We start from the raw sequence: 144,179 nt of genomic DNA, 5'->3' as shown, positions 1-144,179 counted from the left end.
TCGTGGGAAATTGCATACATGCTTCACTCGCCCATGCGTGTCTCGTCATATCTGTAAATAGAGAAAAGTTGCTTTGGCTACTTTGACGTGTGTCTGCTGTGTGAGTGGCAGAGGTTAGTTGTCTCAATGAGGTAGAAAGCTTGACATGAAGCGCTAAATCTCCAATCTCACGCAAAATCTCCAACCCGTTTTAAAAAACCTGAACAGAGGAGAGTCTGCTGGAGAAAAGAGAACACGACAGAGCTCGTAATAAAACCAGAATCAACATCGGCTTGGCTTTTTGGAGATGGTGAGAATTGAGGGATTTAAAATGTTGGCGTTTTTATTACTCAACAGGTAAGGTGTTTTATTAAACAGATAAATTGCCATATGCAGCTGTCTTCATTGTAAAGCATTGTGAAGGCTCATTTCATTATGGTTATTGTAGTGCTGGAAGTTATTCATTTTCAAGGAAGTAGCGTGTCTGATTATGGGTTAAGCTACAGTAACGTTCTTATCTAGTCATCTTTAGATCCTTTCCATTTAAACTGGTTACATTTTTACATTTTACATTTTGAATGTTTTATGAACATATTGGGATGAACATATGAACATTCATGATAGTATTGGAATAATTGTTCTATCTTTTTTTAGTCATAAGAAAGAACCATATTCATACGCACAGTCTCACAAAGCCAAAGCACAACCAAAACATTCACCAAAGCATGCAGTTTTTTTTTGTTTGTTTTTTTACCGCTAGAGGGCCAAAAGTTACATAGATTGGTCAAGTCAAGTCAAGTATATTTGTATAGCGCTTTTCACAACACAGATTGTATCAAAGCAGCTTCACAGTATTAAATCAAAATAGCACAACAAGGTTTGTTTCCAGTGGAAAAAACGTCAACGTTTGGTAAGGCTGATCAATAGTATTATTGATTGATTAAATTAAATTAAATATCCCCGACTGAGCAAGCCAAAGGCAACAGTGGCAAGGAACCGAAAAACTCCATCAAGTGACCTAATGGTGACCTAAAACTCCATCAGGTGACTCAACCTTGGGAGAACCCAGGCTCAGTCGGGGGCCAGTTCTCCTCTGCCGTTTATGAACTAGAGGCCGGATTTAACTGTAAGATTAAAAATATTATATGAATGCCCGGCTGAAGAGATGTGTCTTTAATCTAGTTTTAAACTGGGAGAGCGAGTCTGAGCAACGAACAGTATCAGGAAGACTATTCCAGAGTTTTGGAGCTAAATGTGAAAATGCTCTCCCTCCTTTGGTGGATCTGGATATCCTAGGTATGAACAAAAGCCTTGAATTTAGTGATCTTAAAGAGCGCGATGGATTATAGGGCTGTTAAATAGACTGGAGCTAAGCCGTTTAGGGCTTTATAAGTCAGTAGCAATACCTTGTAATTAATACGGAACTTTATAGGTAACCAATGTAGTGATGATAAAATCGGTGTTATATGATCATATTTTCTTGATCTAGTAAGAACTCTAGCGGCTGCATTTTGGACTAACTGTAGCTTGTTTATTGAGGATGCAGGACAACCAGCTAATAAAGCATTACAGTTATCTAGTCTCGAGGTCATGAATGCATGAACTAACTTTTCTGCATCAGAAACTGATAGCATATTACGTATAGCAATGTTTCTAAGGTGGAAAAAGGCTGTTTTTGTAACATATGAAATATGATTTTCAAAAGACAGGTTGCAGTCTAGTATAACACCCAGGTCTTTTACTGTAGAGGATAAAGTAACAGGATATCATACTATGTTAAAGTTGTATTGTGAGAGGTTTTGTGGGCGGTTTTTTGAACCGATAAGTAGTACCTCCAGTCTTGTCTGGATTTAATAAAAGAAAGTTACGCGTCATCCAATCTTTTATATCTTTAACACACTCTGTCAGTTTGGATAATTTAGCGTTTTCATCCGGCCGTGATGAAATATATATTTGAGTGTCATCAGCATAACAATGGAAACTAATTCCATGTTTCCTTATAATATTTCCAAGTGGCATCATATATATTGAGAATAATAGAGGGCCTAACACAGATCCCTGCGGCACTCCATAGTTTACTGAAGTTATGATCGATTTTTCTCCATTTAAATAGACAAAATGGTAGCGGTCAGATAAGTATGATCTGAACCAGCTTAATGCTTGTCCTTGAACACCAGTATAATTTTGTAGTCGATCTAAGAGTATTGTGTGATCTATAGTATCGAACGCAGCACTAAGATCAAGTAAAACTAGTATTGATACACAGCCTTGGTCAGAAGCTAAAAGTAAATCATTTGTGATTTTAACGAGTGCAGTTTCAGTGCTATGGTGCGGCCTGAATCCAGACTGAAACTTTTCATAGATGTCATTTTCTTGCAAGAAAGAGCCCAGTTGAGCGGACACAACTTTTTCTAATATTTTAGACATAAGTGGAAGATTTGAAATGGGTCTATAATTTGCTAGATTATGTGGGTCAAATTGGTTTCTTAATGAGTGGTTTTATAACTGCCAGTTTAAATGTTCTTGGAACATGACCTAAAGATAAAGATGAGTTAATAATATTGAGAAGAGGCTCTTCCACTACAGGTAACACATCTTTCAGTAGTTTAGTTGGTATAGGATCTAATAAACATGTTGTTGTTTTAGATGAAGTGATAAGTTTATTTAACTCTTTTTGTTCTATAGTTGTAAAGCACTGTAATTGTTCTTGCAGGGTGATAATTGAGGCTGAATTATAAGGCGCGATTGAAGATTGAACGTTTACAATTGTGGTTCTGATGCTTTCTATTTTCTCAGTGAAGAAGTTCATGAAATCATTACTTCTAAACTGTAACGGGATATTTTGTTCAGGTGACGTCTGTTTATTTGTTAGTCTAGCCACGGTGTTAAATAAAAACCTTGGATTGTTTTGGTTGTTTTCTGTTAGTTTGCCGAGGTGCTCAGCCCTGGCCGCTTTTAGTTCCTTTTTATAACGTGACATACTGTCTTTCCACGCGATTCTAAAGACCTCTAAATTAGTTTGTTTCCATTTACGGGTTTCTCTCTTTAGAACATGCGTAGTATTGTTGTACCATGGTGCTTTACTTTTCTCTCTAACCTTTTTTAATCTAATGGGTGCAACAGTATCCAATGTTCTAGAGAATGGTGCTCATAGTGCTAGTTAGTTCCTCTAGTTCATCTGTTTGTTTGGGTTCAGGCAGCAGCTGAGACAGATCAGATAAGCAATTTGAGAAATTATCTATGGTGGATGGAAGGATTGTTCTGCCTGGTCGATAACACGGCGCAGCATGACAAATTTCAGCAGTAAGTAATATGCAAGTTACCATGTAATGGTCAGTGACATCATCACTTTGTGGAATGATATCTATATCGGTTGGATCGGTTACATATGATATAATTAAATCGAGTGTATGATTAAGACGATGAGTTGGTCCGGTGACGTTTTGCTTGACCCCAAAGGAGTTTAATAAATCTGTAAACGCAGCCCCTAACGCATCATTTGAATTATCTATGTGTATGTTAAAATCTCCAACAATTAATGCTTTATCACGTTGACCAATAGATCTGAGAGAAAATCTGCAAACTCTTTTAGGAAATCAGCGTAAGGCCCTGGCGGTCTATATACGGTAGCCAAGGCTAGAGATAATAGGGATTTTTTTCTTACATCTGAGAGCGTAACATTTAGTACAAGTACTTCAAACGAATTAAACTTGTCACCTGTTTTCTGAGTAACATTAAGAATATCTCTATAGATTGTTGCAACACCGTATACAAGCTCATGCTTATAACAGTATCCTGGTGGAGTAGACTCATTTAGACCGAAATAATCATTTGGTTTAAGCCAGGTTTCAGTAAGGCAAAGTACATCGATGCTATTATCTGTGACTGTTTCATTTACAATAACTGCCTTTGGTGTGAGCGATCTAATGTTTAGAAGACCTAGCTTTAGAAATTGTTTTTGTTCACTAATAGCGAGATATTCTGTTTTAATAACAATTAGATTTTTCCTAGATCCTGCAGTAGATTTATTATTTGATCTCACTAAACGAGGAATAGACACAGTTTCTATACAATGTTCTACACTAGTATTTATATCAATTAAATTGGTGCAGCAGAGACTGTGATTTGGACTTTTGGTTACTAGTCAAAAGGTGGTCGATTGGTCTTAAACATATTTATTAACCCAAAAAGTTGGCAGCCTTTTATCATAATCCACAGAAAGCAAAGCATATCCAGCATTATTATTCTACAATGAATGGGTGTTCATTCAACAAACAAACAGATTAATATGCATCTGAGCAGAATTTGCATTGCTACCATGCTGTTTATTGTAAATGTTTGAACAGGAAGAGTCTCAGAACACTCAATAAATATTGGGCCCATCTTTCCTGTTTATGCTTCTGTTTTGCAGTTTGACAGATACAATGTTTAACCTGTACATTTTTCAATACAGCCACTGCTGTGACACATACTGAGTCATATCTTAACAACTCGCAGGGCTTGTGGTGGAAAGCTTCTCTGTGTTATTCACCAAAGCATCCAATTACAGGCAGCGTTACTTTGACACATAGGGTTACAGAAAGCCCAGGTGCAGATGTGTCCTATTACTTTTAAATGACACTTTTGTAGTCTCATCCATGCTTGCCTTGAAATAACATTTCCGATCATTGCTGTGAACTTTCACGCATTGTTTTAAAACATACCAGAGGAAAACGAATTGCTTTTCAGTTAGCTCCTCAATGTATTTTAGTTCTGAAGTGTCACCGTAATGCTTTGCAGCAGAACGGTAATTGTTGGTCCTTGTGTTCCTCACATTCATATCTAAACCTTTGGTAAGCAGAGAGGGATTAGTTCTGGGTGAGAGGGTCTGGAGAGAGCAGTGATTACTGAAGAAACCTTGAAGGGATACTTCACCCAAAAATGAAAATTCTGTCATAATTTACTCATTCTCAAGTTGTTCCAAACCTGTATGAGTTTCTTTCTTCTGTTGAACACAACAGAAGAAGATATTTTGAATGTTGGCAACCAGCCAGTTGAAGAAGCCATTGACTTCCATTGTATTTTTTTTTTTTTCTACTATGGAAGTCAATGGGTACCATCAAATGTCTGGTTACCAAAATTTTTTTTTTTTCTTTTGGGTTAAACAGAAGAAATAAACTCATACAGGTTTGGAACAAAATGAGGGTGATTAAATGATGACATCATTTTCATTTTTGGGTGAACAATCCCTTTAACAAACGCTCCTCTCAACATCACTGCATACTTTTCATGTGTTGGTTACCTTATGATGTGGAACTAGATGGTGGATGGATTATTATTGCTTGGTATCTCAATTAAAGGGGTCATCAAGCTACTTTAAAAGGTCATTGTTTGTTTATTGCAGGGGTCACCAAACTCAGTCCTGGAGGGCCGCTGTCCTGCAGAGTTTAGCTCCAACCCCAATTAAACACACCTGAACCAGCTAATCAAGGTCTCAATAGGCATACTAGAAACTTTCAGGCAGGTGTGTTGGACCTGGTTGGAGTTAAACTCTGCAGGACAGCGGCCCTCCAGGACCGAGTTTGGTGACCCCTGGTTTATTGGGTGTTATAGAATATATGATAACATGCTTTAATGCTCAAAAATACATTATTTTTCACATACAGCATTGCAGTACCTCTATTCTAGTTCTACAAAGCCCCTCCTTCTGAAAAGCCCCAGAATGCTCTGATTGGCCATGCTGACCCAGTGTGTTGTGATTGGCCGAACAACTCAAGCGTGTGTTGAAAATGTAATGCCTCTTACCATAATCGCATTCGCAAGCTTTCAAGGCTTCATTCAGCTTCTAAAGCAATTGTAAACAGTTAATAATGTCATCAGTTTTGCCGTATCAGTTCGAGCCAATGTGATGTGAGATTCTGAAAATGCGGATGATCATGCAGATAGATACAGACTGGATACTTGGGTAGATGATGACATATCATGACATGACGTTGATAAATATAAGGACTTTAGCTTACATGTTCTATGAATGTATTAGGGAATGCTTTAGGTGCTGTAACTGGTGGTGACTCTTTCTTTTAAGCTTATCGTCATGTTTAATCACATTTTTGCCTTTACTGTAAGTCATTTAAAATGGTCCTGTGGTGTGACAAATTATGTTTTTAAAAGCACAAGTATTCCAGTCTCTCAATTAATAAATAATAATAAATTAGTTTTAGATGAAGTACATGGTGTCACATTGCAGAACATTTCAGCTTGCTAAAAGCATTTCATGCCAATAGCCAACTAACCATTCATAATGTATTGTAATGCCTTGCAGTGCACTTTATTATGAATTCAGTGTTCTCATAATTATAACCACAGCTATCATTGCTCTATTTAAATGTATAATGTTTTAAAATGCATAATAATGCATTGTACTCTTTAAAGGTGTAAACATGAATATCCAAGTGTATTTTTTATATAAAGCATACATTTATTATGGTTGCTGTAATATGTGACCCTGGACCACAAAACCAGTCACATGGGTAGATTTTTTGAAATTGAGATTTATACATCATCTGAAAGTTATATAAGCTTTCCATTGATTTATTGTTTGTTAGGATAGGACAATATTTGTGAGAGATACAACTATTTGAAAATCTGGAATCTGAGGGTGCAAAAAAATCAAAACATTGAGAAAATCGCCTTTAAAATGGTCCATTTATGTGTGCGATTGTGCTGCATTCACTCACAAAAATAAATTTGTTATATATTTACGGTAGGAAATCTTCATGGAACATGATCTTTACTTAATATCCTTATGATTTTTGGCATAAAAGAAAAATAGATAATTTTGACCAATGTATCGTTGGCTATTGCCACAAATATACCCATGCGACTTGTGACTGGTTTTGTGATCCAAGGTCACATGCATGTGTATATATATATAACAGTTTTCTGAAGTAAATTAATCTTGGATATTCAGATATTTTTACTGGAATACAAGGCAAAATACTGTAAAAAAAAAAAAAAGTAAAAAAAAATGGTTGCAGTGTATCGCTATAGACCAGTAGGCTTCATAATAAGTGCTGCCTTTATTTTTTAATCTGACTAAGTTGCATAATTGTTAATTAAATATTCCAAACACACTCTTAAGTGTGATCTCTGTAATTCTTCCTCATAGCGGTTTAACCGTGCTCAGACCCACCACAGACAGGAGAGGGATTATGCCACTTTGAAAGAGGCCTGTCGACTGAAAGCTGTAATTAAGTTCCAAACCTTCATTGATCTTCTTCTCTTTCTCTCCTCCTCCTCTTCAGTGCTAAATAAATAATGTAGTTCCACTGAGCTAGTATTAATTGGACTTCTCTTACGAGTCTGTGGGGCTCGGGTTGACCTTTGGAGGAATCTGTACGGATCAGTCCCATGGAGCTCGCTGAGATACACACCCCAGGCAATTAAGCGGGAAGAGGGTTTGACAGGGAGTCTGTGAGGGGTCCAGACAGACTTTTGTGCGGTTGGTCAGTAAGTACATTTGATATTCGATTCATAAATAGACTGCTATACTACAACGCATTCTCATCCCAAGGCGTCATATACTGACGCTTTTGAAATTTCGTCTACAATGACGCCTTGGGATGAGAACGGGCTGTATACTATGGCCAGGGTATAGGCACTGGTTTAACCTTCTGTAAAAATCTGTTTAAAAAAATAATATGTCAATGCATTATGGTAATGAGAATGGAATTTATCTTGAAAATGTCAAAGAAAAGCTTAACTTGTCTTTATTTGACATCATGTTTTTCTCCAAAGCAGCTAGATGTATAACTGAGCTAAATTAATAACTTTTTTTACAACAAAAATGAACCATCACTGAACTCACTGGATGCTATTTTCTTCTAGAAACTAACTTTGTTGCATTATTTTCCTTACAGTTATCACTGTAAAGCTGATTTGAAATAATCTGTATTATAAAAAGCGCTATATAAATCAAGGTGACTTGATTGACTATTTACAGTGCTATGCATAAGTTTAGACACCCATGCTAAAGTTGACTAAAAAGAGGAATAAAAAATCATCTTTTGGAAATTGAACTTAATGCCTTAATTTAAAAAAAAATAGGAAAAATACAGCCTTTAAGGACACCAATTTTCTTTGTGAATGAATAATGTATCGTAAATAAATAAATGTTCTTCCTTAAAATACAGGGTGCATAAGTCTGGACACCCCTATGTTAAATTCCCATAGAGGTCCTTATTTTTAAAGGCCAGTTACTTCATGGATCCAGGATACTATGCATCCTGATAAAGTTCCCTTGGCCTTTGGAATTAAAATAGCCCCACATCATCACATAGCCTTCACCATACCTAGAGATTGGCATGGTTTTATTTCAGTTAGCCTAATAGCTGGTTTGATTTGCATTGAGAGATGATCTTATGGAAAGTACTCCATGCCAATCTCTATTTTAATTCCAAAGGCCAAGGGAACTTTATCAGGATGCATAGTATCCTGGATCCATGAAGTAACTGGCCTTTAAAAATAAAAATCTTTTTAACATAGGGGTGTCCAGACTTATGCACCCTGTATTTTAAGGAAGAACATTTATTTATTCACGATACATTATTCATTCACAAAGAAAATTGGTGTCCTTAAAGGTTGGATTTTTCCTATTTTTTTTAATTAAGGCATTAAGTTCAATTTCCAAAAGATGATTTTTTATTCCTCTTTTTAGTCAACTTTAGCATGGGTGTCTAAACTTATGCATAGCACTGTACATATATATATATATATATATATATATATATATATATATATATATATATATATATATATATTATTTTTTTGGAATGAAATGTGACCTGAGCAAGTTTGGTGCTACCTTAACGTGGACTTTGGGGAACAGAATGCAACAAAAGTGTAGTGTGTGTATGACTGTATATATTCCCTTTTGAATGGAAACTTGCACTTTGTCCTAGGACACTTTGGGGAATGTCTCCAGCGTGACCGGTGTCTGAAGAATGTCTAAATGTATAGTCAATAGTTCTAGGAACTATGAAAAGGTTCCTCCGGTGTGAAAGCCAGTAACAGAAATAAGCACAAATGTCAGGGCAGGTTAAAACACCCCAGAGGGTTAAATGTGTGTGTGTGTGTGTGTGTGTGTGTATTTGTGTATATGTATGAGACATGATTGAAAGGTCAAGGGACATGCTTATCTCCATATTGTGAGAATAACGAAGGTCCTAGCATGTATCCGGAACAGGAAGTGGCAACACGGAATGTTTTCTGTCATGCCGTTGTGTTGAACTGAAAGAGAAATATATGACAGTGGGCAGAGTGAAGGGCACCGCTGTCACACCCGCGCTCCGTTCATCACCGGCTGCTTAGAGATTAATAGAGGCATCTTAAATGACACTTTAAAGAGGTTATCCTCTGGCAGGTCCATCTTCCTCTGCTGTGAGTCACACACAGAACCGCTCTGGTGAAAGCAGTGGAGCGTCTCTCTGAGCCCTAATGCTGACTGTTGGTGTCAGTTATCTTTGGCTTTTTTTGGGGAGTTTTACTATCAGTGGGGTTTAGATTCCATGAGCACAGGGGAACTATTCCTGCCGCCTCACTGTTTAAGTCATTTTTGGGATTGTAGAAAATCCTGGATTTGATTTGTTACACTTCAGCTGACCACTATCTTTGTACCCTAGAGTGAGACACAAAATGAAGGGAGGAGTAAGAAATACATTCCCTGAAACTTTTATTAACTCAAACTCAAACTTTGACATTTCATGGCAGCAAAAAAAAAATTAAAAAAAAATTAAAAAAAATAATAGAAATTGCATGAATAAAATGGAATTTTTTAAAGAAATAATTTTGTATTGTGACACTGTATTTTCAAGCATTATTTTTAATTTGATTAAACTCAAAGATACTTCAATAAGGCAAACTTATTATTAATACTATTTTTTATTATTTTTAACAATAATTATAATATTTTATATTTCTATGTAATATTAAATATATTTGTATATTGTTATATATTATATTTTTATTCAGATATTCTTGATGATCCTAAAATCAAGCCAGTTTCCCCCATTCTTGTTAACATGATATACATTCAAACATATTTTTTGATTATTAATTAAATTAATTAAATATTATTCATTTGATTTTTTTTATATATTTTTTTTATTATTGTTATTATTATTATTATTATTATAAATAATAATATAAAATATTTTTCAATGTTATATACTATTTTTATGTCCTAAAATAGGCTTTTCTTTATATTCAATTATAATCTCTTATTTATTGCTTTTGATTTTGACGTGAAATACGACTTGAACACGTTTTTGACAGGCTTGTGAGATTTGCAAGTAATCATGAAGCAACAGAAAAGTATTTCTAATTTTAAAAAGTATCAAATATGGCCCTTTAATGTTTTTGTTTGTTTGTTTTGCATTTGTCTTGTGATATTGCTATCAATGAAAGATAAGAAGCTGATTAACAGAGGTTATATGGTTATATTTTATAACATTCCATTCATTTAATGCTTGCAATTTAATCAGTTCACTGCATAGTAACATTTACGCATTTAGACTTTATGAGTGTTTATATGTAACACACACTCTCTTCGTCTTTTTTATATGACTGTATCACACAATAAGTATACTGACTTGAAAACTTCAATTACTTTTGGAACAGTCACAATTAGTACATCTCTCTGGACATTAAACATTATTGAATTTGCATTGTTGAGCTGCTTCTGAGACGGATATTCAGATATTATTTAGATTTGACACTTGACATTACACTCACATATTCACTCAGCCATTTGCCTGCTATAAGAGGCTTAGTACAGATTGCACTGTCTCCATGTAAACACAAATGTGGCTTTCTTCGTGTCTCTGCCTGTTGTTCTTAGATGTAATCATAAAAATCCTTAAGCAATCCCCGGTGACCTCACACCAACGTCTTATGTAAAGCTGGGGAAAAAATAGCAAGCCTCTCTTAGCTTTCTGACCCCCAACATCATTTTCATAGTATTCAAATTGGTTTTAGCATGTAAGAATTTTACTTTTGTCAAATTTTCACTAAGTGTCCTGATGTAATCTAAACATCCGCTTAACACCCTGATTACTCTATATTTTCACATGCTTTGTATTCCATGCTAAGAAGCTTTAGTGTTGAAAAATGAAGCCGGAAAACAAAAGAGTTATATAACATGTCGGAAGTACAGTGCGTGTGTAAATATGATCTTTCACATTTGGCATGGAAGGATAAACAGGGCCGCTTATTCGAAAGATGTTTGACTGTCAATAGGGTTTTCATGATTTAGAGAATTAAAGAACACTTAAAAGTGAAATTCTTACATGCTAGAACCCATTAGAACTCAATGAAAATGATGTTGGGGGTCAGAGAAGCTTGCTATTCTCAGTTATGGGGAATAAATATGCTTGTACAATAGATAAATTATGCTTATACATAGATAAACAAGCCCTGCATGTTTGCGCATCAGTCTTTTCTGTTTTTTTGTTTTGTTTTTTTCGGTGTGGTGATGTGGAAAAGTATTGATTTTACAGGCGTATGGCTGGCTGTGACCTTTTTTGTGTCGTCATATAAACCATTTAAGCAAACACTGAAACTTATGAATGTGTGTGTGTGTGTGTGTGTTTGACTGCAGTGCTGTGGTGTTGTGGGTAATTGCCAGAGCATTGCTATGAGGTTGGTAGCTAAGGTGTTAAGATTTTTTCTAATGCATTTTTTAAATGTTTCACTGTTCCACAAATACTTTTTTTTTTTTTTTTGCACACATTTACACAATTGGCTCCTTTAAGAGGCAGACAGAAATATGTTTATTTCAAGCAAGTGATTGAGCTTTAGTTATAGAACTGAACTCATCTGCAGTCTCTGAAATGTTCCTTCACTCATTCAGGCCTGTCCAAAGAAAACCGGAGCTCGTTTTCTTGTCATGTGTCATTGTGTGTCCAGCAATGAGCAGTGGAGAAAAGAACTTTAAACAGAATTATCTGAGCCGGTCAGACACAAGATTGTAGCCAAAGGAAAGCCAGAAAAAAAGAACACTTTTCCCAGTGCCAATGAAGAGGAAAGTTCACTGATGTCTTTGGATTGTTTTGCTGCCTCTGGCACTGGATGACGTGAATGTGTGCATGGCATTGTGAAATCAGACGAATACAAAGCCAATTTAGAGCATTAGGTTTGTCATGGGTCACCCAGCAGGACAATGACATCAAATAATTTAAAAACACAAACGTGCATTTCAAGACATAGGCTAGTTAGATACTTTGAGGGGCAGCAATGAATAAATATCTAAATAAATATAAATATAAAAATAGCAGATTTGATGGCACCTTTCCAATTTCTTCATGGACCATTGGAAGTGTTTGATGGTTGTGGATTGGAGTGTTTGAAGTGTGAATAGGTCTCACAAACAAAAACAATGGAACTTATGACTCTAATGCTTAAAAAAAAAAAAAGAGAGAGACAAAAGTGTATCATATTCGTAAGACATTAATCACAATGAATGGAACTGTGTGTACTTGTCCTTTACCTGCAGCAACTCCAAGAAACTCTATCCACAGGAAAATACTATATAAATTAAGAAATATTGGTAGAGCATAATCACTTTCCCGCCGGAACACCCCCTCAGCGGGAATGAGTGATAAAACATCCTGCAATATGATTGGATTTAATAAGTGAAACTGCAAAAACGGGAGTAAAACAAACGATTATCTTAAATTAGGCATTTGGACTCAACAGTGATCCTTACAACTTACCAAAGAACCAGTGGTCCATGGAAATACATTGTTAAAACTGTGAGTGCTTTATCTGCTAGACAACTCTATAAATGCAATATAGGTTGATCTAAATCAGGATGATCACTTATATCGTCATATCGCCCAGCCCTAAAATTGTTAAAGCACTATACACTCACCTGCCACTTTATTAGGTCCACCTGTTCAACTGGTCGTTAACGCAAATATCTAATCAACCAATCACATGGCAGCAACTCAGTGCACTTAGGCATGTAGACATGGGCTGCACCCGAAAACGTAAAAATGCTGCCTACGGAGGACACATTCCAAGGTAGGACGGCATCAAGGCATGTCCGAATCCAATGTTAGCTTCACTTCCTGTCTTCTGAGATACATTCATCTGATCCATTTGTGAAGGCAGCATATATGTGTCCTTCGCTGCCCTTGATATCCCACAATCCAATGCGTTCCATTCAGCTAGAAAAAGAAAGATGACATCTGAAAGTTGCAGTTGCTGGTCAGTTTGTGTGTACATGTATGTTTTTGACAAACGTTTTCCACTTCTGATGTAATTTCTAGCAAGAAATTATTATAATTAAATATTTATTTAGTTCTCACCAAAGCTCTCTTTATTTTGATGTAGATCATTAAACTGTTACGCTGCCTCAGAAGTCTATCCAAAATCCCTTTTGTGAGGTACCTTCATGTGCAAACGCTGCCTGCAAAGTCATTGCCTATAAGCAGACGGGCTAATAGCAGAAGACACACCAGTGCCACTCCTGTCAGATTAGAACAGGAAACTGAGGCTACAATTCACACGGGCTCACCAACATTGGACAATTGAAGATTGGAAAAAAGTTGCCTGGTTTAATGAGTCTCAATTTCTGCTGTGACATTCAGATGTAAGGGTCAGAATTGGGCATAAACAACATGAAATCCATCCTGCCTTGCCTTGTATCAATGGTTCAGGCTGCTGGGGTGTAATGGTGTGTGGGATATTTTCTCGGCACACTTTGGACCCTTTAGCACCAACTAAGCATCGTTTAAACACCACAGTCTACCTGAGTGTTGTTGCTGACCCTGCCCATCCCTTTATGACCGCAGTGGACCATCTTCTGATGACTGCTTCCAGCAGGATAATGCAGCTTGTCACAAAGCTCAAATAATCTCAAACTGGTGTCTTCAATGGCCTCCACAGTCACCAGATCTCAATCTGATAGAGCATCTCTGTGGTGAACTGGGAGATTCGCATCATGGATGTGCAGTCGATAAATCTGCAGCAACTGTGTGATGCTATCATGACAATATGAACCAAAATCTTCCAACATAAAAAAGAAATTACAATAAAGTGGCCAGTGAGTGTATAAGGCATTATGACATTAGCCATTATGACCTTCTCACTTTCTGTAAAGCTGCTTGGAAATGACGTGTATTGTGAAACGCTAATAGATTTGTCCTGGTACTTCAAGATGGGATAAAAAGTCAATGGATATTCTGGTTATTTTAATAAAAGTTATCTGGTTAACTGGCAGCTGTAGACAATACAGAGTTCTGCACAGTACACAATCTATTTTATTAACTCATTGTCCTCCTATCTATTTATCTATCTAAACTTGCTTTGTAAAGAAAACTGTGTTTGTCTAACATTATTTACAGTTTCACAGAATATAGGATAGTAAATATTTAACTGTGTTATCAATACAATTAATAAAGTAGGGTATGATTTTACCTCAAAATTAAACATATCTGACACAAAACAATAAATGCAAACCCACGTTTGCTGCCTGTATTCCAGTTGTTTCTTTAAATTGCAGCAATCCATTTCCTTTTCTTTTCTGTAGCTTTCGGCAGTCTGTAAAATGATAGCTCTGATTTCTTGTTGAATTTATTTGTAGAGTCAATCGCAAAGCTCTTTCCCATTTTAGATGTGTTTCTGTTTAATTTTCGCGGCATTAACGCTTAACAACAGGGTTGCCAGGTTTGCGTAACAAAACCAGCCCAATTGTTATTCATAACCTGCACATTAACTGCCAAAACTAGACCAATCGTGTTCAGGGGGGTAAAAATCGAGTTCCGGGGGATCTGCAGACTAAAAAACAACCCACGGCAACAGTGTAAAAGTTTTCCAAACTGCGGACTTGGCAGCAGTAAGGATAACATGTGCACACCCTCTATTCCAGTATAAGCATTTCTTTTGCACTTCCACCTCAGTGTCATCACACATTTCATTGTGACTGAATCACATGTGTTGCAGTGCTTTCCATTTGCTAAAACGTAATGAGGGCTTCTTGTGTTCCATCTATTCATTAGTCTATGTAGTTGCATTGGTCTTTGGCCATTGCATCAAGCATTCAAGTTTAAATTGCTTCTGTGGTTGGATTTATGTACGGGTCAGGGGGTATGATTAATTGCACTCATTTTTTATTGAATAATTTTTATTATTTTTTTTTGCATAATTAATCTCACTAAATTAATGTGTAGCAGTGACAACCCTAGTAAACATTCAAATAAATCTAATTCTGTTCCTAGAAATGGAGTTTAATCTGATAGATACTAATACTGAAGAATGGTGTAAAATCTGGGAAAAGAAAGAGAAAAGATGAGTAAACATGAAAGAAAGTAGAGGAAGGTGGGAAGGGTGTATTCTTGTCCTCACTTGCTCTTTATTCTAAGTCCTGAGATGTCCAAATAATCGCAGATGGAAAACTGGACCTTATTTTACCTTTTAAAAAGAGTCTTATCTCGGTCAGGAGATTTATGCACTAATTCCAGGAAATCTGTTTGTGATACTCTTACAGCAAGGCTGTCTTGGCTTGATTACGTTGACATACAATAGAAAAGTAAAAGATTAAAATGAACTCATTATACTCAAATATCCATTGAATACCTTGTTCTAAGACTCTGAAATTATTATAGTGAAAGCCATGACAATGCTTTTTGGGTACTGAGTAATGGCGGGGAAGCTATATTTTTTATTCTCTATTCTCAGAAAAAAGATACAAAAGCTGTCACTGTGGCAGTACCCTTTTAAAAGCTACACCTTTTTAGATGATTTACTTGGTTAGTTCACCCAAAAGTGAAAATTCTGTCATTATTACTCACCCTCATGTCGTTCCAAACCCGTAAGACTTTTTCCATCTTTGGAACACAAATAAAGATCTTTTTGATGAAATCTTAGAGTTTTCTTTCCCTCCATTGACAGCTACGCAACTACCACTTTGAGGCTTCAAAAAGTTCACAAAGAGATCGTAACTAATCCATATGAATCGAGCAATTTATTCCAAATTTTCTGGAGAGACACGATCTCTTTATATAATGAACAGATTGAATTTAGGCTTTTATTCACATATAAACATTTATCAACTCACACATCAGATCTGGTAAATGGAAGCTCAAGCATGTTCGCTTGACGTGCGAGAACCAAAGAGGTTCATTCTCGTGTTACGCAGCACGTTTGAGCTTCTGCAAGAACCAATAAGGTTCATTCTCGTGTTACGCAGGACGCTTGAGCTTCCAAGAACCAATGAGGTTCATTCTTGTGTTACACAGCATGTTTGAGCTTCTGCAATAACCAATGAGGTTCATTCTTGTGATACACAGCATGTTTGAGCTTCTGCAAGAACCAATAAGGTTCATTCTCGTGTTACGCAGCACGCTTGAGCTTCCAAGAACCAATGAGGTTCATTCTTGTGTTACACAGCATGTTTGAGCTTCTGCAATAACCAATGAGGTTCATTCTTGTGATACACAGCATGTTTGAGCTTCTGCAAGAACCAATAAGGTTCATTCTCGTGTTACACAGCACGCTTGAGCTTCCAAGAACCAATGAGGTTCATTCTCGTGTTACACAGCATGTTTGAATTTCAGCAAGAACCAATGAGGTTCATTCTCATATTACGCAGGACGTTTAATCTTCTGTAAGAACCTATGAGGTTCATTCTCGTGTTACACAGCTTTTGTACCTTTCTGAGTTTTTTTTTTTTTTCTATATTCTTAATGTGATTATTTGTTCTTAAGGTAGAACGTAAATAGTAGGGCATAAGCGCTAGAGGTACGTTTCAACTAAGCTTAATGGTGCAAAGCAAATCTATTTCTTAACTCATCACTAGTATAAGTTGTAACTTAGCCACAGCTGGTGCAACCTTCCTCTAGAGTATAGTGTGTATTATGTAGAATACAAAGTGTCCAATCTGTCTGATACTAAGTTCATTATAGAAGAACTTTTGAAGCATGCAGTGGACGAAGGCAGGCCATTTTTCTCAAGGTAAGCTAATTTATATAGCAGCAATTGAAAATCTAATTAAAAAGACAAAATTAAAAGGAGAGAAAGGGAGCGAGAGTGGAAGACAGAGGCGGTGTAATTTCAACTTAATGTGAACAAGTCTACATTGTCTTTATTCCAATGTGTTAATGAGTTTTGGACAGCAACGCGGGGCAGTTCCATCATGGATATTGTCTTTCTAGGCCGCTGATGAGAATGAGCTGTCACAGGCTTTTAACAGTAACAGTGTCACTGTGCAGGAGGATGTATATCTGGGCTTGGACTCAGTGCAGAGGTCACCGCGCACAGTAAGCCATGACAGTGGAGCTTTGCGTGGCGGATCTGTGTCATGTCGACAGATGATGGGGGATGGGATTGTCTCATCGGATTGTGTATGAATGCTTGTTAAACGAAAAGGATTGCAGTGGAGGAACAGAGCCTGTAATTAGTGCAGAAATGCTCACCATTGATCCTACATTTCCTGTCCTATGAGATTTATGTTGTATGAGTGTTATTGGAAAAGCTTTTCAAAGGACAGTGGAAATATGTGAGACAGCATGTCAGAATATCTATCTATCTATCTATCTATCTATCTATCTATCTATCTATCTATCTATCTATCTATCTATCTATCTATCTATCTATCTATCTATCTATCTATCTATCTATCTATCTATCTATCTATCTATCTATCTATCCACTTCAATTCAGTTCAATTCAATTCACTTCAATTCACTTCAATTCAATTCAATTCAATTCAATTCAATTCAAAATTGCTTTATTGGCATGACTGTACATAATACAATATTGCCAAAGCTTGGAATACATAGAATAATTATAAAATCAAAATAATATTATAACATAACTTAAATTTAAATGTACAAATGAATTGTAAATCAAATTAACAGTGTAGCAAATTAAAATATGTGTGAACATTTGATACTACAGTGTTTTAAAATATACACACACATATTACTAAGGGTCACCGTGGTGGACAGTAGGGAAACACACTGAGACACACACATTCCACACACATTCACCTGCTATCTCTCAGGCTGTGACACACACACACACACACACACACACACACACACACACACACACACACACACACACACACACACACACACACACACACACACACACACATATATCTGTTTGTCCCTCTCCTAATATGATGTTGTTATCTATTCTTCCAATTCATAATTTGATTGCAGAGTTCGATAGAATTGTAATTTACTTTGTGTTTTAGTTTCCTAATCCCAATGTTCCAGATATGTATTTTTAGACTGGTGATAATTTGGTTTATTTTGATGTTTGTGTGAGAAGCAGTGCTGGTCTGAGACTGGTTAGTGTTAGTAGAGTTAGTCAGGTTAGTAAAAACCAGCTGACTGAGGGGACTTTTTACGGGGTTCAGTTCTTGGGTTTGTAGTGCTTTAAAATGTAGCGATTCTGTGGGACTTGATTTTAGAAGCATCCAGAATTTGAGGGATCTTTTTTGCATATTAATAATCAATGGGAATCGACCTAATTCTGCCCTACATGCATTATTGGGTGTTTTCCTCTGTAGTTTTAGAATAATTTTGCAGAATTCTTTGTGTAGGGCTTCTGTTGGATGTCTGTTCCATCTAGTGTAGCTCTGATCACTGAGTGGACCCCAAACCTCACTTCCATACAGCGCAATGGGCTGAATTACTGAATCAAAGATTTTACACCAGATTGGAATTGGTAATTACATTTTTTGAGCTCTTCGAGCTTTATCTTTGAGAGCATTCACTGCCATACTGAACCTCCCTGATGCAGTGATGACCAGGCCGAGGTAAGTGCTCTAGGCCGGTGCTGCCTAGACTGAACTGATATCTGTGTTCCTGACATCTGGGCTTTTTCTCAAAGACCATAATGTTGGTCTTTGTGAGGTTGACTACCAGGGCCCAGTTCTGGCAGTAGTTCTCCAGCAGGTCCACACACACACACAGAGCAGCACCAGGTCGTCTGCATCAGTGTTGTTTTTGGCAGCCCTTTTAGTTTTAGTCTTAGTCTTTTGGACGAAAATGCTTTTTAGTTTTAGTCGACGAAAACACAAAAAGGTTTTAGTCAAGTTTTAGTCGACGAAAACGCAAAAAGGTTTTAGTCAAGTTTTAGTCAATTTTAGTAAAAAAAAAAAAAAAGTAGTCTTTAACAAATGAATTTAGGTTAAAAAGTATTGGAAATGGGCTTAGGTTTGACAGGTTGTAGCAAGTGTTGCAATTCATAAAATAACAGTTAACCTTAAAACCTTTGCATCATAAACTAGACTTTCTCATTGATGGAGATGCAGTGCTGCCAAGCTGTACTTCATTGTCGCATTGGACAGAAACCTTTTATCCCCATATTTCAAGTTATATTTTTTCCATGAATTGATGCTCTTCTAAAATTTCAGCACATTGTCTATTTTCACCAGTAATCACAGTAATAAAGGAATAGTTTAAAGTTTAAACAGCAAAAAACTTTGAGCTACTACAACATTACACACAGATAAAGTGGTAACAGTGGAATCACCGTTTTACTCCAAAAAAGCCAAGAATAAAAACATTCTTACTTTGGCAATTGTGGCTTTATTTGAGAAATTGCTAAAGTACAATGAACAACGTGCCCAAAATATAAGCTATTGAGGAACTCATACTTATGCTCTACAAGTTTTACCGTCGTCTCCCAATACTATGCATTCCGTTTTTCTTTCTGATGGATTATACTGAAAGTATGTCCATAAATCATCTCGTCGTTTCCGACCACCAAGCCCGTTTATTGGCGTCGCCGTCCTTCGAAGATGTGTGGCGAGTGACTAGCCGCAGCCGCAGGTGTGTTGTTGTTGTGTGGAATCTGGTGCGCGGCATGGCGGCAGCCGGGTGGTGGGCGTACCCAAAACAAGGATAGGAAGCGGCAGCATTGCTGATACTTTTTTAGCTCAAAACAGACAGATTTCACGCAAAATAGGCAGAAATTACATGCATTGTGAACGTCAGACTTACAATCATTTTCGTTCCGTCTCGTCTCGTCAACGAAAACGTCTCGTCATGTTTTAGTCACCTTAGAGCCATTTTTAGCTATAGTCATCGTCGCGTTATCGTCATAAAAAAAAAGGTGCGTCAACAAAATCATTTTGTTATCATCATCGTTGACGAAAACAACATTGGTCTGCATACAGCAAGAGCTTGATGCTTCTGTCCTGTAGAGTGAGTCCAGGGCCTGTAGACTGTTCCAACTGCACCGCTAGTTCATTAATGTAGATGTTGAACAGCGTTGGACTCAGGCTACAGCCCTGCCGCACTCCTCTTTTCTGGGTGAAGAATTCTGTATGTTTGTTGCCAGTTCGTATTGCACATTTGTTGTTCGAATACATTGATTTTATAATGTCATAAACTTTACCCCCTACACAGCTTTGTAAAATTTTGTAATATAATCCATTGTGCCAAATAGAATCAAATGCTTTTTTGAAGTCGACAAAGCATGCAAATATTTGTTCCGTTTTTGGTCTGTTTTACATGTTTATTGAGGGTGTGTATGGTGTAAATGTGGTCAGTAGTTCTGTGATTTGGAACAAAGCCAATCTGACTCGAGCTCAGGACATTGTATATCTATCTATCTATCTATCTATCTATCTATCTATCTATCTATCTATCTATCTATCTATCTATCTATCTATCTATCTATCTATCTATCTATCTATCTATCTATCTATCTATCTATCTATCTGTCTATTAGTTTGTTTCGTCTATTTGTCTTTCGTTTATTCTATTTGTTTATCTGTCTTTCTGTCGTCCATTCGTTTGTTCTGTCTGTCTATTTGTCTTTCGTTTATTCTTTTTTTTGTCTGTCTGTCTATCTATCTATCTGTCTGTTGTTCCTTTGTTTGTTCGGTCTGTCTATTTGTCTTTCATTTATTCTATTTGTCATTCTATTTACCTTTCTATCGTTCTATCCACCGTTCTACCTATCGGTCTGTCTGCCCGTCGTGCAGACAGACAAAAAAATCAGTTTACTACATGAATTTTAGGCTTGTGTATTTTGTTAGATTTTATAATACTTTGACTGATGTGTCATGTGATGTAATCAAAATTGTAAAAATAAATAAATAAAAAAGCTGCGTGATTGGATAATTGGAGATCTCTTGAGGAATTTGCAGTTGGACGGGCGCTTCAGAAGTACTATAAACACATGATTCACAGAGAATATTTTCACCAACCCTGATTTCTTCACATGTCAGCATGCAGGCAGATCCCTAACTAATATAATTTGATTTGTGATTTGACATAAAGAAAACAGCCAGCAGGAAGTTCTGGATGTTCCTGATGGAAATGGTTAAAAACAGCTCCCAGCATGAAAGCTCTCTCTCTGTCATCTTAAAGCCCCTTCATCATTTCAACTCTTCAAGACTTGAGAAGGGATAAGTTTGAAATTGCGGCCATCGTAAATAATGTGTGTTTGCGTTTAAAACAATCTTTAAGAAGTCATTTAGCATGCCATGCGCCTGCGGTGCATATTTGATGTTCTTTTCTAAATCCTTTCAAGGATTTCTCTCAAGGGGAGACATGGTTTGTCACAATAGGAAGTTGTCACAAGAGTTATAATCAACACTTAATTCAAAACAGTCACTTTTTCCCAAAATAAAATCTATCAATATCATGGTAATTTTCTAGTGACTAAAAATAGTATTGTGAAAAGTGAACATAACAAAGCCACAAGGACATACATTCAGACAAGAGTCAAATAAATAATAGATGTAGACTGGAACAGAGTCTGAACTTTGTTCTTTGTAATCAGGACAAGGTATATAAATAATTAATACGAAATTCCACTTTATATGTTGCAATTTTATGACAGTACAGATTGAGATTTTTGTATATAACTTTTTCAATATGTTTTTTTTTTTTTTTTTGCTTACATAAATAGCTAAAAAGCCATTTAATCACCCAGAATTTTAAATACAGATCTGTTGAAAGATGCCATTTTATTTCATATTTCAAAGGCATCCCTTTCAAATCTGTGTCATTTAACAACAGGTTTCCATTGTGTCATTATAGAGTGACAACATGCCCCACAACACATCCAAAAGGGCGTCTTCTGCCTAAAACAATATCCCTGTTCTTTTAATCAGGTTATTTTTTTTGTGAATTAACATGCTAATTTCATCCACTGTTCAAGTTTACACACTGTATTGCATCCGCAATCTGGCACTGCTCATTACACTCCGCACTAATTTGTCAGTGCAAAATGTGTTTGGTAGCCACAGGCTTAATTATTGCTCAGTATTAAAGGCAATCTCAAATACAGCACAATCAACACCTTCTGAGAATCCTCAAGGTAATGTGTATGCATGGACAAAATTAGTTGGATGCTGCATTATTGCATGTTGGGAGCCATATATAAATGAATGCCTAGATGCTAAACAACTGGAAATTGAATGCAACTATTTTGTGCACTGTTAAAGAAAACGTTCACCTGAAATGAAAGCACTTATAAATTCATTCTCATGTCTTTCTGGTGGGGAACACTAAAGGAGACATTTGCAGAAAGTCTGAGCTCTTCTTTGCATTATCAAGATGTTGTTTATATATTTTTTAGTGTATAGTATTTTTGTTGTTGTACATTTTGAAAGAAATGCATATATATAAACGTATAAGCTTTATGTTTACAGTGCTTTGGCAATGCTTTACCCCAACAGAAATGCAAATAAGTGAAAGTGAAAGCCTGATTTAACAATAGCTTTTGTTATTTTGCTGTGCTCATTGGAGACACCTAACCAGTGGATAATTCGCACAAGTCTGTGAGGTGAGAAAACAGATCTATGGATAGCCAAAAATCTTTTCGTATGACTGTAACATAAGAGGCCTTCAAAGTCATTAAACTCGAATGTCATCTTTCTGGTTCGAACATCTCATATTTCACACCTGTAAATTTTTTTTTTCAACAGAGACAGTTGATTTATGGAGCAGTGTGTTAAATGAAGGCAAAGGAATTTGATGATATGTGGCTGATACATTCTACTTTAATGAGAGTTAGTTGACAAGTTGCAAAGTTAGTAGAGTGAGTATTAGTATTAGTATTTAAAACCAGTCAGTCAGATATGTTTAGGTCAAATAAATACAGGAGCAATTCACTAGTACTTACAAATAATCAGTACATGGAATATGCGTATTTGGCATGGTGTGCGGGAAAAGGGCTCCGAGCTCAGAATTTGGCCTGGACCCAAAGTACTCCCCCCATCCCTGGCTGGGATCGGAATAATGGAGAATGAGGAGTTGGGTTGGAGGAGGGATGCTGGAAAACTGCTGTGGAACCGAGGTAAGTCGGCTCTATATATAAGCCTCCTCTCGCACTGATTGGTTAGATTATCTGAACGTGCTCCTCCCGAACTTTGTTAATAAAAGATCATTTTCTAAAAGTTTGCATGTCCTCAGGTGTCTGTGTTTATAATTCTGTGTGTATATGTGCAGGAATGCTTTCGTTTTATACAAATGGATTCTCTGCACGTCAAAGCATCTGAAATCTATAAAAGATTCATTAGTGCTCTATTCCTGCTCCTGTGCTATAAAACATGAATCTCTCTCTCTCTCTCTCTCTCTCTCTCTCTCTCTCTCCATCTCCATCTTTGACTAAAAAAACCCACAATACCCTATCCCTTTATATTTTTTTTATTTATTTTTTATTCAGTTGAGCTTTATTTGCACTACTATTTGGGTACAATATTGTGGAATTACATTTTAAGATAAGTTAAGTATTATACAAATATTTTAACAATACTAGATGAATAATTAATATATATATGACCCTCAAAGACCTGTTAGTCTGCCTTTAAAATGTCCACCTCCACTCCATTTATTATCCTAAATTAGATGCACCTGTTTGAGGTCGTTAGCTGCATAAAGACACCTGTCCACCCCATACAATCAGTAAGAATCCAACTACTAACATGGCCAAGACCAAAGAGCTGTCCAAAGACACTAGAGACAAAATTGTACACCTCCACAAGGCTGGAAAGGGCTACGGGGAAATTGCCAAGCAGCTTGGTGAAAAAAGGTCCACTGTTGGAGCAATCATTAGAAAATGGAAGAAGCTTAACATGACTGTCAATCTCCCTCGGACTGGGGCTCCATGCAAGATCTCACCTCGTGGGGTCTCAATGATCCTAAGAAAGGTGAGAAATCAGCCCAGAACTACACGGGAGGAGCTGGTCAATGACCTGAAAAGAGCTGGGACCACCGTTTCCAAGGTTACTGTTGGTAATACACTAAGACGTCATGGTTTGAAATCATGCATGGCACGGAAGGTTCCCCTGCTTAAACCAGCACATGTCAAGGCCCGTCTTAAGTTTGCCAATGACCATTTGGATGATCCAGAGGAGTCATGGGAGAAAGTCATGTGGTCAGATGAGACCAAAATAGAACTTTTTGGTCATAATTCCACTAAACGTGTTTGGAGGAAGAAGAATGATTAGTACCATCCCAAGAACACCATCCCTACTGTGAAGCATGGGGGTGGTAGCATCATGCTTTGGGGGTGTTTTTCTGCACATGGGACAGGGCGACTGCACTGTATTAAGGAGAGGATGACCGGGGCCATGTATTGCGAGATTTTGGGGAACAACCTCCTTCCCTCAGTTAGAGCATTGAAGATGGGTCGAGGCTGGGTCTTCCAACATGACAATGACCCGAAGCACACAGCCAGGATAACCAAGGAGTGGCTCTGTAAGAAGCATATCAAGGTTCTGGCGTGGCCTAGCCAGTCTCCAGACCTAAACCCAATAGAGAATCTTTGGAGGGAGCTCAAACTCCATGTTTCTCAGCGTGTTTCTCTATATATATATATAAAGATAAAGAAAACACTAGAATATTAAGATCTTAAAGGGTTATTTCACCCAAAACTGAAAATTCTGTTGCTCCAAACCTGTATGTTTTTTATCTTCTGCTGAACACAAAATATATTGTGAAAAATATGGGTAACCAAACAGTTGATGGACCCTTTTGACATCCTTTTTTTTTTTTTTTTTTTTTTTATACTATGGAAGTCAATACTATGGATGTCAATGGGGATCACCAAGTTTGGTTTCAAAATATCTTCTTTTGCGTTCAGCAGAAGAAAGAAATTCATACGAGTTTGGAACAGCCTGAGGGTGAGTAAAAGATGACAGAATTTTCCTTTTTGGGTGAACAATATATAGACACGATTCAATGTATGGATCATTCTGTAAAACGGGTGCTTTTCTAGTTTCACTTTAGTGATTTACATTGATTTTTAAAGTTAATGTTAAGTATTCGATATGACTAATAATATGTGTTAATTGTGCAATCTCAAGCTAAAAATAAAGTTAATTAAGGCCATTTTAATGTTGGGACACATTTTAAAAAAAGAGAACTTACTATTGACAAGGATCTCTTGAAAAGATCCTGCTGTCATTATTGATTGATTGATTGATTGAATAGCTTATTACTGTAGAAAGGGAATATAGGGAAAAAAGGTTTTACCTAAACTGGAGGCACAAAAAATGATGTATCCACATAATTATCATCAAAATTTTACATACATTTTTGTTGATGTGTTTATAAAAATGTCTGCAAAAATGACCCGTATTCATCTCTTAGCCCCCCCCCCCCATCTCTCTCTCTCTCTCTCTCTCTCTCTCTCTCTCTCTCTCTCTCTCTCTCTCTCTCACACACACACACACACACACGCACGGCGCCACAGCCTCTTCCCGTTCCTCCCGCGCGGCTGCACGGACACTCGGATCGTTGGAATACTTCTGCTTTCACCGGAAATGTGCCATAGTCTATATGGATTCATCCCGACAGTAGTTTATCCTCTTCCAGTGTGACTTTCGCCAGGTTTCGGCATTCCTCCGGGCAGGTCCTCTTCGGCAGAAGCAGATATTTGAGTTTGGATATTACTGTGATTGTGTCTCTGCCCAAATGACTGAGAGAGGAACCACCGGGAGACGCTGCTCTCCGTCCCGCGCCTGTCCGGCGACCGTCGGCTAAAGTTTCAACGACAGGGATGATGGTGGTTCATCTTCCGTGAGGTTTGCAAATTATTCAAATTTACCACAGCGAGGAAAACACCGTCTTCTCCAGTCCAACGGGGACCTCTTTCTGGGATTACTAATTTACTGGATATATTCATAAAACATGAAGACTTTAATTGTTGAGGGTAAGTCACGGAAATTATTTTTAAAAAGTTATATTTGTTGAATTCGTTATTGTTTATTTCATATAGGCTACATATATTTTAACTGCCGCATTTATACGCTACGCCGCGCGCATCCTGAAATGTCTGTCACGGACGAAAAGGTTGCTTGTATCCCGGAACATATTGTTATTGAATCGGTTTGATCATATATTCAGAACTCTCCATAGAAAACGATAATTTTCTGCTTCCGTACACTTCGTTTTTAAAGCATCCTAGTTTGACACGTCGGTCTGTCCCACTGAAAACAGTCTGTCAGTAAGAACCACAATTGCTATGGCTCGTGCAGTTATGCATGTTTCTCAACTCGTTAATGCACGTTCATGAAGGGATGCGCGAGCTTGGGTGCACCTGAATAGGTTAATGCATGGTTGAGGTTGGTTAGTTTCCTATCGGAGACGAGACTCTTCTCGTTGTTGATGCAGTGAGAAATGTGAAGTAAATAATTTTATTTATTTGAAAACGTTTTACTAATGAGCAATAAGAAAGGGGTTTAAAATATACAAACTGTGTCAATTTGAGTTGTTTCAGCTGCGGTCCTGTCTACTTATTTGCATATGGCGTTTGGGGGAGTGGCCATTGGCTTTTACACCCGAATATTTAATTACGTAGGGCTGGACAATGAATGGAGCGAATGAGGATTGCAAATAGTTGTTGTTGGTAATTGATAGTGGCGCGTACAGTTCTGTTGATGCTGTTTTGCGTTCTATGTTGATATTTAATTTAATCTACAATATTATTATAGTTATCAAACGAAGCCTACAATAGGTATTTTAGCACATTCAATACCAGTATCTGAAGAAAGGGACGCTAATCTAACATCTTGAACGTTTTCCTTATCAGCATCCTATGCAACTGCGTACATACTACATAAAAAAGTGGCATACAAGTAGAATTGGCATGATGTGAATGAATATGCTGACTTTAATCATTAGAATTGAGCTTATATATCTAAACATGAGTATGTTCGGCTCAAGATATCTGTTATAGAAAAATCAGTTTCATTCACTTATTACAAAATAGTAAAACCAAAAAGGTATTTCATTCATTTATTGACAGATATGTCAAGGGGATCACACATAAACATTTACTAATTTAATTCTATCAAGTTGTATCGGTGTTAAGTCTCACATTTGGTTTATATTACATCAGACAGTAATTCAGAAAGACGCTGTCCGTGGTCCTGAAATCAAGAACATAAAGACTTGAGTTTAGTTCAGCTTCCTGTTTTGCTGTTTTCAACCCAAAGAGGACAGCAGAGCTTTATTAGGGCACTGTAGAAAATGGTTGCAACACATTAGTTCTGCATTATCCATGGTCTAATTAGGATTTAACAAATAACTTGATGCTTGTTGTTGTGCTTGCACTTGTGAGTTCGTGAGCAGATCTAACTAAAGATCACATCACAAGAAGCTCTGGGAGGTGTTGAAAAACAGCAGTGCTCCACCCATATACAGCAGCGACTAAATCCGTAAAGCTCAAAGGATGGAAGCAGCTCACTGCACAACTCTCATCCGGCAAGCGCAATACACTCTAGTGTCATTCTTTGCCACAATGCAAAAGGTATTGCATTAATTAAAGTAAAAAAAAAAGAAGCTTACAGTGCAGTGTTTCATGCGTGACCCATCTTGTGTGTTTCCTCACGGTGTGCTTTCTCACAGGAGTTGTGATGGTGTTTAGGATGCCAGGTGGTCACGTACTTCTCACTGTTTAGACCCATTGGGTTTCCATGGCCCCTCCCGTCTCGCTGAGCTAACCTGATTGAACTGAAAACACATTAAATATTCCATCATAGAGAGACGGAGAGCGTTAAGGATGAGAAAGAGGGGTAGTCTAGTCGCGCAGATGGTTTTGCTGGGGTAGAGAGAGGAAAATGAATAAGATGTCTTCATTTCCGTACTGTGTTGTGGGAAGGTACTGGTATTTGGATGATAAATGATGTATGTTTTTTTTTTTTTTGCTGTGAATCCTGTAATTAAAACAAGAGCAAAACGGTGTTGAGTGCATGGTGACAGCCCACTCAGAAAGCTTTTTCTCTCATTCTCTTTGTTTGTCTGATTTTTGCCTCTTCTAAGCTGTAGTCATCTATACAGTATATGATTAATTTCATTAATGAGTGAACAATAGTATATAGAAAAACCTTTGTTATTATTTAATATACTTTATTATTTACTCACCCATGTCAAACTGTTATCTTTTCAGTAGAACAAAAAAAAAGTTTTTTTTTTTTTTTTTTATGTTTATGCTTTATGAATGTTTTCCGACTCATAATTAAGTGATTGAAATACTTCTGGCTTTAAAAGGCTTGACACAAATATATATTTATTGTATGTTTTTGTATTGTAATATGCATTAGCTAGATCTTATGTGCGCATCTATCTTTTTATTTTTATAGACTTGCACAGTGCATTGGCAGAATATCTGATTTTATCTGAATATTATCTGATTAGTCAAAGAAATAATTGATCAATTAATCAATTATAAAAATAGCCATTAGTTAAAGCCCAAGTTCCTGATGACATGACTGTCAAGCTCCAAAATAAAGACAAAAAACAAAACAAAAAGAAAACCTTAAATGATCCACTGAAAATCTCCCCATCTGCTACAACTCACAAATTTAATTTGTACTTGCTTTCAAATTAAAATATGGCACATTCTGAGACAACCCAGCAGGTTTGATATCATTAACACCAATGCCATTGATTCTTGCCTGAAGGAGAATTAGAATGGCTTAGAATGACTTATGGGACATACGGGTGTTATGCAAGGAATTTTTCATTTTAAAGAATGTGCATATATTTGTGTTGTAATCTTTCTGTAAAGTAGGTGGCAAATTATACAAATCAACACCAAAGACAAAAGCAGAAACCTGGTGAAGATGGTTCTCTATAGTGAGTTTAGAAGCACTTCAGTCAGTTGACATGGTTAACAGAGATGTGTGTTTTAAGCTTGTCAGAATAGCGTTTTTCTCCAAGATGTTCTTGTTTCAGAAAAGCAGTTTTCCTCGAGTCCATCAGAAAACGCATTTAAACTGCGGAAAACATGCCAGCCTGCAGCTCTCCAGCAGAAACGGGGGAAGCTAATTCATTGTGGTGAGCTTTCAGAAGAAGGTTTTGTCTAATAACTTTCCTTCAGACTGTCACTCTCAACCAGACCCTCTTCAGAAACCATACATATTTACACAGACGGCAAACGAGTCATTTACACTCTAGTCTCCTATTATCCAACCAAATGATGAGGATGATCAGAATACATGGCAGACTCTCAGAGAGCGCTCTGTTGGAAGGAGGCTCATTCTGCTGTGAGGTCTCTCTGATACAGAGCTTCATCTGCTACTCGCAGGTGTAAAGAAAGAGGATCAGCTGTTATGAAGTCGCATGGGTTGACAGGATGAATCATGCTAGCTATGGTCTGGATAGTGCTGGGATTTCAAACATCACAATAGGGCTGGGCGATATATATTTTTTTTCAATTGTGTGCAATGTGTGCGTCTGCTTAATTTCGAAAGCATCACAGTCAACCAATCAAGTCAGCCTGGATTTTCAACTGCCATTTATACGGTGTAGTTAGAATCAGTGTTATTTGTTAAATTAAATAGATTTGTAATTAATTTTTTATTGTTTCTAATTGTATTTATTCTTAATTAAATTTAAATAAAAAATATTTTTTTTTGTTTTTAACACAAGGAAATGAGACTATTCATAATTAAAAATATAGTATAGGTAAACACATAATTTAATGTATGTGTATGTATGTATATATATATATATATATATATATATATATATATATATATACACACACACACACACACACACACACACACACACACACACACACACACACACACACACACACACACACACATTCATTCATTATATGTATGTATATTTTCATAGAAAAACAACAACAGCTATGAGAATAAACAACAATATGTTACCAAACATAAAACCAATATGCATATATGCCTTTCACTTTAGTGACTTCCTGAAGGAAATAAAATATCTTCTCTCAAAAGAAAGATCAAAATAGAGTTTTGCTCCAGTATCTCAGATTTTGAAAGAAACAAAAATCTCACATGTGTGAGTTTCTGAAGTGATCTCAAAAATATCTCAAAATGAGATCTGATTTTGATGAGATTTCAACATGAACTCAACTTGTGAGTGTGCAGCTTTGATTTTATTGCTCTATTCTCACACTGTGTGTTAACAATTGACTCTGATTGTGTCTATTTTGTATTTCTTTTAGGATTTTAGGAGGGATGTCACTGATACATAATGGAATTCTCAAAATATGTTTAACTTAAGTCTCATGAGCTATGAAAGAGCAACCTTAGAGCAAATTTCGTGTGGGTTTGTCCCTGACACATTATGTAATTGAATGGATTCCAGGATGATGGAAACACATTGAATAATATAATAAGAATACTGAAAATATCAGCTTCCTGTATCTTGTAGGCTTCAAACTGTCAAAGCTGTATGTGGCTGATTCTGCATTATGCAACATTTGTGGATTCAATCTTTCTCAAAAATTAATAAATAATTCCATCACATATAGTGGGAAAAGTATTACAAGCGTGGTGAGAGACTCAATAGACGCTCATCAAATCCCTCTAAATGAACTAAATCCACTGCAATAGGTTCATTTATCCAGGTAATCTCACATACTATTGCATCAGTCAAGCTCTGTGTTCAAGCGAATGACCAAACCGCATCAATCGAGTGACCTTTCCGAGATGCAGTTTAATGATGCTTTGCAGTCTTCCATCGACACAGGATGTCTTGTGAATGACAAAATGAAGGTATTGTTAAATTTGAAGTTATTCTTAGCAAAATAAGCTTAAAAGTCATAGTTGAAGGTATGAAATTACGTTTCCAGCTGCTGTAACTTATCATTTTATGCAGCTTTTGACTATTAAAATGCTTTGAGCTAAATCGTGGAATGAAACTGGATTAACTTTTGCGTGATTTCAAATTGAAATCGAGGAGAAATTAAATATTTTAGGATCGTCGCAATGGGTGTGGACCATTTTATGAAAATTTTTTAATATCAGTTAATAACAGTTTTTAATATCAGAGTTCCAAACATTATTATTCTTGGTAAAAAATTATTTTATATTTCCTGCATTATAGGGCAGTATGATCAAAATCACAGTATGTGTAATTTTATATCATTTTACATCATATGTGTGTACTGTGAATATGTGCGTGTTTGTCTGTATATATATATATATATATATATATATATATATATATATATATATATATATATATATATATATACTAAGTTTAGAATGATTATTAGTAGTTATAATAATTATATTTATTTTAAATAAGTCTCTAATGCTCACCAAGGCTGCATTTATTTTATCAGACATACAGTAATACTTCATTTTTATTACAATTTAAAATGACTGTTTGCTATCGTAATCTATTTTAAAATGTAATTTATTCCTGTGATGCAATCAGCATCAGTCTTCAGCATCACATGATCCTTCAGAAATCATTCTAATATGATGATTTGCTGCTCAAGAAACATTTCTTATTATTATAAATGTTGAAAACAGTTCATATTTTTGTAGACAAATCAGCATAATAAAACAATTTCTGAAGGATCATGTGGTAATTCAATGGAAGCTTGTTTCTGCCACAGAATAAAAAATAAAAAAGGTAATTGCAACTTTTTATCTTGCAATTCTGACTTTTTTCTCAGTATTGCAAGTTTATATCTCGCAATTCTGACTTCATAACACGCAATTGTGAAAATTATAACAGATTTGTGAGATATAAACACGCAATTCTGGGAAAAAAAAACTTATAGAAAAAGACTAGAACTATTTTTTTTTGCCGAAATGCGAGATATAAACTTGCAATTGCAAAAAAAGTCAGAATTGTGAGAGAAAAAAGTCAGAATTGCGAGACATAAACTCGCAATTGCGATTGTTGGAATTCTGACTTTATAACACACAACTGTGACTTTATATCACGCAATTCTGAGAAAAAAAACTCTTGCAAAAAAAACTTGCAATTGCAAGAAAAACAGTCAGAATGTTAGATAAAAAGTCGCAATTACCTTTTTTATTTTTTTTATTCAGTGGCGGAAACAAGCTTCCATATAATTCCAATAATGTAGACATAACTAATTTGTGAGTTCTCACTTCTTGTTTAAGTGAAAAACTATTGTAAACATCATCCTCCTCCTCATCCTGTGTCCTTGTTTTTGTGCATTACTGCATGTACCTCGCTGTCATTTGTAAAATAAAGCATACGCCTGCATACTGATAACCTCATAAATACACCACCACATTATAAATGGTAAAGCAAAATTGGCACATTTTCTCCATTACCTGCGCTGAACACATCGTACCGTCCAGCTCTGTTAATTAGTGCTCCTCCTGGGCAGGTACAGTACTGTTTGATCAACAACTTTTGTCTGCATTAAAGTCTGCATAAACGATCATATGTAAATGTATTTCAGATATTGCCTGGAAGGAGGATCTAATTGCGGTGAACACGGTGCCTTGGAACTTACAGCGTAATTGACAAGAGGTGGACATGCAGTAAAACGTCCCTCTGAGGATTAACTACGACTCTATCTCCAGACAAACACCACTTTCTCCCTTTCAAAGCAAACACGTATAAAGCTTTAAGCTAACAAGTGAGCCTGTGCTTCTCTTTCAAGCTGCGGTGGCCATTCTCTTTTCTTAGGAAAAAAAAATCATGGTGATTCATGTTCAACCTCTTTTATTTTCTCATTACAAAACTCGAATATGAACGCTACAGAACGCCATTTTTAGCTGAACACGCCCATGGTAATGAAACATTTATCCTTTAATCTGGAGAGGAGGTCTCTGTAAGAAGCTGAATAGAGTTCATGATGGATGAGCTGGTAAATAGTTAATTAGACAGAGCACAGGACGACCTTAAATTAGGTGCATGACTGGAGCCTTTGTCTGGATGATAAGTCAGTGTTGTTCCTCCTTCTTTCGTCCATCTGTCTCATCTTTTTTTCTTTTCGCATTTCTTTGTTTGTTCCTATCCAGCCACCTTTACACTCTGTTTCTCTCTGCTCGCTGTCACCTTTTTCTCGTTATCACTCAGGCAACCGGGATTTTTTTTCAGACCTTTAACACCACAGATCCATTAGTGACAATCTTTTAGCATATCTCTTAGAAATCAGCACTATTAGAGTGTGAGAGCCACAAGGCTTTGGATTCAGACTTTGACAGAAGGTCGTTATGATATAGATTTATTCATCTGGTTTTGAGGATTTTCATTAAATCTAATAGAATTAGAGGGCCACAGTGTGTGTACATTTATATTTGCCTAGTCAAAACAAAACTGACTTTGGAAAATAACCCACTAGATAATGGGTAAAGTGGAAACAGAGTTTTACAAGTGTAAATATATTTACATATGTTTTACAACTTCTCAAGAACATATCTGGATCATACAGTATCACACCACAATCACACTAAAAATAAATAGAAAAATGTTTCATAAAGAAAATCAAGTCTGTTTTTAGGACAACTATATATCTATATATATATATATGGATTTATGTAATACAAAAACTATAATAAAATAATAATAAACTTTAATTACTTTATTGATAAAAACAAATTATTATAAATATTAAAATGATCAGATAATTATATTACAGTACTGTGAATCTAATGGGAATAACCAGTTGTTTATTTAAAATCTTCATCTGTGTATTACAATAATCTGAATTTGTGGGGAAAATTATTTTCCATGTTTTATTCTCATAAAAAAATATATATATTATCCAAAAAATCATAATGGACCAATGCAAAATATAATTACTTATTTGTCTTCTTTTTGTTTTGGTGACGTTTTTTATTCAATGAGGATTCACTATATGAAGTTCTGCCATGAAACTCTAACCCAAATCTCCTTGCAATCACATCATTCTCTATACGCACAGCTGATTGGTTCCTGCTGTATCAGTAGCCAATGAGCTCGCTGCTCAACTTTAAAATACTGGTCAGCATTATCTATAGCAGTCGCAGAAAACTTTCAGAAACCCTCCACCTTCCCCAGCTCCACCTGTATAGATCTGCAACGGGTAATTCATGTACTCTATATTGTACAGCAGCAGTATGTCTTTCTTGCTCACAGTAGCATGTCATGTATGTATTGGCAGTAGCAAGTCCTGTATTTGCTCAGCAGCAGCAGCAGTGTCAAGTCACCTTTATTTCTATAGAGCTTTTAACAATACAGATTGTTTCAAAGCAGCTTTATGGTGATAACAGGAAAATAAAGTTTGTTTTGGCTAGGGATGTTAACCGATGACTGTTTGACCGATGGTTGACCGTATCAACGTTAACCGATCAAAGTTGTCGGTAGTTGGTAAAGAAAAAAAAAGTGATCTCTAAATTAGGCTATTATAGACAGTGGACTAAACGCTACTACAGTTAGCCATCTCATTCCAAGATCTTTTTGTGTGAAGTGAACAAATTCCTCACACTCAATTTTTCATAACTCGCCTGTTTGTACTTAATAAACCAATAAAAACATTTGGCACGAGCCGCGAGGTCACAGCGTCTGGGTTCGCGCGCTCACAAGGTTTGCGAAAAGTAAAGGCTACAGGCTAAAACACTCGAGGTTAGAGCCAGGGCAGACGACAGGATGAAGCGTGCAAAGAAAAGTAGTGTGTGGGACCATTTCACCAAAAAGAATGACACAGATGTAAGTTGCAACTTGTGTGATAAAGTGCTTGATTTCAGTGGTAACAGATAAGGTGATGATGATCATCATCTTTCTTTATTATTGTTAGCACTACCTCAAACTAAAGCGGCGTCTCTTCGGAGCTGTCATTTTCTTAAATGAGCCGCGGCAATGTTTCAAATGAGCTTCTAACGCTAGACAAACGCCTTTATTTTCTCTTCGGAGCTGTCATTTTCTTAAATGAGCCGCGGCAATGTTTCAAATGAGCTTCTAACGCTAGACAAACGCCTTTATTTTCAACGCGATCACCTTGTACCCAAACCATTTCGAAACTAAAGAGCCATTTGTCCTCCGATTACATACAAGCTCCTCGGCGCCGCGTTTGCAGGACTCATGTTTCGCGCTGTAGGGGATTTTAAAAAAGTGACGTGAGTGGAAGGGCGGCAGAGCGGCAGAGAGATGCGACAGAGTTGCGAAATTGCAGGCGCGGCTCGAAATGGCTGTTATTTCAAATAGCGTATATTTTAAACTAATCGGTTAACCGGTTTCAACCGGCTAATGAGGCTCGGTGGTCGGTCAAGAAAATTTTTAGTTTTCGCCATCCCTACAGCAGCTCTAGAAGAAAATAGTGTCATTTTCCAGCTTAAATAAGTTCAGTGTTGATTAATTTCTGTTAAAAAGTTGTTAATTTATCTATACAGCTGCTCTGGAGAAAACAGTAATGTCATCGTCCAGCTCAGTTCAATTCTCATACAATGATGCCAATGCAAGCAGATGAGTAATATTGTTGAATAGTTTAGCAGATCTATTCCACCAAGACCAAACATATCAACACTGTCACATCCATTACCAGGCCAAACACTCCAAGAGTTGTCATGACAGAAAAATATTAATCTGGAGCTCAAGGATGCAGTGGAGATAAGGCACAGTCAACCACAGTATCATTTTACATTAGACTATTGTTGCGAAAGAATTGTATGGGCTGAAATATGTGCCACCAGAAACTGAATTTGAATAATTTATATTTGAATTTGAATTGCTAATCTTGAATATTTGCATTGGAAAAATGAATTTGAATCACATAATTTGAAATTGTATTGTTTAATTTGAATAATTGCATTGAAAAACTGAATCTGAATTGTATAATTTGAAATTGAATTTATTTGTTTGGAACTGAAGTCCAATACAATTTGATCCTCACTGAAAATTCAACTCTCTATATATCCTCACATTCAGTTCTCACAATTCAGATTCAGATCACCAAATTCAGTTTCAAGTTACTGTGACAGACATCCGGGTAGTTGGAGGATGAAGGAAGAGCAATCGAGCGCAGATCGATATCGATAGATAGAGTTCAGTGTCGCAGGATCATCACTCAGCACTAAATATGCCAGACTGTTGTGCTGCTTATGGATGTTAGAACGAAAGAAATGAAAAAATAAAATAATAATAAATAAATAAAAGCAAGGGATAACATTTCACAAGTGAGAATGAAACCTGTGGCCTCTCTCTCTCCGTGGCCCGCGGCAGCGAACACAGCTTCACCTTGCTGCTGCACCGGTCCCCGCTGATCCAGATGGGACTGGCCAAAGACATAGTGGTGATCGGGAGTACGTATATTTCGGCGGGAAGTTCCACTGCCTTTGCCGGTGGCCGGCGGACGGAGAGAAACTACAGCGGGGCAGCAGAGTTTGTCTGCGGCTGCAGGATCTGGAGACTTACTGCCCGCTTCCTGTGAGCCAAAACCGACACAACGCTGCTGGAGGAAATAGTTGAGTTTTCTTTTGCTGAAAATAGTCCGTTCCGCGTCCATAGCAACGCTCTGTTTTTCATGACAACAGTGTGATATACTTATTACATGGCTTGGTTGAATTCCAATGTAGAATGCGGCCGTTATTTCTTGATAACAGATGCTGCGAAGTATATCACACCGTTGCCATGAAAAACAGAGCGTTGCTATGGACGCGGAACGGACTATTTTCTTTAGCGGAAGCAATACAATCGTTTTTAAATCAATAAACTCCTTTTTAAATCAATAATTTGTGTCAAATTATTTATTTATTTTGTAGGTAGCCATGTAATAAGCGGGATAATGTTCAAGCTGATTCAAGACCTGTCGGGGTTGTTATTCGCTATAACAACCGCCTCGCTATATACATTATCCCTTATAAATTTATATATCTGCCTGAATCAGCCTGAAGCCTATAACTATATATATATTCAGGCAGATATATATAAGGGATAACTCTATCTATCGATCTGCGCTCGATTGCTCTTCCTTCATCCTCCAACTACCCGGATGTCTGTCACAGTAACTTGAAACTGAATTTGGTGATCTGAATCTGAATTGTGAGAACTGAATGTGAGGATATATAGAGAGTTGAATTTTCAGTGAGGATCAAATTATATTGGACTTCAGTTCCAAACAAATAAATTCAATTTCAAATTATACAATTCAGATTCAGTTTTCCAATGCAATTATTCAAATTAAACAATACAATTTCAAATTATGTGATTCAAATTCAGTTTTTCAATGCAATTATTCAAGTTTAGCAATTCAAATTCAAATATAATTGATTCAAATTCAGTTTCTGGTGGCACATATTTCAGCCCATAGAATTGGCTCTTGTCTGGATCTGAGACTAGCATGTGTTTCAAATGCTAAACAAACTAACTTGAGATATCACATAAAACCTTAGCGTATCACACTGATATTGATTCTTTCTGTGTTAACTGATACTGCTCAATAACACTGGGAATTTAATCAAATATGGACAAAGAAAGACTGTGTTTATCTTTTTTGCTTCTTTCTTCCGGCTTTAAATAAGTATATCTCTTTAGATGGGGGAAAAAAACATTCTCCAAAGCTTCTTTGGAGAAGAAAGCTTCTTTTTTTTATTTTTTTCTATAACAGCAACAATACTGATTCCTTTTACACTTCTTCTTTATAAAATTCAGAAGTGCAAGTATTGCTCATCTTAGACATTTTTTTTTTACTTTGAGGAAAGAAAAATCAATGAGTAAGATAGAAAAAGAATCACAGACAGATCGACAGAGAGAGAGAGAGAGAGAGAGAGAGAGAGAGAGAGAGACAGACGGATGGCTAGACAGAGAAACAAAGGCACAAAGTGAATGGCTGATATACCCATCGGAGATAAAAACACTAATACAATGAAACAACAATAAAGTGTGAAACAGAATAGAAGACAAAAGATCTTGTATTTCATCATAAGTATAGTTTGAAACAAGCAATGTATCTACATTAGGAGTCAGGCCTGCATGGGAAAAGATATTCAGACCGTCATTCGTCTGGTTGGAGAGGACCGAAGCGTGGCAGATGAGAAGGCAACGTCTGACAGTGAGAAACAACACGGATGTTTCACTGGATCCGAGCAAATGACTTACACACGATTACGGAGATAACCACCTTGATAGAACTAATGACATCATTGTTATGGGTGATTTTTCAGACACTGTTCACTTAGGTTGCTTGTGGGAAGTGAATGAGATGAACTCAGTGCAAATATTCTGGTGCATGGCAATAGAGTTTTCTGGGCAATTTCAAATGTACCTGTACAGACAAAATAATGAAAAATCTAACTCTAAAAGTAAAAAAAAAAAACTCTAAAAAACAATTCCACGTTTCTGAAGAAAACTAAAGAAAACGTCTCGGTTACGTATGTAACCCTCGTTCCCTGAGTACAGGGAACGACGTGTCGTCGGGGGAGTTCCCTGACGAATTGGGATCACGCTAGGGAGCCAATTGCCTTCGAGAGAAATAAAAACGAGCCAATGGAGATTGGCATGCAAGATTTGCATTCCGCGACCCGCCTACCAGCGCGGGTATAAAAGGCGGAAGTAAACATTGCGCAATGCTTTTCGCTGAGGAGCCAAACAGTGTCCAGTTCCCTGTACTCAGGATTGGCCGAACTGCACGTGGCATCATGGGTCACCGTAGAGACCACTGGAAAAAACACCCAGTCTACTAGCAACTCCTACTAGAGGTTTCAGACCTGGCACCAGGCGGTCCGCCACGCCTGGCACCGGAGGGGTGATGGAGGAACTCACGAGGCTCACCGACGTAGGGCGCCAAAGGAGCAAAGGACGCACATATCCGGCCGAGGCACGGAGTGGCGTAGCAAGCCGACACAACCTATTCCCTCACACCACTGGCCGTAGCGAGTACTCGGGAGGAATCAGGTTCCACACGTAGGCTATAGAATCTAGCGAACGTGTTCGGTGTCGCCCAGCCCGCAGCTCTACAGATGTCTGTCAGCGAGGCGCCTTGAGCCAAAGCCCAGGAAGCGGCAACACCTCTAGTAGAGTGAGCACGCAACCTTGGAGGACAAGGCTCACCCAGAGACTCATACGCTCGGGTGATAGCATCCACTAACCAGTGAGCTAACCTCTGCTTGGAGACAGTCTTCCCCTTCTGCTGGCCTCCGTAACAGACAAAGAGCTGATCTGAGGTCCTGAAGCTTTGCGTTCTGTCAATATAAACCCGCAGGGCGCGGACGGGACAGAGAAAAGCTAGGGCTGGGTCTGCCTCCTCCTGGGGCAGCGCTTGCAGGTTCACTACCTGGTCCACGAAGGGAGTGGTAGGAACCTTGGGCACATATCCGAGCCGGGGTCTCAATACAACATGAGAAAGGCCCGGCCCGAACTCTAGGCACGATTCGTCGACCGAAAAAGCTTGCAGATCCCCGACCCTCTTGAAAGAAGCCAATGCCAACAGGAGCGCTGTCTTAATGGACAGGATATTCAACTCAACTGTTGACAAGGGCTCAAAGGGAGGACTTTGAAGAGCTCTAAGAGCCAGAGCTAGGTCCCAAGAGGGTACAGAGTGCAAAACACGAGGTGGATTTAACCTCCTAGCACCCTTAAGGAATCTGATGATCAGGTCGTGCTTCCCCAAAGACTTACCTTCTACTGCATCGTGATGCGCTGCTATTGCAGTGACATACACTTTGAGGGTGGAGGGAGACAGCCTTCGCTCCAACCCATCTTGCAGGAAGGAAAGCACGACTCTGATCGGGCAAGTTCGGGGGTCCTCCTGACGGGAGGCCTGCAAGTCATGGAGTGCTTTAGCCTGATGGACTTGGAGCAGCGCCATGGCATGCAGGGCGGAAGCGGCGTCTCCACACGCCATGTAAGCATCCCTGGTCAGACCAGAGGAAAACTTACAGGCGTGGGAGGGGAGTGAAGGGGCACCCCGCCAAGTGGAAGCGGTCTTCGGACACAGCTGCATCGCAACCGACCGCTCCACTGGGGGGATTCCCTCGTACCCGTGCGACGCCCCGCCATCAAGGGTGGTGAGGAAGGAGGAGCGAGGTCGTCTACGTCTGGTCGCCAGAGGGGCCAGCCAAGACTTCCTCAGCTCCTCATGCACTTCCGGGAAGAATGGCACTGGAGCGGGCCGCGGGGCAACAGCACGGTCCGCTCCGAGACACCAATCATCCAGCCGCGAAGGTTCGGGACCCGGTGGAGGATTCCAGACGAGCCCGACATTCGCGGCTGCCCGTTCGAGCATAGCAGCCATTTCTGGGTCCGGCTCAGCCGAAGCCACCACACCCGAAGGGGGTAGACCCGCTGAGTCATCACCAGAAGATGACTGCTCTCCCTCCGATGCCGCGATCGACATCTGATCCTCAGGCGGCGCCCCGAAGGAGACAACCGGAACCGCACGGGACGGTGCCGGAAACTCCACCGGGACAGCCAATGGCAACGAGCTACTAGAGGAGTGAGAAGCCTGTGAGGATCTTTCACCAGACGGAACGTTCTTCACTGTAATCCTCATACGCTCACCAACAGGAATCACCGAAGTAGCCGTCTGCCGAACTGAACCGGCAGACTAACTAGATCGGGGATTATCTGAAGGGACTCCCCCATGTTTCAGGGTTCGCAGTCTTGAACGCAGCATCGCCAGAGTCATGTTCTCGCAATGAGAACATAACTCGTTCACAAACGCTGCCTCAGCGTGCCCTAAGCCCAAACACGAGAGGCAGTGTTTGTGACCATCTTCCTGAGGGAGAAGTCGACCGCATTCAGAAACGCACGGATGAAACGACATCCTGAAAAGGACGTGAAACACCCGTGGTGCTCTTTTAGAAGAGAGAGAGTGCTCTCTAACACGTGCCGAAGCACCGAGGGACCAACCGCGGCAGACACAGCGGGGAAACTGCAAGCCCGTGTGCTGCACTCACCACTACCAGCCGTGAAAACGGCTCTTTTTTTTCAAAGAGATCAACAGCAGGCAGGAACGCGGTGGTCACTAAAGCGCCGTCACACCAGCACGTCTTCTTAGAGATCCTCTTCCAAAGATGCTCAATTAATAAACTCTCCGAAGAACAGCAGCTCAGAAAACACACTGTATGGCTCCGAAGCGAAAGGCATTGCGCAATGTTTACTTCCGCCTTTTATACCCGCGCTGGTAGGCGGGTCGCGGAATGTAAATCTTGCATGCCAATCTCCATTGGCTTGTTTTTATTTCTCTCGAAGGCAATTGGCTCCCTAGCGTGATCCCAATTCGTCAGGGAACTCCCCCGACGACACGTTGGAGTTCCCAGGACGAAAGGGAACTTTATTTTCTAGGCCTATGGAAAACCCACAAACACAATTCTAGGGTGTTTTGGGAGGTTGTTGTTGCTGCTCTGCTGTTGCTAGGGTGTTTTAGTGGTTGCTAATTGGTTGTTAGGGTATTCTGCGTGGCTGTTAGGGCTGCTGTGCTGTTGCTGTTTTGGGTGGTTGCTAAGTGGTTGTTAGGGCTGCTATGCTGTTGCTAAGTGGTTGTTAGGGAGTTTTGTGTGGTGGATGGAGCTGCTGTGCTGTTTCTAGGATGTTCTGGGTGGTTGCTAGGTAGTTGTTAGGGTATTCTGGGTGGTTGTTAGGGCTGCTACGCTGTTGCTGTTTTGGGTGGTTGCTAGGTAGTTGTTAGGGCATACTGGGTGGTTGTTAGGGAGTTTTGTGTGGTGGATGGAGCTGCTGTGCTGTTTCTAGGATGTTCTGGGTGGTTGCTAGGTAGTTGTTAGGGTATTCTGGGTGGTTGTTAGGGCTGCTACGCTGTTGCTGTTTTGGGTGGTTGCTAGGTAGTTGTTAGGGCATACTGGGTGGTTGTTAGGGAGTTTTGTGTGGTGGATGGAGCTGCTGTGCTGTTTCTAGGATGTTCTGGGTGGTTGCTAGGTAGTTGTTAGGGTATTCTGGGTGGTTGTTAGGGCTGCTACGCTGTTGCTGTTTTGGGTGGTTGCTAGGTAGTTGTTAGGGCATACTGGGTGGTTGTTAGGGAGTTTTGTATGGTTGATGGAGCTGCTATGCTGTTTCTAGGATGTTCTGGGTGGTTGCTAGGTTGTTAGGGTATTCTGGGTGGTTGTTAGGGCTGCTATGCTGTTGCTGTTTTGGGTGGTTGCTAGGTAGTTGTTAGGGTATTCTTGGTAGTTGTTAGGACTGTTATGCTGTTGCTGTTTTGGATGGTTGCTAAGTGGTTGTTAGGGAGTTTTGTGTGGTTGATAGAGCTGCTATGCTGATTCTAGGATGTGCTGGGTGGTTGCTAGGTAGTTGTTAGGGTATTCTGTGCTGTTGTTATGGCTGCTGTGCTGTTGTTAAGGTGTTTTATATGATTACTAAGTGGTTTTGGGGAGTTTTATGTGGTTGATAGAGCTGCTATGCTGATTCTAGGATGTGCTGGGTGGTTGCTAGGTAGTTTTTAGGGTATTATGGGTGGTTGTTAGTGCTGCTATGCTGTTGCTAGCGTGTTTTATGTGGTTACTAAGCTTTGTGTGGTTGATAGAGCTGCTATGCTGTTTCTAGGATGTTCTGGGTGGTTGTTTTTAGGCTGTGTGTCCACCAAAGCGTTTTTTTTTTTCCTGAGGCTATAGTATTTTTTCAAAACTGGAATTTTTTTTATTTTTTCCAGTTGTTTTCAATGGGAGCACCATGTTTTCAAAATGCCAGCAGCATGGCGAGGCGCTGAGCGTCTATTTCACGCTGAGTGCTCAGTGTTATTTTACCAGTCGCCGGGAGTTGGGTAACTTTGGATAACATGCAGTACTTATCACTGTCACTTTTTACCCAGCCGTCCAATCACAGTGGAGGAGGGGTGGGACAAATCCATCACTGACCAACCGTCACATTCTACTTGTACAACGTGGACACACGGACTTAGTGTTGCTATGATTTTCCGGATGGTTGCTAGGTAGTGGTTAGTGTATCTTGGTGGTTGTTAATGCTGATATGCTGTTGCTAGGATGTTTTGAGTGGTTTCTCAGGCTGATTGGTTACTTATTAGAGCCTATAGAACCAACCATCCATGGGAAATTCTGCACAAAACAGTCAACTAAAATTCTATCTTTCATTAAATAGAGAATGCACAGTGGAAAAAGCTGTCGACTGTCACCAGCCTTGAACCAAGAAAAGCCTTGACAGTGCACAGACTCCACGAACACGGCCTGGGCGTAGAGGCAGACAGGTACAGACACGTACAGGCACACACGGACAGACTGTGCTCTTTGCTGCACACAAAATGAGCTAGAAACTGAACTAGACTTTCTGACCTTATGCCCTTATCCCCACACGAATTAAAAACACATTGTTTCCCAGTTTGTAAAGAATCTCAGAAACTCATGTCTGCTGCTTGAATGTGAGGTTAGATTATGAAGTCTTGCTTACTGAGAACCAGTGGGACACAAATGTCAAGCTGAAAGTGACCTGCGTATATTAGATAAAATACACTTTGATTCTGACCTTGTTTGCAAAATAAACTTGAAAATTAACAGGCACACTATGTACATAGATTAAGTGTGTGTGTGTGTGTGTGTGTGTGTGTGTGTGTGTGTGTGTGTAATATGAGGAAACTTGTGGCTTTGAAGTAGGGCTGGGCGATAAACAATATCATATCGAGATCACGATAAAGTCTATGTCGATAACAATGATAAGCTTGGACATTTTTACTCGATATGGATCAATCTAACAGCCTATCACGCAGCAGATATAAACGCTACAACAGCTAATCAGTGCTTGACACTAATAAGTGATTTCTGCGCGTCTCTGTTTGAATGAATGTTTCACTGCGTTTTCAGCGTCTGCTGTCTCAACACATGAGGACATGAACACATGAACTTCACATCCACAGCTGCTTTGAGAGTCACTTCACAAGCTTTTCACCATTTCATTTGAGAAAAACTACCATCAAATACACACTGAAACTGAAACTAAGGCTCTGTTTACACCTGGTATTAAGATGCATTTTAGGCTATGTCTACATTAATCCGGATACATTTGAAAACGGCACACACTAACGTTTTCAGGCGTTTTCTGACGTTTCAGTGTGGATGCGAAACTTTTGAAAAACGCCTGAAAACGCTAAATTCACCTTTACTGCGCATGCGTAAAACCCCACAAAAGATCACTGATATGATTCAGATGGAAAAATAAATAATGAAGTTATCGCGCAATTCTTCTGACAGGATCATTTTATTTCGTAAAATATCTCACCATTCACTGATGCGGTCCAGGTCACACGCAGGACCATATGTTTGGTCTAAAACGCTAAAACTGCTCTCATGTTTTGCCGCAGGACAGCAAATGTGAGTAAATTCTGTCATCTTTGCAGGACTGTGATATGAAGATTGTGCAATGTAGAATATTTTTAGCAACAATGTGAAAGTGAATAGCACATAACAGGCACAATACCGGTATAAACATGAATATCTATTGGTACAATATGCATCACATGACTAAATTTACATCATCGTTTTTAAATACCACCGGTTTCACAGTCCACACTACAATGGGAAAACGGCGTTTTCAAATGTATCCACTTTGGAGTGCGTTTTCAAAAACGCTTCGTTTTCATCAATAAAAACGCCGTCTCAGTGTGGACGGAAGGCCAAAATGGAGAGAAAAATATTAGTGTGGACATGGCCTTAGTCGATCGGATCACAAGTAGAAGAAGGAGACACATTCCAGTTTACACCTGGTGTTTTAATTTGTCTCTTTTGTCCACTTTCAAGCACTTATCTCCTGATTTTCTCTCCTGACGACAAAGTTTAAATCCCGTCTGGCTAGCACTCTTTCTATTATGTTTCCGCATTAGGTCAGTAGGCGGAGAGTATATGGTCTTTTGTGTCAGTTTGAACACATTCGACCACATGAGCATTTACTCTACGAAAACAATCCGGTCGAATGCTTTTTCGACTACCTCTGGAAGTGGTGGAAAGTGGACAAGCTCAAAACGTTTTAGACCCGTTTACACCTGTATTTAGCGTTGGCCACTTGTGATCCGATCGACCAAAACACTTCTTAATACCAGGTGTAAAAAGAGCCTAAAGGGGGTCGCGCCACGTCACGTCTAGGACAACTCCAGGTATCGCACACTGGACGCGCACTCAGTTTATGGCCAGCAATATTGTTATGTTTAAGGACATTATGGAATTAAGATAATGTCTGTACTATGTTATGATTGAACTGTACAATTAATATAATCGTTGCTAAATCTGCAGTCTGAACACTTTACCTCAGAGCGATCGTTAACTGAATGAATTGAGAATATCACCTGAAAATCCGATAACATCAGCAGTTTTCATCCACGCAGCTGATTTCTGTAAATGAATGTAAAACTAAATGTATATTGCAGCACAGGGTGAAGTCAGTATATACATTAACGACGATTTGAGACAAGTAAATGTACATTTAATATAAAACTATGTAAATGGCGCTCTGTGGCGCGGCAGGATTTTGAACAAGGTCCTGAGCCGTAGCTGGGCGCCGCGGACAGACGCCGAATGGCGCTGCCGGTGTGTGTACACTGATAGAGAATAATGTGTTCGAATTTTAAAGACGTGGCGCTGCGCTTCTCGTCTGGTGTGCGACCCCCTTAAGACTGAAATATCTTCACGACAACCCATCAAAATAAAAGTTCGGTTTCACTTCAAGAAATGATGACAGAAATATATCACTACTGCATACTAAAATATACTAACTCAAAGTAAAAATAATATGATTTATAAGGAATATCATACAACCAATATATGTTTTATCCATGTTTTAAATTTATACAGTTCTGTTGTGCAGCATCTTATTTGACCGATGTAAATGTATTGTTATATTTTCAGTTGATTACATTTTAAAAGCTTGATTAAATTGTTAAAGCTTATATAAACTGTATTAAATCATAAAATAAAAAATAAAATGGTAAACAGAATTTAGGGAAAAATAAAATGGATTGCATTGGGCTCTAAATTAAAAGGTATAGCTACTCTGTGCCTCGGCCACGTCTGTACCATAGCATCCAGTCCCAGAGGAGCTGGATGCGTGAGGGAGAACCAAAGTGGACAGTGAGACGTCTCTCGAGACGCAAACAGATCCACTTGCGCTTGGCCAAACTCTCTCCATATCAGCTCCACCACCTCGGGGTGGAGCCTCCATTCCCCGGGCCTCAGCCCCTGTCTCGACAGAGTGTCTGCTCCTATATTCTGGACCCCAGGAATGTAAGCTGCCCTGAGTGACAACAGCTTCCCCTGGGACCACAAGAGGATATGGCGTGCCAGATTGCATAATGGGCGTGAGCGCAAACCCCCTTGGTGATTTATATAGGCGACTACCGACGTGTTGTCCGTATGTACTAGCACATGGTGTCCCCTGAGATCTGTGATAAAGCTCCTCAGAGCCCGGAAGACAGCTAACATCTCTAGGCGATTGATATGCCATGAACGATGATGGTCTTCCCACAGATCTTGAGATGAGCGACCCTCTAGAATCGCTCCCCAACCCGTGAGGGAAGCATCCGTCGTTAGCAGTTTGCAACGACAAGGAGCTCCCAACACTGGGCCTTGGGACAGGAACCAAGGTTTCTTCCACATAACCAAGGCACGTAGGCATCGCCGCGTGACCTTGATTGTGCGAAATGGGTTGCCCCTCGGGGAAAACCCCCTGGTCCTGAGCCACCACTGCAGGGGCCTCATGTGCAGCAGTCCAAAAGGTATCACGTTGGAAGCTGCTGCCATGAGACCCAACAGTCTCTGGAACTGTTTGACAGTGAGTAGCTGGCCTAGCTTTACACTTTTCACAGCTGCAAGGATGGACTCTATACGTGGCGGTGACAGGCGCGCCTGCATCGACACTGAATCCCAAACCACGCCTAAAAAAGTGGTCCTCTGAAGTGGAGAAAGCACACTCTTCTTGGCGTTCAGCCGTAACCCCAGCTCTTTCATATGGGCGAGGACGACATCTCGATGCCGAATCGCCATCTGATGCGATTGAGCTAAAATCAACCAATCGTCGATGTAGTTCATTATGCGAATACCCTGAAGGCGCAAGGGCGCCAGAGCTGCATCCACGCATTTGGTGAAAGTGCGGGGTGATAAAGCTAGACCGAATGGAAGAACTCCATATTGGTATGCTTTGCCCCCGAAAGCAAACCTCAGGAACTTCCAATGACACGGACGGATGGAAATATGGAAATATGCGTCCTTGAGATCTATCGTGACAAACCAGTCCTCGGACCTGATTTGTGGCACGATTTGTCTCAAAGTCAACATTTTGAACTTGAGCTGCATGACTGACTCGTTCAGAACTCGAAGATCTAAAATGGGACGCAATCCCCCGTCCTTCTTTGGAACTATGAAATACCGGCAGTAAAACCCAGATTCCCTGTTGGAGGGAGGTACATATTCTATGGCCCCTTTCTCTAACAGAGTGTTCACTTCTTGTTCCATGACCAGAACCTGCTCGGAGTCCACCACTGTGGGTAGGACCCCCATAAATCGAGGTTTCTTGAACTGTATTTGATACCCTTTTTCTATGGTCTGCAGGACCCATCGAGAAACATTCGGCAGTAGCTTCCACGCTGTCAAAGATTCTACTAGAGGTACCAGTCTCTCGAGACTGGCTTCTGGATTTTGTTGTTGTTGAGTAATCGGTTCGTCGCCCTGTAACGGCGCACCGGCAGGGAACGACTGAACGGACTGCTCTAACACCCTCCTCAGAGGGGGCGGGCATCCCGAGGCCACTACGTTTCCGGGTGGTCCTTGAGATATGTGCTCGCCGGAGACCGCTGCGCCCTGAAACACCGGAGGCGGCAGGGTTGGCAGAACGGTCCCCTGAGGGTACCGAAGGGAGACGGGCACCGTAAAAGGAGGTGTTGACCGCTGCACTTCGGGGGGGACTACCCTCATTGTCCTGAGTCCTCGGAAGTCAGGACTTTTTCCCAGCAGCCTTCTTGGCGGTAATAACGGCCCGCAGATCCGTTCTACCCCTCGAAGGCTGCTGGGTTTGAGCGTGCCTTCCGTGTCCCCGAGATTTTTGTGGGGGAGCACGGGAGGACACGCTCTGTTTTTGAGTGGCACGATGTTCAGCGCTCTTTTTAGATGAGTGAGGCTGCTCCCGCTCAGCAGCCTCATAAAAAGAACGGCGGGGAAGAAGTTTTTGAAGGGCGGCTGCCTGTTTAGAAGCTTCCTGAAACTTATCTACAGCACTATTCACCGCATTACCAAATAATCCCGAAGTGGAAACAGGCGCATCCAACAGAAAATGTTTTTCTTTATCTTTGATGTTACTGAGATTGAGCCACAGATGCCTCTCAGTGGCCACCAGGGCTGCCATAGAGCGGCCGATGGATTTAGCCGTCTCCTTGGTGGCCCTGAGAGACAAATCTGTGGCTCTACGCAGTTCGCAAACCACATCGGGACCAATCCCCCCGCCCTCATCTAAATCACCCAGTAATTCTGCCTGGTAGGCTTGCATCAAAGACATGGTATGCAAACACGCTGCAGCTTGACCAGCGGCGGAATATGCTTTATTAACCAGGGAAGAAGTGACTCTGACTGGCTTGGTGGGTAACATAGGAGCCTTCAGGGAAGATGCCGTTGCTGGAGAGAGATAGCTCTCGGGGCGGCAGTGGCTCAGTGGTTCATGTAGGTTGTCTACAAACCGGAAGGTTGGTGGTTCAATCCCCGGTTCCACCTGACCAAGTGTCGAGGTGTCCATGAGCAAGACACCTAACCCCAGCTGCTCCCGACGAGCTGGGTGGCGCCTTGCGGCTGACACCGCCGTCGGTGTATGAATGTGTGAGTGAATGGGTGAATGTGAGGCTTATATGTAAAGCGCTTTGGTGGCCATAGGTCTGTGAAAGCGCTATATAAATGCAGTCCATGCAGTCCATAGCTCGCAAGCGTCTCCTCCACCTTCGGCATCTCCCCATAACCATGCTCTTTATAATTGGAAATAGTGGAGTAGTGTGATGTTTGTGCACTGTAAACTCTGTATGACATGGGCTGTGCACGAGATGGCAGAAAACGTTCGTCGAGCTTGCTCTTCGAGCGAACGTCCTGCCTATCTTCTGGCCACTCAATAGATAGTCTTTCGACAGCTCTTGTCACTACCTCTAATAATTCTTCGAACGCATGAGACTGAGGTGGCGAATCCTCAGACTCAGCGTCAACACTAACAACATCCAACTCCTCAGAGCTGGACAATTGCAGTGTTGGTGCCTCCATCGGGGGGGAAGAAACCGCAGCGCGTGTTTCCACACCCTGATGAGAGGCACTGGGTCTATCAGAAAGAGACTGAGATAAGGTAGAGCCGGTCTCAGCATCCACTGATAGATCCATTTGCGAACCCCAGGTCTGTGATCGACGCCGTGCCTCGGCAGCGGCGGGACCAGAGCCCTGGGGAACGTGATCCTGAACGTTCTGGAAGAACGCCAGGCGGGATCGGAGCGTACGCAAAGGCAGCGCGTCACAATGCTCACAGCCAGCACCCTCGAGTGCTGACTGGGCATGCTCCTCACCCAAACAGGCAACACAAAGGACGTGAGTGTCCCCACCCGTTAAATAACGCGGGCAGGGGTGCACACACAACCTAAACTGCTGCTTGCTCGCCATACTGAATATATATATATATAATATAGACAGACAACACCAAATAACGGGACAAATTCACATAGAGCGCTACTGAAGACACAGAAGCTTTCGCTTTCTGTTTTCAGGCAGGCTTTATAGTTTCCTGGTACGTGACGTCACCCGCCTCTGACGTTCCGCCACGCCATTGGACTGATTTTACATGTGCTTCAAGACGTCATCACGCAAAGCGTTCCCATAGCATCAAATCTCGACGCAACGTGAGTTCCCTTGAAAGGGAACCAAATTCACACCCCTACATTTTTAGGACTCACAACCGCATTCTCAGAAAACCCACGCTGTGTAAATGGAACTGAACTGGATGACTATTTGTCACGTCATGTTTGAGAGAGTGTCTTCTGTGTGTTGTGTGTTTTCATGTGTGCTTTCGGTAACTTCGGTAAGCGATGGATGGATGGATATATGGATATATGAGCTGTGTGTCATCTGAAGGTTTAAAATCCAGTCACTGCTCCCGTCAGACTCAAATGCTCCGCTCTCCATCCAGATATAAAAGCTGCTGTCGGATAATGAAGATTTGATGGATGAACTCGCAGCTCGATTGGACTTATGTTGTGTCAAAAGTGATAAGACATAGTTTCAGAGTTTAAAGTTTCAGTTTAATGGATGCCGCCATCTTTGATATTACTTTTGCCACTGTCGCTATATAGGGTTACTGGTTAGAGAATATGAGCCTGGCTCCCATTGCACATTCATACAGACAGTATTTGAGACGATAATGTGAGTTGCTTTGTGAACGGGACATTTCAAGACTCACACCTGTAAGTAAATGCGGTATCAATCCCAAAAACTGATCATTGTGTAGCCCAGATAATTTGGGAAATATTCAATATTTACTATTGAATACTGAGATCATGTGCAACAGTAAATGGGCAAGACAGAAATACATTTAAGTAAAAAGACAGTAAACGACAGCTCATTTACAAAAGTAACATTAAGCCGAAGAAAAACATGACAAACATCTAATAAATGAAACACTGGCATGTTTTGTTCCATTAATGAACTCTCTGAACACATCATCAGATGCTACTTCAAAAGTCTTTTTTAATGAAACACACACATGCAGATTAAAAAAAAAAAAAAAAAAAAAAAAAAACCCAGATAACTGCAGGGTTGAAAAACATCACGTAGACTTCCAGTAATTAGGAGATTATATCCACATAGCCGGAGAGGGGAGGTGAAATCACTCAGCTCTTCTCAAACCTCTAATGGGGTCAAAAACAGCTCGATAAATCCAGTGCTTGGCTTTCAAATCCACTGCAAGCGGGGTGAAAGGGAGCGATGTAGGGGCAGCAGAAGCAGTCGATAAGGGTATGGATGTTAAAGTCAACAAGAAATCAAAATTGACCACATTGACTTTCTTATTACATGTTCCTGATGTTATGTTGAATCTTTCATCATTTCAATGAATGTGATCACCATTAAAGGTAGGGTAGGTAGGATTTTTATAAAAAACTTTTTTTCAAATTTGTTTAAACTGTCTTTATATACCAATACATAATTAAAATGTAAGTGCTCTGAAAAAGAGAGTTTAAAAATCGAGTGACTGTAGACCTTTTAATCTGCAATAAACACAGCTCATTATTTCCATCCGGGACAAAACAATTGATTGGTTTGGGCGACTGTCACTCACTCTCGCAACCAAGGCTACCACCACTGTTGCTAGATCTGCCCATATGCGCGCGCACCCGTTTGATTTGAGGGGAGTGCAAGAGAGGCGCGGAACCTACGAAGAGTAAAATTATGGCAGAGAAAAAGAGCATTCAAAATTCAAAGCACCTGCATATGCAGTCAGCGAAGGCAAACAAGGCAAAAACTACTTCCTCGGACCCTGGTTGCCCGCACTCTTGAGCGACCTCCTCTGCTTCGCCCTCGACCCCGGACCTGTCCTTGAACCGACGATGCGGTACTTGTCACCGGAGTGTAACGTTAGTCCTCATCAGAGTCAACAATGTTTTCATCATGTAAACTCTTACATGCAAAACACCGTGTATGTTATGACTCTTACACGAAATTCACCTTCATCACAGTTTAACTGATGGTAATGGAAAAACGTGTATCAATGCAACCTGTTTTTAGCTTTGCCTTATAAATATAGCTCGTTACCTATAGCCTAAATATAGCTTGTTACCGAATCAAACAAAATATATTTTAAACTTTACCAGTATCGATATGCTAGCTTGATAGTGAATACTAAAAGCCATCTTAGTTGTTTATATTTATAGTGATAAAGTTAGGTATTTTATTACATGTGATTCTGACATGATGTCACTGCAGGCACTGCGCTCCTTCCTCTCCACCCGTTCATGTGCTTTGGGGGCGTGGCTTTGGAAGGAGCTCAGAAGGGAGGGGGTGGAGTGAATGGAAATAATTAGCTGTGTTTACAACAGTCGTGAGAGGTCTACAGACACTCGATTTTTATACTCTCTTTTTCAGAGTACTTATATTTTAATTATGTATTGGTATATAAAGACAGTTTAAACAAATTTGGAATGTTTTTTTTTTAGAAAAATCCTACCTACCCTACCTTTAACAGCCATCTTTGATCATATTTACCAAGGGGGCAAATAATTCTGACCAGCACTGTATATACACACACACAACAAATATAGAAAATAATATTATATTATATACTGTACTACAAAATAAAATAAATGTGTGTGTGTGTGCTTGTGTGTGTGTGACCGTATCCCAGACAGTAATTGACAGGTCTTGGTGTGGTTTGTGCAGACTATTATTGCATGTATACCATAACATGACAAATTAAATGTGACCATACTCTCCCTGGTGGAAGGTCCATGATAATGTTATCGCCAATCGCTTACGTCTCACGAGGGCAGTCGAGGACGTGGTGGCAGGACAGGTTATAGATCTGTCTCTTAAAACTTGCCATTGGTAGAGTTTTATGGATTTTCCAACAGTGAATGACATTGTTTGTCCACACGTCACAAAAGGAAGCTGGTCCAATCATGTGAGCTTTAGAATATGTTTTTGTTAGTTTGTTTTTTAACTCAGTGTGTGTTTTTAAGCTCGAAGGTCATCCATTCTTCTAAATGTACTGACAAAAGAAAGGTATGTTATTGGCGTTTCACTTTCTGTTTAATTGTCTGTTCAAGTCTCCAAGAAACACAATTATTTCAATAATCAACATCAGAGAAGGAGAGACATGTCCACTGTCAGCAGCTCATTTTCTGCATGTGAACAATCTTCCATTGTCATTCAAAGAAGAATTATTACAGAAAGAATCCATTTCATTCTTATCATGTCTAAACAGCTTTGTGGATGGATTTTATATATTTATTTATTTTCTAAATAGCCAGCATCGTTCCTCAGGCAGCTGTGAAGAAAATCAAGCTTTTAATGTTGTTTAAATGTCTATGTGGTGTTTTTAATATGCTTTAAGACAAACCATGTACAAATTCATAAGTCAACACCATTGCTGAGTATTTTGAAATCGTCGGTGTTTCTTACGTCACAAACTACCTTGAAACCAATCACATCAACGTGTGATTGTCAATGAGTGTATCTCTGAGCTGTGAGTGAGTGGAGGCGGGGCTAATTTGCATATTCATAGAACCATGGATGCTAAATGAGGCAAGGGTGTAGAGTTACATTCAAGCTATTTTAAGGCATGAAGACATTTTTCAAAAAAAAACATCTAAATATGTCATTTTGGTGATCAAAGATGAGTTTTAAGATGATACAATTATTGAATAAAGCTGTTAAAGTCTCCCTGGACTTTAACAGCTTCAGTCTGGCCCAACAGATAAAGTACCACCTTCCATTGTTGTTGTTATATTGCTGTACCTGTTTATGATACCTGCTACATCTTGGAAGTCTAAACCTTTACTGTACATAATGATTTTAAGTCTCAGATTGTGTAAATGTACAGTAATGTTTAAGCAAGGTATAGTATTAATAGTATAAGTAGTCTAGAGCATTTGATGTGACATTGAACTGTGATGCTCAGGCAAGATATTTGAGTTTTAAAAAACAGCTCTTGTCAACTCTGGGATGTTTACTCTTTAGTCACTTCATGCATCTTGATCAATTACAGATTAGATATTATTCTTGGCAACACTGATTGCCATGCGATTTGAATGCGTCTTGAACGGCATTTACGCTTGATATGTTCAGAACTGGATCATTGTTTTTGAAGTCTACGCTCTTGGAAAAAAAAGTTTTTTCTAGTGATAAATGTTTATGAGACACAATAAACATGAATCGAAACAAAATGAATTAATTAAAACTAAATCCTTAAAATGATCCCATGATGGGAATCCCTAAAAGGTTCACCTGACAGAACCATTTAAGGTTTTATTTCGTAAAAAACGACAGAAACTAAGAAATGTTTTGCCATAAATTATGTTTCCACGATATCAAGGAAAGTTACAAAAGCACAATATCTCGCTTCAGAGGTCAAGATAGAATCACACACACACTGAATGAAACACACACATGCAAACACAAACACCACACGCCAGCGGCATGCATGTTGGCATGAACACACACACACACACACTCTCTCTCTCCCCCCTCATTTCCTCTGAAGCACACTAAGCTGAGGGTGTAATCGTCAGTTAATTACTCTGCTCTTGACCTGTGAGCGAAAGGAGTCGCTTTGGTGCTGCTATCTGTATAAAACGCATTAGTTCAAGCTTTCTCTAATTGCTTTAATTAGTCATGAAGGAAGGCCTGATCTGCTGCTAATTGATAACGACTTAAATAGAAGGCAATGGTTTGATAATAATGAGATTTTCTGATGAATTTGGTGAAAATGTTGGTCCATCCATCCATCCATCCATGCTCTATCTATCTATCTATCTATCTATCTATCTATCTATCTATCTATCTATCTATCTATCTATCTATCTATCTATCTATCTATCTATCTATCTATCTATCTATCTATCTATCTATCTATCTATCTATCTATCTATCTTATACAGTGCTAGAGAAAATGGTCACCATAAAGAAAAAAGGTGTTATTGATTTTTTTTACACAGCTCACATGAGGATGAACAGCCGAAAAAATAAACTGCAGAGAATAAGGGAGCCTAGAAAAAAGGAAATGTGTGATTGCTAAAAACATCTGAGCTTCACAGTCGTAGGTGTTCTTGTTTGCATATACAATATTTCTCATCTAATTTTCTACTCACATGTATCTCTCTCTCTCTTCCTCTTTCTCTGTAGCAAGGTCTCCAGGGAGAGGGAGGTGTGTATGTGTGTGAGACTGCGGGTGTATGTTCACCTGGATGAGGTGAGCCAGGTGTTCACTGGCCTCATGTGTTTGTGTCTCTCAGTATTATAAAAATCCAGTGGGATGCCGCTATGCTGTGCTGCACAAATTCAATCTGCTTAAACATTTTTGCTGGGATATATCAGACACAGCAAGCCAAAAAACACAAAACCTGTCAATTAAACATCACAATGCTATAATTAAATATTAACTTTAATTGGCAAAACTCATTTGAAAAGACATTATTTAAACTTTGCTACAGACGTCTGTATATTGCTTGTTTTTAACCAACAAAAAGCCAACTTCAAGCAAGGATGTAAAAATACATAAAATTTATGAAAAATTATAAAATCTGGCTCATGAATATTTATTATGTAATAAAAGGCTGGTAAAATGGGTGCTAGCCACATGTAGCATTCAGTTCAAGGGGCCTTTTAAAACATATCTCTCAAAAGTCATAAAATTTTATTTGAGTTACACAAGTAAAAGTCATTTCGAATGGTTTTGCTATTTATCCTGATTTATAAATTTAACTTGTTCCTATCTGTAAAGACCATATGATACTAGAAATATTTATGTCCATCAAATTCTAAATTAAAAGTAAAAAAAATATAAAATAATACTTTTAATTTCTTTCTGAGTACCTCTAAGTTATCTAAAAAATATATATATATATACGTTGCTAAAGGTATATTTAATATACAGTAAAAATAACTTTTTCTTTATTAAATTACCAGCACACATAAATATATCATCATGATATATGCCATGATATAAAGTCACTCGTAGTGTGATTGAGGTCATACCACCCAGTCTAAAATGCTTAACTGGCGCTAATTATAGACACTCTCAAGATAAGTCAAGTTGAATGTGTGATCCACAGGGATGGCTGAATTCATATCTTGTCTCTGAAATAGTCTGTCAATTATTGATGCAGCCCTTGCTTTTGTCATGTTAAATGTAAAGAGCTGTACACCGTGCTCCGACACGTTGAGGTTTTCTTCTGGGGTTTCTCGTCTCACGCTGATCTCCTTGTGTCAGGCTGTTTATCAGGACGGAGCGATACAGAGGCACAGCGATAAACAAGCGGATCTGATCAGACAAGATTAGTAAACGCAGACTGAAGCTCTTTTCTAAACTGTTGAGAACTGCCTATCTAGACAGCATTTGTAGGCCTACTTCTGACATGAAGGCTGTTTCGAATGGTAGATACTTGGTAACTTGGCAAAATTCTGAATTGTGGAATTGGCATCTGTTCATTAGATGAGAGTGAATTGGTTACACCCACAGAAAGTTGAATTAGAATTTGAATTTGAATGGCTAGATGAATTGCAATTCAAATAAATGTAACACAGGTAATGCATTCTGGGAAATTAAGTGTTCTTCCACCCCGTTCCACAGATGTTAATGTATATAATATGATGAGAAAAACAAAGAAATAAATACATTCTGTAGGTGTAATTTCAAACATCTATCAATCTATCTTGACCAAATTTGCTTTTCTAGTTGAACATCCTGTTTGATACTTCAATTCACATATTCAGAATCGGGAATTGAATTGAAATTGGCACGCAACAAATTCTAAGGGTACATTTACACGACAACAATGCACTAAAAACGTAAACATTTTTCATTTGGGTACAGATGACAACATTGTTGTCGAAAAGTCCTGTTTACACGATTTCACGAAAACGACTAATAACGCTGTATTATGCGTGCCAGGCCAGTAGTTGGCGACGTCATATGCGCCTATAAACTGAACATGTAATTCGCATGTGCTTGTGTCACCCTTTTCACAAATTTGCGTTTTTGTAGTTTACACGGAGAAGATAGCGTTATTGCTTTCAAAAACTTGCACTTTGAAACCCTTTTTCAAAAGTTTGCGTTTTTAGGCCCCCAAAGTGCTGTTGTCGTGTAAATCAACAGCCAAAACGCATAAAACGTTTTCCGTTTTTAGTTGAAAATGTTGAAGTGTAAACACCCCCTATGACATTATTGCATATATACTTGAAGTTGGAACAGGAAGTTGATGAAAAATAATAATTAATTTAAAAAATAATAACACTTTAAAGTTTTATATATATATAAATGATTATTTAATAAAGATTTTATTTGTTAAAATAAAAAATATATATATTTTTTTTGTTCACCTGTATGTCAAATACCAATATGACTTAACTGACATAAAAAACAATGAACGTGAATGTGTTGTTAAATTGATGACATATTAAAGGGATAGTTCACCCAAAAATGAAAATTCTGTCATCATTTACTCACCCTCAAGTTGTTCCAAACCTGTATGAGTTTCTTTCTTCTGTTGAAAATACAATGGAAGTCAATGGCAACTGTCAAAAGTTTGGTTACCAACATTCTTCAAAATATCTTATTCTGTGTTCAACAGAAGAAAGAAACTCATACAGGTTTGGAACAACATGAGGGTGAGTAAATGATGACAGGATTTTCATTTTTAGGTGAACTATCCCTTTAACTTAGAATCATAAAGTGGATTGGCTGACAAAAAAGTTTGGGAATCCCTTATGTATTTTAAACAAAAATGTTACATTATTATGCTTTGTAGACAATCACATTGCTAGTTTAGTAACATGCCAACATCAATTTTGAGTGGAGTGTCCTGTGGGCATCGCGTGAGGAGTATATATGTGCCATGCTGAGTCGCTGTCGAGAGCGTTCCAAATCAGTCACTTATGAGGTTCCATTTCAGTTAGGATGCAGACAGTGACGCAGCTCGCAGATTTTTGGAAAACATCAAGAGTGTCAGAAGAAGAGAGAGAGAGAAGAAATGAGCAATTGTGTGTTTGAGATGGAGAAAGAAATTGATAGAAAGAAAGGGTGGAGGAGAACGGGATGTCAGGAATCTGATCAAAGACCGTAGCAGTGTGAATATTCATGCATGTCTTGTTAAAGTCCAGTATGTGTTGGCCTATTTACCAGAGAAGTGCAGAGATCTGCCTCCAGGGTTTATTTTCAAATATCTCATGGCCATTAAGAAGTAATGGGGCTTAAGACGGTAAACCATCACATCGCACACCGACCCGAGTGACACGCAAGGACAGGGAAGATCGACGAAACGAAGCAGGCAGGCAGAAAGAGAGGCGCCTTTGTAGAAAAAGTCGAGGTAATTCAGCACAAGGGTAAATAAATAAAGGAGGAGATTAGCCACATGATGGATGGATGGATGGATGGATGGATGGATGGATGGATGGATGGATGGATGGATGGATGGATGAATGGATGGATGAATGGATGGATGAATGGATGGATGAATGGATGGATGAATCATGTTCGCGTCTTGACGGAGCTGACGAAGCAGGATCGACTCATTCGGTATTCCGGAGGAGAAAAGCCAGGGATTCTACGGCCAACTCGACTCATCTTCAAAGAGATATTAACATAGCGCCGGGTCTCTTTTATCTCTCCTCTAATTTCAAGGATGCCAGCTGAAATTAAAACACTGCGATATTGAAACAAGCCTAAAAATATACAAAGAGAGAGAGAGGAGGAAAACAGGGCGAGGAGGAAACAGGCAGCCCATGGTGCACAGGAAGCAAGCGTGCTCGTAATGAGCTCTGCTTTATTACGACCCGAGCCACAGTCAAAGGAAGCAGCAGGTGGGATGTGGGATTCGGCATTACCGGGATCAGGTGGAGATTATGATCGTCAAGAGTTCAGATTGCAGGAGTGACTCAGTTCTTAATTCTGCCTACTATGAAAGAATAAAGTAAAATGCCTTAAAGGGATAGTTCACCCGACAATGAAAATCCTGTCATCATTTACTCACCCTCATGTTGTTACAAAAATGTATGCGTTTTCTTTCTTCTGTTGAACACAAAATAAGATATAAAAATAATAATAATAATTTTGGTAACCAGACAGATGACAGCCATTGTATTTTGACAGCCATAAGTAAATGGCTGCAGTCAACTGTTTGATTACCTACAGTACATTCTTCAAAATATCTTCTTTTGTGTTCAGCAGAAGAAATAAACTTATACAGGTTTGGAACAACTTGAGGGAAGTAATGACAAATTTTCATTTTGGGTAAACTATCTCTTTAATAAGAAATGACTTGACAATACTCATCCTCAGGTGGGACGCCTACATTTCATGTCATATATATAGAGTGCATCAGCTAATTTCTGGAAAGTAAAAAACCCTATTCGTTTTCTCCATAGAGATATCAGTAATAATTATTTTATGCTTTTGAAAGAAGTCTCTTATGCTTACTAAGGCTGCATTTATTTAAAAAAAAAAAAAAAAAAATACAGTAAAAACAGAAATATTACGAAATAATATTACCATTTAAAATAACTGTTTTCTATTTTAATATATTTTCAAATATCATTTATTCCTGTGATGATCAAAGATAATGTCATCCCTTAAAACTCATCTTTGATCACCAAAATTACATATTTAAATTTTTTTTCCTTAAAAAAAAAAATTCTTAATGCTTTAAAATAGCTTGAATGTAACTCACACCCTTGCCTCATTTAGTATACGCGGTTCTATGAATATGCAAATTATCCCCGCCTCCACTCACTCACACCATTCAAGGTTTATGACATCAGAAACACCAGCAATTTCAAACCTCGTTTGTGAGACTGCAATGGTGTTGACTTATGAATTTGCACATGGTTTGTCTTAAAGCATAATAAAAACACCACATAGACATATATACCTTTTAGACATTTTTTTTATTTTTTTATTTTTTATCACAGGGGGACTTTAATATTCCATTCACAATTCTTTATGGGCTGTTTTCATGAATCATTGTGAATGGCATGATTTAATTTCCTCTGAAAGACGTTGAGTACATAGCCTTGAACATTTGTCATTTTTCATATATCTTTTTTGCTTCAAATCAGTTAGAAAATGTTGTGATTCATCTCAGAACTGGTTGGTTTGGCTCAGGACTTTTTCAATTTTTTCAATATATTTTTGAAAAATAAGGAAATACTTTGAGGAGATATCAAGGACGCTGGAAAAGTGGGCCATCACTGTTGCGCTCTATTGCCTCCAAAAATTGGCAAGCACAAGCTGAAAGTGTCCATTTTTTAGTACATCTGAAACCTGCCTTACTGGATTTGGCAAAGTTTGTGATATCAAAAATTTTGAAAGAAAGAGTTTTGCTTGAGGTTCTACTTGGAGCTCGTTAAATAGATGTGCGCGAGCAGAACTGTTTGTAGAAAGTGTGTATGACCAGAATTTCTCGGTAGAATATTTTGCATATGGATGCAGCAAACCTTTTTACTAGTGGATATATTTTACTTGATACTAAGTGATTCTAAGTAGACAACTGTACAGTATTAATTATAATAAGAGCAGTCTAGTTTTTCTGTGTTGCTAACTTTCAGTGTAGACCTGAGAATAATATTCTATTTTAGTGAAGTCTATGTGTATGCGCACACGGTTGTGTAACAGCCACAACATAACCCAAATACCAGCTGCACTCAGAGACGGCTTGCATTTTCAAACACGCATTCATATTTTATAGCTTTTCTTTTAAGTTAGACTGCTGTTTTAGACTTTTTTTGACCTTTGAATTGTTCTCTCTTTGACTTTGCTTGCATGTACATGTACATAGTGCACTTGTAAACATCTATGGATTTCTATTGTATAACTTTGGCTCTGCATACTAGTCATCTTTTGGCATTTATATTTTAATGAAGACATTGCCCTTCAAATGAAGACATCTGTTCCAAATGTTACAAATTGCATGTATGTAAATCATACTAATTCAATAATTAAACACGTGTCCTTGATTGACAATAGAGCAGAGTAGTGCCTTAATTATTATTACTCAAAATATCTTACAAATACAGTGGCAGTACCATGGTAAGGTGATGTATCAGATATCTATACAATTGTTATTTGATATAGTGGAGTTCACAATGACAATTATAGTATAGAAGTCTATAAATGCCATAGTATTATCATGGTATATTGTCATAAAAAAACATGGTATTATTTGAAGTATATTGAAAGACCATGGTATTAAGTAGTAAATGTCCAAAAAACATTGTTCCCCAGGGTACTTTAAACTTTAAACATAGTATTACCTTAGTAATTGTTTTAGGTACTTCAAATAATACTGTGGTATTACTATAGTAAGTGTTTGAAATAACATTGTTTTTAAGGTAATTCAAATAATATCATGATTTTACCACGTTAACTGTCAAAATAGCCTCCTTACTCCAACATACTTGGTATACTCCCTGGTATTAAAATTCTTCAACATAGTTCAAATAAAACTGTAGTATTAATATAGTAAGTGTTCTAAATAATATTGTTTTTAAGGTACTTTCAATACTATGATTTTACCATGGTAACTGTCTAGCTATCCTTCTTATTTAAGATACTTCAAATTACACCATGGTGTTATTATGGTAAATATCCAAAAACATGGTTATTCGAGGTATTTCAAATAATACTGTGCTTTTACTATAATACATGTTCATGTATTGTTTTTAAGGTACTTCAAATATCATGTAACTGTCAAGCTAGCCTTCTTATTCACAAGAACTTCAAATAAAACCATAGTATTATCGGTAAATGTGCAAATAATAATAAAAAAACATGATTATTTAAGGTATTTCAAATAAAATTGTGGTTTTACTGTAGTAAATGTTCAAAATTATTAATTATTCAAAATAGCCTTCTTATTCACCGGAACTTTATTATTTATGGTAAATGTCCAAAAAACATGATTCTTCAAGGTCATCAAATTATACTGTGGTTATACTACTGTAACTGTCCAAAATAACATTGGTTTAAGGTACTTTAAATAAAATCATGATTTTACTATGGTAACTGTCAAAATAACTTTCTTATTCCAAGACACTTCATATATTATCATGGTAAATGCACAGAAAACCATAGAAATACTTTTTGGTATCACTTTATTTTACAGTCCTGTTCCCCATGTACATACTATGTACTTATTATAGTTAATAACTGGGTAATAACTAGGTACTAACCCATGTGCATACTATGTACTTATTATAGTTAATAACTGGGTAATAACTAGGTACTAACCCTGAACCTGCCCCTAAACCTAACCTTAACCCATGTTACCTTATATTAACCAGTACTTAGGTAAGTACACTGCAAGTACACAAAAGTGCGCACACTGTAAAATAAAGTGCAACCTACTTTTCTGTTGTGGTTGAGAGATACAAAGATTATGTAAACAGTACTTAAACGAGAGAGAGAGAGAGAGAGAGAGAGAGAGAGAGAGAGAGAGAGAGAGAGAGAGAGAGAGAGAGAGAGAGAGAGAGAGAGAGAGAGAGAGAGAGAGGGAGGGAGGGAGGGAGGACGAGTAGGTGTGTGTGTGTGTGTGTTTATGTTACGTGTGTGCTCAGGTCCAGAAGAGAAATTCTCAAAAGAGGATTCTCCAGAGCACACTGAATATTGATGTTCCACTCCTTTATACAACACTTGGCTTTTATCTCTCCCTCTCTTTCTGTACACCACCTTTAAAAGTCGTATATCCACCTATTGATACAATGCAGTCTAAACCACCAGTACAGCTCACATTCACAGTGCACCACTGCGGCGAACATGTAGAGAAAGCCTCTCTCTGGCTAATTACTGATCTATTATCCTGTAACACTGAAGGGGACCATTACATACACAGAACATGCAACTGAGAATGCAGCATTCATTTATCAGAGGCACACACACATTCACACATAGTCAAGTCTTTTATCAGGGCTCTAAGATTTTATTTGTTGTTCCTCGATGCAAAAATCCCAGTTAAAGCTGTAAAACGGCTCCGTATTAATTTGAAATTCCTTGAGAGTGTCCTTGCATAATAAATGTTGTGAATGCATGAGCACAGAACCAATTGTTTATCCATCAAGCAGCAGAATTATTAAAGGGGGAAAACATCCTCGTAGAAGGCGAAAGTATTCGAGCAGCAGTTTCACTTAAAGCGTGCAGAGTTGACGTTTTAGCTACTACAGTAAAACACCCCAGTGCATTAGACGTGAGGAGTCAGAGATGCTGGAAGGTTCAGGATATTTTCCATTATCTCCTCACTGTTTGGGCTGATGCGTTTCACTGACGCCATTATAATGGCTGAATCTCTTCCATTGTAAGATAAAATCCACCGGATTTAATTGTGAGTGTTTTTAATTGAGTTGCGAGGACGTGATGTTGTGGACTGGTCTTTCTTCGGTGTGGTGGTTTAATGTGAAGGTAATGATCTGGTGGTGGATAGAGTTTGATGATTAAGAACAGATTGCCTGGCTGGAGATCACAGTGTAAATTTCAAGGTACATGAAGGATCTCAGTAACTGATGCTGCTAGCAATGCCAAAGCTGGGAAGGTTTGATTCTGAGGGAACGCACATACCGATAAAATGAAACTCCTGCTAAATGCAAAAACGTACTTCATTATGTATTCGGTCAGATATGTGACTATTTTAGCTAGAATAGGATATCTGAATATTGAATATAGTATAGAATATCATATACTTGTAGAAGTATAGTTCATACACTTCATGCTCATAGTTTCTCTATTCGTTTGTTTAAAGAGAGAAAAAAAATGCATGTTCTTGGCCATGGCAATAGTGTAAACCTTTAGTTTTCTTTCATACAGAATGAATGGTTTAATAAACATACTTTCCAACTTTTCTTATTAGAATCAAAAGTAATACGATTTTTTGAAATGGGAAGTAAATCTGTAAATTTGATTTTTTTCACTTTGCTTATGCTTTTATCCAATTCAACACACAGTGCATTCAGAATATGAATTAGCTAAATTTGAATGAACATACACTGGTCAAAAGTTTGAAATTATTAAGATTTTAAAATGTTTTCTTTGTAAGAAATCTCGGTCACACTTTAGATTAGGGTCCAATTCTCACTGTTAACTTACTAAAATACGACTTTTGCCTCAATAAACTCCTAATTACGGCTTATTAATAGTTAGTAAGGTAGTTGTTGGGATGTAGAATATTGTCTTGAAGAATAAGGCATTGATATGTGCTTTATAAGTACTAATAAACAGCCAATATATTAGTAATATGCATGCTAACAAGCAACTAGTTAATAGGGAGAATTAGACCCTAAACTAAAGTGTTACTGAAATCTCTTCTGCTCACCAAGGCTACATTTATTTGATGACAAATACAGTAAAATAGTAATATTGTGAAATATTATTACAATTTAAAATAGCCCTTTTTTTAAATATAATATAAAATATATATATATATATATTCTTGTGATGTAAAGCTGTATTTTCAGCATCATCACTCCAGTCTTCAGTGTCACATGATCCTTCAGAAATCATTCTGATTTGCTGCTCAAGAAACATTTCTTCTTATTATTATTATTAATTTGAAAGCAGCTGTGCTGCTTTATATTTTTGTTGAAACCTCCTTACACTACCATTCAAAATGTAAGTACATAAAAGTACATTTTTATTCAACATTAAATTGATCAAAAGTGACAGTAAAAACATTTATAATGTTACAAAATAATTTCCTTTTGAACTTTCTTTTCATCAAATAACCTTGAAAATGTTAATCAGCAAAAAACTGTTTTTAACATTGATAATAATATGAACCATCATTCATAATTGATCAAAAATAATAATTGAGTGGCAAATCAGCATATTGGAATGATTTCTGAAGGATCATGTGACACTGAAGACTGGAGTAATGACGCTGAAAATTCAGCTTTGCATCACAGGAATAAAGTATATTTAGTATGTCATATTAACCCATGGATTATATAGTATATTATGATAGTAACCCGTAACTTTAGTCTTGTTAACATCATGCTTTATCAGTTGATCTACAAGAGCTTTCCCTCATGAGAAGCTGTAAAGTATTACAGGCCACTCTAACAGGTGAAATGTAGTTAAACTATTCTTCCAGTACCAAAATGAATTCCCTTTAGGACAAAAAGAAATCTCAAATTGGCCAAGATCAATGTGACAGAGTCTGCCTATGGAGAACCACTGCTCTGTGGTTTCTTCAATTCTTCAATTAGAGAACCTTAGTTGCTAACTGACTTTCCTTGTGTCGCTCTCTATTCGTTCCTCTAAAGCTTCCGGGCACGTACTGCACTCATCCTGACTTTGCCGTGTCTTAGGATGGTCTTATCTCGCCCTCCCTTGCGAAAATCGTTTTTTTTTTTTTTTTTTTTCAGTGAAAGTGTGAAGAGTTTGCAAGAAATGGATGTGCATTATTGATCCCTGATGGGAAATTCAGAGCAAAATAGCGGAAACATCAAATGCAAAACACACAGCTCAGTCTTCCTTGTGCAAGACATCACAGAGCGAGATAAAAGAGACACGTGCAGTGTTACTTCAGGCCCGGTTGACAGCTCAAAGTAATGTGAGGGCGGGCACAACTGGGAGAGAAGGAAATGTTGTAACGTCTGATGGCAAGAGGCAGAAAAGTTCCCCAGTAGTGCTTTTTCTTTTTTATAACACTGTTGTCGAACAAGCCAGTGGCTAAAGGTCCTCCAGGACGGAGTGTTGCATTTTCCAGGATGGACTGAATTTCCCCGGCATCATCTTCTGTGCCAGTGCTTCCGGAGAGCCCAGGTGAGGTCTGATAACACAGCCGGCCTTCTTCATCACTTTGTTCGGATTCTCAAGCTGAACTAGTGTTGCTCCCTCTGCACTATATAAAGTACTCTGGATCTCACAAACCGATATAACATCTCTAACAGGCTGCTGCACACATTAAATGACCCGAGTCTTCCCAGGCAGTGGAGTCTGCTCAGACATTTCCTCCATGATGGAAATCTGAAGAGCAGCAAGTGGATGTGGATATTTAATTGCTTTTAAGCAACAAAGATTATTTTTCCTCAAATCATTTTGCTTCAGGGTAGTAGCAAAAACTACTTGTAGAAAAAAAAAAAATGGCCTTCACAATCAGACATTCAATATTACCCTAATGCATTGACACCAATATGCTAAATAATTAACATGACATCATTTTATGTTGTCATCTATATTTTTGAGTAGTAAATTTGCACCGATTGGACAGTAAAAAAAGATGTTAAGTGTTTTCTCCTTTATTCTGGATGTCGATAAGTCTATTTATTTCTTTATCTTCTTAATTATGCACAGTCGTGTTTTATTATTAATATTATCATTCAAAAGTTTGTGGTCAGTATTTTATTTTATTTTTTTCAAATGTTTTTGAAAGTCTCATGCTCACCAAGGCTGCATTTATTTGAACCTGTAAATTCAGTTTACAAATTCAGTATGTGTATATATATATATATATATATATATATATATATATATTTACATATATATATATACATTATATATTGGGTATTGTTCATACCCACATTAAGACCATGCAGAATATTCCTGGAACATTTTTTTTTTTTTTAAATCATTTTGCTAGTAAAAAAATAAAAAAATAAAAAGTAGTTTGCTTTTTCCAGTAAAATCATTGTGAATATGTAATGAACAATTTGAGATATTTACCAACCCTAAACACTTCTCTCTATATTTTGTTTCTATCCATCTCTCTCTCATCCACCTGGTGTTTTTGCGAGAAACATCGACCACAATGATGCAAATCCCTTGTCGCACACACTCATGCACCTGCAGCGGAGCAAACAAATAGGTCTGTTTATCTTCCTGCTGCACTTAAATAAATCATGCAATTGTTTTCTGGATTATCAGGTTCGCTCTTCTCTTTTCTGGTGTGCATGTGTGCTCTGTAGCGGATTAGTTGCTCTCAGGCGTGAACCATAACTTGACCTAATAGCCTAATTGGCCTTCTGAAATCTGTGAAAGGGCAGGTAATCACATTCATTTTGTGAACTGGATTTAGTTCCTGTTCAAACACGGCAAGACTTGTGTGAAAGCGGCTTGGGCCTTCATGTATGAGATTTAAGTGCTTCTTTCAGGATGGACTGTATTAGGGCTTTTTCAGATCAGTGCCAGTGTTCCGCAGAAGCGTGCCATCCATTTAGCATAAAAGGAAAAGAAAAGACTAGTGTGCCTTTCAATAGTCTCTGATTTTGCCATTCAAGTTAATCAAATGGGACTGATGGTGATTTGCATGATCTCTGCGGAATAAAGAACCGCTGAATAAAACAATCATTTTCAACCAAAGTTTGCTAAGGCTTTATTGACCAGATGCACTTCATCTGAGTACTTTCTGAAATATTTTCCCCTCCATTTTCAGCTGAACCAATTTGTCACGGCAGAGATGCTGAGATAATAGGTTTAGGTATCACAAAGAGAATCTCAGGCTTTGTTTGCTATGCTTTATTGAATCATAATGAGACGAATAAGATGAGGGCTAGAGATGGAGAACGATGGCTGAGCGCCCATTAATAACCACTGATCAAAACTCACTCACTTCCTGGTGGAGGAGAATCAAAAACAGCCAAGTTTGGCAAGCATTTCCCTTGATATCTAATTATAGACCTAACCCTAATAGTATCCGAGAGAGCATCTCAAACACGAAAAAAGTTATGAATTTTCACTTTTTGCATCACGATCAGAGAGAATGAGAACTGGAATCTCCGATGGTAAATAAGTAGTTTGGAAAAGACCAGCTTGGAGAATTTAATTGTTTCAGAAAGTGCACAAATAAATCACGTTTGCAGGGAACCAGGCACATTCGAGTGCTTCTGAGGGTCAAATAATCATGGATGGATGGATAATAGATGGATAGATGGATGACTGATAGATTTCAGCATTCTCTGAGGGCCTAGAGGGCCCTGATGGACTTAAGTGGTTGACAATGTGATAATATTTGATATATGTTTTTAAGTCTTCATAAATGACTTTGGATACGTGTTATGAGTTGTTCCTGCCCTGTTTGTGGGGTTCTGAGTGTCTTTCTGTAGGGACGGTATCTGTTTCTCCACTTAGGAAAAACAACAGTGGAACAGATGAAGCTGTCAGGGAAAAAGCAACAGCATCCCCACCATTCAAAGCACAATTACAGACAGAATATTTCCAGGGACATTCATATTCATAAAACGGATTGAGCTGTTCAAGACTGATTCACAAAGAAATTATGAATTATTGACTGAGAGTATTTTCTAGGTGATATACGACTCCACTGAAGCGCAGAGGCTCAGTACCACATTATTGAAAACAAGTGCTCATCCCCCAATATATCTCTTCAGAAATGTATAATAGAACTCAATTTCTTTGCATTTGAGGCATATCCTTTTGATTCCTTTATTATATTAGGATACAAGGATCCACAAAGGAAATTAACAGCCAGCTGCATTCATCTCCTTATTACGAAGACTTTTGACAGCTTGAAGAGTCAGACAGAGCGAAATTCCCTGGTCAAATTCAGTCCAGCAAGCTAAAAGTGGAGTTTTTGCTTCATATTAGCTTGTGAAACTTAGTTATGCAGAATTAATGCTAAATCTATATGTGCATTTGCAAAAGAAGAAGATATTGTGTCGCTTGTGGCCAGAGTCTTCTGAGAAATGCGATTATTGATCACATCGTATTTTTTTTTTTACCAGAATATTGATTGTGTTAAGCTTCTCTTGACACCACTTTGTAAGGTCAAGAAAAGCCTTTTTTTATGTAGACAAGTCTGGTTTACATGTTTGCCTATTGGCATGTGAGATTTAGGTTGTTACGGGTCTTTAAGCACAGACAAAACAACTGACATGCAACACCGGACACTTTCTCTCTATTGCGCACTCCTATTTCTGACTGACCCAACCACTGACCCACAAATTGCCCTGGACTTGAGGCCTCGCTACAATGAATAAACCATAAAGAAGGTGTTTATTACCTCTAGATCAAAGCCAGTGGCAGGATATAATGATGAATGGGCGATGGAAGTCAGTGAACGTGCTTGCCGTGGCCCTCCTTGGTAAAAACGACACCATTCATTAGTTAGATGGCTACAGCTCGGAGACTGGTCCTAAAGCATGAGAAACACTGAGTAGTGGGCTTTGAAGCTTTTGTTTTTTAACTGTAACTCTGGGCATGACTCAGTTAAGCCTCTGTGATTTCACGCTACGCACAAGGATCGCTGGATCACTCTTTTGATGAGTAACTGCTAGTTTAGTCTCACATAGCCAAATCTTTGACTAACAACATCGCTTTTCACTTAGACAGGAAAAGACCACCTGACTGACATTTAAAGCAACCAATTATAATTAGTTTTTTTTTTTTTTTTTTTTTTTTACAAGACGTCTAGTTAGACGTTGATGCCAAAAAAGGTACAAAAGCTGTCACTGGGGTGGTACCCTTTCAAATGGGACATCTTTGAACCTAAAGTGTGCATATTAGTGCACAGTAATTGGTCATGATCTCATTCAAATAATTAAACTGCAATGTCGCTTTGCAATCGAATATATATAGAAACCTTAAAATAATTTGTGGAAACCATTCAACCATTATTATTTTATTTTTTTAAAGAAATTAATCAGCAAGGATGCTGAACCAAAGTAACGGTAATGACTTTTACATTGGTAGAAAACAGTTCTATTTCAAATAAATAATTGTATTTCTGACTTTCTATTCATCAAAGAATCCTCAACAATGTATCTCTGTTTCCACAAAAATAATAAGCAGCACAACTATTTTCAATACTGATAATAATAAGAAATGTTTCTTGAGCAATAAATCATCATATTAGAATGATTTCTGAAGGATCATGTGACACTGAAGACTGGAGTAATGGTGCTGAAAATTCATCTTTGCGTCACAGGAATAAATTAAATGTTCAAATATTTTATTATAGAAAACAGATATTTTCAATTGTAATAATTTTACAATATTACCATTTTTACTGTATCAAATAAATGCAGTCTGTGTGAGCATAAGATACTACCAAAAACATTACAAATTCTTACTAATCCCAATTTTTTGAACGATAGTGCATTGTTGCACAGACATAACTCACATGGATATGTAGTTACTTGCTACTAAGGCTGTGTTCAGACCGGATTTTTTCTCAAATCTTTTCAGGCAGATTCTCCGCACTTTTAATTGCAAGTGTTCAAATAGGATGTGTGTGTCCAGACATAACCAACCTATCTGCATGTGTTGCTTTTGTAATGACAAAGGTGTACCCACGTATGTGACAAGGCTTTCAAAACAGATGCAGGAAAAATGGAGGTGCATCGTCTCACTCTCCAAATAAGTGCCCTGTCAAATCGCAGTGCAGAACTCCTCTGTGACAAAGAAATACGCCGGAATCTTTTGACATACCATTTGAACACTGTATGAATATCCTTGCATTTCTGTCACCATTTGACGCAAAAGACTTCCAGTTTGAAATCCAATTTGAGCAGCCAGAGCTATATCTGCAAAAATCTGATTTGAATCGCATTTCAAACGACCTCCAAATGTGGTTTGAATCAGATTTGGTCGTTGTTTTGCTGTGCAGACTTTCAAAAACCCATGGATAAAATCTAGATATGCAAAATAAGATTTTTGCTGGCAGTCTAAAAGAAGCCTAAGTGCCTCAAACAAAACTCTTTTCAAACACTAAACTGGTAAACTTCGGCAAAATCCAGTAAATAGTTCTTCCTCAAACTCAGTAACTTGTAATAAAAATTACTTCATTTTTAAGTGGATTGGTTACACTCCTAGAAATTGTGTACTACCAATCAGGGGTGCGTTTCCCGAACAACGACGTAACTCGCTGCTTAACTACCATAGTAAGATGCATCGTTGAAGAAATCAAGCTAGTCACGACTGTTTCCCGAAACCATATTGTCGCAAAGTGGTCGTTCAACCACGTTGGTTTATGACGTAACGCACGTGGTGGGGTAATAACTTCTTTTAATGAATCTGTTTGAGATCAAATTAACGCTATATGTTTTGCTATAAATTACAGACATGGCATCTGAGGACTATTTCTCATTTTTCTCAGTTATTTTGCTTTATTTCCAGATTCAATCATAGGCTCGTTCTTACATAGTAGGCCTAGAGCACGTTCGCACATGTGCACTCTTCAAAAACGGTGCTTTAAATCTCGTCAAACTAAAAGACGTAATTGACATTTGTATGTATTCCAAATAAAAGACACAGGTTGTACTGAATGTCAGCTTGCTTATTTTGCTCAAGATAAGGATTAATTAAAGGTCCCATGACATGAAATTTCCACTTTCTGAGGTTTTTTAACATTAATATGAGTTCCCCTAGCCTGTATATGGTCCCAAAGTTTCTAGAAATTTTAATCGGTGTAAATCGAGCTTTTGCTATTTTTCTCTGCCTTTGAGAAAATGGAAGCTCAACCGGGCTGATCTTGAATCTCCTCCTTATGACGTTATAAGGAGAAATGTTACCTCCCCTTTCTCTGCTTTGCCCGCCCAGAGAATATTTTTCGCCCATGAGAAAATGAGCTAGGAAGTAGAACGCGTGCGCGATTTTAGTTTGTCCACAAGAGATATCATGGCTTTTGAGCGAGCGAAGCATAATAATTGCTCAATAATTGGATGTACAAATGAACATCGAATGGTCAATACAGAGCTGGGCTTGCTGAACGTCGGACAAGTAAGTCAACAAATTATATATAAGTGTGTTGCTTTACTGTTTATGGTTACCTAGCTTGTTACACGTAGAATGTGGCTGTCACATTAGCTATGCAGCTATGCAGTTACTTGCGCTAATGTAAAGGTAGACAGCATCAAGTTACACACACTGTAACGCGAGTGTTGTACATTTCTTTGTTATTTGGATAACCGTTTTCCTGTTGGTTATATGGCGTGCACGATATCCGCATTTCAAGATCGCAGAGCTTGATGTAATTGTAATAAGATAAATTACAGACGTTACAGATCTCTCATGAAAAGGCAACAGTAGGTTCGCGTTAGCTACATGATAATAACTGTAAACCATCCGAATAAAGTACCGTATCCAGACATAATATTTTAAACTAACCATTCGGAAACGTCCTGCTGGAGCCGCTGAGTTGCAAATTCTTCATCCGTTGCTTCTCCATCTGGGTCAAACTGAAATGCTTGAACGACTGCGTGTCTTCGTGCCATTGCAATATATCCAACATAAACAAACATGCATGGTACCGTTGCGCAAGATGGTCAAGGCCACACCCACCCTCCACCTTGCGCCGCCTTTCTCCTCCTCATTAGTATTTAAAGCTACAGACACCGAAACGGCCCGTCTGAAGGAAGCTCATTCTGGGACTGGCTTGTAGTGGCTATAATTCTGCACTGAGGCTGAATTTTTGGAAAGAGATTTCAGATACAGTACTAAGGACCACTAAGGACTATATTAAAGCCTACAAAAAGTAGCATGTCATGGGACCTTTAAGTCCACATGTCATGCAAACTAGAAACTATGCTTCTAACCACAGGTCGAGAGCTGTCACTCCAACTACACAACTTTGCGATGCTGTTTGCGAATGTTTGTTAGAACGATGGTTTCGGGAAACACTGACTCGTTGAACTATGCCGATAACGACAGAACTTGCGAACATAGTTGGCTAACGATGCTTTTGGGAAACACACCCCAGTCAGATAGGAACTATCAATTTTATTTTTTTCCAGTTCTTGCCATTTTTGTGTGCAAAATACATCAGACGGTCAGTGAATGGACTGAGGGCATAGAATACCCATAGTTAGACTGGCTGTCACAAGCATTGAGAATATCTATGAAAAGAAACTTTAATGTTTGCAACAGGCTGAATAAGTCACTAATAAGCAGGAACGGACGAGTCAAAAATGGGTCCGTCATCCCCTGCAGGCCATTTTGCTTCCCTTGACACCATCTTGCCATTAGAAAAACAGAGGTAGTGCAGATAAAATCCATAAGCTTTAGCTCCCACTGCAGAATGTGTCAGAACTGTGATGGGTGTGATTTTCACACTGCATCTAATTGCATCAAGATATGAACAAAGCACATCTTGAATATGTGAATGTTACGTCTGCCGAGGAATGTGCTGTTGGTTGTCTTCTGTCGGCGAATATAAATGCGATAGATAGATAGATAGATAGATAGATAGATAGATAGATAGATAGATAGATAGATAGATAGATAGACAATATTAATATTTTATATATATATATATACAGTGAGGAAAATAAGTATTTGAACACCCTGCTATTTTGCAAGTTCTCCCACTTAGAAATCATGGAGGGGTCTGAAATTGTCATCGTATGTGCATGTCCACTGTGAGAGACATAATCTAAAAACAAAAATCCAGAAATCACAATGTATGATTTTTTAACTATTTATTTGTATGATACAGCTGCAAATAAATATTTGAACACCTGAGAAAATCAATGTTAATATTTGGTACAGTAGCCTTTGTTTGCAATTACAGAGGTCAAACGTTTCCTGTAGTTTTTCACCAGGTTTGCACACACTGCAGGAGGGATTTTGGCCCACTCCTCCACACAGATCTTCTCTAGATCAGTCAGGTTTCTGGGCTGTCGCTGAGAAACACGGAGTTTGAGCTCCCTCCAAAGATTCTCTATTGGGTTTAGGTCTGGAGACTGGCTAGGCCACGCCAGAACCTTGATATGCTTCTTACAGAGCCACTCCTTGGTTATCCTGGCTGTGTGCTTCGGGTCATTGTCATGTTGGAAGACCCAGCCTCGACCCATCTTCAATGCTCTAACTGAGGGAAGGAGGTTGTTCCCCAAAATCTCGCAATACATGGCCCCGGTCATCCTCTCCTTAATACAGTGCAGTCGCCCTGTCCCATGTGCAGAAAAACACCCCCAAAGCATGATGCTACCACCCCCATGCTTCACAGGAGGGATGGTGTTCTTGGGATGGTACTCATCATTCTTCCACCAAACACGTTTAGTGGAATTATGACCAAAAAGTTCTATTTTGGTCTCATCTGACCACATGACTTTCTCCCATGACTCCTCTGGATCATCCAAATGGTCATTGGCAAACTTAAGACAGGCCTTGACATGTGCTGGTTTAAGCAGGGGAACCTTCCGTGCCATGCATGATTTCAAACCATGACGTCTTAGTGTATTACCAACAGTAACCTTGGAAACGGTGGTCCCAGCTCTTTTCAGGTCATTGACCAGCTCCTCCCGTGTAGTTCTGGGCTGATTTCTCACCTTTCTTAGGATCATTGAGACCCCACGAGGTGAGATCTTGCATGGAGCCCCAGTCCGAGGGAGATTGACAGTCATGTTTAGCTTCTTCCATTTTCTAATGATTGCTCCAACAGTGGACCTTTTTTCACCAAGCTGCTTGGCAATTTCCCCGTAGCCCTTTCCAGCCTTGTGGAGGTGTACAATTTTGTCTCTAGTGTCTTTAGACAGCTCTTTGGTCTTGGCCATGTTAGTAGTTGGATTCTTACTGATTGTATGGGGTGGACAGGTGTCTTTATGCAGCTAACGACCTCAAACAGGTGCATCTAATTTAGGATAATAAATGGAGTGGAGGTGGACATTTTAAAGGCAGACTAACAGGTCTTTGAGGGTCAGAATTCTAGCTGATAGACAGGTGTTCAAATACTTATTTGCAGCTGTATCATGCAAATAAATAGTTAAAAAATCATACATTGTGATTTCTGGATTTTTTTTTTTAGATTATGTCTCTCACAGTGGACATGCACCTACGATGACAATTTCAGACCCCTCCATGATTTCCAAGTGGGAGAACTAGCAAAATAGCAGGGTGTTCAAATACTTATTTTCCTCACTGTATATATATATATATATATAATTCATGGAAATCTGCAGAGTTCTGTGGTCGTAGATTCCATGTGGGTCTGCTAATGAGATCTAGTCCATCTTGCTTCAGATCCATGGGAGTTTCTAACCACTTCCAGCTCCTGCTGCTCAACACAGTGGTACTGCTACAACTCAGTGAAAAATTACCCACACTGCACCTTGAACGTGTATGTGTATGTGTATGTGTGCAACAACATGTTTCGATTTGATTTGTGCTATAATATATATTTTTTGCTAATGCTTTACAAAAAGATTCTAAATGTGAAAAATAGTTAATGCAAGGCCTATAACATGAACGATGAACAATACGTTTACAGCATTTCTTTGTATACTAATACATTTGTTATATAAGTGTGTAAGTTGTGTATTATGAAACATGAACAGTGAACAATTTTTTGAACAATAAATTCTGTAGAAAAATGTTCATTGTTAGGTCTTAATGCCTAACGCTTTAACTTCTTTGTTGCAGTATTATGAGGCCCACTGTGGTTAAGGTGTGATAAATGTTAAAAGCAGGAAGAGATATTAAATCAAACATTGTATAAATCAGATATAAGCTGAACGGGTTTGAGTTTGTCATTCTTTGCATAACTCTCGTCCATGTGTCATGAGACATATGAAAGTTTTCCTCAAGCAACGTTTTGCATTAAGTGGCTTAGATTCTGTAAATGGATAGAGTGACTGCATATTAAACCACTAACTCACCAACTCAAAGGTATTACATAATTCATAGGCACAAAATCATATGATCAGGCATGTTGAGCGGAGGGAAAGTTATCTGCAGGAGATTGCAGCGTGGGGGAGGGGGTCATTTATATTTGAACTGAAGTCCTCTGGGGAATACCGTGAACACTAGGGGGCAAACTTGAGCTTCATGCACACAATTAGAATGGCAGCAGAAAGAAATGGAAAAGCCACTTACAGAACATCTCTCACATCCCGTCTTGTCCTGCCCTCTGCCTCTCGCTTTGTTTAATTTGTGGCTCCACCTGCAATAGATTCACATTCATAACCTCTTTCTGCGTTCTGCTTCTTTAGGTCTTCCTCGTATTCTCAGTAGTAGTCTTTCTCAGCAGTTGGTTTTGTGTGTGTACACGTAGCACTCCAGGAGAAGTCACTTGAATTTCCCAAGCATTATAGATGCATGACGGTTGAAGCCTGACTGAGAGGTCTGCGTTTGCGTTTGCACTGGCTGATTTCATTTGCATTCATCTTGGATGTGCAATGTCAGCTCAGGGCTCTGATCAAATTCTCAACAGACTTTGTCTACTGCACTCTCTGTTTAAAGGTTAAGTGTGTCATTTCTATGCCACTTTTTTTTCATACAGGTTTCCCAAGCACTTTTGCTGTAGGTCAGACTAAAAGATTCTGTCCCAAACTAATTGGTCGAGTCAATAGCTATATTTGCACACAAAGGGCCCTATTTTAACGATTGAAGCGCATGGTCTAAAGCAAGTTCACTTAGGGCGTGTCTGAATCCACTTTTGCTAGTTTAACGACAGGAAAAATGGTAGGCCAGCGCATGGTCTAAAAGGGTTGTCCCTATTCTCTTAATGAGTAATGGGTGTGTTTTTGGTGTAACGTGCAATAAACCAATCAGAATCTCATCTCCCATTCCCTTTAAAAGTTCCCTTTGTGTGTAATAAGCAGAGTGTACGCGCGTTGTGGACCCGCCTTAAGGCGCACATTACGAATGCGGCCTTTAAATAACAATAAAAAAAAATACTGCTCCATTGACTTTAGACCAGGTTTTGTTGGTCAATGGCACAGTCTATTTCAGTTGCCTCAAAATAGCAACGCTCCAACAATGCGCCTGAACACACCTGGTTTTCAGACCAGCAGCCCATGGCCGAACAGATGGGTGCAAATGCATTTGCTATTTGAATAATGTGGCGCAAGACGTGATAAAGATAACTGCGTCGGGCTGAAACTAGCAAAAAACACTTGCGTCTTTTCTGGCGCCACATTGCACAGGGTGTATAATAGAGGCCCAAAGTTGTGAATTTAACTTATGTGCAAAATTGGAATATTGCATAGAACATTCGCAAATAAAGCAGCGTTTCCATCCTGTGTGTTCAAGAGAATTCACTTCATGGGAAAATTCCTTTTATCCTATATCATAAATGACTTAAATCTCCAGAGCGCGCAGACAAAATGCAGTAAACGCTGTCATTCTATTTTGCGTTCGGATGCTGGTGTTTGGGAACGCAATCATGTGAGACGCTTCTGGGAGGGATGGCGGAATTTGGCTCAGGCATTTCAGAATGATCAAACCAACATTTGACATGCTGTGCGATGAAAATGGTCTGCTGGTTAGTCCAGTTATCCAATCACATCCACTGCTGAGGCAAATTCAGTGTTTTGTTGCGAATCAAGGGATTTATTCAGTAAACGTGTTTCCATCGTAGTTATGCGCATGTCTTATGAGATAAAACTATCCGCCTCAATTTAGCGCAGGGGTCACCAAACTCGGTCCTGGAGGGCCGCTGTCCTGCAGAGTTTAGCTCCAACCCTAATTAAACACACCTGAATCAGCTAATCAAGGTCTCAATAGGCATACTAGAAACTTTCAGGCAGGTGTGTTGGACCTGGTTGGAGCTAAACTCTGCAGGACAGCGGCCCTCCAGGACCGAGTTTGGTGACCCCTGATTTAGCGCATTTTTAGAATGTATGCACATCGCATAAAATAACAGTAGGTTGATGGAAACATAGCTATTGATAATAAGAAATGTTTCTGTTTTTTTATCAAATAATTGCAGCCTTTACTCAAATATATCCTGTTTCACCCTACAGAGCAGGTTGTTTAGTTTTGTAAATTGCTGACAGGATAATTAAACGTGCTGTGACTGCGATATTTTGGCTAAGGTGGTTAGTCTGGCCTGGCTGGGTATGATTGCACATTTAATTGCAGAGAAATGCAAACTTTAAAGCAAATACACCTAATTAAATCACCCCGAGTGTTCCACTGCATTGAACGCAGGTTCATTAAACAGAGTCACAGGAGTCGCCCATATTAGAGGCACAGAGGAAGCTTGACTACATTTTAATGGCTCAAAAGATCCGGGGAACTGCTCCCAATGCAAAATAACAAAACGATTGCCTAACCTTTCCACTAATCTTTGAATTAATTTACCTATGAATAACAGTATGGAATATTTAAACTAAACTTTGGTTGTCCTTGTCTTTATCCGTGGCTTGGCTTCCTTCACTCCAGCTGGTCTAAATGACAGGAAGAAACTAAATACATTTAGAGTGGTAATGTCATTTTCACAGCGCTTTTTGTCATGTTGGAGCTTGACCGTCTCATTCACTTTCATTATATTGAAAAGAGACAACAGAATATTCTTCATAAATTCACATTTTGTGTTTCACAGATGAAAGAAGGTTTGGAACGTCATGAGGATGAGTAAACGATTACAGATTTTTTGTTCCCATCATGCACTGGGGCATGAATAATAATAAAGTTGCATTTGTCACTGTTTTCCAGCTGTATTTACACTATTTTATCATTTATTTTGTTGTTAGGTTTAGTAACTTGCTGTTTTGTGACATCTGGAGTTCATTTTCTACACAAAAATGATCCAACGAATGTTATTGTGTATTTTGTAACAAGTATTAAGGTCTCTGTGTTCGGGCGGGTACCACGCTTATATTATGTAGATCTGCTGTCTACACAATATCTACTGTATTATTTACAGTACTTAGATGTTCTAAGTAAAGCATACACTTTAAAATAATGGCTTAAAGGGCACCTATTATGCAAAATTCACTTTTACATGGTGTTTGAACATAAATGTGTGTTGGCAGTGTGTGAGCAAAACCACCCTAGAATGATAAAAATCCACCCAGTGTTTTTTTTTACAATCTCCATAAATCATAAGCACTGTCTCAGAATGAGCTTTTTTTATTATTTCTATTATCAACAAAAAGTTTTTTTACAAACATTTGTATATACATTGAAATACAATATAGATACACACTAGGGGGCTATTGCTAATTTACATGAAGATATTAAAGCATTTACAAATTTTCAATGTTTTAATTGCTTTTTGCTTCATAGAATATCGGAGTGAATCAATATAAAGCTCAATTTCTTTCCTGAATGAATTAAAACAGGGTTTTTTACAGGAGAATTTACATTTGTGAACATAAAATTTTGCCATTAAAAGAATAAAATTAATTATATAAACCTGACTATGCTTGATTCTACTGTTCTCCCAAAGACCAAATAAAATATGTTTCCAAAACAACATAAATTGGTCATCAATGTTTCTTGTGATAAAATCACAGACATTTTGCCAAAACGGTCTTACAAATGGGCAGTGCCAAAATAAATGAACCACAGTTTCAGGGCAACTGTCACAAAAGGTACAATTAACGTCAATATCACTTTTACATTTTATAAAGTAATGTTTTTGTCTCAGAATGAGCTGTTCTCAGATTCGGTGCAATGTGACGTAGAATTGCACAGGCCCCACTCACAACGGTTGATAGAAATTTGAAGACACTTACGGTCTTCAGAGCAACAGGACTAACGTTACTGATCACGGCAGAAATGAAAGTGAGAGCACGCACTTTATGACAGCTCATCGAGTCGTTTTACGGATATAAGGTTTACCAGTTTATTTAGCACCCACTGAAAAGGTGTGTTTATATTTGTTTACTGTTAGTTGTTTTGTGTACTTCGCTGTGTATGTTGATGATAATGAAAGGGAGAGAGAGAGTTTATGGATAAAACTTTAATGCTCACTTCTTATACTGTGTTTATTCAGCTCTTACAGTGATTCTCTGGAGTAAAACTAACGCTCATCTTTTGTGTGATGTACAATAAACTTCACTGAACTCATCATCAGTATTTTGGTCATCACTCGGACGGGGTTTGCTACAGCAGGCTAGCAGATGACAAATGACAAATAAGCAGATGACAAATAAGTTATAACCATAATTAAACTAAACTATACCTGTTCTATCTCTATACAGCATATATTCTCTGGCTCTGTGGGCATTATTGTCCGACTCCGAGTCGAAATGAACACCGCAACTGAGAGTTTCTGTTATGACATTATCAGATGAGATTGTCCTGGCTCGTGAGGCTCCGCCCCCTGTGCCGTCCAGCAGCAGTTCATTTGCATTTAAAGGGCACACACTAAAACAGCACGTTTTTCTGAGCCCCAAAAAATGACAATTTAAACATGCTGTAAAAAATTATCTGTTGGGTATTTTGAGCTAAAACTTCACATACATACTCTGGGGACATCAGAGACTTATTTTACATCTTGTGAAAAGAGTCATAATAGGTGCCCTTTAAGTCAGTGTTATATTGTTTGAGTAAAATGTACTTGAAACTGAGCATTGCAAAGTAAACTTCATCTAAAATTACTCAAACTTTAACTGGCTAAGTTAAAGGTACTTATTTTACTTTGTTAATTTTACTTAACTTAAGTAGATTTTACTTAATTCTACATGTGAAATTTACTTAAAAATATGCAAGCAAGAACTCAAGTAAATTTTTCTTATTGTTTTTTTCAGTGTAGTGAACTATGCCTTTAAGAGTACTATACACTGATATTCAATATCAACAGTTTAAGAGAAATCAATAGTAGCCTATATAGGGGGGGAAATTAACCTAAACAAACACAACCGTGTGTGCTCTTGCGTGGTGCGATTAAAGACACGGTCGAGAAGGTTTGCCAACCTTATGTTCAACCACAGGCTTGTTCTATTCACACACACACACAAAAGGTTATCAAATCTTAAGGTTCAGCAAAAGACCAGAGATCTTTAACAAAGGTCATTTTTCACTCTGCCTGCTAGTAAATCTACTGTAGCTTAATATTCTTGGTAACATGGTAGCTGGTGGTACATTATAGGTCCTTCATTTCAGGGTTATCTCAGGGTCATTTCAGGGTTATTATAGTTAACTAAAACAAAAGCCATTTACAAAATCATTACTGAAAAAAAAAAAAAAGAAAAAAAATATATATTTTATTTCAGCTAGTTGCCAAGGTAAATTTCTCATTTTCATTTAGTTTAATTTGATGTGCTAAAATAGCCTAACTGATAAAAATGACAATAACACAGCACAATTACTAAAACTTGAACTAAAGTTCTCATTGAAAATGAAAAAAGAGACTATAAAAATAAAAACTAATTCAAAACATTAATAAAAACTATAACAATATCTCATTGATACTAAAATAACACTGCTTCATATCAGAATATTGCTCTGTGGATTCTTTAAAAGCACCAGTACACAGATTGTTCTTTATCATCAGGCTGTAATACTGTACATATCTGTTATACAAGTCAGCACTGTGCAGCAAATTGACTTTCCACTATCAGATTCTGGGTCGAACAAGTGTCCATATTAGTTAGCATAAATCAAACCTAGCCTGCACTTTCCACTGATGCCCATTGCTATTAGAAGCTACACTACACCTAACAGCACTCAGTGGAGCAGCGCATGCTAATGCAAGCTGCAAAAAGCGGACCGTGTCTGCCTTTTTAGTGCTGATTTGCATGTCTGTTTAATTCCATGATGCGGCCGGCTTATTAGAATTAGCTAGTGAAAAGAAGTTTCACTGCACCTTAGAGCACATACCTTCGCCAAGAGATGAAACTACTTGGAGATGCTGGATAAAACATGGCAGATTGTTGTTCTCATGGGCTGAGCTACTCATTAGTGAGACAGTGCAGAAACCCTCAGTCATGTGGGTCATTACGAAAACAGGTACTGCAGAAACACATTGGAACGATGGCAAGGCAAGAAAAGGAACAAACTATTCCTGACAGAGTGAAAGTCTATCTATCCATCCATCCATCCATCCATCCATCCATCCATCCATCCATCCATCCATCCATCCATGTCTGTCTGTCTGTCTGTCTGTCTGAAAATGTGTCAAAATGTCACAATGGGGAAAAAAATCTTAATGTTAAGTGTCTTAATCTTTCTTAAAACAATTTCTTATTTTATTCAGATTTTTGGCTGTAAAATGTGTCCCCAAGCATGTATTTGTTAGACTCCCCCTCTCTTATTAAATGCGTTTTGGCTTAGTAGTAACAATAACTGATTTAATTTATTTTGTTTTGGCAGAAAGTGACTGTGGTACATTTTTATAGAGCAGTTTTACCCTCTATAATATTGTTTAGCTAGCAAATACTTTCAAATGATTCAAAATGTAGAAGTGAAAATGCAATGGGGATGCTAGCAGGATAGTTTTCTCGCTTTGTTGAGTAAATACTCAATTAGCAATGAATATTAATAAGACATTGAAATACTCAGCTTTGTTTTCACTGCTCTCAGATGAACTGAAATTGCTGCTGCTGTCTGACAACGAGCTGTTTTTGGATATAAAAACACATTTAACTTGTGAGTACAGCTGAGGGCAGAATGATTGTACATGCTGAGCCGCAGGGAGCTGAAGTTCATGCAAGTGTAGCCAAACAGTGTGAGGTGAGCTGAAATCATGACTGGACAGCCAGACTGTTGATCCACCTTGGCACTGCTCACCTTTTTTTCTTTTTATTTATTGGACAGATAAAGTGGGATCAGAATCAAAATCCGGTTACCTTATTTTGATAGACATTCTACTAAGTAACTTTGCAACTACATGTCAACTACCAGTCATTAGGGTATTAGTAGACTGTTAGGATAGGGTTCAGGTAAGTAGAATAAGTTGACAGATACATTTTATCTGTACCTATATACACATTTTTCAAATGTAGTCTTTTAAAAAAGGCATCTGACATAATAAATTAAGTGCATCTCTCCGAAAGCGAGTGACACACAAACCCGCCTCCCTTCACTCACTCGTTTAATTTGCTCCGGATGAATATTGTTGGTGTTACGGATTTGAATTTCGGCGTGCGATTACACATAATTTTACTCATTCCCGCAGATTCTGTGCTCGCACCCAATGTGCAACACATAAAGCCGCCTCTCAGTATCAAATTGAGTTCTTTTTCGCTGCTTATTGCGCTTGAACAGTCAAATACACACAAAATAATATCAAAATGCCGGTCTTGGCGAGTATTCATGTAAACACAGTCAGTTATGTTTTAAGTGAATGTAAAGAGTTGAGAAAGAAAACGCATGTGTAATGGATCCGTGCGTCAGGTCTTAATGTGACAGCAGCCTAATATACCTGGTGCTAAATTAATATAAAAAATATCTATATGTCAGTTTTTCCTCATGGTATTGATGTCAAAATTGTGGCCAGTGAAAATGCAGACTGGCTAGTAACTTTGGAAAACCACTAGCCACAGTGGCTGAAGAGCAAAAAAGTTAGCCAAGCCCTCTTACTAACAGTGTTGAAAACAATTGTGCTGCTTAATATTTGTGTAGAAACCATGATACGTATGTTTTCAGGATTCTTCAATGAATAGAAGAAAAATAAACAAAAAACAGCATTTATTTTATATGAATATATTTTGTAACATTATGAATGTCTATACTGTCACTTTTGATCAATTGATTGCAGAATGAATCCCTTGCTGAATCTTCCTTCAGATAATAAATAAAGTCTGCAGCACATGCGCTAACCTGTGTACCACATTTCCGGATTACTTCTTTTTTCGGAAATGCCACAGACAGAGTGCAGAAGCAAGCCGGTATCATCCCCAAGTGTTTATATCCCTAACCGATCTGTCTCGCCAGCGTATCGCGCCGCTTATCTGATGGCCACCCCTGTAACTCAGTCCCTCTCGATCGTGCTCATCCCTCACCGCATGGACCTATCAGAGAGCACATCTGCCTCCACCTCTGTTTCACTGTCACAGCTGAGACAAACACACAGCTTATCAGCTTTCCGCGCTGCAGATATGACCTTTAAGAGAAAAGGGTGAGTGATCCATTGAGAGGACTGATAGAGGACGACCACTTCATCAGCGAAAAAGAGAGACAAAGAGAGAGGAGGAGGAGGAAATATGCTTGCGAAAAGGGCACTAGATTCAGAAACAAGTTGAGATTGTTCAGCTGAAGATTCAAGAGACAGATGTGAAGGAGAGTGGAGAGAGATCAGCAGCACTTTGAGGAGGAGATGGGCCACTCGTAGAGGAATTAATGGGAGGAACTGCAAAGCAATTGGCATGATGAGATGTATCGGCAGTAGAAATAATGTGTCCGTGTAATTTGGCAAGGAATCTGTTTTCTTGATGTTAAAAGTAAAAGGAATAATCCTGGTCCAATACAAGTAAACTTCAATCTACAGAACACTTAGCTCAATTACCACAAGACATTATTTCTACTTGTCTCCTGTTTTATTTCTATAAAATATGAAGCAAAACCTCTGGGTTACAGTGAGGCACTTACAATGGAAGTGAATGTGGCCAATAAGTAAATGTTAAAATACTGTTTTGCTAGTAGAGCCACAAGATGAAAACTATACATTACAATGTAGGCTAATAGTCTCATAATATATTTAATGTGGGGGGAAAAATCACTTACTTTTTTGTGCAAGTTATAACCAATTTAACACTTTTTTTATTTTTTGCCATGACAGCATAACATCATAAATGTTAAAATTGTGTAAGAATGACAAGAACTACTTTAAAAGCTCAAATAAAAATTTAACAGAATAATTTAAGTGCTTATTATAAAATCATAAGCTTTAAATTGTATTACTTACATTTTATTCATTTACTAATACGCTTTTATCCAAAGCAACAATTTCTGAAATTTTTCAAAAATCCTCCCTATTCACTTCCATTGTAAGTTTCTCACTGCAGTCTCGATTTTTGCATTTTTATAAACATGAGGGGCAAGCCCAATTTGTGTGTGTTAATCAACATTATGCCACAAATGCTTAACTTGAATTGAAATAGCCCTTTAACATTCTACAAGGGAATGTGCTTGTAGTTATGTTACAGCAGTGCATAATGTATCAGATCATGATTAAGATAAACGATTGCATGAATCAAAGTCACTCCAGAATGACAATGATTTTTTAATTATGTATCTACACTGGGCAGAGACAAATCATATAGAACAGTAACGTTGATTACAGTAACATTAACATCTTGTCTGCACTCCGACTCACAGCAGACGAATCATGTGAGACAAGTCGCTCTTATTTGCATAAAGTTACACTTGGAACTTTGTCAAGTTGCCAACACCCCCTGTCGCACTCATTGGAAATTAATGACATCAAGTTCCTGTTTCGCTATCAGTGTGAACAGAGCTTTTTTTGTTAAAGGCACGGTTGGTCATGCAAACTGCATCTAAAAAGGTCCTCACGCCCCGTTTACACCATCAACGACTTTGTTGCTGCATGTCGCTAGTCTCTGTACTGGGAAGCCACTTGTGGGCATCCCTAGTGCTGTCACATTTTTTTGTTTTTATTGGTGATTTGACATGATATATCTATATTGATACAGTAACACTTTAGTTTAGGGTCCAATTCTCACTATGAAGTAGTTGCTCATTAGCATGCACTAGGATTTTGTCTGTTTATTAGTACTTATAAAGCACATATTAATGGATTATTCTGCATGACCAAATTCTACATCCCTTAATCCCATAATACCTCAATTTTACAACTACCTTACTAACTATTAATAAGCAGTAATTATGAGTTTATTGAGGCAAAAGTCGTAGTTAATAGTTTGTTAATAGTGAGAATTGGACCCTAAACTAAAGTATGATCATTGATGCATAACTTGGCAAGGACTTTTGGGCGATTTTGTTCTTTTAATCACAAAAACTGTGCCTGCATGACTTAAAGGGTCTATACAAGTCTCGTGCACGAATCACTTTTTTATTCCCAATGTATGAACAGCTTGCAACGAAACTTTAAAAAAAACGAGAGGATGTCTATGAAATCCTGTAGACTTGTATTTATGCAAAGGACTTGGGACAAGTCGATAATACATCTCAACACAGTCATTTTTTACTGAGAGAAAAGCTTGTAGCACATATCATACCATCATGATGACGAGTGGAGCATGAGCTTAGTTTAACAACAGATAGGCTATACTATATGTTAAACGTTCTATATTGTTGTACTCATTCAGCAATTTCTATGCTAATCAAAGCTTTGTGTTACCAATTAGCAAGTTAACATTTACTGAATTAGCTAATTATAGCTAGTTATGTTTCCACTACTAACAATATTTAAGTTGAGATTACATGATAATTTAAGTTAAATGTATGTGTTAGCTTACCCAAATAATTCAAGTTAGAAGCAATTAACATGTATAGTACAAAATAAAAATGCTTACATAAACTTTGTGGATGTTCATTAACAGTATATCACTGCAAAGGTGTTTTCCAGCTATTTTTACTTCTAAGCAAAAAACGGCAAAGAACTTAACTGTGAGTATATCGGGGCATTGAATCAATCACGTTCGGTCTCTTATACGTTACGTGTGCATGAGTGCGGGCACATGCAATAAGTTGCTGGTTCACTTAATGGCCACCGTTATTGCTAATAACAAGGGTTTCTGAATTCTACATAGAGCCCCTTTAAAATAGCATGCAAAATGGCGGCCAAGTGGACTGACTTGCATTAAAGATGATGTTAGAATGAAAAAGGGGCTCAAAAGAGGCCTTGCTCAAGCTTCATCTCTTTCTCAACACACTCAATTCTCTGCTGTGGGCCTTGAGCTTTGTCTGAGCAGTGAAGAGCAAAGGAACACAGGCAGGTAGTAAATAATGCATATGCTTTTCTTTTCTTTTTTAGCAGAGGCGTTCACACGCTCAGCCTCTACTCTCTGAAGTGCCCTTATTACAAAAAGTGCAAATTTCTGTCCTTGTTTTCTTGGGGTTTGGTCAGAAACACGGCTCATCTCAAAGACAAAAACCATCCCAAGAGATGGGACTGTGCTCAGAACGAGGAGAAAGGAAAGGAACACAGCTACTCAAGTTACTATATTTCACTGAATCAGAGTTCTGTTCCTCCCTTCACCCCCACAGAACTTTTTTCACATTGTACTTTTGTGTCCAAACATGGTACTTTGCATCATCAATGTGAGGACCAATGTGAACTAGCGACAGCTGTTTACCACTGTAGCTAGGTCACGACTCAGGAGGAGAAGACGCCATTTTCACTATTCAAGTATTTTCCCTTTGGATTTGCAACCAGAACTTTGCATAGAACAACATTTGCAGCATGTGTTGATTGAGAATGTGAGCTGCTCTCAGAAGGTATTTTGTTTGGAGACAAACAGCAATAAGAAATACATTATCCTATAATATATGTGACTGGAAGCATGCAAAGATGCGAGTATCAGTTCACCTCCATGAGCCAGATTGCTTTTATACTACAATCCACTCCTAAGTTCGGCATTTTCTTAATCAGTATTTTGTCTTGTTTTTTTTCAGTCTGAACATCCTTGCACAATGTACATTTACATAAGCACAATAATGCAATGTTTGCAAAGAACACATCTTGCATTAAGCTAGAAGTCTATTATTTTGTGTACCCCTTTGACATTTTTTTCTTTTTTCAAGCATAAACTTTTTTCTTTGATTTATGCCTTAAACAAGCAATAATGCTTGATGCCTGCCTTTGAAAAAAAATCATGAAATACAAACCCACATGTTTATGGCTGATTACATCCTAAAACGACAAAGGTATTATTCTGCACTGCCATTCAAAGGTTTCTTTAGTTGTACGATTTTTGAAAGATAAAAATAAATAAATATATATATATTACTTTTAATCAGCAAGGGTGCATTAAATTCAGCAACAGTGACAGTACAGGTGTTCTTTAGAACTTTCTATTCATCAAATAAACCTGAAATAAAATGTATCATGATTTCCATGAAAATATTAAGCATATATTAACTGTTATCAACAATGATAATAATAAGACATTTTTCTTGAGCAGCAAATCAGCATATTAGAATGATTTCTGAAGGATCATGTGACACTGGAGACTGGAGTCTGATTTTTTAAAAATATTTTCATATGGAAAACAGTTATTTTACTGTATTTTTGTTCAAATTAAAGCAGTCTTGATAAGCATAAGAGACTTTTAAAAGTAAAAAAAAAAAATTCTTACCGAGCCCAAATGTTGGAACGATAGTGCATCACATTTAATAGTAGAGATGCCTCAAACAGGCTGAGTTAAATACAGTTTTCTTGACAGGATTTCTTAACTAGTGTGTTCTACTAAGTGGTTGAGAGGCCTGTTAAAAGGATAAGAGAAGAAGGGTGGGGGAGGCTTGTCCATGCTCCTATGTCGGCCCAGGCCAGCTTGCCGCTTTGCCTTGTAATTGCTGGCTTACAGCGTGGACGGCAGAAACATCAGAGCAGAGACAGATGGTTGTGCCTCTCACATCCCTCTCTGGAAGGGATTCAGCACGCAGGCTGATTGAATTCAAGTGTTGGGACTCTAAGCCTGCCTGCTGCCTCCATGACATATTCCAGCATAGGAAGGAGGGTATTTTCACACGGCCATTTGTTTCTCCCTTCCTTCTCCCTCACCTTCTCACTCTATGGCTTTTGAGCTCTTTATCGTTGTTGTTTCCTCGTTTTCCCTTCCTTCTCCCTCACCTTCTCACTGTATGGTGTTTGAGCTCTTTATCATTGTCATATCCTTGTTCCCACCCTTTCTGCCCTCTCTCCATTCCCTTACAACCCCTTTTTTTTTCCTTTCATTGATCATAGTGACAGTCATTCAACAAACGATGCCACCCTGCTTCCTCACATTTGATGTCCCTGCAGAACTGAACTACCTCTGTTAAACATCTATAGTAATATAATTTTGTGTGTGTGTGTAGTCCGCTTACATTGTACTAACTATAAGTAACTTTGCAACTACATGTCAACTAACTCTCATTTAGAGTATTAGTAGACTGTTAGGTTAGGATTAGTAGAATAAGTTGACGTACTTGCAAATTTACTTAGGCTATAGTTAGTCGAATGTCTGTTGGGGAGCATCAAAATAAAGTGTTAGCAGATATTAAGCAGACACTCTACTAATACTCTAATGACTGGTAGTTGGGATGCAGTTGCATACTGTAGTTACTTATAGTTAAGTAGGAAATATAGTGTTACCAAGAAGAAGAAAAAAAATAGCTGAGCCTGTCGAATATCACAATTCTATGCTGTTCTAAGTAGTTACCATGGTATTGCTTTGTGGTTGTTAGGGTGTTGCATTGTTGTTGGTTGCCAGCATGTTGCTAGAATGTTCTAGGTGGTTGCTGCTTTTACTTGCTGGCCCAAGTCAAAAAGAGTCCAGCCATGTTTCTATGAAATTCTGGTCCCAGATTTATCATCTGTCAGGCACAAATCGTAAATCTGATTGCTTCAAAAATCAACATCAGATGTCATCTCAACAAGCTGCGTGATTTGAGGCGTCATCGCTTCTGTTGCACAAATGGTTTGCCATAAGCTTGAGCCTGGTTTCTCCCAAAGTTTTTTTCTCCATTCTGTCACCTGATGGAGTTTGGGTTCTTTGCCACTGTGGCCTCTGGCTTGTTTAGTTGCTTAATATCCAACAATAAGGACTGAACTGATCTGGACGATGGCATCATTTTTTGCAGAACTGCTTTATAGATGAAATGAACTAATGTAATAATTGACCATCTTCACAACGGAACTGAATCAACACTGAACTGACTTCAGCTGAACAAAAAAATGCATCATTTCCCTGTTATCACTGTATAGCTGCTTTGAAACAATCAACTTTGAATAAAGCGCTATATAAATAAAGGCGTCTTGACTTGACTTGATCCTTAAAGTCCATGTTGCAGGTTAACCACCACTGTCGATTAATGGGTACATAAATCACTCAAGATATGTATATCATTTTTAAAATGTCAAAAAATGGTCTTAAAGACCAGTTTTTTACGTTTTTGGTATTAACGGTTTTTTTTTATGCAATTCGGTGATGACGTCACGTTGGGGAGAAGTGGAGGAAAGGTAGCCTCAGCCTAGTATTATGGTGCGTTCAAGTCATCTCATATAGATCGTATTTACGAGTTAAACGCAATTGAACGCCACCACAATGTCGTAAATAATAATTAAATGCATGGTCCAAGGAGAATGAGTGGAGAGTTGGTGAAGTGGCCTGGTGAGTTCATTTAGCAACGCAGCAATGAGCACTGGAGCTAGTCTACCATAGACTGTACAAAATAGTCTACGAGCAGCCGTGCACTAACGGCACTTTTTTTCTTTCTTTTTTTACTGTCATTGAATAGCACCGAGTGAAAAATCAACGTTTTCTTTATATCTAGTAGAAGTGATCATGACGTTAGTTCAGATAAGTACCGCTAACCTTTGTTATAGTGTTGTAGACGTAGTACTGGTAAACTTTGTCTTTGTCATCTAGAAATAGAAGGCATCATGCTAGCTATATGGGCGTTTCTTAGCGTTTATCTCTTCCTCCGGTGAAAATGTTGTTGCAAACGTAGCCGCCGCATGTCTGCCGCTGTGTTTGACAGGTGCTTGTGTGAGCGGTGCCGTCCCATGGAAACTGCGTTAGAAAGCTTGTGCTGTAGGGAAGTGAGTGCGTTTTGTCGCTGGTCGAGGAGCTCACCCAGCGACCAGATGTGACGTGCCTCACTCAGCATCCAGAGTTTTTACACTCAGCACAAACACAGTAGTTCACCATTGTCAATCTACCTACTATATATTTTTATATATTAATCTAACTAGCTGCTAGCTATCTATGCTAACGTTATGCTATCTGGCTGTCTGCCTATCTCTCTCTATACTAGCCTATCTATCTATCTATATCTGTCTGTCTGTCTGTCTATCTATGTCTATGTATTTATCTATCTATAATCTGCGCTATCTGAATACTCTCGTCTCGTCTACTAAGTTACTCGTCTCTAGTCACTCTCAATGCTCTCAAGGCGGGCTTTATTAAATTCTCTCCCCAACGTGACGTAATGCAATGCATTGTGGTGGAAAGGAGAATTGCAAACCGCTGTAAGATAGTACCTACTTTTTCGTATTATATTCCGTTTTGTGATACCCAACAACATAAAATACAATGGATAACAGTTTAAATGTTTATTACCAACAAGTAAATTGCACAAATTCGTTGAAAAATTAACCCTGCAACACGGCCTTTAAGCTTTAATGTTTTGCCTTAGTGAACACCATATCCAGTGTGCAGACAAACAGATTTGAAACATCACACACATTAAGGCTCCAATTGTGACGATTCAAACTTGGGGCACCGAAACTGCGGCAAAACAGTGTGTAAAAGCACGGCCTAGACTTAATGCACCCTGCAGCCTGTGCAGAAAACTGAGAAGAGATGAAAGGAGTTAGCTTTTTTTTCAGGTCATTTTGCCTCCAGGGTGTTTACGCCTGGTAAAGTGAAATAGATCAGTAAGGGCTGAGCTAGAATCTATGGATGATAACAGTGTTTGGCTTATCTGTGCATCAGTGTGAGCAATCCAACATCCTCAACCGCACAACCAGGGGATCTCTTGAATACTAACACACATCACTATTACTAGCTATGATTCACAACTGTTGCCTTTGAGTTGTGCGCATTCTTTTCTCAAGTCTCTTTTTGAGCTTTCTTACACCTTGTCTTAGCCAGGCGTGATGCTGTAAAGTGACAAGCAATGCCGATATAGTTTTTGCTCTAATCAGACAAGTTTTATAGGTCACTCGGTTTCTATTTCTGTTGCACTGTGCTATGGAGCTCCGCCCCAAATGTCACTGGTTCAAAATCACACTGTATTTCAGTTTTAATTTAAGCATCTCATTTGTTCCGACTGGATGTTGTTGTTTTACTGCAGCATTTCACTTTCAGTGAGGGCAGAAAAACTACTTGAACACTTTGCAAGGTTAGAAAACGTTAGAATGGTGAATCTCCCTCATTTATATGCATTTTGTTGCATTTTATCTGAATATCTGAATAGATTTGAACAAACCTTTGAATCATTTTACAGCTGAGTAAAACCCAGTCTAGCAGGAGAAAATACGCTTCAAACTATGTTTTGTTGAATTTTGATTGATTTTATATTAATTTTCCTCTGAATCCAAGCATATTTGAGCCAAACTCTCCTGTCATAAGATGTAGTCTGAGAAATCTGATCGATCAAAACTATATTTTGTAGTTGTAGAGCAGTGTTGTATGCCTTTATTTTTAAAAGTGGCTTGCTTGGTCACCTGGATAACTTGAGCATGAGCGTATGAGATATGATGGCATAGTTAGCCTAATTGTTTCTTTGTTGAAACAGCTGGGTAAGGAACAGAAGTTTTTTGAAGGATTTTTTTTTTTTTTTTGCCACATGAAAAAAAAATATAAAAAAATAATCATAAATGAGATCTCTTGAACATTTCAAAACATTTCTCAAAGACCAAATAATCTTGACTATTCCATCCACATTCATGTCTTGGGCACAAATGAGTCCAGTGTTCATGTTGACAATAAAATGACAGGATGTGGAAAATCCGAATTCGGAAAGGCACGGAAAATGAGTAACGCATTCTACGGAGCCCCTAAAAGGAACATGGTTAGGCTTGCTGTGGTAGTCGGTTACATTACAGTACATCAGATTTTACTTACCTATACACAGAGTACGTGTGATTGTGAATTCGAAAATTAAAGTGAAAAGCAAGCGTGCATTCAAAAGCGATTTCAATATCCTGCATATGATTAGTGGCTCCCTGATTCCCACAAATTATATACAATATATAAATTGTATTTCCTCCCATCTCGTATTTTTTTTCCAACACCATGTCTCTTTAGGGGCTCCATAAAATGTGTAATTTCATTTTATGAACATTGTATTTGGCTTCGGGCACATCTTTAATGACAGTAGATATGTTTCCATCCACCTTTTTTTACGCAAAATTTGGGATATCACATAAAAAACGCAGGATGGAAACACCAAGATGTTTCATCAATTCTAAAAATCTGCATAAAAAGCATATGCACTCAATTGAGCCAGATAACTTTTATTCCAATAAGAAGACGTGCATAATGCAATGCAATTGCATAGCACAGCATCTCAAATGTTGGTTTGATCATTCTGTAATGAAAAGCACAAGTCATTTATAATGCAATAAAAAAGAGCACCAGTGGCTTTCTCGACTGCAGCAACTTCCATTTTTATTATAGATTTTTTGAACAAACTAAAGGGACAATTTTGTTTTCTTGAACACATCGGATTTGGTGCAATATTTCAGATATGCACATACGTTAAATTTATAGCTAGTGCTATTTGTGTTTTTTATTTCTCCAAAGATAATGTCAAAACTTAAAACAATGTGAAATGAAACCATAACCAGAATCGAATTCCCTGTATGATAATTATGAGTTTCCGGCTTGATTTATAAGAAAGCTGATAGCATGAGGTGTTGCTAAAGACCGTGTGTCATGCTGTTCTGGCGTTGCTCATGTTTCCTCTCATCATAATTATGTGTACAAGGAGGAAGGAGGAAGCTTAATCTAGATTTTAGTCAAAAAGGAGTTTTTCATACCATATGTGTTGATGGAGAACACGACTTCTAACACATGCTCCGCTCAAGGGCGTCTGAGTCAGCCGTGTGGCGTGTGTGCAGTTCTGCTCTAGATCATATTTCAACATGAGCAATGAGAGTCAGTGTTTTCATCTGAATTTGTTCATATCCAAAGACATGAACAGATATGTTTGTTTGGGTTAAATGTCCAAAGTCACTCCGCAAAAAGTCCACGAAATGATCTTTCTTGTATATGAATATAACTGAGATTTGAAACCTTTTCTTCTGGGCCTTTATTCCACAGTCCAAACAAACATATTGATGTGTTAAACCTCAAAGGAGGATTGGTTATAAATTAGACTGAACAGAACAATTTCTGGAGAAATGACTGCAAGAGAAGCATATGGATAGAAGGTTGTTTTTGAGTGTGGGCATGTTTACTTCTGCAACAGAGTTATTAATGGATGCTTGTGGGGATGAATCAACCACCCACAATTTGGATTCTCTTGTAGTTGAGGACATTTGAAAGGCAGCAGGAAAAAGCATTGGTAATGCATTTAATGAATTCATATTTTGAATATTTAGAAGGAAATAATTTAGGGTGGAGCTTCATTTTATCCATTAGGATTGAATTGGTTTGTAGATTGAGTGGACATATTAGGTTTTGCTATTTTTAATCCACTATGAATATGGCTATAAATAAGAAGAAGAAGAAGGAGAAGAAGAAGAAGAAGAATTATTATTATTACAATTCAATGTGTTACTTGCTGGGGTTTTTTGTAATTATTTGTGAAATTTACTTTCAGACATTACTTGCTGAGTGAAAATTGTTTCAAAGTAAATTCTACACCATTTATTTTTTTAAGGTTGTCTTAATGTTGTTTAATTAGATTTTGATTAACTATTATGAACAATATTTCAATATATGTTGTGATATGGGCAGAGTACAAGCTTGAAAACAAGATTTGATTAAACATACTGCCAAAATGAACTTGACTGCAGGCTGACCTTAATATTCCCTGGACACAAACAAACACACACACACAGGTTTTCATGTTTTATGGGAACTTTCAGACATACTGATTTTTATATTGTACAAACTGTATATTCTCTCCCTTAACCCTACCCCTAAACCTACCCATCACAGAAAACTTTCTCTGTGTGTGTGTGTGTGTGTGTGTGTGTGTGTGTGTGTGTGTGTGTGTGTGTGTGTGTGTGTGTGTGTGTGTGTGTGTGTGTGTGTGTGTGTGTGTACCTGGTACGTTATGAGGACCAAATGTACCCACAAGGATAGTAATAGTAATTGTTGACCTTGTTGGGACATTTGACACACAATCACTTTCTCTCTCTCTCTATTGCCCTATCCCAATTGGCACCCTAAGCACTCATGGTCTTCCTACGAGTCCGCACTTTCATGACGTAATGCCGCTTTGACTGTTGGGAAGAAGTCTGCTGGGCTCGGCAAAAGTGCACATCCAGGGCGCATATCGACCGCAGAGCTCCCTTCTGAGGCCTAAAATGACAAATGGGACACCGGTCTCACGGACTTAACGGACAGGCGCACACGGCAGCCATTGTAAGTCCACAAGACCGAAAGTGCATATGAAGTGTGCCATTTGGGACAGGGCCTATCCCTCCATCTCTCTACACACACTACCTTTGTCTCATTACTGAGATCACACTTCATTACAGCAGCACACTCTCACTCCCCGTGTCTCATTAGAGTGCTTTAGGGCAGAGGCCAGCATTACTCAGCTGTTTGTAGATGACACACATTTGATGCAGGTCTGCTTTATCAGCAGCACACTGCATTATAGAGAACTTCTGCTTTCTCCAATACAGTTTACGCTACTATAATCTAGATTTGTTACATTTTCTGAAGGAAGTAGTGCATGACTTCAAAAGTTTTAAATTAATTCTTTTATTCAGCAAGAGAGCTTTAAATTGCTCAAAAGTGACATTGAGGAGATTTATAATGTTACATAACATTTCTATTTCAAATAAAGGCTGTTGTGAATGCAAACCCTAATCCTCAAAGAAATAGATTACATCATGGCTTCCACAAATGTATGGTTTCAACATTGCTAATAAGATTTATTTTATTTATTTATTTATTTATTGAGCAGCAAATCGGCATATTAGAATGATTTCTGAAGAATCATGTGACACTGAAGACTTGAAATTCAGCTTTACATCACAGGAATATACATATATAGAAAACAGTTATTTTAAATTGTAATGATATTTCACAATATTACTGTTTTTGCTGTATTTTGATGAAATACAGCCTTGGTGAGCTCTTTTTCCAAAAACATTTTAAAAAAATGACCAACCCCAAATTCTTTAATGTTAATGTTTCCGTTTTTCAGCTTTCAAAATATTTAATCGGCTAGACATTGATCTTTGTGAGCACTTGCTCCAGCATGATAAGAGCATTTAGTCTGTCCGTTAAGGGGCCATTGATGCAGACGTTTGTACATTAACAAGTGTAATCAGTGTAATCATCTAAATCTAGTAACTCAAAAGATTTGTACTGGCATTTAATGGAAATCTGGCCTGCAAGCTCTGTAAAATGATTTGTAAAAAGCCCCTTTCCACTAATCATTTGCGAATGAAAAGGTCATGGAAATCCAGTGGTCAAAAGTGTGGGAGCCTTGTACTACTAGCTCAGAAATGAGGAGGCATGTTTGTGCTGAATCCACAATGTCTGCAATGTGGTTTATGTTTGCTTACTAAAATCAAGACAATAGATTTTCAATACCCGTTTCGCATAGGCCTTTAAATAACTGTGTCAGCTCCTTCACAACTTTGTGTCCTCACTTTATACACGCTCAAACCATTAACATAACGGCTTTGTTTACTGGCTGCATCGATTCAGAAACTTCCTAAAGAAGGATAAAGACAAGTGCTAAACAGGCTCATGTTTTGGCCTGGTCAGAGTCTGATTTGAACCATATAGTGTATATTTGGTCTCATGTTAAACTCAAACGAACTGGGAGACATTTTCTCAACGACTCATGAACAACACTGACTCTTCTTCCTGTAAAAAAAACAGTTTACCCACACGGCTTGAACTTTTATAGAAAACAACAGTATTTGTGCAATTCTTTCTAATTTCCTAAACAGTGATTTGTGATTAAAATGGTTAAGACCATAAAAAGAGCACTTAATATTTATGTTTGGCTTAGCCCTTTTTATATTACATTCTATATTTTACATTACATTTTACATTACCACTGTAAAATTACAATACTAATCTTATGGCCGTCTTATTCATTTTCTAATATTAAAGCATGCAACTTTTATTTTGACAGAAAACTGCAGGGAGCCCTTAAAGGTGCAGTAAGCGATTTCTGAGAAACGCTGTTGATATTTAAAATCACCAAATCAAACACGCCCCTACGCAAAATGACCACACCCCTATCTTGATAGCCCCGCCCCCACATTCACAAACATGATGTGCAGCACAGGCACCTCCCCCTTATGAGTTGACACGCCCCTTACTGCTGATTGGCTACAAGTGTTTTGGTGCTTAGTCTGATTTCAACAACGTTTCTCAACTGCACCTGTAAAGCTTGTATTTTGTTGATAAACGCTTCTCTTTACAAGTATGAGAGGATGTTTGGTGCATGTTACATTCCCAAATGCACGTCAGAACAACCCAAAAAGGTGTTCTGGTAACATTTCAGCTGGTCAGATTGGGAGATGCGCTCAATGACTAGCTTAAACTTGCTGTTTGTTGTAAATGTCAAAACAGAAGAACAAAACACACGTTTGACTCGGTCTCTTGTGATCTACTGCTGTTGGTAACCAATTAATCTTCCTGAAAATAGCACAGACACACATACTTTAACTTCTTCTGCTCAGTCATCTGCGCTCTCATTTCACAGATATACGCGCATTCTCGCACTTCCACCGACAGGGCGATACTGTATAGCATCAGGCTAATAATTCAGCAGTGATGATGGAAAGCCTCTTGGATTGTATGCAGCTGAATCATTAGCTCCCACTTTCTCTCAGTCTGGGGTAATGCATTTTTACTCCCTTAGGCTGGCAACCTGGAAACGCAAAATTGAATTTTATTGCTAATAAAAGCTCTGGGAAAACGGGGGAAGACAGTTAGTCAATGCAAGGGAAAAAAGAGCATAATTTTAATGGCGTTGTGATGGCTCATTTGCCGTATAATTAAGGGAGGATCTCACAGAGAGCCTTCAATCAGATTGAATACACAAAGGAAGGGCTTTGGGGAAGACAGGTGGGTTTTTTTAAGGGCACTGTGGATAGGGGACACTATTCTTAGGGTTTTCCCTAAACATAGTGGTAATACAGTGGTAACTTCAAATATCGTTAGCCGCATAATTGCCTAAGTCTTTTTTTTTTTTAAATATGACTTAGGCAATTATGCTATGAGGCTAACGATATCTAATTTGGCTGTTTATGAGACTTTATGACCCTGAGGTAACTTTTATCTTAAAATCTTCCATTGCTTTTATACATCTTAGAACTGTTGAATATTTGATATTATATATTTTACATATTTACGTATTTTTGTGTGGCTTTGTTTATTCTTACCAAGCACCATGTGGATTTGAAATGAATTTGAAAGTTGAATACACTACTGTTAAAATGTGTAAATGTTCATGAAAGAAGTCTCTTATGCTTAACAAGGCTGGATTTATTTGATCCAAAAATACAGTAGAAACAGTAATATTGTGAAATATTATTGCCGTTTTCTTATTTTAACATATATTAATAATTTTAAACAATAATTTAAGTTATTCCTATGTTGTCAAAGCTGTATTTTCAGCATCATTACTCCAGTCTTCAGAGTCACATGATCCTTCAGAAATCATTCTAATATTTTGATTTGCTGCTCAAGATATATTCCTTAATGCTAAAAGCAGTTGTGATGCTTAATATTTTTGTTGAAACTGTGATCAATTTTCTGTAGAATACAAAGTTATACTTATAACATTATACTGTAAATGTCTGTACTGTCATTTTATATCAATTTAATGCATATTTTTTGAATAAAGGTTTTTCAGGCTAGATCCACCAATGCACATGTGCAGTCCTAAGTGTCTTTCTATAGCAACTGGAGCTTCTAACGGCAGCTGCAGTGACGCGATGACTTTACCAATCAGCGATTGGCTCTTTTAATTAGAAGGCGGGACTTATTCCGGCAATTTTCTCCCGTTCTCCATGTATTATGAGTGTGCTGTCTTTGTATATCTTAAGTCTTTAGAGTAACTTATGGTTTATTTGTTACAGTGGAAGGTCAAGTCAGGTGCATTGCATTGTGGGATACAGTGTGTTCTGTTGTATACTGTTCGTTATAGCAAATGTGTGGCATTCCGTGTATACAGTGCACAGTATGTACAGTACACTGAAGAAATATAAAGAACTATGGTTGTATGCGATAAAAAGTTTCTTGTAAAATTCATCCTTGCAAATTCATCATCGCATTCTAAGCTCTCCAAACAAACAAATTAAATGATCAAAGTACTTTTAATCTTGAATGAAAAACTCTTAATGCTGGCAGTAACAGAGTTAGAGCCAGCTACAAATCCTCAGAGCGAGTCAACACAAGAGATCGAAATGTTAAACTGATGAGACAGTTCCTGACAAGTCAATGTCTGACTATGAAATATTTAGTAGTTGTGTGCAACCGCAGGTCTTAAGCCTTCCAAACTCTCATTTTGAGAGACACACGATGAATAAACTCTTCTGGTTCTGGTTAATAACGATGAATGCACTTTTATTCACTCTTAATTCGCTGCATATGCGATGAATGGGCTCTTACTTCATGCTCTTCTGACTTTTCCAGATATTTTGTGTCAGAGTTGCCTAATGCTTGATGAACTGTAAACATATGCATAAAACAGAAGCTGTTATGAAACAGATTCTGGTATATTAAGAAAGAACAAGTTGCATCCCAAATGGGATTTTCAACAGTAGTGGTCGAAAGTGATGTCTGGAGGCAATATTGTTTTTTTTATGACCCTACAAATTCGTATTTTTATATTTTATAATATTCTAAATATGTAGGAAAAACAAAACACTAAAGTTGGTCAAGGAATTTATCTGACATTTTTTTTTTTTTGGCAAATAAGACACTACATCTACATTTTTTTTTTCTATGCATAAAAAATGCTGAGAAAAACAAAAACTTGCAGCAAAAATCTGTTATTAATATTTATATCGATATAATGAATTTTATACTGTACAAACTGTATATTTTATACCCTAACCCTAAACGTACCCATCAAAAAAAAAACTTTCTGCATTTTTACATTTTCAAAAAAATCATTTAGTCTGATTTATAAGCTGCTTTCCTCATGGGGACCAAAAAATGTCCCCACAAGGACTAGGATTTCAGATATTGCCATCTTTGTAGGGACATTTTGTCACACAGACAGACAAATAGATAGATAGATAGATAGATAGATAGATAGATAGATAGATAGATAGATAGATAGATAGATAGATAGATAGATAGATAGATAGATAGATAGATAGATAGATAGATAGATAGATAGATAGATAGATAGATCTTGTTCATGATTTCTCTTTAGTGAATAGAGATCATTCCTAGATCATTTAACACATTTGCACGTATAAATGGTTTTCGACTACTTTTCGATACCACTGCATTTTCTCTCGCTCTATCATTTTCTATCACTGCTAACCACCACTATCGGCTAGTAGGTGTCAATCTAGATTCCCAGTGTTTGTCTTTTATTTTGTCAGCTGCTCTTGTGAAATACAGGCTGAGCTGTGACACTTGACATATGCCAGCAGGACGTGTCATTCTGAGCAAAGTCATGCAAAAGTCATGCACCCCACCTCCTCCTACAGAGACCAGAGAAACTGGGTCTCCGCTGGCAGAATATGGATTATCTAGTCGCATGAGTTACATAATGTATGCACCAAGCTAAAAACTGACAGAATGATAAAATGCCAGCATGCCTTTAAGAAAAGCCTTTGTTGTTTGTGTATTTTAGTGTGTCTGTGATGCAGGCTATTTTTAAAATCCCAGCGAAATGTAGGACTGCTTTAGTCACACGTTTACATGGCGTGGTTGATTTCCAGCATGTAGAACAAGGGACAAATCCATTGTTTTATCCCAAGGACAGAAAATAAACTGTCAGGGTTTAAAGCACCATAACTAGACGCACACACACACACACACACACACACACACACACACACACACACACACACATACACACACACACACACACACAGAATGTATTACAGCGCCAAAACACAGGAGTGTGTTCTGAAGAGACCCTTGTATCTCCAGAACAGATGATTTTCACTGAATCGCACAAAAGAAAGCTTGTGTTGCACATCTATACGGTGTTGTGTCTGTGAAGAATCTGAGCCATATCATCTGACCTACTGCTGACCACAGAGCGAGACAGCGAGACGCTGCCGTTCAAACACTTAATCACAGAAGCTCAATATTGACAGTTGACAGCTCCACGGTGCCATTCAGCTATTTTTATCCAGAGTTCATCGAAATTTGAGAGGTCGTCATTGAGTCTTGTGTTAGTCTGACTGCTACAGGTGGATACAACGAGTGAAATCTTATCACTGCGGTTATTAACGGTCCAGTACAGCTTGAAAAGAAGGTTAAAAAGGTAATGATGTGAAATATAATTTATATATTTGTGAGCAAGCAGAGTAGCTTTGCTGCATCCAATGAAAGAGCATGGAAAGTTTTAATAGGGACTAATAAGTGGGATTTGAACCTCCAAAAGCTGCAAAAATTAGTAATAGTTCAGAAATAATCCTGATATTGGTGCCAAGTTAAAGTAAACATTTGCAACCCATTTTATATTCACAATGTGAAGTATATACAGAAGCTTATCTCCACAAAGTGGAATAAAAACACAAAAAAGGTAATCGCGACTTTTTAAAAACTCAAAGTTCTAAGAGAAAAAGTCAGAATAACTTGCAATTGCAAGATATAAACTGGGGAAAAAATCTAAATAAATATACAATTTTTTATTTTTTTATTCTGTGGTGGATATAAGCTTCCATAGAAATTGGATATTTAAATAGGAATAAAAAGTGTATGGTGGGGCATGTTTTTATCATCAGGAATTGATTGAGTGTAGAAAATGTCTATATGGCAGGTGGCTGGAGGGGAGGGATTAACATTGTTGCTCATTTAACATGCAAAAGGTTTCGCCAATCACAACAGAGGTCATTTACATAATGAGTCTTTGAAGGTACAACAGCCATATTTCATTACAAGAGCAAAAATTCTCATGCAAAACTTGATTTGACTGTTTGGTGAAAGAAACATTGAATTAAAGATATAAAAATGTTTTAAAAAGGGCATTTAAAATAGGTTTGACTGGTCTCTAGGTGGAAGCTACACCACAAGGCCTGTTACTATATGAACTATGGGTTACGATATTGCATAATAAATGTACTAACTAAGGAATACTCAGCGATTACATCAATGTGAGAGATGAGGAAAGGATTTATTGCTGACTACAGAGTAAAATGTACATGGATATTTATTAAAATGAGACTAGCAAGCAAGCGATTCATTCTAATTTTCTCTGTCCTGCCCTCCGGTTGCAGCTAGAGCCACTTTCAGCCGTTTATTTGGATAAAAGTGTTATTTGTGTACTCAAGATAATGGCCAGCTGATGACCCTCTTTAGATGACAGCCCGTCCTCAGTTATCTGTAATCAAGATTAAATGCGCAGAGAAAACACTGCTTTCTAGCACTGTTGCACTGAAGGATTTTTCCATTGTAATTAAAGGTGTGGAAATACAGTTCCAGCAACAAACATGTTCGCGTTTATATATTGGGTGAGAAAAGCCTGAATGAATGACAGCGCTTTGTACGCCAAGCCAATTTTCAATTTGCTTCCAACGTGCAGCTATTTAAGCTCGCAGATGTTTCTACTCTAGACTGCATTTCGAATCACTTTGCCTCCCAAAACTGAATTAGAATGTTTATCCGCCAGTCCAGGATCTCATTAAGTTAGGCACCTAAAAGATGCCACTGTCAGTCTCGGTGAAGTTGGGGGATTTCCAGCTCACGTCTCGACTCACAGAAAATAAATTGTTTACATTGTGATGAAAGCAGTGCATTTGGCGCGCCGCTGAATTTATTTATTTTTTCATTGGAACGGAGGCGTAGAGGAGCCTTTTTTATTTTGACAGATCTGTCCACAGGGTTAGCTATCTGAAACTAAATGTGTCTTTGTAGTAAGTAAATATCCTGGATCCGAGGTACATGAAAAGTATGGTGTGGTTTATGTACTGATGTAGCGTGACATTTGAGATACTGAATCCTAAAATGATCTGTAGCATGGAAACATATGAGCGGGTCCAGACGGAAACTACTTGTTTAGTGTTTTCAGTGCTGATTTGAGGAGAAAATTGTGGATTTTTGCATAATGGATTTAAACATGTTGAACAGAGCTGAGAGTATTACATTCGTATCTATATCTGAAAGCATAATCAAATGTATTAATAGTTTAAAGCTGCAGTCCGTAACTTTTAGTGCTCTAGCTGTTAATAAACAGAACTGCATACAAATCTACATATGTTAGCATTGATATGCTAGTGCAGTGTTATTATTAACACTTAACTAAAACTATATGTATGTATGTGTGTATGTATATATGTATATACATACTGTATGTATGTGTGTATATATATATATATATATATATATATATATATATATATATATATACACACACACACACACACACACACACATACATACAGTGTGTTTCAGTTCATTGAAATAAGGCTGAAATAAAATAAACTAAAATATAATTTTTTTGGTGAAAAATTTAAATAAAAAAACAAACAAAAATTTGAAATGATACCTCAGCAACTGAAGTAAAATAAGTTGAAGTACTAAAATTACTAAAACTAAAAAAAAAATAGCAGGTGCATAACAGGTGGCTAAAACGTAAACTAAAATTGAATTGAAAACTTAAAATAAAAAACAAAAGCTAATTCAAAGTATTAATAATAAAATTAAAATTCTAAATAACACTGCTTTAGTGTTCTATACAGATTAACAAAATATTCAAAATGTCTTTTTCTTAGAGGAGAAAAATTGACCAAATTTCTATTGCTCATCTTATCTAAATGCTTAGAATGATTAAGTACCACCATCAAATCATGGTTCGGAGCTGTGATGCAGACGAAAGCTATCGCCTATTTGACAAAAATAAAATAAATAAAATAAACAAGACATGTTAAGGGGTCTTTAAGCGGCAGGGAATTTGTAATACTTTGTGAATGATGAGTGTTCTGAGCTACTAGCCTCTGAGTACTAAAACTAGTATGACTATGCTGACTTAAGAAGAAGCTTTGGGAATAGTTATGAATATAATATGATTATACTTGTGTTTGTGTTTATTTTGGCTCATAATCCAGGTGGAGCATGTGGGCTTGTGAGAAATGGGCTGGGAAATCATAATTGTTAGCAAGAGAAGTGGATTGCATGGGTGGGAGGGGGGAAATTCAGAGTTAAGCAATGGGAATTGTTTTGAGAGAATTGGAAAGTGTTATTAGAAGTACTCAAATTATTCATATTTTTTAAATACGTAGGCTACTAATCAGATTGGGTCAAGTGGTTTGGACCTGAAAACATACCTTCCAAAGTCTTATTTTATTAACCACTCACATTGACGTTTTTTAACTTTAACCACTAATTACGGTGTCTTTATTGAAAATCCATCAATTTAAACACAGCAGTCTCAGCCCTGAAACACAATGTACAATCTTACATGAACAGATGCTTTTAGCCTCTAAGCTCAATTTCATGTCTGTTGGTTCCTAAATGTGTTAGAATGCCGTAGACATTGATACTTTTATTCGGCAAGGATGCATTAAATTGAGCAAAAGTGCCAGAGAAGACATTCAAAATGTTTCAAAAGATTTATATTTAAAAAATAATGTACTTTTTAACTTTCTATTCATCAAAGAATCCTGAATTTTTTTCTCTCTTTCAGGTATTAAAAATACATAACTACTGTGATGGTAGCATTGAACAAAATATTGTTGAGTTAGATAGATCTGTTAAACATTCATACACTCTTAAAAATAACAAGCTCTCCAAAGAACCTTTCAGTGGACAGTTCCTAAAATAACCTTTTTTCTTTCTTAGTGAACATTTTAAAAACCAAAAAAAAAATTTTTGGAACCTTTTGTGGAATGGAAAGGTTCCATGAATGTTTAAAGGAGACATATCATGCTTTTAAATTGTTCCTTTTTACATATAAATCATACATTTGTAGTCTATATAAAGCGGAACTGCAATGCTTGGGTCTGAATTCCTCATTATTATAGCTCCACAGGCCCCTTTTCTACCCCTTTTCTGATGTGCGTCTGAGAGCAACTCGTTTTGGTGCGGTCTCTTTAAATACAATTGAGACACTTCATACCCCCTCTCCATGTTGCAGCGGTTCAACTCCACCCCGTTCGGCCATTTTTGTAGCTTGATAGCAGACATACGATTATCTAGCGGCACAGAAACTTTTTATTCACACGTTATTAACAAAATGTCAACAACGGAAGACTTGTCCAGCCAGCTTTACATGTTCGAGCCAGAGTCGGAGCCGGAGCGAGATGAAAATGAAGACGACGAACCTGTAGAACAACGTCTTCATATGGATGTATTGCAATGGTGTGTACTGTATTTACACATGAAACTTTGGTCTTCCGACCTTTTACCACCGTGTCGATTTATTTTGATTAATATGTGCGAGGGAGAGAGAGCAAGACAGCGTCTAGTTTGGAGACGGTGATGTCTTGTTTACACTTTCGCCTGGCTCTGAAGAGAGAGAGTGAGCGCGCGCGCGACCGGGTCTCTCTCTCTCTGCTCGTTCTTTCAGTTAAACATGCGCCCTGTCACGCGCGGCAGTTCATCTACATTAGACGGTGTAATGAAGCGTGTGGGTTACTACATCCAACAACCGAACATTTTAACTTACCCTCTCGTAACTTCTGCATCCTTTAGCTTGGACTACAAAATTGCAGCGAGAAATAAAAATGGCGGATTGCTCGAAGTGTTGGGCCGGAAGTCAATGTCCTTATTTGGCAGTTCCGCTGCAAATACTGTGACGTAATAGTTCAAAAAACGTCATAGATAACAGAAAAATCGGAACAGGTTGAAAAATATGACCAAAACAGAATATAAAGATATCAACGAAGCACCTGAAGAGAATAATTCCATATTTTCTGTACTTCTAAACACTCCAAATATACAACAAAATGCATTTAAGGGCTAAAAAAGTGCATTTGGCATGATATGTCCCCTTTAAGGTTCTTCATGGACCCATTTATGCCAATACTAACATTTTTAAAGGAGCTATAGAATTCAGAAACCCTTGTTATTGGCGACACCGGTGGCCGTTAGGTGAACTGCAGCCAGCAACTTATTGCTCATGCTCACGTGATGTTCAAGAGACTAAACGTGATTTAGTGCCTCGATATACTCACTGCGAAGTTCTTTTTCCAGACATCAATCACGCTGCTGAGAGCGACATTTAGATGAATATGTAAATTTGTCATGCATGCTTTCTTCTCAATAACGAAATAAACACAACAAAAATGACAGAGACAGGAAGTCATGGAAGGTTGCGATTTTTAGATTTTGTAACAAGCTGTTCACATGTTGGCAATAAAAAAAGCGATTAATAAATAAAATCTTACATATAGCCCCTTTAATAGTCTATAGATGCAACCTAAACAACACTTCTTGGTAACACTAGCTCCCCCTTGAGGTTTATTATCATCATGGTAATGCAAAAAGAAAGTGAAGTGTGTCATTTCTGCCCCCTAGAGGCACAAAATAAAAATAAAAATCTGTAAAAATAGCTGTATATGAAATATGTAAATTTGAGAATTCAACCTAAAATGGCTTACTTACAGTTCTCTATCCACATTAAGCTGCTTTTAGAAGAAGTATTTTTACTTTTGTATTATGGGAATGTGTTGGCCTAGCATTTATTTGCATTTGTGAACTTGCATTAAGTATGTTTCTGGCCTCAGTAGTAAACCAAAGTGTCTGCGTGCGTTCCTTTATTTATTTTTTCCCGCAACCTGCTCGATTCTCTGTTATTCATGAACCATCTGGCAAACTTTGAGCATGTGGTACAGAAGGCAGACACAAATAAGTCCTGATCTGCTTCGCTTTGCTCCAGCATCAATAAAATCATCTGCATTCCACAGCTTATACTCAATGTTACTGCAGAAAACTCAGGCATCTGTTCTCCTTGAGCATCCATCTTTACCTTTCTGTCCCAACAACACCTTTCATCTGTGTCACCTTTCCTGTTGCCTCGTTACTCTCAGCCAATATCTATTCTAAATGTCCCTCTCTTCTGCCCTTTACCTTTTCCTGGTGTCTTTGTCCTTTATGTCCACAGGACGTGTGGTAAATATACTGTATGTTTACATGTTAAAGGGGTCAGGGACGTGGAGTGTCCACTGTCCTGGTGTAATAAGATATGGCTAGAGAAAGAAAACACTTTTAACTGCTTAGTAGTTCTTAAGTGAACAACTTGTACAATTTACTCACTTTTTAAAGCGAAGACGCATTCAATTGGTTAAAAGTGACAGTAAAGACTTTTACATTGTTGCATTACAAATAAATGCTGTTCTTTTGAACTTTGTATTCTTCAAAGAATCCTGAAAAAAACTTATGATGGTTTCCATAACTGTTTCCAACACTGATAATAGTTCTTACTATTATCAGTGTTGGAAACAGTTATGGAAACCATCATAAGTTTTTTTCAGGATTCTTTGAAGAATACAAAGTTCAAAAGAATTTTCTTTCTTTGTGAATGTTTCTTAAGCAGCAGATCATCATATTAGAATGATTTCTGAGGGATCATGTGACTGAAGACTGGAGTAATGATGCTGAAAATTCAGCTTTGATTCACAGGGATAAATTACAATTTAAATATATTAAAATAAAACAAAAACATTTTACTATATTTTTCATCAAATAAATGCAGCCTTGTTGAGCATAAGTGTCACGTTCTAGTCCGATAATGATGGAGATGGGCACAAAGGATGAAATGGTAGCGTATTTATTAAGGATGCACCGATATAAAAAATTTGGCAGATAACCGATAATTCTTTATATTTGAAAAGCCAATAACCAATATATTTGCCGATAAATCTAAATCCAAATTTTTAGATAATTTTTAAGAGCCTGATTACAAAAACAAATGTCTCACCATTAAAAGCCATGCCCCAAGCACACGTTCTCAATATAATTGTAGCCTATATGACAGACTAGTGCACATGCATATCACGTGTTCAGTCTATAGGTGTGTAGTTTTAGTTTTAGTTAGTACATCTAGTTCAACTAAATGAAAATAAGGTATGTTGCCTTGGCAAAAAAAAGAAGAAGTTTGTTTTCTTTAATAAATAAATTAAAATCACATCTAAACTTGAGAACCAGTTTATCAAGTTTAATGCGATTTTAATTTATTTATTAAAGAAAACAAACTTATTTTATTTCAGCTAGTTGCAGAGAAAGCAGTCATATGAGCACGCTTCTGTCTTTTAGTTTTAGTTTTTCTTTTCTTTTTTTAAATCTTGTTCAAACATTTTTAATCTTGTTTTAAATTAAAACATTTATTGAAACCGTTTGCAAAAAATATTATTCTTAGCCTCTGTGGCTTTCTTTCACCATACTAATGAATACTATGAGCCATGCTGTAGTCGCTCACAAAAAGAACAGAAAAGAGTCAAAACAAAGTCAAATAAGAAAAGGGGAAAGCAGACAAAAGAGGTGAAATAATATTACAGATTTTACCGCAGGGAGAAAAAAAGAAAGTAGCAATTAGGAAAGGCATTGAGAGGAGCTGAGAGAAAAGTGTGAAGCCTCACTAGCTTTAACCTCTACCTCCACATCCACACTGTTCCTCACTGGCTTTAACCTCTACCTCCACATCCACACTGTTCCTCACTGGCTTTAACCTCTACCTCCACATCCACACTGTTCCTCATTCGCTTTAACCTCTACCTCCACATCCACACTGTTCCTCACTGGCTTTAACCTCTACCTCCACATCCACACTGTTCCTCACTGGCTTTAACCTCTACCTCCACATCCACACTGTTCCTCATTCACTTTAACCTCTACTTGTACCTCCACATCCACACTGTTCCTCACTGGCTTTAACCTCTAGCTCCACATCCACACTGTTCCTCACTGGCTTTAACCTCTAGCTCCACATCCACACTGTTCCTCACTCGCTTTAACCTCTACCTCCACATCCACACTGTTCCTCACTGGCTTTAACCTCTAGCTCCACATCCACACTGTTCCTCACTGGCTTTAACCTCTAGCTCCACATCCACACTGTTCCTCACTCGCTTTAACCTCTACCTCCACATCCACACTGTTCCTCACTCGCTTTAACCTCTAGCTCCACATCCACACTGTTCCTCACTGGCTTTAACCTCTACCTCCACATCCACACTGTTCCTCACTTGCTTTAACCTCTACCTCCACATCCACACTGTTCCTCGCTGGCTTTAACCTCTACCTCCACATCCACACTGTTCCTCACTGGCTTTAACCTCTAGCTCCACATCCACACTGTTCCTCACTGGCTTTAACCTCTACCTCCACACTGTTCCTCACTGGCTTTAACCTCTACCTCCACATCCACACTGTTCCTCACTGGCTTTAACCTCTACCTCCACACTGTTCCTCACTGGCTTTAACCTCTACCTCCACATCCACACTGTTCCTCACTGGCTTTAACCTCTACCTCCACATCTACACTGTTCCTCACTGGCTTTAACCTCTACCTCCACATCCACACTGTTCCTCACTCGCTTTAACCTCTAGCTCCACATCCACACTGTTCCTCACTGGCTTTAACCTCTACCTCCACACTGTTCCTCACTCGCTTTAACCTCTACCTCCACATCCACACACAGCGAGGAACAGTGTGGAGGTAGAGGTTAAAGGACAAATCCAGTGAAAAATGAACCTAGGGGTAATTAACACATGGTTACCTAGTCGATCGTTCCCTGCGATTCGTTTTCATGAAAATCGAATGTATAGAGTTTTATCTTTAAAAACAGATTAGCTCATAACACTAGTATATGGGGCACAGAGTAAGTAAAAGTAAATCGCTAGTTAATACCACTAACAAGGCTCAAAATAGTCTTGACTAATCGAGTCACGAACGCCGTGCTAAGTGAGCTGGTCGATAGGAATTACGCATAGTGAAATCTAACGTAGCATGGCGTTCGTGACTCGACTAGTCTAGACTGTTTTCCAAGATGACGCCTGTCTGTAAACGCGTAATGTACTGTCTTTATAAAGTATCTTCTTATTAAACTGTCTGTACACTTACAAAGTTCTCAATGCTTCGGTTTGCATGTAGGGACCCTCATTATGCTACCGTGTTAGTGTGAAGCTATTTTGAGCCTTGTTAGTGGTATTAACTAGCGATTTACTTTTACTTACTCTGTGCCCCATATACTAGTGTTATGAGCTAATCTGTTTTTAAAGATAAAACTCTATACATTCGATTTTCATGAAAATGCATCGCAGGGAACGATCGACTCGGTAACCATGTGTTAATTACCCCTAGGTTCATTTTTCACTGGATTTGTCCTTTAACCTCTACCTCCACACTGTTCCTCGCTGGCTTTAACCTCTACCTCCACATCCACACTGTTCCTCGCTGGCTTTAACCTCCACCTCCACACTGTTCCTCACTGGCTTTAACCTCCACCTCCACACGTGCCAACACCATTGCTGCTTATGATCAGATGTACAGGAACTAGAGCCTGATACATTTAAATTTATGACCGTCCATGTGTACAGGTCAATAATGCCTGCTGGGTGATCAGAAACTACAGTAGGTCCATACAGTCACAGTCAGGAGAAAGCTGATGTTTCATACATTGGTTTCTACAGCATGGGTTGCTGGTGTGCTGGTCTCCTCATTAACCGTTTTATCTAGGTTAATCTCCAAGATATTCTTGATCAATACATACCAGACTTTTTTCTGAGTCATATTATTTTATCTTTTAATTTTTTTTTTATCTTATTGCTATTTTTAAGGAGTAAAATCAAAAACCCATGTGTTAACGCCAGTCTCTGAAATTAGTAATTTATTTTCAGTGTGGTGTCTAGTTGCATACATCAACAGTTAACAAAAATAGATGAAGTCTTGATCACTATTTTTTCTCTCTACATCTAAACTTGGCACTGGATTTTAATTGGTGCTTTAATTCTGTGGTTAATTGGCCTTCAGAAAGCTCACAACGAAGCGGAACCAGTGGGTGCTAAAGAGGCTTGAAATGTGGTAAATTTATTTCTATATTCTGCCACATGATTAAGATGTTGGCACTGTCACTCATTTGTTTATTCAGTGGTAATGAGTGTAATTAATGTCAACTCCGGAAATGAGTAATCCTCTATATTCATGTAATGCAGAAAATGGCGCTGATGGGGAATGAACTGGCTGGCAACTCAGATGCCCTCTAAAATCACATGAACTATGAAGCCACTAGATTATGATTTCATTCATTTTATTGAACAATTCTCACATAATATTCAAATCAATTCTGAACAGAATGTCAGTGTGTTCGCCTGTGCAAAACTCATCAATACATTGTCAGTGCAATCGTCATTATTTTGCACTGCAAATCTTAAGTAATATTTTTGTCTTGATTTCAATTAAAAATATCTAAACATCCATAAATATGCAAAATTGCATACAATTTTAAGACTTAAGAGAATATGTCTTGAAATTTTGGAGCGTGGTATCATGGTGATGGAAAAAATTATGAGGTAGAAGGAAAAATGACATTTCGCAAATGTTTTGTATAAACCTTACGTTCGCTTGCAAAACCTTTGTGTTGTTTGCGAGTGTATGCAATGTTTCTCGGGGGAGCGCAAAAGTTTTGCAAGGGAATGCAAACGGTTTTCAAGTAATCGCAAAGTTTCTCAGGGAAACAAACAGAAAAATATCGACATACGTTTTCCACCCATCCCATTTTTTTTTTTCTTCACAATGTCCCTTTAAGGGCTCCGTACGAAATTCAGTGAGGTGTAAGCTTAAATCAAATCAGAACAATTTGTTTATGTGGTAAGAAAAATATTTTTCAATACTATTAACATTTTTTAATTGTCTTACACTACAGTATTTACTTAAAAAGCTAATTTATCTTGTTTTAATTATGGGTTTAAAGTCCCCCTGTGGTGAAAATAAAGTTCTCTTACGAGAGTTCTCTCGTACTGCGTTCGTAGAACGCTGCGGGAAAAGTCTCTTTTCACGAAATACTGAAGCAAAATTATCCTTAATTTTCATATTTGTAAAACGCATTGCGGCAGTGCACAGCCATGGCGAGACGGCTCGCTCACTCATTGGCTGTTCTGCGGCAACTGCATGAGCCTATCGAGCGAGGGCTGATGCAACATCAGACCAATGAGAGTGCTTCGCGCGCTCCTCGTCACATCCCGCCGAAACGGGTGTGGCCATCCCCTATAAAAGGAGCTCGAGTAGGCTGATTCAACTGATTTTCATCTCTTCAGCGAAGCTCACGCATCGCTGGATCACGGAGAAGCAAGCGTCGTCGAGGCAAGCTTTTCAGCGGGACGAGCCCTTGAAGCCGCTGGCCTTCGCCGCCTTCTACTGCCGTACCTGCTGCGCTTTCCGGCGCTTCATATCCTTTATCTGCTCTGTTCTGTGTGTGTGTGTGCAGTGTTCCCCGAACACTCACCCCTAAAAGAGCCGCGTCTTTTTCAAGATGCCATCCTGTGGCTCGTGCCGAGCCCCGCTCACCGAGGGAGACCGCCATGTTATTTGCGTCTCCTGTCTGGGCGAAGATCACGCAGCGCTCGCGCTCGCTGACGGCGGCTGCCCTCACTGCGAGCTTTTGCCGATGGTGACTCTGCGGACTCGCCTGGCACAGTTCTCCGAGCCTGCGCCCCCCGCCGCGGTGCCGCGCCGTAAGAAGCGCCGCTCGCAGCGGGCCCCGGAACCCACCTCTTCCCGACAAAGCTCGCCGGCTCGCCCGCCAGCTTCACCGGCTTCCCCCGAAGCACTTCCTGATGCTCAGCGCCCGCAGTCTGCCGCCGCTTCATCTGAGGAAGTTGTTTCTGAAGTCGAGTCGGTCGAAAAGGATTCCTGCTCTCTGCTAGCTTCAGGCAGTGAAGACTGGGCGAGCTCTGCGGATCTCACGCCTCCTGCCCGAAAGCCGTCGGCTAGAGCTAGCATCGAGAGGGAGCTCATGCGAGTACTCGCGTTGGCCGCGGCGAGCCTCGGCCTCGAGTGGTCTGCACCGGAACTCCCCTCGCGCACCCGGCTTGATGGTAGCTTCCTCCCTGGTGAGCGCACTTCTCCTGTGTCTAAGCCCGCTCCGTTTCTTCCTGAGCTTCATGAAGAAGTGGCGAAGGCCTGGAACGCTCCCTTTTCTGCACGAACACGTTCGTCTGTATCCCCAGCATTTTCCTCCCTGGATAATGCTCAGGACCGAGGCTACCTCACTCTGCCGCCGGTGGAACAGGCGATAGCAGCCCACCTTTGCCCGCCCTCTGCTGGACGGCGGACTAAGCCTGCGCTGCCGTCAAAAGCCTGCCGCATGACGTCGTCGATGCTCGCGCGGATCTTCTCCGCCGCTGGGCAGGCGGCATCGGCTCTGCACACCATGGCCACGCTTCAGGTTTTCCAAGGCGATCTCCTCCGCAAACTGGACGAGATAGGACCTGAAGCTATCTGCATCGCGGACCTGAGAAGCGCGTCGGATCTTTCCCTCCGCGCTACCAAGGCTGCAGCACAAGCCATGGGACGCTGTATGGCTTCCGCTACCGTAGCCGAGAGGCATTTGTGGCTGACGCTCACGGAGATGGCTGATGCAGAGCGCAACGCGTTCCTCGACGCCCCGCTATCCTCCGCTGGCCTTTTTGGATCTTCTCTCTCCGAGCTCGTGGAGAGATTTTCCTAAGCCCAAAAAGCGTCACAGGCGTTCAAGCACTTCCTGCCGAAGCGCCCCAGTTCTGCAGCGGGCCGTGAGAAACAGGCCCCTCGGAGCTCACAGCCTCAGCCCCCGCCTTCGGCCGCCCCCTCACAGCGACAGCAGCGCAGCTCACGCCCTCGCTCTCGCTCTACTAGCCGCCGCCCCACTCACCGCGGGCCGCGACCAAGGGTTGTGTTGAAGCCGGAAGCCCCAAAGAAATCCTAGCACGCCTAGGAAAGCGCAGGTGTGTAAGCCCCGTTGCGACCGGGCCCTCACCAAAGCGCACCGCTGTCTCAGTCCCAGGAATTGCGACTGCTTCAGCGTTCTCAGCAGAGCACAAGCCCGCACAGCTGCCCGCTTGCCTGCACACAAAAGCTGTTTTTACGGCTACCCAGATAAATCCCGAAAAGAGTGTATTTTCTGGTGTCCCGGCCATGGCCGATGGTGCTATAAATGTAGTGTTGATGCCCACTTCTCTGTGCCCATCCCTACACACAAGCACAGCCCTGCACACAGGGCCCGTACTCATAAGATCGACGCAGTTCGATCGCGCCCCAAACATAGTCAAAGTGCCCACTTCCCAGTGCCCACAAACACTATGTCTGGCAAGCCACAGGCTCCCTGTAAAAACGGGACCTGTGCGCGCCCGCTCTGTTCAAGCAGACAGCGCGGCCAAAGCAGTAAACGTGCCCGGTCCCCGCCCACGTTCACTTGTAGGCTGCATGAGACCTTCTCAGACCTCCCCCGCTCAGATAACACTGTAGCGCGGTCGAGGATGAGCGTTTTGCCCGCTGTATTACGCGCGCTCCCCGCCTCAAATGTCTCAGGCGTAATGCCTATGCTAGCGCACCCCGAAGCGCCGCCGTCGCACAGCGAACAGAGCGCGCTTCGCATCCAACCCCTAGCCGGCCATGCACACGCATGGGCCGCGCTTCCAGGGGTTTCGGACTGGGTGCTAGACATTATAAAGAGAGGCTTCTCGCTACAGTTTTGTCGACGCCCTCCACGCTTCACAGCGCGCGTCGAAACTACGGTGAATTCAGAAGTAGCACACCTACTTCGCGCCGAAATATCAAAACTGTTGAGCAAAGGGGCGATACAACATGTATCCCAAGCTCAAAGCGAAGGGGGGCTATACAGCAGATACTTCCTAGTCCCCAAAAAGGACGGTGGTATCAGACCCATACTAGATCTAAGACGACTAAACAGAGCTTTAGTGAAACGCAGTTTCAAAATGCTCACGACCAGCAAAATCCTCGCGCACATTCGCCGAGAAGACTGGTTTATGTCGATAGATCTAAAGGACGCGTATTTTCAAATACAGATAGCGTCACGCCACAGGCGATTCTTGAGATTCGCCTTCGAGGGTCGGGCATACCAGTATACAGTCCTGCCATTCGGCTTGTCCCTGGCACCCCGTACATTTACGAAGTGCATGGACGCAGCGCTCGCTCCCCTCAGACTCAGGGGCATGCGAGTGCTGAACTATTTGGACGACTGGCTGATCATAGCTCAATCACGATCTCAGCTCGTGGAGCACAGAACCATGTTACTCGATCACCTCGAGAATCTTGGTATCATGATCAATTGGACGAAGAGCTCCCTGAACCCCAGCCAAACTATATCGTTTCTGGGCATCGTTCTGGACTCTCGTTCTATGATGGCGCAGCTGTCGCAACAGCGCGCGCTGCGCATACAGCACGCAGCGAGGTCCTTCCGCTGCGGTGCGATTATCCCGCTCAAACGGTTTCAGAGGATGCTGGGCCTCATGGCCTCAGCATCATCAGTTCTCCAGCTGGGCCTGCTTCGCATGCGCCCTCTGCAGTTCTGGTTGAAAGCGCGAGTGCCACGCGGAGCGTGGGCACTCAGCCGATTGCGCCTCAAAGTCGATCAAGACTGCGCAGCAGCCCTGAGACCATGGGCGGCGGGCGATTGGTACCGTTCAGGTGTAAGCCTGGGGACTTCCTCGAGAGTGAAAGTGGTGTCTACGGACGCATCCACCTCGGGATGGGGAGCGCTGCTCGAGGGCAGGCCGTTCTTTGGCCTTTGGTCAGAACGAGAAAAGCTCCAGCATATCAACTGCCTGGAAATGCTAGCAGTTCACAACGCGCTGACGCGCTTTTGTCCCCACATCAAGGACCAACACGTCGTAGTCCGCTCGGACAACACGGCCGTGGTGTCCTACATAAATCGCCAGGGCGGTCTCGGATCCAGTTCCCTTTTCAGGCTGGCCGAGCGCCTCCTAATATGGGCTCAGCGCAACCTGCGCTCGCTGAGAGCGGTGCATGTGCCCGGGACACTCAACCTGGGTCCAGACAGGCTGTCCAGGAACAACGTTCCCACGGGCGAATGGTCTCTACACCCACAAACAGTCCGGCTGTTGTGGCAGAGATTCGGCAGGGCGGAGGTGGACCTATTCGCGTCCCCAGAAAACGCTCATTGCCCCGTGTTCTTTTCGAAGAACGACAGCGCACTGTCCCACAAGTGGCCGCACTGCCCGCTATACGCGTTTCCCCCAGTCTCCCTCCTACCTCAGGTGCTGGAGCGAGTCAGGGAAGTGAAATGCCCAGTACTGCTTATAGCACCGTTCTGGGACAACCAAGCCTGGTTTCCAGTCCTGATGCAGTTAGCAGACTCCGCTCCATGGCCAGTGCCATTGAGGAGAGATCTCCTCTCGCAGGCCAGGGGCTCGATTTGGCACCCACACCCAGAGCTGTGGTCCCTTCATGCGTGGACGCTCAACGGTTACCCGTTAGTCTCACGGATGGAGTGCTGAACACCATCACTCAGGCTAGAGCGCCTTCCACCAGGCGGCTTTATGCCTCGAAGTGGTCGGTTTTCTCCAGCTGGTGTACAGCTCGGGGCCTGTCACCCCTCGATTGTGAGGTGACGGAGGTTCTCTCCTTCCTACAAGAGCTGTTGGACAAGGGCAGATCCCCTTCCACGCTCAAAGTCTATGTGGCGGCTATCGCAGCGTGCTCGACAGCAACGCCAGGCCAGTCACTGGGAAGGAACGATTTAGTCATCCGCTTCCTCAGGGGAGCTAGGAGGCTGAATCCCCCCAGACCTCCCTCAGTCCCGGTGTGGGACCTTTCTACGGTCTTGGCAGCCATGAAAGGTCCCCCCTTTGAGCCTATCCAATCTGTCAGCCTCAAACATCTGTCTTTCAAAACGGTGTTTTTGATGGCCCTCGCTTCGGTGAAGCGCATAGGCGATCTGCACGCGCTCTCTGTGAGTCCAACGTGCTTGGAGTTTGGGCCCAATGACTCCAAAGTCATACTCAAACCTAGGCACGGCTACGTGCCGAAATCCCTCAACACTCCGTTTAGGGCTCAGGTTATTTCCCTGTCTGCCCTGCCGGGATCAAACGAGGAAGGGGACTCGAGCTGTCTTTGCCCCGTTAGGGCTTTAAGAGCTTATGTGTCCCGCTCCGCTGCCTTCAGACAGACGGAGCAGCTCTTTGTCTCGTTCAGTGGACGTTCCAAGGGAACGGCTGTTTCGAAACAGAGCCTGTCCAGGTGGGTGGTTGACGCCATAACAATGGCTTATACCACCAAGGGCCTTCAGTGCCCCTTGGGCATTAGAGCGCATTCCACGAGAGGCGTTGCCTCATCGTGGGCCTGGTCTAGCGGGATTTCCTTACAGGAAATATGTACGGCGGCGGGCTGGTCCTCGCCGTCTACATTCATAAGGTTCTACAACCTAGAAGTTCCCGCCTTGCAGGCCAGGTTGTTTTCGGTTTAGCCGAATCAGCTGTCTAACCAGGACACTGATTTCGCAGGCGCACAGCGCCACCGAAGACTTCACCGCACTTGCAAGCCAAGTATTTTCGGTGTATTCGAGTCAGCTGTCTAAACACGGCACTGATATCGTAGACGCACAGCGCCGCCGAAGTTTTCTGGGCAGAATTGTGTAAGACCCATGTTTTTCCCACATTAGCCAGGCTCCCTCCTGCCTATGTGATGTTATATCGCGTCTAGAACGCACCTATTTGGGCGAAAGTGTGTAAGTCCCACATTTCCCACATCAGCCAGGCTCTCCCTGCCTATGTGACGCTGTATCGCGCTTAAGGGCGCATCCATTTGGGCGAAATTACGTAAGACCCACATTTCCCACATTAGCCAGGCCTCCCCCTGCCTATGTGATGTTATATCGCGTCTTAGGACGCAGCTATCTGAGGGTGGTTGTCCCCCCCCCCCTCCAGACTCTCCGAAGTCTACCGGGTGATTATGCACTGTATACCTGGACTAGCTTCCAGTGGTCGGTGTTTTCTCATCCCAGCACGCACGGCGTCTTACAAGTGGTTCCCGCAGCGTTCTACGAACGCAGTACGAGAGAACTCTCGTAAGAGAACGTACTCGGTTACTAACGTAACCTCGGTTCTCTCTAGAAGAGGGAACGAGTACTGCGTTCCCTGCCGTGCGCGCGGTTCGCTCTGGTTCGCTTCGGCGATGAAAACCAGTTGAATCAGCCTACTCGAGCTCCTTTTATAGGGGATGGCCACACCCGTTTCGGCGGGATGTGACGAGGAGCGCGCGAAGCACTCTCATTGGTCTGATGTTGCATCAGCCCTCGCTCGATAGGCTCATGCAGTTGCCGCAGAACAGCCAATGAGTGAGCGAGCCGTCTCGCCATGGCTGTGCACTGCCGCAATGCGTTTTACAAATATGAAAATTAAGGATAATTTTGCTTCAGTATTTCGTGAAAAGAGACTTTTCCCGCAGCGTTCTACGAACGCAGTACTCGTTCCCTCTTCTAGAGAGAACCGAGGTTACGTTAGTAACCGAGTACGTTTTTAATGTTGTTTAAATGTCTATGTGGTGTTTTTAATGTGCTTTAAGACAAACCATGTGCAAATTCACAAGTCAATACCATTGCTGAGTATTTTCTCCTTAAAACTGCAGTGAACCAAAGAGTCTCAAAAATGCGGTTTGAAATCGCTGGTGTTTCTGACATCTCAAACTACCTTGTAACCAATCACATCAACGTGTGATCGTCAACGAGTGGATCTCTGAGTTGGCGTGAGTGAGTGGAGACGGGGCTAATTTGCATATTCATAGAACCGCGTTTACTAGATGAGGCAAGGGTGTAGAGTTACATTCAAGCTATTTTAAGGCATCATGGAAAACACATTTAAATATGTCGTTTTGGTGATCAAAGATGAGTTTTAAGGGATACAATTATTGACTACAGGGGGACTTTAATGGAAACCAAGACAAAAAGTTCCTTAGAAATGTGTCTGTGGGATGTTTCCAGCCATTTTCAATTTTGATCACTTTTAAGTCACACAATTTGAGGCATCATTCATGTCTGCAGTGCAAATAATGCAGGATAAGCTACAGGATGTTCCAATGTCTACAATTGAGTTTGTTCAAATCCATCCACAACATGTCCAAAACACCCCTGTTGGTCTCAAAACAAGGGCTGCCATTACTTTCCGTATCCACTTGTACGGTTGAGATAAAATGTTGTAAATCTCATTACATGCTTTCCATATGCTGGAGACATACTGTATGCAAATGTGCTAAGTCAGAGATTGCCACTTGTCCCTGCTGCCTCTCTCTCTCTCTTTGCAGAATTATCTCAAGTCCATGTTCAGTATTCTGTCTCCTTTTGTTTTCCATACAAATAATTAAATTAGACAGTAGAGAAGTATCCTTGATTTCGCCTCCTTGTTTATCAATGGTTTATTCGCACTCCTGTGGCGTCTTTTATATCAGGATGAGAGCTTTTCACACAAGTGGAGAGACAAGCAGCAATCAGTGCATTTTATGCAAAGCTGAAAACACCATTCGGCTTGTCAGTTTTGCAAGAGGGTGGTCCTCAGTACGTCGAACGGCGCGCTTCTAATAAGCTCGTCATCTGAAAATGCAGCTTGGCTTCTTTGTGAATTGAGTAAGCGGTCGACTGGAGTGCTGTTATTATGAGGGATTCTCTTGAGTTTAGAAAAATACCAGAGGTAATGCAAAACTAATAGGTCGGTAAACAGTTATATAGATTGTGGTCTGCAATGCAATAACCTTTTATGAAACAGGCTTGTTCTTTCTATGGCACGACAGGATACGGGCTTCCCCTTGAGTGAAAAGGAGAAAAACAGAAATATAAAAAAAGGCAAAGCGGGGCTCCTTACTGGGATTAGAGAAAGGAGAGGCATGACCAGCATACTGATGGAGACGAGGTAGAAAAATATTGAGTGCTAGTATGTAGTCCATGTCTGACAAATGGCCTTTACAGTGAAGGGCGCCCAGCAATAAAGGACATGGGTATGTGACTGTCCAGAGGACGAGACAATGCACCAAAATAATTGGGAGGATGGTGTATGACATTTTGAGTAGCTTTACTCAGCACTAAACAGATGAAAGACACAGAGGAAGCGCAAGGTTAGCACGGTCGGCTATGAGTAAAAAAAAAAGAAAAAAAAGGAGCTTTGAAAACGGATCTCCGACGTGCATTGTGTGGGTGGGGATAGTCCACTAATGACTAGAAGATAAAACAGAAGGTCTGGTAGATTCATGAAGCCTAACGTTTCAAAGAGCGGCAATGGAATATTTTTATCGGCAGCGAGGGTGAAAGAGAAGCGCTGTGAAGCAGAAAGACGGAGAGGAAGGCTGACAGCTCACTGGTGGAAGATGACAGGAGCGGGAGAGGGAGAGGGAGAGGGAGGATATTTGAGGGAAAGTGTAACACAGGGATGCTGTCAAGCCTCAAGCAAGCTCCATTTAACAAGCTGCAAGATTGAGGGACGGAGGAGAATTCAGGGAGCCGGGCGAGAGGATCTACAGGCTCCTCTGCCTTCTGCATGTGCACGTGAAAATATCTCACATGGGTTTGATTATGTAAACATGGTTGAAGGAGGAGTTGGTGAACGGTCACATGATATTGAGGCATTGTGATAGATGTTAATGCTAGCCTATAATACAATGATATTTATGAAGAAAGAGCAATTCAGTCAGCCCATCTACCCAGCTAACAATTTTAGGTTATAAGAACGTTTCCATAACGTTCCCATTAAGTTATAAAAACGTTATTTCTGAATGTTCTAGGAACGTTCAAAGCGTCCAGTTTTTTAGACGTTGTATTAACGTTATTTCTTAGTTATAAGAACGTTAATAAAAACGTTATTAGAACGTTCAGTTCTCCTGTTATATAAACATTGTATTAACGTTCTTGCTTGGTTATAAGAACGTTATTCAAACGTTATTAGAACGTTCAGTTCTTAGGTTATAAGAATGTTTCCATAACGTTCCCATTAAGTTATAAAAATGTTATTTCTGAATGTTCTAGGAACGTTCAAAACGTCCAGTTTTTTAGACGTTGTATTAATGTTATTTATTAGTTATAAGAACGTTATTAAAAACATTATTATAACGTTTAATTATCTTGTTATAACGTTGTATTAATGTTATTGCTTGGTTATGAGTCAACTTTATTCAAAACCTTATTAGAACGTTCAATTCTCCCGTTATATAAACGCTCTCTTAATGTTTTTATGAAAAACATTCTTAAAACATTCTATTCACTTGTTTAAACATTTAAACATTCTCAATGTTTTTGCATATAATGTATATATGACAATCATTTTATGAAAGCACCTTATTAAGAACTTTCAGATTTTAAAATTAAGACAAAAGATCTAGAAAGATAATTAAAATCAAAAAGACCCATGAATCATGTCTATGTGTAATGTAGTCCACTGAAGGCGAGCTGAAGTGAACCAAAGTGTAGTTTATTTCAAGATACAGATACAATTGAAACAGACTTGGGTTAAATTGAAATATGAAATTAACATGAAAATAAACCTGGACTAAAACATAGAACAAACTGATTAAACTTCAAAATAATGAAACATGAAACAAAACTAAAACTACCTCTTTACCTCTTTATCAGCAAGCTAAAAAAAAAAAAAAACATTTTAAATGACATTATCCACAATCACATCAGCTTCCACTTCTGGCACATTGGACTGGACTGAACCCTGAGAGGATCTCCGGAGACACTGCAGGGAGAAAATAAAACAGTGTTGTATTAAAGTGTGGTGAGATTAGTATAAAAGCACTGGGATACTGTACTTGCTCATGCAGAATATCTAATTCGATTTTCTGACAATTTACTAAAAGTTTAATCTGCTTTGGAATATTGGGAGAAAACATGAAGATACGAGACAAGCTCTCTGCTCTTGTCCCTAAGCCAGATGCTACTAAATTTATATTGCTTTTCATGCTCAAGGACTTTGTATTGTTTCTATTTTAATGCACTCTTAAAGTTTAAATTGCATTAATGAGCCGTGCCACACCCCAAAACTGCAATCTAATGATAATTAGCAACTAACAAACTAACAAAAATATTTTAAATGGTCATTAATGGATCATAATTATTGCACAAAATTATTAAGTAACAAAAATCTTAAAATATTAAATAATTATTGAACTAAAATATAGTACATTTATTGAATTGATGAAAAGGTACACTTAAGGTGTTTGGTCACTTAAGTGTGTGACCCAATTATCATATAGGAAAGCACGAGGGTTAAACTCAAGAAAAACATTGATGTTGTCTCTCCATCACTCCCCAGAATAAAATGCCCCAGTTAATGTGGTCCTCTTAGTAATCAATGCATATTATGCGTTAATATTTAGCAGAAATTGCTGCAAATATAATGAAACTGCTGTCTATCCTGCTTAAACCATTTAAAAAGATTGAGCGCAGTTGTTTCGCACTATAGAAAGCCTAAGTCCCTCCCCTCCGCTTCCGGCTCATGGGACCTTATTTCTGAAAAAATATGTATGGTAGTCAATGGCAAGAGACAACTTATCTTTTTATTCCGTCTGAACTGTGCCCTGAATTACACATATGAGGTTTGTCAATTTAAAAGATAATTGTGAAAAAATCTCAATGAACTGCATCTCTAGTCTCGCACTATGTACGTCACCGTTGCTTGTATGTGTGCAGTCTGGTACAAAACACTCAGGCATGACGGCGTAACGTTACGATTATAATGTAAGACTATAGAAAAAATGACAGTCGTTAGCTTCAGTAAAGTTAGCTTCATTCATTGAGCGAAAAGGTATGACGTCACGTGCGCCTTTTGGGTTTGTAGTCTTTGTAATTACGTATTTTCACAGTCTTATACCTCAACAGTTTTACATCAAACTGCGACTTTCTTGACTTTAAAATGTATCTTTTAAATTGACAAACATCATATGTGTAATTCAGGGCACAATTCAAACGAGATCAAAATATTTGTTGTCTCCACTGATCTACCGGTATATAGATCAGTGGTTGTCTCTCGCCATTGGCTACCATACAATATTTTTCCAAATTAAGGTCCCGTGGTATTCCACCGAAAGGGGAGGGACTTAGGCTCTTTTTTGAGAGCTACATGAACCACGTGACCACGAGATCAAAGTTGTGCGCAACTCTCTTTCAAGGGCTCTGCATCACTGCAACGCCAGAGGCGCCGGTTACCATAGAGACTCGCGCCTACAACTGCACCAAGCCAAAAATACAAATTTTAATGCAATTTGAGCAAGAGAGGCAAACAGTGTTGTTCTCAGTGAAATATGTTATTTAACTGAGTTTGTTAAGCAGTTTTTGAGATTTCAGTATTCCCCAATTCAAATAGATAGTACTTTCCCAAAAATAGCTGCCTTGAGGAATTGAAAATATGGCCTTCCATACACTGTACATTATAAATTAGCACAATTTACCATACTGAGTACCATACTAAAACGCGTAACGTTAACGTTAATTACAGTCTGTGAAAAGGGTCCATTACTGTTGTCAAGTGCTCGATCCAAATATCAAATTTAAGTGGAGCCTGGGGATATCCTTCCTTTTTTAAATGTCACATAGGAGCTTGATATAACCTGTAAAACTGCAAACACTGTGGACAACTTACACGATAAAATTACAAATAAGTTACAGATTTCAATATGACGAACTTGACACATGAAACAGATAATTGGAGGGGGAAATACCCCGGCCATAGCTAAGCTAATTGAGCTAAGGTTAGCTGATTAACTTTTGAATCTCAAGAACGCGTTCAAATTAAAATCAGTTTAGCTATATTGAAAAAGCGAACAAGGACACTGGAAAAGGTGAATCTAGATAAAGACATCAATGTAATTTCGCGTTTATTCTTCAGTTTTAACTAACGTACATATTTGTGTAGTGTTGTTAACTGCTCTGTGGACTGCGGGAGCAGTTTACTCAAGACAGTTCTGCAAACTGATGATCTAATTAACTTTATTAAAACAGTAGCAACTGCTACAAAATTAAGTTAATTAGCACTGATACAAGTATTTGATTCATACAACACGCAAAATTCAACCAACTTACCTAAAAGCTGTCATCTCCGTGTCCGACGTCTTGTCACGCTGACGCTGTGTTTGATTGACGGGTCGTGCCGTTCGCTGCAAAACCACGCCCATCTTAAGTAATAGGTCGCTTGGATGTGGGGAATGATCAGATAAAACTACAGTCAATGGATATAACACATTCCCTGTTTTCTCTTTGACTGTAATTGCAAAAGTTATTAAAAACGCTAGTTGTAATTTATTTTTTATTTTATTTTTTGAGGTAAAACCAAATTTATAATTGACTGTAGTTTTTGAATTATTTCCTGTTGAATAAATAATTATTTTATATCTGGGATTTTTTTCTAAACTAATAATAATATTTTAATAAATATTTTAACCCCCCCAAAAAATGTCAGTGCATTGTGTCACTGTATATACAAATTATGTTTCTGAAGTTGTTTTGCATAAGATAAAAGCTGTATGACTAATTTGTAATTACTAATATTTGTTTTAATTTAGTAACGTTTTTAAAACGTTCCACTAACAAGTAAGAATAACGTTTATCAATGACATGTTGGCACGTTACTTTGGTAACTTTGAGAGAACTTTTATCTAAGTTAATCAGCATTGTGATAAAAGTGTCTAATTCATACAACAAGCAAAATGCACTCAACTTAAATGAATACTGCTATTTTCCTGTACATAATTCTTTAATATTCTGGGATTTTTTTTTTCTGACCATAAAAAATATTTTAATGAAATAGTTAAATAATGTCAGTGCATTGTGTCATTAGTTGTGTCACTGGATTTACAAATTATGTTTCTGAAGTTGATTTGCAGAATAAAAAGCTGTATAACTAATTTGTAATGACTAATATATATTTTTTAACATAATAACGTTTTTAAAACGTTTATCAATGACATGTTGGCATAACGTTACTTTGGTAACTTTGAGAGAACTTTTCTCTTAATATATATTTTTTAACATAATAACGTTTTTAAAACGTTCCACTAACAATGTAAGAATAACGTTTTAATGCTAACGTTAGAACGTTTATCAATGACATAGCGTTGGCACAACATTATAATAACGTTACAGCAAGAACGTTTTTGATAACTTAGAGAACTTTCAGAGAACGTTAGCCAATGTTCTGAGAACATTCCCTGTTAGCTGGGTATCTATCTATCTATCTATCTATCTATCTATCTATCTATCTATCTATCTATCTATCTATCTATCTATCTATCTATCTATCTATCTATCTATCTATCTATCCATCCATCCATTTGCATTTTGTTGGTCTATCTATCTATCCATCCATCCATCTGTCTGTTGATCTATCTATTCAGATAGACAGATATCCATCACCTACTGTAGATAGACAGAGGCTTGTAGAGATGTTGTGGATTGTTCACATGTGAAGCATTAATTGTCTAGAGATGAATGTTTCCCTGCATCAATCTCACAGTGTTGTATGATAGAGATCTCATAGACAGACACTTTTTTTTTTCCATCTGCTCTCCTAAATAATGGTTGACATGAAGAATGGCTGAATAAAAACAACATTTCTTATCTGTGTGCCTCCCATAGATAAACCCACCCTCAGATATATTTGTGCCACATCCACACACAGAGACTACTGGGCTTCAGATCAGAGATGAGAGAGGCCATCTTATCTTTAACAGTCCAGAATAACTTCAAGCATGTTCACACTCGCTACACTCCCATGAGACACAGATCCAACATCCTAAGTCCTTCCCCCTGGCCCCATCTCACCCAACCACGTATCGAACACCCACAGCACATTTATCTTCCCTGGACAGACTAAATGTCAACCCTTACACCATGCTGGAATGTGATTAGCTAGTGCTAATAGCAATGATGGAGCTAATTTTGTTCAAGCCTCCCTCCTATGTTTCATTTATCGGTTCTCTCATTTGGCCGGCTTTTCTCGCTTGCGTTGGCTGATGGATGGGAATGGATCCCGCGGCACAAATTTTTGCCGGTAGCATTCACACATGCAGGCGCAAGTACAGACAGGTCCTGCTCTCACGGGCAGGCAGCCATTTTAGAGCTGTTTAATCTATAGAAGAGCTGTGTCTGAAATAAATGCATGCTGTTTTTACTCAACTCATTTGAAATGGCTTGTGTTATATTTAATTATTACATGGCTTGGTTGAATTCTAATGTAGAATGCGGTCTGTTATTTCTTTATAACAGACCGCTGCTAAGGATAACACATCGTTGCCATGAAAAACAGAGCGTTGCTATGGACGCAGGATTCTAACCGTAGAGACGGAACAGACTATTTTCTTTAGCGGAAGCAATACAATCGTTTTTAGATCAATAAACTCCTTTTTAAATCAATATTTTGTGTCAAATTATTGATTTATTTGGTAGGTAGCCATGTAATAAGTGGGATAATATAGAGCGAGGCAGTTGTTATAGCGAATACAACCCCTTCAGGCTGATTCAAGACCTGATCAGCCTGTCGTTGTTGTATTCGCTATAACAACTGCCTCGCTCTACATTATCCCTTACATATTTACTTTTTGAAGGTTAAGTAATTTTTTGGAGAGACTTTTCTTTCATTACAATGTATGTGATGTGTGAATGTGAACAGATATTTTTAATATTTGCTTTGTATTAAGTTACTGTTTTTCTACCAATTATAATGTTAGATGTACATTAGAAATGTATCATTATGACCTTTTATATTTTAATTTAGATTTATTTTTAAATACATTTTTACATTTTCTTTCCATAAGAGATATAATTCCAAAGCAAGTTAAAAAGTTTCACTACCATTCAAAAGTTTGGGGGCTGTAAGATTTGTAAATGTTTTTGAAAAAAGTCTCTGTCTTTATTTGATCAGAAATACAGTAAAAACAGTAATATTGTGAAATATATATATATATATTTAAATCTATTTTAAATGTAATTTATTCCTGTGATCAAAACTGAATTTTCAGCATCAGTCTTCAGTGCCACATGATCCTTCAGAAATCATTCTAGTATGCTGATTTGCTGCTTAAGACACATTTCTTATTATTATCAATATTTTTGTGGAATCTGTTGTTTTCCCCCCTTCTATACTAAATCGACGAATAGAAAGAAAATCGTTTGTAACATTATAAATGTCTTCACTGTCACTTTTGATCAATTTACTTCATCCTTGCTGAATAAACGTTTTAGTGACTCCAAACATTTGAACGGCAGTGTATATGTTGCATGATCACAGTTTAACATTCTTATTTCAAGCTTGTGTAAAATTGTTCAAACATGAACTGATGTCACCTGCCAAATAATGTAGCTGCTGTCTTGACCTCAAACTGACCAGTTGCCTTTCTTCTCTTCTCAACAGGTGGTTGCCTCCTCTGCCTGGTGTTATGGCTTAACATGGTGCCAGTGGTGAACGGCTGCCCGGCGAAGTGTGTGTGCTACAGCGAGCCGAGGCCAACCGTGGCCTGTCAGCAGCAGGGTCTGTTCTCCATTCCCACTGAGATCCCCGTCCGTAGCCAGCGAATATTCCTCCAGAGCAACAAACTGACAGTGGTCCGATCGACCAGCTTTAGTTCTGTGCATAACCTCACGGTCTTGTGGATGTACTCGAATAATATCAGCCATATTGAGGCGGGGGCCTTTTACGGGCTGGAGAGACTGGAAGAATTAGACATCGGCGACAACAGCAACCTTCGCATCATAAGTCCCACCGCGTTCCGCGGCCTGACCAAGCTGCACACCCTTCACCTGCACAGATGCGGGCTGTCCGAGCTCCCGGTGGGAGTTTTCCGAGGACTCTTCTCGCTCCAGTATCTGTACCTGCAGGATAATAACCTTCTGGCCCTGCACGAGGACACTTTCCTGGACCTGGCGAACCTCACCTACCTATTCTTACATAACAACAAGATCAAGGTGGTGACCGATCACATGCTGCGTGGTCTCACCAACCTTGACCGCTTGCTCCTGCACCAGAACCGCATTATACACGTGCAGCAGCGGGCTTTCAACGATCTGGGCAAGCTGACAACCTTGTTTCTCTTTTACAACAACCTCACCATGTTGACAGGGGAGGCCATGAACCCTCTGGTGTCCCTCCAGTACCTAAGGCTCAATGGGAACCAATGGATTTGCGACTGTCGAGCCAAGCCGTTGTGGGACTGGTTCAAACGCTTCAAAGGGTCTAGCTCCGAGTTGGAGTGCCACCTTCCCACCTCTCTGACTGGGAAGGACCTGAAACGACTGAAAAGCGACGATTTGGAAGGGTGCGTGGACTCTCCGGCGCAGGTTCAAACCAGTATCTTCAACACCAAGGCACGCTCTGGAAAGTTCCTCTCCCTTGAAGATCCTCTTGTCGAAAGCATTCCCAGGTGCTGTCTTTCGGATAATGACAAATCCTCCATTATCTCCAGCAAGTCCCACCCGGATCCTTCATCCTACAACAGCCGGCAGATCACCAACAATCCCCTGAAAGAAAAGGAGAACATCTCCAAGACCAAGTTTCGGGAGGTTGATCAAACAAAAAACGACACACGTAATAAGCAGAGTCTCAATGATGGTCCTTTGGGAACCATGTCCAACCAGCTTGACCAGACCTTGGACAAAATTGACCCAGAGCTGCTGGACAATCTGGAACCTTCTACAGCGCCATCTAGGAAGAAAAAAAAGTGCTCCAAAAAGCCCAAATCAGACCAGTATTGCCTAAAGGGTCATGGGTCCACCATTCAAGTATTGGCTGTTCTCTTTCTCCCCTTGTTCTGGTTGTCTCTGGTTTTGTCCTAGTTCATACTCTCATCCATCAGTTTGCTCTTGACAATGACACAAAATACCTGCAGTAGCCTGAGTGGACAGACAAAAGACGTTGAAAAGGGGGTTACGACGTTGCTCCGCATGGTTGAGAATAAAGTTGCAATGCTAATGACGCATTAAAAGAAATGGATGCCTTTACAGAATACATGAAATCTAATGTATATAAAACTGGGTGCCCAAATGTTTGTTCTATGTACTTTTAATGTGCTGTGTTTAAGCAACACTGCGAAGAGCTCCCTATTCCCACATCACCTCCAAAAAAGCTGACCAGAAAGTGACTATTGTAGATGAACCACTTAAAAAAAGAAGAAAAATCCTTAAACCATGACTAAACCAGATCGCCAAAAGCACCCAGGAATGTTGCTGATATGAAACCGAAGGGAATTGACATTTATTTTTTTTGTTCCCAATATTTCTTTTTTCTTTTAAAAGTGATACATTTGTTTGATGCTGTTTTTTATGTTTCTAAGTATTTCAGTAAAGACAAACGTTTAATTCTCCCCAAATATGTGCTATGTTCTGTTTGCGTCATGACACACTGCAGGTGGCATCTTGGGAAGGAATGCTGTCTGTTTGTTCACTGACATTGCGATGGAATTATAGATATGCATTTTATTTTGCTGGTGTACGAGCATAAATATATGACAAATAAAATATCTCATTTTTTACAGATGGCTTCTCATGTGACTGAAGAACAACAGCATAAAATATAGTTATATTGAATATTAAAAGATCCATTAGTGATCAAGAAGGTTTTTAATTCAATTCAATTCAATACAAATACTAAATTAAACCCAGGGGAACTGAATGTCTATTTTGTGTATATTCCATTAGGATTGAAACCTCAAAGGCGCATATTGCTGCTCATTAATGAACTTTAACACAATGACTAATGATTCATCCATGTGTGAAGCTCAGAAATTCACAACATGAAGAGTGCCAAAACAACCAGGCATCTTTCATTACCAAATTAATGGATGCGACACTGACTGAATTTGAGAAGATTCCTCATAGTACACATTTCTTCGACTTGGCATTCACTATTAAGGACTTTCAATAATATTATGACATTTAAGAAGCATTTGCTTGTGGTGTGATGAAATAGTGATTACATTTTTATGGTAAATTGCACATCAGTAGCAGTAAAAAAAATCACATCCTTTGGCTACATCTGGCATCAAGTTGATAATCACTACTTAAAATATGAATAAAGAGTGAAAAATGTTATTGCAATGATTATAGCACTGCACTAGACATTTTTTTTAAAGATAACCACCACAGAATTGCATGCAATTATAAATAATAATAATAATAATAATAAAAAAGATATTATAAGATATTATAACAGTGGTTTGGGCAACAAGGTGATGGGATTTTTTATTTTATTTTTATATTTATATTGTGCAAGTTTCTCCCAAACCTTTATAGTTACATGCAATTGTTCACATTCAGAGTAAATGGAAAAACTCATTTTAATTTTTATTTAAAGAAAATACTGACAATGGATAGACAAAGGACAACAAATTATTGTGATAATACATTTTCTAAAAAGGAAGATTAAGTGCTATTTTAAAAAAAAATATAATAATTTAATGTCAAAATCATTCAATATGTTAATGTGAACCATATGCCACATTATTAATATACACAGTGCATCCACTCATTTATTATCAAGTGATGCTAGTGTTTCTCTCAACTTGAAAAACACAAGAACTCCATTTTCTCATATTCCATAATACTCTAACATAACATATATACTAGGAAGACATCACCTAGCAGATCAGACTTTTGTTGTCATCTAGTGAAGTAGCCCCTATAACAGGGATCCAAACACTCTTACATATTTATTAATTTAAAAGAGAAACCTTACACCATATATGCCAAATTTGGACTGGAAATATCACGTGAAGAATGAACAACCTCTAATCAGTTGTGCACTGAAAAGTGCTCAAGTATGGGTCATAGACTATCACACTGTAGGAATCCATGTTCTGTCCTCTCCTATAAACAGATGGCGGAGCGTGCTGGGATTGTTTGCGGATGATGACCCATTGCTTTGTCAATTCTGGCCGGCGCTCAAGTCCTCGTCCGATGCCTTCAACTACTTGTGCACTGCAGGAGTCTGGCATAAGACAGCGAGGCACACTTCAGTAGGGAGAGGTTTAGCCAACAGTAGTATGTTATACTAAACACACTCCTGTCAACTCACTTACGCCCCGTCTACACTGCTTGTGACACGACAAACCTAGAACACTCATGTTATAATCAATGAAGCAATCTACAACATACAGTAGGCATGCAATGACGAAAATACATTGTTGGTTATAATAGTTGGTTGTAATCGTATTGCTGCTGTCAAACATTTGAGGTTTAAAAGGTCAACAGTATTCATAAAACCTTTTACTTACTGAGAAAACAATGTTGTGCAGCACTGTGTGCACTGGGAATGGATTGGTTCAAGAAAAATAGACATTTCATATTAGAACAGAAACAGATGACGCCCCACCTAAAACACAGCTAGAACTCATTGGTTTAGACTTAAGTAGCACAGGTGACATAAGCAGAAAAAGAAAGTCATTTTAGACAGAAAAATACCCCTAAACCTAACCCTACCCATAACTTATCCTTAAAATCAGAGGGAAATGACAAGAGAATAACACTGATGTAGAAGCACCTAACCCTGGTTGTAAGCCTAAACTTGACATAAACTGTAAACTGGAATATGTCACTCACAATCAGTGTAATGTTAGTATTGTTTAATATTATTGACCAGCTTTTATTATATATTTTCAGTTTTTATTTAAATTTTTGTTAAAGTTTCAGTAATCTTGTTCTCTGCTTTTTGATTTTATTATATTTAACTCTACTGAGCTTTAAATTACTTTTATTTCAGTTTTAGTTTTTTAGTTTTTTTGTATTTTAGTACTTCAGCTTCAACTTATTTTATTTCAGTCATTTCATTTCTAATTCTCATTTAAGTTTTTTAAGTTTTTCATCTAATATTTATATTTTATTTCAATTAATTAAAATTATTTTAATAGTTTTAGTTGACACTAGCAACGCTGTTCACAATAAGACTCAAAATGTAAACAAAGCCATTTTGCTTTTACGTTGACTGAAGAATATAAAGTTCCTTGATTTTTGTTAATCTGGAAGTTCAACAATACACATTTAATTACAGATGTAAAGGCAAACCTTTGATGGTTTAATAGAAATGTACATTCTCCAGGTTATAGCAAAAATAATAACTTATCCTGCACATTTATTTCTAGTCAAAACAGGCAACAGACAAAACAGTACAAATTCCATTCATATTCAAAGTAAATAGAATAAACTGAACCTGGATGTATAAAGGAGAATGAATTATTATAATACATTTAGCTCTACTGAATAAAGGCAGAATGCTAGACAATAATTTAATGATAAAATGTTTAATGTTAAAGTGCCCCTATTATGCTATTTTAAAGGTTCCTAATTTTGTTTTGAAGGTCTCGTACAATAGGTTTACATGCATAAAAGGACATAATATATATTTTCTCATAATATACAGTGCAGCATCACATCTTTTCTCACAGTGTCTGAAACGGTTCGATCAATGATTCAGTCTCTCTAAACCCCTCCTTTCTGAGAGCCTACTCTGCTCTGATTGGTCAGATGGCCCAATGTGTTGTGATTGGTCTACCGCTTATAAGGCATGTCGGAAACTAATGGTGTGTTCACACTTGCAGTTCGTTTCGCTTGATTTGTTTGGTCCAAACCAACAAAAAAAAAAAGAAAACATTTAGTCCTGGTCTGTTAAGCGTTCATATTTCACCAAACCTAAAAAGATACCAAACCTAAAGGCACAGGGATATGTTCACAACCTGATTAGTTGGCTTTTATTACATTTATTTTGCAACAGAACTAACCGAACATCCAAAACAATGCTGTGTTCTGGGATAAATGTGCTCGTTGCACTGTATGTGCTTAGCCTACATATGATGCTATTTTGACCAGCTGAGAACTCGTGAAGAGCTTATAAATGTGTAAAGGAGTCAAAACAGCGGTAGGAATCCCTCCTTCACACAAAAGAAGATCTGCTGCGAGGAGTCGCGGCTCTGATGCCTGAACTGTGATGAACAACATCGCGACTATGACGAGAAAAAAACAGGTAAGCTTGAGTATTTTGTCCTTTTTAGGGTTGCATCTTCCAGTTTTTGGTTCGTTAACATGTCTTTGGTCCGTATTGCGTTCATATACATATCATTTGAACCGCACAAGAGTTCGTTTGGAAGCTTGTTTGGTGCTCACCGAGGGTCGGATGGCAGCGTACACGCTTATTCAAATGAACCAGGGTTAGTTTTAATCGAACCAAACATGCCAAGTGTGAACACACCTTAAATGCCTATTGCAATTTTTGAAGGCTTTCTCAGCACTTGATACAGTGATTCAAACAGTAACGATGGCTTCCATTCCAGCGCGAGTCCTCGTCCTTTGGAGTACATGCATGCAAAGTGAATTTGCTTTCAGCGCAGAAAACGGCATCTTCTCTACATGTCATATTTGTGTGGCAATAGCGTCTCCACACAAACCACACGATATACACTACAAGGTGCATCCACTCAGACAGCATTATCTAAAATTCAATCCTAAAACGAAGGTATTCAAAGGATGAACTTAAACCAAGCGGCAACATTCTAATCTGAAAAATGAAGCCTACCCGGAAGTGCGAAAAACTGCAATACATCGAAAATCCGCTAGAGGAAGGTCCCAAAAGGGAGCAAATGTCTATAGACCACCATGTTAAAATGTCCGTTTTCACACCATAAATTCATGTTTTTACAGGTTGGTCCCATGGACTTTTATTGTATTTTTCGATAGGTTCCGAGTGCCTGACAACTGTGAGGGGGGTGAATTTTTTTCTGACTCGTTAGTTTAGATAGTATTTAGATATAAAATGTATGACAAATAAGGGCGTGGTTAACTTTGATTGACAGCTTGATTGACAGCTTAGGCTGCGCCAAGGAGAATGACAACATAAGAAGCGCCATTTTTTTTAACACAGTTGAAATATAATACTACTGTTTCTGTATCATGAAATGTAGTTTTAAGAGTTTTTCAGGCGAGAATGTTGTTGTTTAAAGCTCAAATCTGTGGTTTATTTAAAGATTTATGAAAATTTTATCCAGTTGTGAGATCCAGCGATGACCGGGCGCTCGGCGCTCATGTACCCTGCCTGGAACAGCCTTTCCTTGGCTAGTCGTTCTGGCGTTTGCCGCGGACTCTGGCGTCGATATAATTCGTCTTGTCTATAGCTAAAGGGCGATTTTTGGTCTCGTGAATCTATCATTTGTTCCCTGGGCAATCATTAGGCTGTGGGGAAGTTTCATAACTTTATAAGCTATTTAACTTTACCGTTGTATGGTTAGACTAGCGCTGACTTTGTATGTTTGACTGAATTGTTTGCTTTATTTGTATAGCTTCTTGTACCTTTTACTTATATTTTTATAATGGCTAATATTGATAAAAGTGAAATTTAACAAAAAGAGACTGGGTTGAGTTTTGTCATTTTAAATTTTAATACAACGAAGATGATCTGTAAAGTTGTTTACTGCAAAATCTGTTGTTTAGTACAAATGCACATATTGCCTGGACCATATTAAAATGTTTAATATTTTTAGATTATATTTAAAATGAAAAGAGGCAGGTTTGTGTTTTATATTTTGTTTTTTTATAAATAGGCAAACGTTATGTGCAGTGAATATAATCAATACGCGTTGCCTGAACCACATTTGTGTGGCTATAATGTTTAAGATTTCTTTAAATGAAAACGAAAAGAGTTAGTATGGTGTTTTATAACATATTTCGTTGCCTAAAATATACACAGAGATAACCGGAGTAGCAGAGCGAGCTGAGTGACGCGCGCTGCGTCAGAAGGTGGGCGGGGTTAGGATTTCCCAAGATTTTCCAAGATGGCGCCGCCCATACCCCCCATAAACGGCTTTAAAACCGTTCTTCAGAAAGTCTATGGGTGACGTCACAGACGCTTTGTCCATATCTTTTACAGTCTATGACTTAAACATAAGGACATCGTTGGGATGAACTCCACAGGTTAAAGCAGAAAATACAGTCTTAAGATGTTGTGTTTTTTAAACATATTGACTTGCATTGAGCGAGGACTGTCTGGGGAACGGTTGTTTGATGTGCTTCCTCTATTCTTTTTAGAAGTAAAGGTCACTGGTTTTGCAATGACCTGTTCGGGGTGACTGACATTCAAAGTTTGTCATAGCTTGTGGCTTTAAATGAAACCCCAGAGTAAAAACCATCCATCATTTATCCAAAAAAGAAAAAGAAAAAAAGGACTGCACTATCACTACAGAGAATTCACATCTTCTGCAAGGTTTCTGGGTCCACAGAAATGACTTAAAAGCCCACATTTAACCTTTATCGGCACAGGAAAAATGTTCTGCTGGAATACTGTGTATGAGTTTTATGAGGGCCGTCTACACGTCGTAATAAGGAGGAAAGTGGGAAGTGATGGCACTGGGGAGGGGAAAGTGTCTCTGTCATAATGTGCAGTGGTAATTATCAGTCTTACTCTCTCCGGGCGCCGAGCCGAGGAGCCGCTGTATTTACATCATCTGCCCCAGGCTTCTGCCGCAGCCTTGCGAGAGGATGAAATTGAGTTTATTTACGCCACCCACTCTTAGTGTCGCACAATATCACTCATCACGAATCTCCACAGGAAAATCACACACGCGGTGGGCCGATGAGTGTCCAACAATCAGACGTGCTTTATGTGTTTTGATTGGATTGTGATGTAAATGAAGGTCGTTTAATGTCTTTTAATCAACTTCTGTTGTTAACCTGCAGCCGCCTTTCAACACAAGAATGAAAATGGCTGTAGTGCATGAAGCCTTTAAAATACATGGATCATTATGGTATTTTCTAAAAAAAAAAAAAAAAAAGACTTGGTAACACTTTATTTTACAATGTGCTTGTTACATATTTTACATGTACTGTACTTACAATATTAATAACAGTAAAGTATGCATAATTACAAACCTCAACCAAATCCTAATCTTACCCTAACCCTATATTGACTATACAATACCCTATACCTAATCCTACCCTAACCCTATATTAAAAAATATTGCTGACTACTTACAAAGCACTAAATGGTTTAGCTCCCCAGTACTTGAGCGAGCTCTTAACGCATTATAGTTCTTCACGTCTATTGCAATCTCAAAATTCCGGCCGGTTGAAATACCTATCAAAATCGACTGCTGGCGGTAGATCCTTCTCCTATTTAGCACCAAAACTTTGGAACAGTCTTTCAAACATTGTCCGGGAGGCAGACACACTCTGTCAGTTTAAATCTAGACTAAAAACGCATCTCTTTTACCTGGCATTCATATAGAACATTACATTTCTATAATTCAAATCAGTTAATTGATTATTAGGCTGCATAGATTAGGTCAGCCGGAACCGGGGACACTTCCCATAACACCTGATGTACTCTTTACATCATAAGAAGAATGGCATCTAACGCTAAAGTTAGTCTTTCGGTTTATTCTGAGGTTTTCTGAAGTCAGCCGGATCCGTGCCGTATCCAGATCAGATGGTTGGACCTGCGCCGTGGATGGGTCCAGGAAGTGCCAGCCTCATCAGCCCTGTGAAAGCCTCATCGACATGACAGCCATCGGCACTGATCCTCAACAAAGTCGTCTCCATACCGGCGAGATGACTCCGACTTCCAACCCGATAGAACTGGATAATATTCTGAATGTTCTGATCCAGTCTGACTTCTGACCTGTAATGCTGCCTGAATCATAATCATACACTGTTTGTTCGTTGGCCAGAGGAGAACCAAGGTTTTTTCTCTCCATTCTCCATTCTGTCACCTGATGGAGTTTTGGTTCCTTGACACTGTTGCCTTGCCAAAAGGCTTGCTTAGTTGGGGACATTTAATATTCACCAATATTATTGAACTGCCTTACTTTAAAGGGCCCCTATTATGGATTTTTGAAAATGACCTTTCATGTAGTGTGTAACATAGCTCTAAGTGAATGAAAACATCCTGCAAAGTTTTTAATCTGAAAGTGCACCGTATATAAAGTTATTGTCTTTCAAAAGTAAGAGTCGACTCTGAGTCAATGAAATGAATTGTTTTTCAAACGAGTCATAAGCCGTTTCGTTGTGACGTCAAGACGAAACATTAGAATATTGCCCGCCCACTTATTGCACGCGCAGACACCAGGGAAAACTTGAACCTCAAACCAACAGCTGATTCCTGTGGATACTGGACAGCATCATGTCGAGAAGACGCTGTGCACTACAATGTGAAGGTAAAGCCAGTTTTTTTTCACTGCCCAAGGACAAGCATGTGAAGAATCAGTGGTTAAAATTCATCTTTACCACGATATCACAGCAGTATAATCCTAAACTTTTGCTGTGTTCCCTTTATTTTACTGACGACTGCTTCTCAAATCTCAAAGTTAAATACAGGATTCACAAACCGCTTGCACTTGAAAGATGGTGTTCAAAATACTTAGTTTTGAGTTTTATATTGTGTAACTTAGGTCTCGTGCTAACTGCCTAACTCACGTTATTACTGTCTTACTGAAATTCTTCTGCTAATCAGTTGTGGGCCACGATTACCTAAAACTGTGTCTATTAATGCAGATTGTCTGTCGTTCTCACTACTTTGAGGAAATATTTGTTTTACCAACGTTTATGTTACATCAGATCATTCACTCTAGAGCTCGGCTAATGTATATTGTATACATGCACTGTTATTGATACAGTTTCCACGTGTTCACAGCAATATATTAGAAAAATACTTGGTAAATAAATTAGTTCAAGTAAAATAATCGGTTTGTTGATGGACATGCACTTGTTAATGCTGATGGTGAGGAATTACAGTTGCAACATCTCATATAATGTACCTCAAACTGAGTAGTGTATCACTGAGAAACGTCCTGCTCAAATCGTCCGTGCGATGGAGGTTCGGGTTGAATAACTAGTTCTTCCAATGTTTCATCATCGGACTCGCGCTTGCATTGATATGGTAAAATCAACGTCATTGTTCGTTACTGTGTTTAGTTTACAGTGTAGGAAGCCACAGGACAAGCAGAGCTGACGTTGTTATGGCAATGGGCGGTTTTGTTTTCGACGCGCTGTACACGGTAGACCAATCACAACAGACTGAGCTGTCTGGCCAATCAGAGCAGAGTATATCGCGGAAAGGCGGGATTTAGAGAGATTGATTCATTTGACGAGTCGTTTGAGAGTCATTGAAAACGTGATGTACAAATGTATATTACGAGGAAATTAAACTTTTTTTTTTTTTTTTTTTACCTTTGATGCATGTAAACATGTTGTAGGAGACTCCACAACAACATTAGGAAACTTTAAAATAGCATAATAGGGGCCCTTTATGGTGGACGATGGCGCAATCAAACTTTGTTGAATTATTTTCATGTTATCACTGTAAAGCTGCTTTGATACAATCTGCATTTTAAAAAGCGCTATATAAATAAAGGTGACTATAGTAAGTACATGTTGTTAATTAATATTACTCAGTACTTAAATATATAAAATATATAATTACACTGTAACAATGACACCTTAAAATAAAGTGTAACCAATGACATGTATGCATTAAAGACATAAAGAAAAACCTTTTTTTGCAATTTATTTGCATTATATAGAGTGCCTAAGAGACATGGTGATAAAAAAAAGAGAAAAAAAAAATAGTGTTTTTGCATTCACTTATAAAACTTTTGTATTTCCCTGAGAAACTTTGTTTGCTAGCAAAACTTTTAATATGAGGTGGGAGGAAAATTTATATTTCAAGGCTTTTTGCGAGCGAATGGTTCATGGGGAGAGCAGAGTACAACGAGGCTAAAGGCATACCCTAAGAAAAATGTGCTTTTCACTTCTCCCATAGTGTATGATTGCAGGAAAAATATATGTTTGTATTGAACATTGATGGAGCAACAGATTTTGTGTGAAAATGAATAATACAAGGGGTTTGTTTTGGTCTAAAAATCGTATAAATGTATGAGGGGGTGAGGGGGGACTTTTACCCCACACACAGGGTAATACCAGCATGGGGTAAAAGGCACAAAGTATTGATACAAACACTTTAGCTAAAATAATATGTTTTTAATAATGTCTAAGTTAATACTTGTTCAAAACGATCACTTTAGCAAAGTTTGCACTATTTTCGGTTCATTTTGATAAATAAAAGAATACATTTTTGTTCAATAAATATACTGTCATTAAAATATATAAAAAATATATAAAAAAAATACAGAAACAAAATTATTTTAAAAAGTAAAGATTCTGAAAGCATTGCATGAGATCCTATAATAATTTAATAAAGCTTTACAGTAGTAACACATAAATATGATATTTTATTATATGATTAATACGTTTAAATATGATTGTTTCATTTTGAATATGGTGATTATCTCTAAAGTAAACAACTGGATATATGATATTTCCCATCTGAATCTAACCATGTCATGTCAACAAATTGAAAAGTCAGCCAGCTATTTAATATGTTCATTATTGTGCCTTGAAGGCGCCATCTGCGCCATCCGTGTGGTCTCAAAAATTAAGAAAATGTTAAGAAAAGTGCTAAGCTGAATTTTTGTGCCATCTACCAGTTTAAAAGAGAATAAAGTCAAATGCGCCTTTTACCTTGGTGTGACTTTAGCGCCGTTGTACCCTAATACTTTTGGAGAGAATGCAAAGGTTCTTGAGGGAATGCAAAACTTTTGCGAGTGACTGCAACGTTTCTCGTTGAACGTAAACGTTTTGCAAGGTAAAGCACAAATAAAGATTTTTCCTCCCATCTCAGGAAACTCTGCATTCATTTGCAAACATTTTGCATTCCCCCAAAAACTTCATGTTCAGCAAACCTAGCAAACCTTTTTAATATGAGATGGGAGGAAAATGCAAAGTTTGCAAACGAATGCATGAAATATAGTTTTCCCTCCAACCTCACATAAAACGTTTTTTAAAGCAAACGCAACGTTTCTCGGGGGAATGCAACAAATGTAAATTTTTTCGAGGAATGCAGAAATTTGGTAAGTGAACACAAAAGCATTGAAATCCCAGAAAGCAAAATAGTGTCGGCCCAGATCCGGCCCACATCTGGGCCGTGTGGAATTCACGTGTACCAGATGTGAGCCGGATGTGATCCGACACTATGTTGCTGTCTGGGATGCATTTTTTTCTTCCCATCACCATGTCCCTTTAGGGGCACTGTAGCATTAAATATATTCAGGAAAAAATACACAACACTGTCCTTGTTTGAAAAAAACCTTACCATTTCAATGTGGCCTCAGACTTCTGGATGCCGCTGTGCAGTTTTAATATACACAAATATGCGGCTACTTCCTGCTTAAGCCATTGACCACAAGCTGTGTCGGTATATTTGCTGGTGGGAATCATCCACTGTAGATAATCTGCACAAATTAAGAGAAGATCTTGTGGAAAATCCAGAGTTTATCTCACAGTGAATGAGGGGATTAAATGCGGCAGCTTTGCAAATCCCAGCAGTTTGCCATTGTTTCCGATTAACCTTCACAAGCAGAATAGCTTGAAGGAACGCTTAAAAGACACTGATCTGCAGCTGAGGTCAAGAGACAGGAAATAAGTGAACAGTTCCCTCAGGAACACCAGAGAACATCCTCTGAATGTGAGAGACTGGGATGGAGAAGACATTAGTTGGAGTGGCTGCATAGTTTTGGGGTTTGCAGAGTTTGACAACAAAAATAAAGTACATTTTTCCCTTTCTCTACACTGCAAAAAGTGATTTTCTTCCTCAGCATTTGTCTTGTTTTCCAGTACAAATATCTAAACATTCTTAAAATGTAAGGTATTAAGTCTTGTATACTGACAAATGTATCCAAATTAAGAAAGTTTATGCTTAAAACAAGAAAAAAACACTGACAGTGAGGTATGCAAAAAGAACTTAAGAAAACAAGACTTAATATCTTTAGATAGAATGTTTAGATATCTGTAATGAAAAAGAACAAAAATACTGAGGAAGAAAATAATTTTTTTGCAGTGTATAAACTCACTAGGCATTAGGCAACCATTTTGAGTTGGCTATTTGTACTTGCCTGAAATAACAGTTTCTGCGTCTATGACAATCTGTAGGCATCCTGCACCGTTCTGAAGATATTCTGCTATGCTGGGACTGAGTTGTGAGTCTGCGGTACACCCTGTTATCATAAGACCGGAAAACAGAAATTTAGGCTTAATTATATCACCCTCCCATCTGCACCACAGACTCATTCCGAAGCAAACTGGCAATTTGGCAGCGACACAACATCTCAATATAGGCAAAACTCAAGTGACTCAAGGGATTTATACAAATGTTGTTGATATGTCAATTACTCTGTCAATGGCTCTAAAATGCTCATTTAAATTGATTTTAGCACATTCTGTCTCGCAGTTTAATACGTGTTTTTTTTTTTTAGAGTAATAACAAGGCATCAACTGATGTTACCTTCTAAAGGCACAATCAAGTGCTACGAGAGGCTTAATGGCGAAATGTGAGAGGAAAAAATAAGACAAACAAATAAAATCAATATCTAAGCCAAATATTATTACTTAAGTTAATTTAACCAACAGACAAATGGTTTGTTTGTTCATCTCCCAAACAAATCATTCTGCCCATTTTTGTGAACCAGCTCAATCAATTCGCTGAAAAGATCCAATTCAAAATAGCAATTTATTCTCATATCTAACAATCTCTACTTGAACATGGCAAGATTATCTGTGAATCAGTTTATTCTTCAAATAAAGCTATTGTATGACTTGGAAAAATATTACACAAGTCATATGGATCACATTTATGAACCTTTTGCTTTTGCATCCTTTCTGAACTATTGATCTATTCCTTAAACATTCTCATCACAAATTTCATGTTTTTATATGTTCAGGCTGCAGATTAGCAGTGAATTATTTTAGCATGGGAGGAATATGACCATCTGGCCAAAAGCTTCAAACACATTTCACATGCTTTTAGCCTGTGGCCATAAGAGGATGACCATTGAGGGCCATTTGAACTTTAGTTTATCAACAGTATAGTTGTGCCAAATGGCACAGCAAAGCTGCAAAGATTACAGAGGCTGAGCCATGAAGTGGAATGTGTGGGTATTGAATAAAAATGTAATGTGTGTTAACAAAATGGAGAGAGAGAAAATATCTCTCATTCACTAATTGCTTAAAGGGGTGGTTGATTATGATTTCACTTTTCTACCTTTAGTTAGTGTATAATGTTGATTTTTGAGCATAAACAACATCTGCAAAGTTACAATGCAGAGTTCACAGCAAAGGAAGATATTTGCTTTTAAAGAAATCGTTTTTTAAGGACTACAACAAATGGCAGGTAGGGACTACAGGACATTCCTCCCGGGTTAGTAACATCACCAACCCTAGAATTTACATAAACCCCGCCCACCGGGAACGCGATTTATAGATTGTCATGACAGAATATGCTAATCAATGACTAGAAGATAGTTAACTCCACATCAGCTGCATAAATTCATCAACTAACCATTCAGAAATGTCCTGTTGCCATGTTCTACATGTTGTTACTTCTTCTTGAGTCTATCCATCATTGTCTGACTCTGGTTTGAACATAAAAGGCTAAAAGTTTTTGAAATTTTCAGTGCATGACTGTGTGAGGTAAAAGGACACAAGCTATTGAAGCTCCCCCCTCTGTGACGGGAGCAGCAGCTCATTTGCATTTAAAGGGACAGACACAAAAACGGTGCGTTTTGCTCACCCTCAAAAAGCGACAATTTTAACATGCTATATACAAATATCTGAGAGGTATTTTGAGCTAAACCTTCACATACACACTCTGGGGACACACTCTTATTTTACATATTGTGAAAAGGGCATTATACCACCCCTTTAAAAGTGTTGTTCTAAAAAATTTATTATTTTTTTATGTAATGCATTCATCAAGGATGCAGTATATTTAATAAATGTGACAGTAAAGACATTTATAATGTTCTTTTAAATTATTTCGATTTCAAATAAATGTGGTTCACTTGAACGTTCTATTCATTGAGGAATCCTGAAAAAAAAAATGATCACAGTTTCAACAAAAATATTAGGCAGCACAACTGTTTTCAGCATTGATAATAATAAGAAATGTTTCTCGAGCAGCAAATCAGCATATTAGAATAATTTCTGAAGGATCATGTGACACTGAAGACGCTGAAATGATGCTGAAAATTCAGCTTTGCCATCACAGGAATAAATTTAAAGGTCCCGTATTATGCTCCTTTTCACAAGCAGTAAAATAAGTCTCTGATGTCCCCAGAGTGTGTATGTGAAGTTTCAGCTCAAAATACCCAACAGATCATTTTTTACAGCATGTTTAAATTGTCATTTTTTGGGGCTCAGAAAAACGCGCTGTTTTAGTGTGTGCCCTTTAAATGCAAATAAGCTGCTGCTGGACGACCCAGGGGGCGGAGCTTCATGAGCTCGCGCTCAGTCTCTCAGGACAATTTCATCTCACGGATTGATGATAATATCAGAAACTCTCAGTAACCGTGTTCATTTCGAGTCGGACAATAATGCCTACAGAGTCAGAGTGCTGTATAGAGATGGAAAAGGTATAGTTTAGTAGTTTAATTACGGTTATTATAACGTATTTGTCATCTGCTTGTATGTATCCATTATTTATTAATAGCCTACAAGTCTGCTGTTTCGGACCAGGTCCGAATGATGATCAAACATATACTGATGAGTTTAATAAAGTTTATTGTACATCACACAAAAGATGAAGCGTCAGTTTGACTTCAGAAAATCACCGTAAGAGCTGAGTAAACACAGTAAGTTATAAGAAGTGCGCAAGTACATAAACGAATTTCGGTAGAGTTGAGGGAGCATTCCTGTGGGCGGAGGTTAGTCAAAAAACTGTTCTACTGACGTCATTAAAGAAGGAAGTAGAGGGATGTAGTCCAAACGGGAGTTCGATGTAGGCGACTTCTGTTAAATAAAATATCTCGCTTGGCATTGAACTTTGAGCTTTATAATTTTACAGATTTATACTCTAACAACAACATTACACACTAACTAAAGTTTGAAACATGGGATCACGAAGAACGGGACCTTTAAAATATAGTAAAATAGAAAACTGCTATATTAAATTGAAATAATACCTCACAATATTACAGTTGTTGTTATTGTTTGTGCATGATATAATATGTATACTATACACAGTATGTATGTTTTCTGTATGCATAAACCGGACTGCATTTGCAAAAACATGCATACAACATTGACACTAAATACCATGTCCTACAATGCATTGCAATAAACTTGACCTTCCATTTCTAGTATGATCAAGACTATGCTATCAGACTGTCAAAAGGTAATTTTTTTTTTTTTTTAAACTAACCTTATTTACTGTTGAATCAATTCTCTGGTTCGTGCTGTCAGCAAGATTTTCTTCAGTGCTCTAGAACAAAGCAGAAAAGAGAAAAGCAGTCAAAGAATAACCAGCACAGGACTAATTCAACAGACTTACACATCCTGTTCCAACTTCCAAGGATGTATTTTTTGCACTATGACTGTCTTTTCAAGATCTTTTGAAACTTAGATGCGTCATGCATTTTCTTTGGAACTTCATCGTTTATTTCTCAGAAAGTTAATCTAAGCTCCGCATCCATGATTGAGCTCATCCAACATAATTAGAATGAAGAGGGAAGAGGCACGATGTGCTCTGCAGAAAATGCAGTTCCATTTAATTGAGCTTTAGAGATGCTGTTTGCATGTACCTTCGTGGAGCCTCTGGTCACTATGCAATTAATTTATGTCTACTTCTGTGTTTTACAGAAAAAAAATAACAACATACAACTTTGGAACAATATGAGGGTGAGTAAATAGGGAAGAAGATTTATTGGTGGTTGAATTAATCCTGGAGCTTGTGTTTAATGCAGATTAAAGTTCACCCGTTGATTTGATTTCATGTAGCGCAATGTGTTCATCATAAGTTTCTT

At 38.8% G+C, this 144,179-nt stretch overlaps 1 protein-coding gene across 3 annotated transcripts; it reads left to right on the top strand.

Moving 5' to 3' along the window:
- The first annotated feature begins 25,669 nt into the window (after positions 1-25,669).
- On the top strand, positions 25,670-128,827 carry rtn4r (reticulon 4 receptor). 3 transcript variants are annotated; one of them, XM_084115097.1, is made up of 3 exons: positions 25,685-26,148; positions 54,977-54,998; positions 126,713-128,827. In XM_084115097.1, the coding sequence occupies exon 3, from the start codon at positions 126,748-126,750 to the stop codon at positions 128,128-128,130; it is 1,383 nt and encodes a 460-aa protein (XP_083971223.1). In that variant the 5' UTR covers positions 25,685-26,148; positions 54,977-54,998; positions 126,713-126,747; the 3' UTR covers positions 128,131-128,827. The 3 variants fall into 3 exon arrangements, with proteins under 3 accessions (XP_083971222.1, XP_083971223.1, XP_083971221.1); XM_084115096.1 differs by lacking the exon at positions 54,977-54,998 and having other exon boundaries at positions 25,670-26,148; XM_084115095.1 differs by lacking the exons at positions 25,685-26,148; positions 54,977-54,998 and adding an exon at positions 125,167-125,353.
- The last annotated feature ends 15,352 nt before the right edge of the window (positions 128,828-144,179 follow it).

This window comes from Abramis brama (assembly GCF_963993115.1).
Source record: "Abramis brama genome assembly, chromosome: 5".
Classification (NCBI taxonomy): Eukaryota; Metazoa; Chordata; class Actinopteri; order Cypriniformes; family Leuciscidae; genus Abramis; species Abramis brama.
Note: the sequence above shows the minus strand (reverse complement) of the source record. Positions and strands in the feature narration are given on the sequence as shown.

Excerpts from the sequence above, each read along its gene's own strand:
- rtn4r (XM_084115095.1), top strand. The coding sequence starts at position 125,320 with ATGGGAATGGATCCCGCGGCACAAATTTTTGCCG. Across the intron at positions 125,354-126,712 it reads CGCGGCACAAATTTTTGCCG|GTGGTTGCCTCCTCTGCCTG; the intron begins GTAGCATTCACA and ends TCTTCTCAACAG.